General features: G+C 40.0%; 11 protein-coding genes across 19 annotated transcripts in view; 6 read left to right on the top strand and 5 right to left on the bottom strand.

The window, feature by feature from the left end:
* The window catches only part of LOC117538490 (odorant receptor 131-2-like), a 1066-nt gene extending 532 nt beyond the window's left edge, over positions 1-534 (bottom strand). The window contains exon 1 of the mRNA XM_034204228.1: positions 1-534. This exon is cut by the window's left edge and continues 532 nt beyond it. Coding sequence (XP_034060119.1) covers positions 1-502 — 502 coding nt within the window. The 5' untranslated portion in view covers positions 503-534.
* Positions 535-8167: 7633 nt separating this feature from the next.
* Positions 8168-28449, top strand: LOC117538456 (mitochondrial uncoupling protein 2-like). Of its 5 annotated transcripts, none has more exons than XM_034204161.1 (8): positions 20750-20764; positions 25663-25792; positions 25908-26035; positions 26134-26335; positions 26421-26618; positions 27197-27298; positions 27402-27582; positions 27674-28449. In XM_034204161.1, the coding sequence occupies exons 3-8, from the start codon at positions 25910-25912 to the stop codon at positions 27786-27788; spliced, it is 924 nt and encodes a 307-aa protein (XP_034060052.1). In that variant the 5' UTR covers positions 20750-20764; positions 25663-25792; positions 25908-25909; the 3' UTR covers positions 27789-28449. The 5 variants fall into 5 exon arrangements, with proteins under 5 accessions (XP_034060053.1, XP_034060052.1, XP_034060051.1 ...); XM_034204160.1 differs by lacking the exon at positions 20750-20764 and adding an exon at positions 24568-24583; XM_034204159.1 differs by lacking the exon at positions 20750-20764 and adding an exon at positions 24984-25404.
* ppme1 (protein phosphatase methylesterase 1) lies at positions 10699-19337 on the bottom strand. Its single transcript, XM_034204158.1, has 14 exons — positions 19061-19337; positions 18178-18271; positions 17845-17937; positions 17671-17728; positions 17038-17089; positions 16737-16891; positions 16464-16554; positions 16055-16120; positions 15845-15968; positions 15633-15762; positions 12333-12377; positions 12161-12225; positions 11862-11929; positions 10699-11775 (listed from the first exon to the last, which is right to left on the bottom strand). Exons 1-14 carry the CDS (start codon positions 19144-19146, stop codon positions 11772-11774), a joined length of 1131 nt encoding a protein of 376 aa, XP_034060049.1. The 5' UTR covers positions 19147-19337; the 3' UTR covers positions 10699-11771.
* Positions 28450-29923: 1474 nt separating the features above from the next.
* Positions 29924-36652, bottom strand: dnajb13 (DnaJ heat shock protein family (Hsp40) member B13). The gene is made up of 8 exons (XM_034204196.1): positions 35904-36652; positions 35709-35812; positions 35155-35316; positions 34932-35080; positions 34730-34843; positions 33678-33791; positions 33522-33598; positions 29924-33317 (listed from the first exon to the last, which is right to left on the bottom strand). Exons 1-8 carry the CDS (start codon positions 35969-35971, stop codon positions 33158-33160), a joined length of 948 nt encoding a protein of 315 aa, XP_034060087.1. The 5' UTR covers positions 35972-36652; the 3' UTR covers positions 29924-33157.
* On the top strand, positions 30446-33440 carry ucp2 (uncoupling protein 2). Its single transcript, XM_034204197.1, has 7 exons — positions 30446-30592; positions 30830-31004; positions 31131-31335; positions 31417-31614; positions 32331-32432; positions 32528-32708; positions 32857-33440. The coding sequence occupies exons 2-7, from the start codon at positions 30879-30881 to the stop codon at positions 32969-32971; spliced, it is 927 nt and encodes a 308-aa protein (XP_034060088.1). The 5' UTR covers positions 30446-30592; positions 30830-30878; the 3' UTR covers positions 32972-33440.
* Positions 36653-37408: 756 nt separating the features above from the next.
* LOC117538477 (ras-related protein Rab-6A) lies at positions 37409-46161 on the bottom strand. 2 transcript variants are annotated; one of them, XM_034204208.1, is made up of 8 exons: positions 45821-46161; positions 42727-42785; positions 42557-42610; positions 41899-42004; positions 41084-41195; positions 40212-40305; positions 39556-39622; positions 37409-38645 (listed from the first exon to the last, which is right to left on the bottom strand). In XM_034204208.1, exons 1-8 carry the CDS (start codon positions 45888-45890, stop codon positions 38581-38583), a joined length of 627 nt encoding a protein of 208 aa, XP_034060099.1. In that variant the 5' UTR covers positions 45891-46161; the 3' UTR covers positions 37409-38580. The 2 variants fall into 2 exon arrangements, with proteins under 2 accessions (XP_034060099.1, XP_034060098.1); XM_034204207.1 differs by lacking the exon at positions 40212-40305 and adding an exon at positions 40628-40721 and having other exon boundaries at positions 45821-46158.
* Positions 46162-49354: 3193 nt separating this feature from the next.
* LOC117538423 (gap junction delta-2 protein-like) lies at positions 49355-67696 on the top strand. Of its 2 annotated transcripts, XM_034204098.1 has the most exons (3): positions 49355-50689; positions 52412-52468; positions 65234-67696. In XM_034204098.1, exons 1-3 carry the CDS (start codon positions 50619-50621, stop codon positions 66096-66098), a joined length of 993 nt encoding a protein of 330 aa, XP_034059989.1. In that variant the 5' UTR covers positions 49355-50618; the 3' UTR covers positions 66099-67696. The 2 variants fall into 2 exon arrangements, with proteins under 2 accessions (XP_034059989.1, XP_034059990.1); XM_034204099.1 differs by lacking the exon at positions 52412-52468.
* Positions 67697-77643: 9947 nt separating this feature from the next.
* Positions 77644-84670, top strand: LOC117538475 (transgelin-3-like). The gene is made up of 5 exons (XM_034204205.1): positions 77644-77950; positions 82299-82485; positions 82873-83044; positions 83550-83652; positions 83771-84670. Exons 2-5 carry the CDS (start codon positions 82306-82308, stop codon positions 83922-83924), a joined length of 609 nt encoding a protein of 202 aa, XP_034060096.1. The 5' UTR covers positions 77644-77950; positions 82299-82305; the 3' UTR covers positions 83925-84670.
* A 6302-nt stretch (positions 84671-90972) lies between these two features.
* Positions 90973-111487, bottom strand: pafah1b2 (platelet-activating factor acetylhydrolase 1b, catalytic subunit 2). 2 transcript variants are annotated; one of them, XM_034204153.1, is made up of 6 exons: positions 106796-106975; positions 106294-106375; positions 105457-105546; positions 105115-105231; positions 93910-94032; positions 90973-93287 (listed from the first exon to the last, which is right to left on the bottom strand). In XM_034204153.1, the coding sequence occupies exons 2-6, from the start codon at positions 106372-106374 to the stop codon at positions 93009-93011; spliced, it is 690 nt and encodes a 229-aa protein (XP_034060044.1). In that variant the 5' UTR covers position 106375; positions 106796-106975; the 3' UTR covers positions 90973-93008. The 2 variants fall into 2 exon arrangements, with proteins under 2 accessions (XP_034060044.1, XP_034060045.1); XM_034204154.1 differs by lacking the exon at positions 106796-106975 and adding an exon at positions 111380-111487 and having other exon boundaries at positions 93009-93287.
* mpzl2b (myelin protein zero-like 2b) lies at positions 111080-117694 on the top strand. The gene is given in 6 exon segments (XM_034204152.1): positions 111080-111463; positions 113683-113852; positions 114261-114308; positions 114310-114472; positions 115071-115239; positions 116565-117694. Coding segments are annotated over 6 exon segments (792 nt in total). The 5' UTR covers positions 111080-111402; the 3' UTR covers positions 116746-117694.
* A 4892-nt stretch (positions 117695-122586) lies between these two features.
* Positions 122587-132419, top strand: scn4bb (sodium channel, voltage-gated, type IV, beta b). Of its 2 annotated transcripts, none has more exons than XM_034204258.1 (6): positions 122587-122777; positions 123033-123330; positions 127058-127221; positions 127308-127527; positions 128244-128373; positions 128559-132419. In XM_034204258.1, the coding sequence occupies exons 2-6, from the start codon at positions 123246-123248 to the stop codon at positions 128653-128655; spliced, it is 696 nt and encodes a 231-aa protein (XP_034060149.1). In that variant the 5' UTR covers positions 122587-122777; positions 123033-123245; the 3' UTR covers positions 128656-132419. The 2 variants fall into 2 exon arrangements, with proteins under 2 accessions (XP_034060149.1, XP_034060150.1); XM_034204259.1 differs by having other exon boundaries at positions 122597-122777; positions 123021-123330.
* The last annotated feature ends 10532 nt before the right edge of the window (positions 132420-142951 follow it).

Raw genomic sequence — 142951 nt, 5'->3', positions numbered from 1 at the left:
CTACACTGACAAACAGAAAAAGCTGCGTGAACAAGTCTAAAGAGGCCACGGTCCACATCACAGCGATGGCCACTCTTGTTGTCCTGGTGGTTACAATATCTGCATGCCTCAGTGGAAAACAAATGGCAACATATCTCTCCAAAGACATCACAGCCAGGTTTAGGGGGGATATTTTAAAAGTGAAGGTTGCAAATATTGTGAGAATCATACAAATGTAGCTCATCATTCTGACCATGGTCACAGCAAAGATGTACAGCAACATGGTCATTAAAAGCTGCAGAGATTCAGACAAAAGTAAATGACCAAACAGGATATAGCGGGGGGTCTCTCGGAGGAGAGGCTTGCTCAACAAGGCGAACAACATGACAGCGTTTACGTAGAGAAAGAAAAGACATGGCAGCATTGAGAGCACAGCTTTAACAGGCACATTAAACTGCATCTGCTGGGTTACTTCTGTGGTGTCATTCATGACCGCAGCTTCATGTAGCGTCTGTAAAAGCATGGCACACAATCTCACTCATCCTTAATAAACATTATGAACAAGTCCTGAAAAATAATAACTTAAATAATCATTTTAAAGCCTGCAACAAAGCCACAAATCAATAAAACAATTGACATATGACAATAAATACATCAGACACATTTAATCTATGCAGCATGATGAATAGATCATTTGTAAGCATGAGACACAGTACTTACATGTTATTGCTGTGATCTACCTTCATTTAACAATGAAGGTTCTGTGAACAACTGGAATTAATCATCGTACTTAGCATCACGTCCTTTTATAAGAAAGCTTTGCCTTGACAACATCAACCAGTCAAAGCTCTTTGTTGTTTATGTTTATTTTTTTAACAAGAAGGATGCTACTAGAGCAGTAGATATTGATCTGCTCATTGGAGCATACATCCTTTTTTTTGTGTTATTTAACTTTATTTTTAAGCTTGAGTGCACAGTTTGCCAAAATCCATAGAATTTGCTAATGCATGAAGTAAAGGTTATTCAATCAACTATATTGCATCAATACTTCAATATTTGAACCACAACAATATAGCCTATAGAGGTAATAGAGCTTATTCAAATGTATTTAGAACCACTTCAACAGTGAGCTACAGAAATAAAACTTAACCAATGTATGCTCATTTAGATTATTGAAAATATACCTGATCAATAATATGAATATTAAAACATAATATGAAACACGGATCTGCACTCACTTTGCTTTCATTATTATTGGTTCCTTCTAATTTGTTATTATATGGTGCAGGCACAAAACATACTACCAATACATTGCTTCTAAAATCGTTCCGTGTCAGAATACTGAAATCTGTATTTCTTTTATCTCTTTTTCCTTCTAATTTGTTATTATTTACATTGCTTTTAAAATCGAAAATCGTGTTGGTGAACACGAATCAATAGATTAATTTCGTGACTATAACACGAAATGCCGTGAGACTGTGCGTGGACATTTGATGTTTTGTTATTTTGACGTGGGCTTTTAAAATACGTGTCGAAGACAATCACTTTTAAAATAGCTTTTAGTAATTTCTTTTGTCTACCCTTTCCTTATTCCTAAAATGACCTGCAATATTGCTAGTGTGAACATGTTAAAACACATAATTGCATTTTGTACGCTAACAATTAGCTGCTGCGTTTAATATAATTTCTAAGTATACTGTGGTGACACATTATTAGTACATAATTCACCGTGTGATTAGTGTGTGTTGCAACCCGGACCCGTTAGTGAGGGTACCAGGGTTTGTTGTCATTCATGATAGCTTATTATACATAGCAGCACATGTACTTGCCTCTTGTCGCTTAATGGATAATAAAGTGTGGAAGTCCATTCTGAATACACCGCCTCTGACTCCCGTTCATCGGCTCTACACTGGTGACCCTGACGTTTTCGAGAAAGTTTCCGAAGACTCAATGAACATGGCTGATCGCAATGTTTTTGTAAAGCTGCCGGAGCTTTGGGAGCATGCCGCTTCGGCGTGGTTCGCACACGTGGAGGCACACTTTGCCTGCCGACAAGTCCGTGATGGGGATTTGAAATATTTCCACGTGGTAGCAGCGATGGGAAGCTCCACGTCATCCAGGTTGGTGGGATTTATCACAGACCCCCGCACCATGGCAAATATGAGGCGATTAAGGCCCTTCTCCTTAAGACATTTAGCTTATCTGCTAAGGAGAAGGCCCGCCAGATACTTGACATTCAAGGCCTAGGAGACAGCAAGCCATCTCAGCTAATGGAGAAAATGCTAAATCTGCTAGGGGGGAAGATCCCCGTCTCATGGAGACGTTCCTGCGCAACTTGTCTTACTGGGTTCAGACGGCGCTAGCCAACACGTCCATTACGGAGCCCCGTGCCTTGGCTGAAGAGGCCGACCGTTTTTTCCTGGCTACCCAGCAGTCTGGTGCAGAGGCGCTAGCTGTGACGCTCGGCGCCCCCTCTACAGTTAAGAAGGCTTGGGGGAGGCTGGACGTGACGGTACCAAGCCTTCGGGGCCAGGGTGAAGAAGTGTGTCGCTCCCTGCCGTTACAAGCCTCCGGGAAACAGAGGAGCCGGCGCACAGTAGTGGCCCTGAGCGTTGGCGGCACGAGCAGGCTTCTCTTCGTCAGCGACAGAGTCTCAGGAAGCTTGTTTCTGTGTGACACAGGAGCTCAACGGAGTGTTGTTCCTGCATCGAGGGAAGACGTCGCTCGTGGGGGACATGAACCGCGGTTGACGACGGCTAATGGCGGCCCCATTCGCACGTACGGCGTGAGGCCTATGTGGTTGTGTATTGGAGGACAGCGGTTCAACTGGGATTTTGTGACGGCAGACATTTATTTTCCCCTCCTCGGGGCAGACTTTTTATGTGCTCACGAACTCCTGGTGGACGTTAAAAATAAACGCTTGGTTGATGCCTTGACGTTTTCCTCCCTCGTGTGTACACTTGGCAAGGCGGCGTACGATGAGCTGTCGGGCTCGCTGTCGGGAGCGGACATTTTTCTCAGGTTGTTGGCTGAATTTCCAGACCTGACGCTACCCACCTTCTCCGCGCTCACCACCAAGCATGGAGTGGAGCACCACGTCACCACCGAAGGTCCCCCAATCTACGCCAGGGCCCGGCGGTTGAACCCTTCTAAGCTTGCAGTAGCGAGGGCGAAGTTTTCAACCATGGAACGCCTGGGTATCGTCTGCTGTTCTGACAGTCCTTGGGCCTCTCCTCTACATGTCGTTCCCAAGCCGAACGGCGGTTGGCGCCCGTGCGGGGATTACCGCCGCCTCAACGACGCTACGACACCTGACCGCTACCCGGTGCCGCACATTCAAGACTTTTCAGCACATCTGGCCGGTACGTTGGTGTTTTCTAAAGTGGACCTGGTGCGTGGAAACCACCAGGTGCCCATGCATCCCCTGGACGTTCCTAAGACGGCAGTGATAACGCCGTTTGGACTTTTCGAGTTCCTGCGGATGCCTTTTGGGCTCAAGAACGCCGCTCAAACGTTCCAGCGCCTGATGGATTCGGTGCTGCGGGACCTGCCGTTTGTGTTCGTCTACCTGGATGACATACTCGTCGCCAGCTCTTCGGTGGAAAAGCACCTGTCACACCTCCGAGTCCTTTTCACGAGGCCAACACGGGTTGATAATCAATCCTGCAAAGTGCCAGTTCGGGGTGTTTGACATTGACTCAGACAACGCGTCACCAAAGGCGGTGCAGCACCCCTGCCGGCGAAGGTTGAGGCTGTCGCGGCATTTCCTCGCCCGTTCACAGCCCGGTCGCTCCGTGAGTTCCTGGGGATGGTGACTTTCTACCACCGTTTCATCGCCCGGGCCGCCCACATTATGCGGTCGCTGTATGAGGCCGCTGTATGAGGCCGCTGTATGAGGCCGCTGTATGAGGCTTTGAAGGGTACGACCCTTGCGTGTGGTCTGGAGGTTAAGCTTCACAGGACAACCGCTTATCACCCTCAGGCTAACCGCCTCTGTGAACGTTTCCACCGCTCCATGAAGGCAACACTTAGAGCCGGCCTGAAGGACGGCAATTGGGTCGACAAGCTGCCTTGGGTAATGCTGGGCCTGCGGACCGCGCCCAAGGAAGATCTGCAGTGTTCCACGGCTGAGATGGTCTACGGTCAGCCGCTGAGGGTTCCAGGGGATTTCCTCCCTAACACATCGGTTCCCTGGTCGGCGTCGGCGCAGCGGGTTTGCCTGCAGGCCGCCGCCGCCGAGGCTTTTGCTCCGATTCCCACTGCTCAACATGGTACTCAGGTGTCCCGGGTTCCCGCGGATCTCCGCTCGGCATGTACTTGCCTCTTGTCGATTAATGGATAATAAAGTGTGGAAGTCCATTCTGAATACACCGCCTCTGACTCCCGTTCATCGGCTCTACAATACTAACATTTAGCTGATATGTTAGCATAATATATATGTGCGAATTAAATATAATATATGAACCTTATTGCAAAGTTAATATAGTAAAGACTCCATCTTTATGAGGCTAAAGTTGTGTGATTGACATATTGAAGTTCTGTTAAATTAAAGTTTTTAGATTTAATTTCACAGAACTGTTTGTTACAATGGCAAAACATTTTTGAGCTCTGCGGACAGGTTGGCAGGTTGTAGATTTGGCCTAATTTACACACAATAATCAATGTAAGAAAATTGTACACTTTTCTGATTTAGCTTTATCTTTGACATTATTTTAACACTGGTGGTAAATGTTTATTGAATATAGGATGATGCAGCCAAATAAAATCTGTCAATCAGCTTTGTTTACATTCTTATAATGAGCTCTGTGACTAACTCTTTGGAGGACCATCATTAATGACACATTAATAATTCAAATATTAACATTGCACATAAATACACATGCAATATTTTCCATTGTGTTGGTCCGTGGAGGGTCAATTAAAAATGCATATCTTTCCCTGGAGTGAATCAGGCATACAGTACGAAGAAAAACATGTCAATTTATCATCAAGTTTAAAAACAAGAATCTTGTTTTCCATTTCTGTTTCTGCTGCATTCTCATTTTTAAAGGACCCATAACATGGCCATTTCTACTGATCATAATTCCATTGTTGAGGTCTACTAGAATAGATTTACATTGTGCAATTTTCCAAACTGTTAGAAATTAAAATCAATGTTTTGATGGCATAATGTACCTTAAACATACCGTCAGTTTAAATGCTGTTTTATACTGAAAAACCAGAAGTTCTTGTGCACAACCAGTTGTTAAGCTTTTATTCTGAAAATCCTTCATCTCTGGTTAGCATTTAGCATGTGGTTAATATACCATTTACTCAGTGGCGAACCGTCAGGGCCTTCAAGGTATTCAGAGAATACCCTGGAACACTCAGATAAAACAAACAAAAAATCGATTTAATTGTATAAATAAAATGTATATAAAATGAATAAATGAGAATCGTATCTGTGTTGTTGATCTGTAATATTACAGTGTTACGTTGATTTGTTTGTCCTTCTCGGACCATGCACTACGCATTTCAGTGGTTTTGTGTTAGAAAAGAAAGAAACCAATCAGATCTTGTCCTTCAACAAGGTATTCTACATCCTTGATCGAATGCCCTGGCCCAGAGCCGTATAATAGAAGAGTTACGACAACGGAAGTCCAAAAACGGTTATCGTCACCTGGTTCATGTAGACGAGGATCGTTCCCCGGAAGTTCATGGCGGGCAATGTGAATGCACTGATAACAGGAGATAGAACTACGATTTTTGGTAATTATTAGTGAATAAAGGTTTTGATTTGCAATATTTATACAACAAATCGATATGTGTATGTATTTACATCAATATGTTTTAAAAAATAAAATAGAATTTGCTAATATTAAGTGATAATATTAGGATTAGTGTGAACAACTAGTTTACATGGTAGGCTAACAGTGCCTTGGTTAAAGAGCCTGTTGCTGTTTATTTATAGCTTTGAATTCTTTAAAACCAATATTATCTTCTTAAACTTGTATGGTAGTCAGGAGCATCACTTTCTAATGTTTATTGATATATTTAGAGGGAGGGGATCTAAAGTAATGCTTTAAAATTCAGATTAGATTAATGTCTACCATTTTCTTAAATTCATGGTAGTTTCAGTAATCCCATGGTAATTGAGGACACATTACATTACATTACATTACATTGCATTTAGCTGACGCTTTTATCCAAAGCGACTTACAATAAGTAGGCTGAGAGCAGAGGCTATACCCACCATCTTCGTGCATCGCCCTGTGGTCAAAAAGAGAAGGGCCCCTGCACCACGATTCACCCCGGGACCTGTATCTACAAAGCCCATAGCTCATGATCACAGCTATAGTGTGAAAGGTGACACAGGTATAATAAGTATGAACTCTTAGTAACAAAAGTAATATTTCTTATTTTTAAGTGGTATAATATTTTAAATGTTCGAACATTTACAGTGCCATGTCTTCTACTTACATTAGTCTCAAAGATTGAGGGAAGAAGGGATGAGGAGACTGAGAGAAAGGAAAGTGAGGGTGAAGAAAGAGAGGACATGGCTAGTGAGGAGAGACAGGGAGGGCGGACACCACCCACTCAGCCAGCAGCCAGTCAGCATACGAGGGAACCAGCAGCCAGTCAGCATACGAGGGAACCAGCAGCCATTCAAACAGATCTATTACAACAATTACAAATAAAATTAAAAGATGGCCATTTTGGAAGCAAGAGCCAATCCAAAAAGGTGAAAAGAGCAGCCAAGCTACCACATCCAGCAACCCCCAAACAGATCCACAGCTGCAATCATTTCCATTAGCCATTGCAATGGAAATATTTGGACTAAACATTGCTCTTCCACCTGCCAGCACCCAGCTAACATCACTGCCCCTCCACCCGTAACATCACTGCCCCTCCACCCGTAACATCACTGCCCCTCCACCTGCCAACATCACTGCCCTCCACCTGCCAGCACCCAGCCAGAGGAGAGCAAACAACAAAAACAAGCAAGGTGTCCCGTCATGTACCTGGAAGTTTGGGTTGGCAAAATGGAGTAAGAGAGGGACTTGAAAAACCTTGGTGGCTCTCTACTCCTGTTGTTACAGTTGTCTTGGTTACAGCTCTCACGTGTTTTTTTGTTGCTATTTCCACATCTTTAGAAAATATGAAATAAAAAATTGAAGTGAAATCAACCTCTTCTCTGGAGAACAAACTTTGATTTCTCTGTCTTGTGAGTTTGCAGTCTTGCTCCTCCACCTGTAACATCACTGCCCCTCCACCTGCCATACAGTAGGTTACTAACAAGATTACTTATATAATACAGTGATAGAATACATGTTTAGTATGCTTACTTATATAAAACAGTAGTATTAAACTTACCTTGTGTTTTCACACTCACTTAAGTCCCTCTCCCTTTGCCATCAATCCAAAATCAGCTGAGCTGCAACATTATACAGGCAGGTAATAATCAACATAATCACAAGGACACAATATGGCTCTGCTAAAAACACTCACTCTTACACGCACCAAAGTTATATTTATCTAATATTTAACTCCCTCCACCCCCGCATACAATCCCGTTTAGAAGCCCCTCTTCTCTAATTCAACAACGTTGGACCAAATGACATTAAGAGAACGGAATTTACAATTAAAAGGTTGTTCAACGTCTGTTGCTAACTTGCTTCGGTATCCTAGCTTGATCTGTTATCTGTAGATTTAGGGATAATCCACTGACATCCTTTAATACACATGTTAATTTGAATCAGATGTACTGATAATATCCGCAATATAAATCTTTAAACTTCTTCTTACCTTTAAAAGTCCGTCACGAACGGTTATTATGCTGCAACTCTACCGCTCTGCTAGCCTTGGCGCTAACTTCCGGGGAAGGAATGAGAGGCTCCACGATCCGCCATTGCTGTAAAAAAGTGGTCCATTGGAGTGAACGGTGATGTCATAACTCTTCTATTATACGGCTCTGCCCTGGCCGTTGCACTGAATGAGAGCGTACGTTTGGACTGACAGTTTGATCAACCAATCATATATTGACTTGTAGCTAATGGGCGTATTCTTTCAGAGTTTCCCTCGGTTCCAGGGTATTCTAGAAGGCCCGCTAGTTAACTGGCTCGAGACAGAGGATCTAGAATGCGACGAAGCAATTCATGCCGTTTTATTGTTTTTAACGTTGAAATGACAAGTGCAACAGGTGAAGATGAAGTTGTTGCGGAATTGTTGTGAGTACCCTTTTCAAGACGACAATTCAGTGAAAAGACGGACATTATAATTCCGCGGAGGGCGGCGGCGGGGGGTGTGTGTCTACAGAAGGTCCAGTTGTGATAGACACGGTTCGCCACTGCATTTACTATAGAGGTGAATTTAGTAACGATATGACACGGTGTGTTGCACACCGAAACCTACTGATTTCAACACTACATCTATAGCAGCAGAGGATATTTAACAGCTGAAAAAGTGGTTCTCGCGCTTTCCTTCGAGAGCCCCAGAACACAGCTGTTTTTCTGACTGAATCATCTTCTGCTTGTAACATTACCGCAGTAGCGTGGCGTGGGAAAAAAATTAGGGGAAGCCAATAATACGTCCTTTCTTTTGGGTCGGGGGTGTGGTGGTCAATGTAATAACGTAACCAGATGAGTGATTACAGCACCCGGTATCATTTTACACACATTTATATCAGATGCAGGACTTACACACGCCTGTTATCTAAGCGACAGGTCCACACGCACTCTCCAGCTGAAACTCTAATAAGCATTCATTCACAAACTAAATCAGGAGACCTTTAACGTTTTACGTCCGATTCGCTCCTTTTTTCCTCGCTGTACACAGCTCCAGTTTGGGCATTGGCCTGTCATCAGATTGTATTTCTTGTTGCTGCTGTAGCGGAAGTTTAGTACAATTATTTTTGATGAAATACTCCAAATCTCCACCCTCCATAATTGCACTTGCTTCAGTTGCTTGCTACTTTCTAACGGCGGTGAGAGTGATGCAGTGACGCTATCTATCTTCTATCGATTAGATTTATGATTCGAAAATTATAAAAGTAGGGTAGACATGTGGATATTATCCGACTGAACAAAACTTGCATTTATCTAACAGGTTAGTTTTCCACTGACCTTATTTCGAGCTATTTTCCTAAATCCTATGGAGAACTCCCATTGCTTTTTTGTCGAGGGAAACATGAGGGAAACCGAGCGCAGCTTACTTCCGGGTTTTAGGATGCGTCACTGCAACAATAAATTGATGCGATTTGATTGGATTGTGAGGCAAGGGAAGCCAGCCGCCTCTGGCTTCCCTTGGCATGGCCCTGACCAATCACAGGTTGGCAGGCGCATCACGTGAGCCTCATCTGATTGGTCAATCCCTCCATTTTTTTTCACCAAGGGAAGCCAGATTCGGCTTTTTCACCATAACATCTAGAGGGGCGCTGTTTGTTTCACTCTTTGTAAAATACTCAATGAGAATGGGGGAGAGACGGGCCGGCAGCAACACACAGCAAAGGAGAATTATCGAAACAAAACAAAGTGTTTTTATTTATTTATTTAAATTATAACTACAATCCGAAAAAACAAGGGAAGCCTGGCTTCCCTTGGCCTCCGGGAGAAAACGCCACTGCATTACCGCGCCTTTTTTAATTAAAGTACCATTTGAACCTTCTCAGAGACTCCATTTAGTCTCCTTTTACCTGGAACGAGAACAACGAACACAGTTAACAAAACTCACATTGGTTTCTCATACAGCATCTCTGTATAGTATGTGTATTCACGCTCTGTCCTAAACGGCTTTTTGGAGCTCCTGCCCACCCCCTCCCTGTGAGCCCACTGTGCTCCGATTGGTCAGCCCACTCTGTTCTGATGAGTCCATCGCCGTTACAGCGGAACATCCGTGATTATGTGTTACAATGGCGTTAGCAACCAGACAATTATACGAGTAATGACAAACAGATGAGAATGCTGCGTGCGGTCTGGGTGCCGTGTTGGCGGGACGTTGCTTGCGTTGCTCCGCTTCAAAAGTTGAGCAATGTTAAACTTTTGAAGCTTTGACGGAAGCGTCAGCCAATCAAATCATACGCCATTACATGATATGCAAATTAGGCGATGCCGTCATTTAGCGACTTCTGGCGACTTTCCGGACAGCCAATAGCTACTTTCCTTACTATGGAGTTGGCAACACTGGTTGTTGGTCGAGTTTCAGACACGCCCGCCGGCAAGCTTCAACGCACGCTGCCGTGTGGACGCTGCGTTACACAGACTCAGCCTCGCCGCGTCCCGCCATCTCAGGCTGAGAAATCTGGAGCTGCAAATGAGAAAAGATTGAGTGTGTGTGTGTGAGGATTGGAAGTCCGCGGATTGGTCCATTTGAATCCGCAAACTTAAAGTAACAGCTCCGCGGACGTAACCTAACGGCTCCGCGGATTGGTCCATTTGGACCAATTGGTCCATGGGGTCGTCGTTACGTCACTTAATTCCCGGAAGAAAAAAATGGAAAAAGAGGCGTTTTGGGGTAGCATAGACAGGTATTTTCGGTGTTAGAGTTTTACTCGCTACAGGGTGTACTTTGAGGGGTTTTGACTCTGCAGACCGTTTACATGCATAAAAAGCTACATAACACACAAGGGGACGGGTAATAACCAGAAAAGCATGTCATGGGACCTTTAAATATCCTGTCAGCATTGTTTTTTAATGATGAATTAACATAAAGGAAATGTTCTCAACCAGTTGACCAACATCTGAGTTTTCTGCACAATTGTATTTTATTTAAAAAGGCAAAATTACTAATACAATTTCAATCATCATCTATACAAATATTTTGTTTCAGATCAGGAAAAGTTTTCATTCATAACGTCAGTGATCTTGTGGCATGAGAGCTTTTTGTCGATCTGGCAAATTGTTCAACCTCCAGGCCTGAGTCACTGAAGCCGAATAGGATTGATGTTCCCGTCTAGTCATGTGTAAACTGTTCAATGAACAGGAATTCAAATGTGGAACGGACATCAACATTTCTGAATAGATTTTATATAAAACAAACAGCTACACTAAAAAGTGCGGTTGAGAAAAATACCTGAGGCCCAGTAAATCTTTGCATAAAGAAATCTAATATCTGTCAGGCAATTTTTCTTTCAATGGGTTCAACTTCAGTAAACACATGCTGATTCTTAACAGCACTCACTGTAAAGTGGGAACAAAGCTATCCTAACACATTAATGTTCAGTGTGAGTAGGGGTTACAATGCCAGATATAATTTGTAAGTGCTGCAAATGTGAATTTCAGAACAAATTAAAGTGAAATGAGATGATAGAAAACTATAATAAATACTCACAGCTGGATTTCTCCATGCATGTGTCACTTATTCTAAACACCAATCACATTTATCTTGTTACAAGTCATGTAAAATAAACTACAGCATTTAAAATGATCATGATGTTCTTTTAATTCACACAGAATATACAAGCATGGGTGACATATGTGCTGCATCCATCTTTAATCATCGTTTGATTTCAAACATTACACACACTTTTGGAAAACATGTCAGAATGATGCAAGCACTCAACATGTAATTATTTAACAAGGAGAGCATTACTTAAAAAAATAAATTGTAAAGGAGTGGTACAATCAAATCCCAGTGTTTTAAAATAAAAAATAAGGCGAAGCTGAAGGCAAAGTATCTACATGACAAAAAGCAATAATAATAATAATAATAATGCTTGTATATTTTCCTTAATTTGCTTTTAAATTGTTCGGAGATGTCGATGTATCTTGAAACATTTCTTCTATGGCTGCTGGCTATATATCGACGAAAACTGGAAGTTAGCTGTTGAAAGAATATTACAAAGTTATTACATAAAAACGTACTATGTGGATTTCCTTAAACATTGACATTCTTAGAAGTTCACTTACCACAGGTAAGCTTCCTTAAACTCAGTGAATTTGTGCCTGACCATAAATGTTGCTAGAGCATCTGCTACCTAGCAAATGATGAGAGAAGATTAAGACAATAAAAAGAGCATGAACTGATTCGTCACAGCTAAGCATAATCAGAAAATCCCCCAAAAAACATAATCCGACGTATTAACTGAACCAAGATGTGACACTACAAACAGCAATATCTCAGAGTTGGCAGATCATGCCAATGCTAACATCAAGGATCATACATCACAGTAATTGGGAGAAAGTTGATGGAAATGTTAACCCCTTACTTTTTCAGGCGCGTCCTCATGGACAGCGTGACCACACTGAGGGAGGACCTGCATCTGAAACTTCCCTGTGGACAAAAAGTGGACATGTCTGAGAACTGCGTTTTTTTACATTTAGGAAAATAATTATTCATAAATGGAAAATATGCATTACATCTGAATTTGTGGTGCTTACCTTGCATCTGTCCAATAGTAAGGTCTTTGTCAAGCCTGTCCACTCCTGTACAATGGATTAAGTCATGGGTGAAATTGTGCAGCCAATAGCAAAATAGCTTTGAATATAATTCATTTGTATTTATCCAAACTAGTGGGACTGCACTAGGGCTGAACGATATATCGTGTCATGGCAATAACCGCAGGGACGTGCGATTTTATAAATGTTTTGTTTTTTTCATGACGTGTGATAGGTGAATTAACTCAAACACCTCATGTTACAATTATTTTGCTGCTTGCTACAAAAGGAACATTTGCGCGGCTCTCATGTCAGGGGTACTTGAGTGAGTGACATGCAGGCTCTGCATGCACAGCAAACCACCAATCACAATCATTCTTGATCAGATCACAGCAGGCCCCGCCCCGCTAGTTTGCAGACCATCTAAACACCGTAAAAAATTAGCGAGGCACAGGAGGACAATACCGGCGAGAATGAAGATTTACTTTCAAAAAGAAAAGCAACATCTGCCATCTGGAACTATTTTGGATACAAAAAGGTTCTTCTCTTCTTCATTCACAGATGAACCCCCTTATTTGAGGGTAAGCAACATGCATTATCATGACATGTTAGATCATGACTTAAGGCAGGGATGGGCAACTTTGATGGTGGTGGGGGCCACATCATTGATGTAATGGCCACCAGGGGGCCGCAGATTCACTTGGAACACACACACACAAAAATTCCATGTGTTGTATGTAATTATTAACAAATATACTAAGTCTGACATCTTCATTGACATTTTACAATCAAAGGGAACATCCCCAAAAAATGGGAACACAGGGGTAGACATTAAGGGTAAAAAGCCACTGGCCCTCCGGGCTGGTGGAATTGTATTGTCACTGGCCCCACCATTGTAACCACTGGCCCGGAGCATTCGTCCAAAAAAAAATCGACTAATAATGAAGAAAATTAACACATTTGTTGCAATAGTAATGTATGCACAAACTACATTACTACTTGTACTACAACATTTGAATCATCAGTTCTTCCTCATTTTCCTCAATTGTTCATATTTGGTTTATTAAAATAATGATATTGTGGTCATTGTTAAAAAATGTCTGCTATTATTATGAGTTATTATTTGTATAATGCACTTTCTGCCTTCCTGTCATTAGGAGTTAGAAAAGTAATGGCTATAGATCAGATTAGAACCTTCTTTATCCTAAACTGCTGGGACATTTCCCTATAGCCAATACCTTTATATTTTCTACTCTTCACTTACTTGTCAGCATAGGTCGGCATTGATGTACAGAGCCGACAGAAGACCTTGTTTATATTGGCATCATATTGAGAGGTGCAGTGACGCGTCATAAAACCAGGAAGTAAGCTGCTGGTTCCCTCGACAAAAAGCAATGGGATTTCTCCACAGGGTTTTGGAAAATAGCTGGAAATAAGGTCTGTGGAAAACAAACCTGTTTGATAAATGCACGTTTTGGTCAGCCGGATAATCTCCACATGTCTACCCTACTTTTATAATGTTCGAATCATAAATCTAATCGATAGATTATAAAAAGGGTTTTAGGACGCGTCACTGCACCACACTATAGAAGCCAACTCCATCGATCAAGCTGGCTGAAACTTTCTCTCCCTCTTCTTCTCATGCTCCCTGTCACTCTCCTTTAACTCCTCCGGAGACTTTCTTTTATTTGAAGATTGTTTTTTGCACGGCACTGGTATTAAAAACATTTTGGCGAATGGTTAGGTGGCGCGATAGTCTGTAGTGAAGGAGCCCGCTCCCGCTCACGGGAGCCTGCTCGCGCTGCGCTCCGCAGCAAACAGCTGTTTGCTTTTCACCCAACAACGACAAGCGACTCACGAAACGCTATGTTGTAGCGTTGATAAACAAAACAATTTAACAAAATTGCTAGTCAAAATACCAATACCACAGGAAACAGTTTTTTTTAAACAATATTTTTAGTGGCACGAGCGGGCAAGTGGAAAGTACGCTATGCTGGCCCGGGGTGTCTAAATAGTGCTTCCGGGCCAGCGGGCCATTTATAATGTCGAGCCCTGGACATCCTCTAATAAGCTCATTTTATTTCATTTTTACAAGTGGCATGTTTGTATTGAACAGGTTATTAAACAGTGGAATACAACTATTTTAAACTATTGGAAAGCACGGAAAATGTGTGTGTATTGAGATTAACCATTAGATGACATACACATGAAGTCATGAACACTAACCCAGACATTAGTTGTCTAACTTGAACCTAAAACACTTGTAGCCAGTCTCTGCATTCCCCTTATTCCACAATAAGGGGAATGTCAACACAGACACCTGTTCCTCAGCACCACTCCCCCTCCCTCCTGCTGAAATTATGAATGAAAAGCGTAGTAATCATAGATAACACGGCAGGGTCCGTGACAGTTTGTTTTCATCTGATTTCAAATAAACAAAGTCTTGGTTTTAAGAATATTAAACTTGTTTCGCCAGATTCAGATGATAAAAACAACTTTTAAGATTGTAAAGGCATAATTACAAGAGGCAACTTAACGTCACAGCAGGCATAACAACAGCCGGTGTTTCTTGTGAGGGTTTCCCCGGGAAACAAACACAATACACACAAATGCGTCACAGATTATTTCGTGGTATTTGAAATCATCATCTGAAAACTCATCTCTTTCGACTCCACTTCGAGCGATAGAACTATTAACAAAGCACTTTTATACTAATAAAGGACTGGCTTATCTAAAGCCAGTTGAGTAGCACTTGAAATGTTTTTGCTCTATGAAACCTGATGTACTTATATGATTCTGTTTTCTTCAAGTTGTATTTTGTTGGACGAACGCACTTATTGTAAGTCGCTTTGGATAAAAGCGTCAGCTAAATGCAATGTAATGTAATCTACGCAGCTCGCGACGTAACTAGGAGTCTAGTGGACGGTATCAGTACTACAAGTAAAAAAAATATATATAATCTTTTACATTTTTTTTAATTAATTACGTTGTTTATAAATTAATCTGAGGGCCGCATAAAGAGGAGGTGGGGGCCGCATGTGGCCCGCGGGCCGCCATTTGCCCATCCCTGACTTAAGGTATGATGAGTCAACCAGTTAAGATCCAGACATCCGTGACTAAAATCCTTCATCCGGTTAAATATAGTAAAAAAAAACGCAATATATATCGCAGGGGAAAAAAATATCGCAATGTCAGTTTTTTTCAATATCGTGCAGCCCTAGACTGCACTGAATTCCATCAAAACTGCTTAACCAGACCCTCATGAACCACATTTGTATGTACATTTACTTGGAGATATCTAACCTGCGAGCAGAAGCAATTTTGGCATAGGACACGTGAGGAAGAGGGCAGACAGGCCTCTGAACCAGCCTTCCCAGTATTTTTCTGTCTTCGACAGCTCCACTCGCCAGGTGAAAATGCTTTCCTTTTTGACCTGTTATGAAAAATAAAATCTCTCACTCAAAAAACATATATGTAAGTTACAAAATAAAGACAAATATTTAGAGAGACTGAACCTCTTGGTCATCCTCCTTCATCCTTTTCTTGTTGGATTCTTCCTCCACCTCTTCATCCTCTTCCTCTTCTATAATACCATCAATGCTATTAGACACAGCAGGACTGCTGGGGGGTTCCTCACATCTGTGAATGTCCGATCAGACCTGATGAATATTCAGTACATACATTTGCAAAACCATGCTAGATGAAATATTAAAACTAAAACATACTTTTTCACCTGGCCTCCCATTGACACTCGTGCTGACTCGATGTTTCGGATCTGGCCACTTTTCACACTGAAAACAAAGCAAAGGAAAAGTTTCAGATGCTGTCATTTCTTTAAACTCTAAACTTAACTCTAAACTTTTAATGGAAGTTTTGGTATGAACCTTCAAAAGTCTCAATTTAAATATAATAATTAATCTGATCAAATAAATAAGTGTTTTATGACATCTACTTTCTTTTATAAATATAACTTGTCAGTGTGTGCCTTACTTTATGTGCGGCAAATACACATGCAATAAAAAAAGAGTATTGTTGATTTAGAATCATATGGTTTAATAAATGATGTTTACTTTATAATTTCGTTTGGGAAAAATAACCACATAGCGATAGAGTACATTTTTTGTTCAATCATACCTCCACTCAATGGCATTTTCCAGAGATTTAAATGTCTTTGGCCGACTTCGGAGGAAGTTCTGCATACTGTTCAAAGCATCCATTGCTGTACCTGAATGCAATTAAAAACGTTTACTTGTTATTAATACATCCTGGAATACTATACCGTGCTCATTTAATTTCAATGTGAACATTTATCAAAAACATTTTCAGCGTGCTCAAAAATAATATCAATTAGGTCAACTAAGTCATAATTAACAAACAGCTTTCTATGATATTCCAGAAAGCACTAACCTTCCACAACATCAATGACACAGAGGCCGAGCAGGGATGGTATGTGATTGGCAGCGGCTGTGTGAACTGCAATGGCCCCGCCCATGCTGTGCCCAATGATCATGATTGGAGGAGGGTTATCTCCATAGAGCACCTCCACCACTTTGCCAATATCCCTTTTGAAGAAAAATAAAATAAATATGTGAACTACTTTTATCAATAACAAGAACCCACCAAACTCTCCAATCCTTTTCTGTGGCTGTAGAGCTCAAAGTGGACTGTGTGTGTGTGTCGTAACTGCGCATACTGTACAGCAACTTACTTGGCCATCGTGTCTGCAGAGAGATCATCAGGATTTTTCACTTTGGTGTCGCCTGCAGGTGATGAGAGAGAAGCAAATGTCACTATATGTTCCACCTTAGCAATATGTAGCAGTTTGATATAGAGGGAGTGATTCAGCGTCAAATCACAGAGGGCAAGGATGGGTGGAAATAGTTTAGGATAAGAAATGTAACTTATCTTTAACACTTTATTTGTTGGTCTTCAACAAATAGTTTAAAGAGTAAATATAACCTTTCAAAGACTACGATTCAACGTTTTTGTGTGTAACATTTTATATAGATTATGTGTGACAGATAATGAACATTTATACATATAACCACTCAACCTATGCTGCTCAAAGCATAGGTTGAAAGAGAGGTTTAAGTTCAACTTAAATATTCTGAGAATATGTAAACACTGTATGTTCATGAATTGTCACATATACTCTATAGACAATCTGTCCAACATAACATTATAAATAAACAGCCATGATGTATTTCCCGATTTCGACTAAACTGCCGTATTTTAACCAGTGAGCAACACAGACTCATAGGACGTCGATACAGATTGTGCCTTCAAGTTTGAATCAAAGACGACAATTGGTATAAATAATTTAAAGACTACATTTATTTACCATGAGCTCGAAGGTCCATAGCCACCACCCTGCAGTTGATCCTGCTGCATATTACAGCCTGTTAAAAAAAGAAAAGAAGAAAAGACCCATAAACATTCCACAATATACAGTATAGGTGTGTATTTCAAACATGTGGTTAATCAGAGAATTTAGTAGTGAAGTTATAATGCTCACAGTGAACACGGCCCAGGAGAGAGCAGAGTGTCCTCCTCCATGGAGCAGGAGCAGCACGGGACCATGGGCGCCGCTGCAGTAAGCTCTGAAAATGTTCCAGGTTGTCAAGGTAATGCATAACAGAGCTGTGCAAGAGTTAAAACGTGAAGAGAAACTGCTTTATAAGAACATTGATATTATAAATGGCTTATCTTCAATAATGAGTTAGATAGTGCAAGTACTGAATCTTAAATGACCTAGTTGGATGCTAATGCTCTGGGTGACTGCCACAACAAAGCTTCAATAATTCATGCTTAATTGTCTCGAACAAACACAAGCAGCAGTCAAGGATATGTCTTTGCCATTTTCATTTTCCACCTCAACGTCTTCAATAGTTTCAAAGTACTGACTCCAGGACAGGGGGGTGAAATCCCTTTTCCGTCCGGGTCTGTTTAGAAAAAGGAGAAGCAAAAGGTAAACCAATCCCATATTTCAGCTGAATTATCAAAACCCATAGTGCAAGACATACAGCTTTGACACACATGTTTTCATTAAGAGAAAAATAGTCCATATAAATGAGAGGTTATGAGGATACAGGAATATCCAAATGTAATGCAAGCACTACATTTATTAAAAACAAAATGTTCAGCAAGAACACACCACATGCTACTGTGCTAATGCTCTGGCTGCTGTATATTCAAACACAAATGATCATCACTTTAAAAAAAGGTATATAATATATTTGTAACATGTTAAAAACACGTTATGTGGACAAGTAATAACAAGCCAGGAAGGAGCCCTGAACACCTGAACCAGCCCTGTTACACAGTATCTTAAAGTCTCTGTTTGTGGAGACTACTCGTGTTGACATAAGGATTCATATATTCAGACACTGCTTTTAGATTGTCATCAATGCTCACTCTTAACCTGACATATCTAAGCTAATGTTATTTAAGATCAATGGCTAACGCTAGATCAAACGTAAATATGTATATGTAATTATCCTGTATTTTAAGATATGGTGTGAATCGCGTTTTATCTGCGACTGTTTGGTATAAACTCTGGTTGCAACAGCTAGCTAGCCTTACTAGCTAAAGCGTAGTTTAGCTATATTTGAACTAACTCTAAAGATACCAGTCCAGTGTAACAGAAAGCACTTTCTGTGATGAAAGAAAATATAAACGTGTAAGTAGTAGCAGAGTTGATCGAATGCTATTATGATGCTAAGGTAGCTTACCCCATTTTCATTTTGGAGCTGGACTGCAACCCTCCAGCCATGGGAGGTCTGGAGGTTAAAAGATTTAAATGCAGCTGTCTCTCCATGTTGTCAGTCTCTGTCACGATCTGGTTAAAACGACCTGTGCTCTCTTTCGCAGCATAAGACTATCTCTGACACCTGCACCGACGCTAGCTAGGCATTGGATAAATTACAGCTAACGCTAGTTTCTTCTTCTGCTGCTGTGATTATTTTTGGTCGACCTCTTCTTCTACGATTTTATTTTGGTAGCTTGGTGTGGCGCTTTGAAGCATTACTGCTGTCTATCGCAATCATCCATTAGTAGAAATAATTTGCATATTTCATTTGTGATCAGTGATCACTGTAGTGGCAATTTCTTATGTTACCTTATATGGTAAAACCAAATGCTTCTAAAAAGCATTGTCTAACACTACTGTACAATTTCTTCATATGTTCTGTTTTCTGTGCATACTCTAATGAGGGTTATTATTCTCAAGCGCTTCAAGGCCACAGAGCTGATTTGGTAGACTATGTTGAAACTACTCCTCTTCACACAAAGTTTGAATTTCCATATTCTGATAACCGTTATACTTTCTACAGCTCAAGGACACAGGTGTCTAATAACAATATGAGACATCCTTGTGAAAGCAGATTTCTGAGACGTTCCGCCGCCCTAGCTATACAAAACTCTGTCTGCCCGCCCTATCTTGTGCTTTGCTATTCTGTGACTATTGCGCACACTCCTGCAGACTATCCTATACTCTGTGAGACCTGTGCCCAGGGGCGGACTGGGGGGGAAAAGTGGCCCGGGGATTCATTGACAGACAGGCCCACTTAATGCGCGGCATGTATTGGCCGGCTGGCGACGAAAGTATGTTACTTAACAAAAAACCCTATGCATTTGATGTTATTTTGGACCATTATTCATATAGTAATCACATTACCTGAGCCCTTGAGTTGCCAGAGCAAAATAGTTACAGCATATATTTAGTGATTTTAATGTTAACAGATCTTTGATGCAATAATATTTGGACCCAATTTGCCTGACTTGACACATGGAATAAAACATGGGCGTAGTAAGCATCCTCAATGTGGGTGAGACAATTTAACAGGGGGTGTGGGCAGGTGGTGGACCTCACCTCCTCTAGGGGGGTCCGGGGGCAAGCTCCCCCGGGAAGTTTTGTTTTAAATGTTGAAGTTAAATGCATCAATCTGGTGCACTTTGAGAGCAAAATTAGGGACTAAATCTATGGCAGTCAGTTGGGGCTTGGACTGTGAGCCGTAGGGTCGCCGGTTCAAGTCCACGACCAGACCTACATTTGGAGTGTGGACTTCTACTTGGAGAGGTCCCAGTTCACCTCCTGCCCTGCCGTGGTGCCCTTGAGCAAGGCACCGGACATCCCCCTTCCCCCCTCACTCCCATTGCTCCCCGGGCGCTGTACAATAGCTGCCCACTGCTCCTAGTACTAGACTCCTGGTACTAGGATGGGTTAAAAGCAGAGAACACATTTCACTGTGTGTGCTGTGTGCTCTGCATGTGTGACCATTAAAGAGGGTTTCATCCCTCCCAATTCTTCTTCTTCTTCTTCTTCTTCTTCTTCTTCTTCTTCTTCTTCTTCTTCTTCTTCTTCTTCTTCTTCTTCTTCTTCTTCTTCTTCTTCTTCTTCTTCTTCCTCTTCTTCTACACCCATATGAAACAGAACTGTAAGTAGATTTACTTTTTCTTTCAACATTTATTTGAACAGCAAGTGGAGGCAAAAGTGACTGCACCCAAAACAATAAACCTGCTAGCTAACTAGCCTAAACTCAGTAACAGAATGTGGGCAACACGTTCTTCTCCACAGCCGCGCGTTGGCGCAAAGTACATTTTATTTTACAAATTCTGTAATATGCACATAAATATGAAGTATGAGGTGACTACAGGAAAGCAAGGAGAAAGAGCAAGGCTCACATTTAAGGATGTTTTTAGCTTTCATTTGAAACACAAGGTGGCAGCACTGTACATTCACCCATATAGCTGAGTCAATCCATTTTTAAAAACAGTTGTTCAATGTCTTCTTTGGATTTGGAGAATGTTTGTCAGGTCCAAAAAAGAACGTCTTAGTGATGTCATCATGGTAACCTCACCTTTCTAATACAGGGAGAATCTTATGAAAAACAGTTGCATAATAAGGTAGTATTGAGATCTAGACCAATATGAGGGCCCGAAACTCAGAATATCTCAATCCCTTCATGGATTTAGACCAATAATTTTTGTATGAACATCCTAAAGTCTGCCAACTTGATATTTTTAAGTGGAAGACCCCTTCAAGACCTTTTTTCAATATGTAGATTCAACTAATATGAGTGCAGAAAAGTGACCTCTTAAAGCAATATTCAATAACAGTCATATTACCAATTAATAATATATCAGTTAGGTTGTGGTCACTTGAAAGTGCAGTATTATGAACTGTTATTCAAAGTGAGACATTGTGAATCCTGTTAAAGCAGTTATATAAAGAGTTTGTTGGGATAGCTTATCGTCTACAGTTGCAGACTAATTTGATTCTGGGAGGCACAAGAGAGGACCCAGAGAGGTGAAGTGAACACACAAAGCTGGTCACATACCATTTTAAATTGAAATGTAATGTTGGGAAGTCAACACAAACACAATGCAGAACCAAGGCGATGCTCAACACCTTGATGTTACATCCTCTGGGTGTTAGTCAAATAAACCATTCCAAACAAACGAAATAATCCAATTTGACTATAAACAGAAAAAAAGTAAATCCAAGAAACACAATCTATTAAATAGGACATGGCTTGTCCTATCTAAATGTGACAATTTTTTCTCATGCTATTATTTCGTGATTGTGTTTGAGAATTTCATTTAAGCTCCTTCCCTTTTCATGCATCCAGCCTTTAATTTAAACAATCATTTCTGGTGTGACCAAGTTACCTTTTGAAAATAAAAAGCTAACTTGAAAAACAAGTGTAGTCTTTCAGCGTGAATCCATGTGTTTGTTACAAACTCTTTCAGTTGTACCAGATGAGCAGACAGTGTTGGCCAACAGGTTGCAAAAACAATGTCTTCATATGTGATACATGTGGCCTACACATCACGGACCCCTTTTAGTCTTCATGTGTTTTCTGTGGTCGGTGTCTAGAAAAACATGGCATGGATGGCATGTGTTTGAAAGCACTTTGTATTTCTCTTTTTCTCCTTGAAATGTGGGAGAAGTATTTATCTTTGGATTGTTTTGAATTTGACGAATTTTGTATAATAAGGGGCGTTGCGATACACTGGTACAGTAACACTGGTACATGTGTACAGTGATAGTGGGACTCTCTTTCGAACATGCATGTGCACTCGTATTTGAGTGTAATTCATTTGTCAAGAAAGAGACCAAATATAAAATAATTAAAATAATTAAGATACATTGCACTTATGGCATTGTTTCTATCTTTTCTAAGGATAGGAATCCACATTTCTTAAATACTTTAATGTGTTGATGTAGCTTGACAGTCAATCCACAGTCTGGAATAGTCTTTCATTTATATGCAGATTGCAATCACATCTAAATATATTTTTTTGCAGTTGAATATTCAAACGTTCAAGGTTGAAAGGTATTGAATTGACGGGAAGCCTGATGATTCAAAACTCAATTCAATTTATAGACAGTCATGCTGGTCCAGTGGCCTCGTCTTCAATAATGAGTTTAAATTAAATTAAGTTCACATGGTTTTGTTAATAAAGCAAACAGCCAACATTTGTGTCCTTCACTAACCTTAAGTGATGCTGATGGTTTTATTTATAGAGTAATGGTCTTTATTTATAGTGTAATGGAGATTAGCTGTTTCAAAGCACTGGATCAAAGTTCATGGGACTCGAAGTGTAGGAAAAGGAGCGTTGAAGTTAGCCCGCCTGCTCAGATTCATTTTCAGGGGCTGCCAGCGAGGTCCTAGCAGACTGGCTGAAGCCGGACCAGCGAGCTGTTTACTGGTCTCTCTCTGCCCAAAGGTTATTCACTCAATGTTCTCTTTAGGAAACTGTTTTTAGCACCAGGGCCGGAAAGCAGTTGGTGAAGCACCTCACTTCCTCTTCTGGACCAGGGTGCTTGTTTTAAATGTAACCATGGCACACCTTTATCCTTGTTTATATGCCGCTGAAACTTTTTTTTAGATAAATGGATCAGAGCCTCTCCTGTCCCTAACACCTGTGCATTGAAGACCAGAGCTGGGAGTACAAATACTTCGTTACTGTACTTAAGTAAATGTTTCTGGTATCAGTACTTTACTCCACTACTTATTTTTCTGACGACTTTTTACTTTTACTTCTTACATTTTTAACACAAATACCTGTACTTTTAAATCTTACATTTTCAAAACAGGTTCGTTACTTTAGTTTTAATCTGCGTTTGGTGTCTAATCATTATTATTTACAGTCATTGCGATCCGTGTATCCATCATTTCCTGGTCTTCTCTAAAGAAGAGGGACCAATGAAAACGTTGTCATTTTGCCGTTGCTCAGCATGGAAACATTCATTAGCTAACAATGACGTTATTGTTCTATTAATATAAAGGGAGGTCAGGTACTCTTTAAAACAGATGGTAGTTATGGGCACTTTTTACTTAAGTACATTTCAAAGCCCATACTTCTTTACTTTGACTTGAGTAAAGAAATGTAGTCAGTACTTTTTTTTACCAGAGTATTTTTAAACACGAGTATCTGTACTACTTGAGTAAAGGATATGTGTACTTTTGCCATCTCTGTTGAGGACACAGTGTAAACATTTTTGTATATCACCAAAATATTTAAATAAGAATAAGTTTCACTTCACTAAATAAGGAATTTGATGAATCAAATACCACTACTACTATTACTATTACAACTACTACTACTACTACTACTACTATTACTATTACAACTACTACTACTACTACTACTACTACTACTACTACTACTACTACTACTACTACTACTACTACTACTACTACTACTACTACTGATAATACCTCCGATTTGAGTTGTATATCACCAAAACATTTAAAGATATTACAACTACTACTATCGGTAATAATAATAATAATAATAACAAAAAATAATGTTAATAGTAATAAGGACAATTATAAAAATTACAATAATGAAATAATAATAATAAATAGGGTATACTACCATGTGCATCTCAGAATCATGTTAGTGGAGCTATAGTTTTGTATAAAAATCCACTTCAGAGGTGTTAAGGAACATGTCATATAATATGAAAATCATTTTATCTGTACAGTACTGAAGTACTCAGACACAGACAAACGGATAAAGCGGTATTATGCTGTGAACACATGGTCACAACACATAGAGCAAGCGGTGCAGTTCTGGGAATAGAACAACATCTCATGAAGCAGCAGGTGAAACTTTAGATATGAGGAGACCGTTTTGCAACCTCATGATGTGACGTCAGCCTGCTGTCCGGGACACCCTGAACTGGAGCTGCTGTGGAAAGTCACATGTGTAGAGGAATGCACACACAGGACTCGACGACTGAAGTGTGTACCCTGTCTAACACTTTCCATACAATATCCAGCCCTCTCTTTTTTGTTCTGGTAGTTTGCATGAACGGATAAATGATTACACGCAGATGCTTTGTGCATCCACCCACCCTTGTTCAATGTACGGATTGGCTGAAGCAGTTCCTGGAACACTTTGTTCCTTTCAGGGAGGAGGGATGACGTTTTTTTTTTCTAGTTCTGCATTTTTTTTGTGGGGCACTAATGCAAAAAAAGAAAAAGGATGTAGTTCCTAAGAGAACCACCACACAGCTCCTGTCAGCTATAGTTAAATGCCCCATAAAAACATTTAAGGAATCCAGACAGGCCTCTCTTTCTTATTGGCCGCATATGAACCAATAGAAAGACATGGTAAGCTCATTGATGTCAGTGTAGTAACATGAGCTGGCATCCTCACATGGTAAGGTGTGAAATGTTAAACCTCAAGTATTGGGTTGAAAACTTAAATATATTCATGTAACAGCCAGAATGTTTTACTGTAAAAGTATCTTTTCAACGTTCCTATGCACTGATCACATGAGTCCCTGCCAGGCTTCCATAATGACACTGTCAGGGCTGGATCAACAAGTGCTCAAATATCCGGCTGTGTGTCACAGACTGGTAAACATGAGATATACATAACAGGTGTGTACAGTCTTGTCACGCTGCCCAGCAGTCATGTGCATAAGGTGTCTATAAATTCAGCAGCTTCAACAGAAAGCAAACAGAATGAGACAAGGACACAGAGGGGACTAACCGCCTGAAGGATTGTTTATTCCTACCTCTGTGCTGGACTATAACTTTCCGAGAAAACTAATTAGGTAAACCTTTACATGAAGATAACAGTGTTTTTTTTTTTTTAAAAAGCATGCACCTTTTTATAAATTCAGACTCAACTGAAGTCACTTGATATTTAAGTATTAGATAAACAACTAACCCAAATGAAAAATAAATATTTTTGATACCTTTTTTACCTCTGAACATATGTATCACTCATTCATTAATGACTGACTTGTATGTAATGGCAATACAAATTGTCCTTTACAAGACAAATGATTGATACGTGCCTGTATTTGCAGTACGTGGTGGTATGCTGGCTGACACTTCAAACTGAGTTTATGGCCCGAGGCATTTCCACAGCAGAACCGCTTCAAAACACTTGCGTACTTCTCGAGAAAACCTGAACATTTCTTTCACCTGTGCTTACAGGTATGAACAATGTTAAGCATGGAAAATAAGTTATAGCCTGCTGTGTCCTCAGATGGACTTTCCTTGGTGTGTGTGTGTGGTGTGATATTTTTTCCATTTGTGTCATCGTATCTAGAAATGGTTGGCATCAAACCCAAAGACGCAGTGCCCTCTGGGCCAGTTAAGTTCTTCGGAGCAGGCACGGCAGCCTGCATTGCTGACCTCATCACCTTTCCATTAGATACTGCCAAAGTCAGACTTCAGGTTAGGAGCAGGAGGCTGGACACATTTTAACTACAGATTTTGTTCTAAAAATATCTTAACTGCGTCTAACAATCCTTGCGTTTCATCCTGTTGCCCAGATTCAGGGAGAGTCTATTAAAGGTGAAGGTGCAGTGAAATATCGGGGGGTGTATGGCACCATCACCACCATGGTGCGCACAGAGGGGGCCAGGAGTCTTTACAATGGGCTGGTGGCAGGACTCCAGAGGCAGATGAGCTTTGCCTCTGTTCGAATTGGCCTGTACGACTCCATGAAGCAATTCTACACTCGGGGCACTGAGAGTGAGTTGCATAACATTATTGTGTCATTCAAACGAGATGGTTTCACTCCTCAGTGCTACATGACTGACACACTCATGCTGCACAGGTGCTGGGATTGTTGTTCGTCTCATGGCGGGCTGTACCACAGGAGCCATGGCCGTGGCTTTTGCACAGCCAACAGATGTGGTGAAGGTGCGTTTCCAAGCCCAGGTACGACTACCTGGCGGTGGGAGGAGATACAACAGCACGCTGGACGCCTACAGGACGATAGCCCGAGACGAGGGAGTACGAGGCCTTTGGAAAGGTGCTTGCAATGTTACTTCAAATATCTAACTTTTGCTGGGGGTCTCTATCTACTTTAGCTATTATGATTGACAACCGTTCATCCCAACTACTTCACACTTGCTGAGGAAGTGCAGTGTGAAGTATGAAGTGGTTTGAATGAGTTTTTCTAAAGAACCTAAGGCACGGCAGTCAGCCTTGTTTTTGAGTTCCAAAGAAATTCATTTATTTCACTCACTCATCTATTGGGGGTGTATCACTAGTTTGATTGATACATTGAGTCTTTAAAGACTTTAAAATAGTTGCTGATATCACAAAGATTTTTGATTTGATTAAATTGATGGGGCCCTTGATAGATAAACGTCAAAGTTATAATTGACTTACATTGATGTAATCAGATCTATTACCAGGCTCTTTCAGACATTTCAATAAAAATGATTAAATTATATGTATTGGTATTTTTACTTGGCAATAATGGTATTGAATCGCTGATCATTGAATCGATATATCTATCCAGATCAATTGACCCATAATATCTAGTTTTTATTATAAAAAATCCCTCCCCTGGTTTTGAAGTAACCACCCTCTCCTTTCTCTTAGGTTGTATGCCTAACATCACCCGTAATGCCATTGTAAACTGTGCGGAGCTGGTGACCTATGACCTGATCAAAGAACTCATCCTGAAGTACGATCTAATGACAGGTGAGTGGGTTATTGCAGACACTGGAGATGATAAGCTAATGTCTTTTACATCAAAGTAATATATATTGTGGAACGATGTGACTCAGTCTCTGTCCTCCTACAGACAACCTGCCGTGCCACTTCACTGCTGCCTTTGGGGCAGGCTTCTGCACAACAGTAGTGGCTTCTCCTGTGGATGTAGTCAAAACAAGGTTCATGAACTCAACAGATGGCAAGTACAGGAGCGCCATCAACTGTGCTATCATCATGGTGAGAAATGAAGGACCCTCAGCCTTCTATAAAGGGTAAGCACATGCTAACAGACAGCCAAACAACAATAATGCAGCCTGTTATGGGGACATTTCTTTACTTTGCTTTCCTTTTTTCGTCCTTTAGGTTCATGCCTTCTTTCCTGCGACTGGGGTCGTGGAATATTGTGATGTTTGTGACGTATGAACAAATCAAAAGACATATGACCAGGGCACAGCAGTACTGGGAGACGCCGTTGTGACCTCAGCTTGTCAGACTGGTTATTCACACACAGAACTGCACAGAACGTCTTACACCGCGATGGAGCAGTGGTTATGCGGGAAGAGAGAAGGATGTGATCAGGGTATATGGCAGGAAGCTGTAGCTCTTCAACTTCCTAAATGAACACATAGTTAGTGGGCATTGTTGCAATACAATACAAAAAAGAGACATTTAATGCATTGTAATGGTGTGCGCCTCCATTACAAAAATGCGTATTCAGGTGTAAAAGAGGCTAGTGAAGCAGTAATTCCAGAAGGTTCCTGTATGTGTTATCCATATAACCTTGATAGGCTGTCTGTAACGAAGCTTTAAAGATTAATTCCTGTGTTTACAAATACTATGAGATTATATAGACAACTTTAAGGCATTTCATGTGTTATTTAAAGTCATTCTTCATGAGCAATAGACAGATTGAGTCTCACAACACAGACCTTAACAGTGACCATTTCTATGTTTTTCTCCGTACGTTTCATTCTGTTTCATGGTTTACAATGTTTACCATAGTTTGTGGATGTGGTCAGGAGTTTATATATAGGGTAATTCAATGTGCGGCTTGCTGTAAATAGCATGATTTATTGCTGGTCGATAAGTCATAAATGTGATTGTGAAATTATAAATTAAGTGACTTTCTTTGAATTGTCTATTATTGCATTTTTGTTTGTTGTCTCACATCCAACTACCCTGGAATATACAGTTTAAAATTGCAATTTAAAAAGAAAAATATCATAGATCAAAGATTTAAGTGGAATAGTATGTACGTTTCCTTGTTGTAAAAAAACGATTATATTCACCATTTGTCAAATCAGGATTGAGTAAAGATGGGGAATCCAGTTTATCCACCATTACAATACTTTATTCATAATGACGTTTTTTTTTCTGATTTGGGAAAGACAGCAGGTAGCATTTTTTTTGTTTTTCAAGCAAATCTAATACAATTTTATTCTGACATTCAGATAGAGGTATGATAGTACAACATGTACCCACACACACCAATATTAAACAATACATGTGACGTTCAATTACTAGAAATGATGTGAAGGAACCAAACAGTAGTCGTAACATCAAACGTCAAAGGTAAAACTGGCTGTAACTATCACAAAAAAGGTTTATTGTAGAATTTTGATTATAGCTCCAAGAGAACAAATCAAGATTTCAATCATGAAGGCGCGATTGAACATGAATCACCTGAAAATTGTGAATGAAATGACGAATAATTACTTTTTAGATGTAAAAAGAAAAAATAAGAATAAGAATAAGAAATGTCGATGGTACTTTGAATGGCTAAAATACATTAAGAAATACATAGACTCAGTGTTTTGGCCTATTGGCCTGCAATCAAAGATATTTCAAATGTATTATATTAACATATTGTCAGATAAAATGGTTGACGCTTAGCCTAAGAATGTTTATTTTCAGTAATTCATATCTTGTGTTTCTTATCAATGGAAAAACATTCATAGCATTTCCATTTGCAGTCCATTTATTATGACAATTTTCTTTTAAAATGTCAACTACCTTTTAACTAATAACAGAGTGTTGTATTGCTTTACAGAGCCCTGTTAGATGTGGATTAATAAAAACACTTCGATAAACATAACACTGTATTTTGATCACTGTACATTAGAAGTAGTTTTCAATCGTCAATCATTGCAGGAACCACTGGTCACGGATCACGTTTTAAACAGAAGAAGCTGTGGTTGGATGTTAAATGGTCTCAACATAAGGATCCAATTTGTTGTTCTGTGTGTTCTTGTGTTTTCAGCATGACTCAGCTTTTACCCTCTCTCTGTGCTCTCTGTACTATGATGTGCAGGCCTTCACACAGATAACTGACTTATCTTGAATTCTAGTAGGTCTATCCATTTTCCAATGCAACTGTGGACACTCCCCGGTGAACACAGTCACAGACAAACGACGAACCGACAATGACAGACAGCAAAAACAGAACTTAAATACACACAAGACTAATCAACGAAACAAGAGACAGGTGAGGAGGGAGGAGAAAACACAGGGGCAACAGGTGAACACAATCAAGTAAACAGGTAGGAGGGAACACACACACACAGGAAATCAAAGACAGATCTAAACAAGACAAAACACAACACAGACAGATCGTGACAGCAACATTTTATTTTGGCAAAAATATTCTCAACATATTGAGGTCGTCCAATCAATTCCAACTTTGCTTTTTTTATTATTGTTGTGTTGTTGCTAGTATGTGGACACAAAATGGGAGGAATAAATAAAAATAGGTATTAACATATACACTTTAAGACAAAAACACCCTCAGGCTGTTTGTCACTCAGGCAGGTTTATAGTCCTCCATCCATTTGACCAGCAGGCAGCTCCTATAAAGTAGATGTGCTGGGGGTGGGGCCTTGGGAAAAACACATGTCATGATGTAACAGGAACAAGGCAGTATTTAAGGGGGCGGCTCTTGTGTGCACACTACTGCTTGTTTCACGGTTTCATTTTGCTATTGTCACTTGGAGAGGCATTTTACCAGGGATTTCACCAGGGATTCCAACTTTCTCAATTCAAATCAAGGTAAAATATATTTCCTGACCAAATATGTTGTTCTTAATACTGTTCCCCCTGCTTTTGTTTTCTATTTTACCTCATTTGTGTTCAATCCAGGATTTGGAGTATGATTTTAAGGCTCAACACTTCTGAAAAACCTTCTATGGAAAAACAAGGAAACCTATTTAAAGCTGGGACAACGTTCAGCCAGAGGGACACCTTTAGAGAATCCTGATCTCTAATGTCCAGACAGCTCCATTAAAGGTAAGACACATCCAAATTGAGAGTGGAAAATTAGGTGTACTATATTTTTAGCTCATGTGAGGTCAGCATGTTGTCTGCACATAATGTACTGAACAGCTTTCTTTCCTTTTAACATCAACAACTGCTCAACTTTAGCTATTGTTTTGCTTAATGGAGCTGTAACAAGCCAGCTGTGGGCATTCCTTCACTAAATAATCATTTAAATGGAATGTGTTTCTCTTATCCTTGTCCTATCAGCATTAATACAGTAGGTCCCTCTTCATATTGATTGCAATCATTCTGGAAAATGGTTGGATTTGGACCTGCAGATGTGCCTCCATCGGCAGCTGTGAAGTTTGTGGGAGCAGGAACTGCAGGATGCTTCGCTGACCTGCTCACCTTCCCTCTGGACACAGCCAAAGTGCGGCTGCAGGTAAGCTTCTTTTCTTCCCATCAACACGTGAAATTCTCATAATGCGTGTGAGTTTGCAAATATTGTGTAAAAGTCCCTTATTGTTTCTTCTTAATCTCACCTCTCGGTACTGTTTATCCCTCACAGATACAAGGGGAGGCCTCAGCAGGGAAGGAGTCTGCAGTGAGGTATCGGGGGGTGTTTGGCACCATCACCACCATGGTGCGTACAGAGGGGCCCCGGAGCCTTTACAGTGGACTGGTGGCAGGACTCCAGAGGCAGATGAGCTTTGCCTCTGTCCGCATTGGTCTCTACGACTCTGTTAAACAGTTCTACACTAAAGGCTCTGATCGTGAGTATCTATGAACATATTTATCTAGTTAATAAATTCCTGCAACAATCAGGCCTGACCCCTATCTCCCCTCTGCTCCAGATGTGGGTATCGGCAGTCGGCTGCTGGCAGGATGTACCACTGGTGCCATGGCAGTTGCTTTAGCTCAGCCTACAGATGTGGTGAAGGTTCGCTTCCAGGCTCAGGCCAGGTCTGCTGGGCAGGCCAGGCGCTACTGTGGCACCATTGATGCTTACAAGACCATTGCTAAGGAAGAAGGTATTCGTGGTCTGTGGAAAGGTACAGTAGCTTGAATTTACAGATAAAAGATGTAAGAAATCTGCATCGAATTGTACAAAAAGGACTAGACTTGTGTTACCTATTTTTTTTTTTTTTAGATGTGTTCTTTTATGACCTTGAATTATTATTTTTAAATATTTAAAGTAACAGCACACTTTATTCTCATTCTCTGCATTGGCTACTACTCCATCTCTGCCAGCATCTGTTTATATTTTGACTTTTTTTCGGTTTAAAGCCTGAAATTTAAGGTGCTTTTAAAAAAAAATCCTGATCATTCCTACTATTTTGAAGGATTTGAGTTAGTTATCAGAAAAACAACCTGAGCAAAGGTTAACGGTTGGGTCGCAGAACCTCCTAAATCTGATGAGCTTAGTGGAGGAAACAGTGATTTTTAAGGTGAGACTTGTATTCAGTGTATATTACTGATTCAATCATCGGGTCCTTTTGTTTTGGAGCTAAGGAAACCTCTAAGGTAAATGTGTCTCCTGATTTAAAAAAAACTCCTTGACAATGAACAATGAAAGAATTCTAACTGATTGCAATGAAGTCAATTTGTAAAACGACTATCAATGATCCCACACTACTTCACAACGTCATTGACACCTTTTTTTTTTAAATCATGAGACCCCTATTAGCATTGTGCCTTTTTTAAAAAGATCATTTTAAACCATGACCTTTTGTCTCTGACGATAAATCTTTTCTATTCTCTCACACAGGTACAGCTCCAAACATTGCTCGAAATGCAATTGTGAACTGCACTGAACTGGTGACGTACGATTACATCAAGGACACACTCCTTAAGTCCACTCCGCTCACAGGTTAAACAAAGACTGCAGTACATCCTGACGTACAACATAATGCTCCATTGTTCTTCTGTATGGAGAGGTAACGTTCAGTCTTCTCTTCTCCTCAGATAATCTGCCCTGCCACTTTGTATCGGCCTTCGGAGCAGGACTGTGCACAACAGTGATTGCCTCTCCAGTTGATGTGGTCAAAACAAGATATATGAACTCTCCACCCGGCCACTACCACAGCGTCCTCAAGTGTGCTGCTGCCATGATGAGCAAAGAGGGACCACGTGCTTTTTACAAGGGGTATGCTCTGACTGCGAGGTCAATATTGAGAGGATTAATGAGGATCTAAATCAAGCGTTTATGAAGGAAGGAGGAAAGAAAAGTGGTTGTTAACTGAACAGCTATTCTTATTGCAATCAATAATGTTGTTTTTATTTTTTCTCTTGAGGTTCATGCCATCTTTCTTACGCCTTGGCTCCTGGAACGTGGTGATGTTTGTGACGTACGAGCAGCTGAAGCGAGCCATGATGGCAGCGAATCACAACTACACCACTCGAGTGTAACCGTTATTGTCTGTCAGATGTTATTGCACAGCTGTGTTGTCTACACGGTTTTTTACTTTTTGTTGCCTCCAAGTGCATATTTCAACCTGAAGTGTTGTACAAATGATGATACTTATACTTGATACTTCTCTCTCTTATGACCACTTTTATCAGACACAGCATAGCAACACATGTACTAGAATAGGATCAGTCTTTCAAAGTTAGAGCTCGTCTGATCAGGTGCTTCCTCTCGGCGGAGAGCTTCTCAGGAAACTGGATTTCAAAAGTAATGATGAGGTTCCCTCTCTGAGAAGGATCCTGGGACCGAGGCATTCCCTCTCCACTCACCACTTTGTTGTACGAAGGGCTGATGTGTATGAAATAAAATCAGAGAAAGGAAGATGGTTATTTATGCACATGACGCACAAACCACATATCCTTCAAAAACCTCTCTGTTTGAGTTTATATAAAGTGCTTGAATTTCTTACAATCATCTTCCCTGTTTTCATTCATTCAGCCATCAATATGGTAACAAAATACAGACTGATGAATGTTATTTAGTGCTACTTACTGTACAATGTCATTGATGGGAATAGTAATTAGCCTGCTGTCTAGAGTCTCCACATCCACAGAGAACCCAGTTAAGGCCTGTGGGAAAAGGTCCAGTGTTTATTTGACTTGATCTTAAGTATGACTCATGCTGAAAATGATTATTTACATGACTCACCATCTCCAGGGTGATCTGGGCCTTGTAGATGAGGTCATTGTGTTGTCTCACAAACAGAAGATGGCTCTTCTGTCGCACTATGAACACGATATCAGCAGGGATGCTGTTTGGTCCCTAAGGGTAAAATACAGCAAACTGATTACCATGCATATCAGGCTCTTTCCCTAAAATACAGTTACTATCTGTTACACAAAAGATTTTTACACATAATTTATTTGGACCAAATGTAATCAAATCATATCTAGCAAAACAGAAAAGGTAAGGCAGCGTAAGAGCAAGAATGAGTCCCTGTATTATGTGGCTTTTATTCATATATGCAAAGAGATCAATGACGCCACCTACTGGCGGCAATGAAACAGATCTAGTGGATATCATAACCCCACAACTGAGTTATTATGCACTCTAAATCTTGCCCATTCATATTTAACCATAACTGCCACTGTTAACTTCCCATGATTCAAAGCTGTCAGTCACGCATTCTGTGGTCAACAGCTTGAGCAAGTTTCCATTCATCAGTATCATCTTAAACACATATTCATCAAACATGTCAATAAGCATCCAAACTTTCTAGAAGAATACATTCACTACAAAGCAAACGAATAATGCTTTTATGTTTGATCTATATATCCCAATAAGTTACAAACACATACTTATCTCACTATTCTTTATTCGTATCATATTCAAATACACAGTTTCACTAAAGTGGCACCAATAAGGTTACTGCAAAAATGTGTGAGACCCTGATGAAACCCCCTCCCCAAACGAAACCCTTTTTCTCAGATTTGCGTACACGTTATTTATTTTTCATATAAAATGATACATGTTGGCGCAGTGGTCACTTGCAGGGCTTTCCTCTAAAGCCTGCCGCACAGCAAAAGCTATGTAATGAAGTTGCAATACCTCGTAAATCAGCGTTGACCGGTCACAAGCAAACACATGATCGAAACACGTATTGTGAAAAAACATTTGAATAAGGAAAAGACATACTGAATGGCTTTTCAGTGACCATCATTACAACTGTATTCGTGTCAATGCGTGTATTGTTATATTACCTGATCTCCTTCTTTAGCAAAAATGATCCTCATGCCTTCTTTCCATCCAGGCCTCACATCAATAGTCAGGATCTTGTCTTTGATACTGGAAGTGCATCCATCTTCATTCATAACCTGTTAAACAAATGAATAGAACATTCATTTATATTTGAAATAGCTGTGGAATGACAATAGATAGTCTCTCACGCACAGAAGCTCTTACCCTGCGAGATATCTTTATCTTTTTTGTGCAGCCGTGGTAGAGGTCATCCAGGGACAGATGCATGTCTCTCTCGATGTGAGAGTCTTGTGTCTTCAACGCTACTGATCGCAGGCCGCCAAACTGAAGTGGTTCATCGTTTGTAAAGAAGTCTAACGAAAGAAGTGTAATGTAATTGATATGATATTTGAATAAGAACATTCACCATATGGTCTGATTTTCGCACCTGCAAATGGGTTGTCGCCTCCAAAAAACTCCTTGAAGGTTTTGCCTGGGTTCCCATGGTAGGCATATTTAGATGACCAAGCCCCGCTGCAGCCAAACTCAGGTGGGATGCCCCCTTTGAGACCCTCCTCACCAAACTTGTCATAGGTTGCCTTTTTCCGAGCTGTCACAGACAACATCTTTATTTTCATAGACACACACTGCAGCACATATTGGTTAAAATATGGTAACTTTATAAAAGGTTTTCAAAAGCACTTAATTATAGGGATTTGTGTAGCATTACAAAAGTGAAGCTATTGAATATTTTACACAATAAAAAATCTGTAAAATGATTCAAATTGGTATTTCTTGACAATAAGTGTTGAAGTATAACCAGTAGGAATATTAAAGTGTGAAGTGACATTGTTAGAACCACACTATATAGCCTAAAAGTAAAGATAGAATATTATACACCAGATATATTCACCTTTTTTTTCTTAATTTTTAGTGTAGTCTCAGTCTGTAGTGTAACCAACATACCATAAATGTGTTGGTTTATATTTCAACTTTACTTACGGTCGCTCAGCACATCGTAGGCTTCACCCAGCTGAAGGAACGTCTCACTGCTTCCTTTTTCTCTGTTTCTGCTCGGATGAAACTTCAATGCCAGTCCTCGAAATCTAGTAATAAAAAAAGCAAAACGTTGACAATAAACACATACAACTTAAATTGTTAACGTCTGTAAAGCAACTTCCGGAAACAAACACGTACGCCTTCTTTATATCTGCATCTGTTGCATTTCTGTTTATTTCCAGAGTCTCGTAGTATTCGCTACCCATTATGGAATTCAATACTTTAAATTAAGTCTAAAATAATCAAAGGACAGCTCAATATGCAGCGTTGGTGTTAAAAAACAAAGGTTTGATATAATAAATACTCAGTGCAGCGGTTGTTACGCTTGGTTTCCAGGGTAACAGATTCCCGGTAAACTCTCGCGTGACTTGCAAAAACGGCTCAGCCAATCACGAACAAGGATCCGCTGCACACGTTGTTCAATCTGAGAAACGGACAACATTTGAATGTGTTCATGTAAGAAAAAGCATCATAAAATTCTAATTTGGTGTCTTTTCGTAGGATGTTGTAAAACAGAAGTAGCCTATAGTTATTATTTTCAGCGTCTCAGTTGCCTGTAAGCTTAAGCTATTAAAACGGCTATACAAATACATTTTATTTGATTTAATTCCTTTCATTTGTTTTGTGATGACCAATGATCAGGATTAATCTAATTTTGGATTTCATAGGGGTATAATTCACCCAATTACAGACAGTAACATTAATTTTATTCTGGAAAATGTCAGCCTTACTACTACCACTTTGACACAGGATCCCTCCAAAACACAGGGCCACAAGACATTGAGGCAAAAATACTTCATATTTAAGTTTAATTTTCCTAATTCTAATTGAAATTGGTAGTTTATCAGATTATGTGAAACTAAAGTTGGGGCCCAATATAGCATGCTTTGCAATAGGGAACAACAGGTGGCTATATATGGCCTCATACATCCCTAAATGAAATAGCCTCCCCATGATTACGTTTGTCAAACCACACATTTAGGCATGAAAAACAGCAGCATTGTGTTTGATGGAGCAGTTATTAAGTTAATATGTTGTTGATAATGCTGGCTCAGTGGCATGGCATACTTTGGAGTCGTAGCCACATGGGCTTTTCCTGCCAGGTCAAAATGTCTCCTGTGAAATAAGCCTATTAGTGCCAATTAGTCCAGGTCCAGCATTCTGCTCCTGCAGGACAGCTTATTACTGTCAGGCCTTCAGTTCTCATGAGGGAGCAACACTGTTCAGGCCTTGCTCTTAATAACAGACTCTGCTGTTCTGTTCCTGCGCTTAACACTTTGCTGCCACTGCTGACGATCTGCAGATCAACAATACTCTTTTATCTTTGATTTGTAATTTAGATTTAGAGCTGTCAGATCAGGTTCAAACATTATCACAGCCACAATTATTTCATGGCACAAAACCGTCATTGGCACGTTATCAGTTGTATAATAAAGGTAGCCTACTATTAAAATGCATAGTGTTCGTTTTGTCTGTGCAATTTTTTTCTTTTCCTTTAAATATTTGTGATATGTGTGGGGCATTCGAGTAGGGAGAACAATATATTGTATTATTACTATTTTAATTACCAGCTTAATGCCTAATTCAAGTGTAACAAATGGTTCAAGGAAAATATTAAAGCTTGGACATTGAAAAATTCCAGCCACATTGACAAGTGTATTTTTTATTCTTTCATTTAAAATCATTCCAGACACAAACGTTAAGGACTACTTTGCTATACATACCAGACTCTCCTCCATAAGTCCACACAACAATTGCACTGTATTATCAGTAAGATCAAATTGCCATCTAGCTCTCTGCTGATTTTCACAAGGTGTTTCAGACGGATACATAATTCATTAGTGATTCACCAGAAGTGTAGATATTAACAGCCATAAAAAAAAGAAACATGAATCCAATACAAATAAATAAAGTCATTGTGGATTAAATACACATGTAGAATAATCATTAACAAAAGATCAATGCCAACAGAATAAAACAAAAAAACAAGTATTTAAAGTGTTCATAAAACCTCATACCAAACTAGTTTAACCCAAAAACCAAGGAAGCCCTCTACAATTAAACTCCAAAAGGCATATATATCTAAATGTTTACAGTGGGTTTTCATGATTATGACTCTTATAATATATGAGAAAACACTTCTCAAGCACTATCTTTAAAGCAGTAGTTTTAATCTATGATAGCTGTAGTCTTTAGAAAAAATAATTAGAGATCTATTCAAATAAAAAGGTAATATAAAATGGAAGCCAGGGTAAAAATAACCAATCTCAAGGGACAAGTGTGGGAAGAGAGGAAGGACGGTAATGGGGATGACGTAGTTATAGTGTTGCTCTTAGAGTTAGTGTGTTTGTGCTGGTGTGTGACCGTGTCCAGACATTGAAACAACAAAAAGAACAGTGTTATTGTTGTGCTTATTAAACTTAAAGCAATATTTAAAAATGTTGAACAATATTCTCAATCTTGATCAGATACTTTAATGCATAAACACACGTGTTCCTTCTTTCAGTTTGGTTCAAAAGGTCATCTTTAGACACTCATTACTCTTAAGCCCCCCATCTCGGTCTGTTTGAAATGACAGGCAACAGCTGTGGATACCGTTTCAACATGTGTGTTACAGTGCAAATATTCAATGTAAGAGATGTATGACTTTCAGAGCATCCACATCCAAAACAGCTTTCCACAGAGTAACGGCTGTAGTGTTCTCTCTTAGGCTGGGGAACAGGCGGTGCAGTTTAGGGTACAGACACACAAATTATTGAAAAAAAAGCAGGTAAGAGAAATATTTAGCTTTATGTCATTATGACATAAGCCGGCATTAGCAGGAACAGCCGCCTTCGCTGGCCGGTAGCTCCGGTTGCTCCTTTAGTTTAATGTCAATCACTGAAGGGTTTAGGAGTTAGGGAACGTCACAGAACTGGAATAAAACAACTGGAAAATGTTCACGAATAAACTAAACTCCACAACTGCTGTCCATGCTTAAGTTATTGTTTAAAATGTGTTATATATAAAAATGCTATATCATTTGTTTTCTACTGCAGGACATGCCAGGCTTGAATAAGTTAAATATGTTTTCCATACAAACCAAACAGCCACTGTGCGAGCTGAGTTTTAGGGAACATTCCACACTGCATTTCAAATCAGATTCCATTCTAGAGAAAATAAATCATGTTTGATGTTCCTCTCATGTGACATTTAACCGGGGAGTTAGGGCTATAATTAAGGTAGTTTATCTTTTTAACATTGAAAGCTTCTATAGCTATTCTTTTCTAAACTAACCAATTTTCTTTATAATTATAACTTTTGGAATTCATGGAAAAGCAGGTTATTTCCTAAAAACCTGGGGTAAACTTTGGAAATGGTCACATCGGTATCTTCAAATATGTTGACCGTTGGACTTCACAATGCTCGAGTTATTGGAAATGTTTGGAACGCACGAGTAAGAAACAATACTACGAAGTCAGTGCCAGAATCAAAATCGACAACTAATATTAGTCTGTATCTGTAACTGTGCAGGGATACCAGGTAAGAAGATTGAATAAACGGAAGTCAATGTTATAAAGGATGCTGAGCAAACTATGTGGTACAGTCCTAACTGCAGCCTAGAGGTGGTGAGTATTTCTCTGTTGGAGCACAATACGTGTCCTCACTGGTCAAATAAATCAAAAAGAGACCCAAAGGTCAAACAACATCTGTCTGTCACAGTGCTGAGTTACATTCTCCCTCTGGCAGGGGCTATCCATATGACACAACATTAGAGACCCTCTGACACTGACACGCACACAAAGGATACTCTCCTCTCGGCTCTTGTCCTGTGTGGTGTCCATGCCGGGGAGGGCGGCTGCCACGCGACGGAAGAGCTGCAAGGAGAGACAACCAGATGTGTTCTGTCAGAGCAGGAAGTAGACTCACATCAGGACAAACGCACAAGATGAAGGAAAGATAGCGCATTCCCATTACATGATTTAGCTTGAAGCTCGCACAGAGGAAGACGGCCACCAGAGCTTTCACCAAATTAGATTTGTAATTTAGCAGCAAACGGCAAGGCTATATTTCTGTGGATTGGTGCCTTACTTTAACATTCATTGATGGAGCTCCGTACATTTAAAGTGATTTATGAGTTTTAAAAAGGGACCCCCGCACTAAAGAACATCACATAGAACTACACTTCATACACATGCAATTCAAATACTGCTAATGTGCTAATGAGCGTTTTGGTTTGCAGACCCCGACCCACCTGCACGACCAAAGGTTTGCCAATCAAAAATAATGACTTCTTTCAGGTGGGAGAGAGCTTCAAAAACAAATCCACACACCTCACTTTCAACCAGAGCAAGCCGACATTTGAAGCACACCTTAATGCACACATGGGTGTGTGAAACAGAAGCCAACCAGAAGAGAGAATGAGCACTATGAGCCCACACACACGAGAAGGTGCACACGCTCTACCTGCTTGGCATTGTAGCCTGTCTTTGCACTCGTTTCAATAAACAGAACATTCATCTCTTTCGCTCTCTGCTCTCCCTCCTCTGTGGTTATCTGTCTGCGATGAGTCACAACACACACACACACACACACATATCGCCACAGACAACAACACAAACACACAAGGGGAAAGAAAATACAGAGTGTGAATAGGTTGCAGTGGAATAACAAGTCGTGCCCCTTCCCGATGCTGCTGCCACCTGGGATCTAGACCAAAAGACGGCTAAATAAATCCAGAATAACTCTTTATAGATATTAGATTTAAAATCCAACCCTGCCTGAAGCTCTGACCTTGATTTGGTCCGGCGATCTTTAGTTGTGGAGCGCAGGCAGCAGCTTGGGCATCAGGAGTACAGAGCACGACTCACACACACTCTCACCTGCTTTACGTTGTAGCCCGCTTTCGCACTAGTCTCAATAAACATCACATTTAGCTCTTTGGCTTTCCGCTCACCCTCTTCAATAGATACTTGCCTGCGGTAGATAAAGGGGGTTAGGAGATGCAGAGAAAACATGGTACAGCTGACTTCATTAATCAGGTGGATTGAGAAGATCACAGCACAGGGTCTTCCAGATCAAATAATATCAAACATCACAGCGGACAACTATCAATTTCTTTATGAGGTTGATTTGTTAAATAATCAATATCTTCAAACAATGTAGTTTGAAACAAAGTGTAAAAAAAGTCAATGGGGTGCTTTGACATCCACGAAGGGCAGAGATAACCTGCTCTGCCTGAGTGTCGACAGCCAGCAGCACCGATCAATGACTTCATTAGTATGCTCTAAATGGAGAGGAGCCACTTACAGAGGCAGGAGGAAGGAAGAGCAGATTACCTTTTGTCTGCAAGGTCTGTCTTGTTTCCCACCAACATGATAATGACATCACTTCCTCTCTCCGTCCTCACATCATCAATCCATTTTGTGGTTTGCTGGAAGGAGTTGACGTCTGAAAGAAAGTGGGGAGAGGAAAAGACAGCGGGGCATCAGTATTCAGGGGATGTGAGAACGGTTTGTGACGGGAAGGAAGAGGAATTACATGTCCTGCACATCTTCACCAAGTCTGATGTCTATTATTTGAATTAAAGGACTGTAATGTGTTAAAGGTCACCTATTATGCAAAATCCACTTGTTCATGTCTTTAATACATCACCATGTGTCCCCTCTGTGGAAAGAGATTCTGAAACTTTCAGGAAAAAAGATTCACTCACTTTTTGTCCTGATCCATTTCTATAAAAACCTGATCAGATTTAGGCCACTTTATGATGTCATAACGATTTGTTGGCTTGTGTAACCATTGTGTAACACCCCCCCCCCTTATCACCTGAATCTCCTCCTAGAGCACCATTGTGTTCTTTTTAACCAAATATCTCTCAGAGGGGCGTGGGGAGGGGCTCCTTATTTTCATCTAAAGTAACAGACAGAGAATCATCACTTTTGAAACAGGGCTGAAACAGAGGGGATTGTGGGTAATGCTACAATGCATAATCTGTTTGGTATTTTGAGCCAAACCCTTCAGAGACATGTTTTGTATATATATCTGAGAGCTATAATATATTGATGAAAATCAGTATAATAGGGGACCTTTCAATGAGACAGAGCATGAGGCTAATGTGGCATGTTTATATAACGTGCACAGGTAATCCACGTACTTGTGATGTCGTACACTACGACTGCAGCAGCTGAGTCTCTGATGTAACTCGGGATCAGGCTACGAAACCTCTCCTGCCCCGCCGTGTCCCACAACTGCAACCTGATCTGAGGGGGGGGGCAGGAAGGGGATGAGGGAGAAACAGAAGAAGAGAAAAACAAAGAAACAAAACAAAAAGGGATGAAAATAAAACGAGACAAAACCGATGTCAGAAATAAGGTACGTTATGGTGACAACAAGCAAATAGAAAGAAAACTGAATGAAGTCAGATGGGAGGAAGTGACCGACAGAGTTAGCAAGCTGTCTGGGCCCAGTGTGTGTGTGTGTGTGGGGGGGATAACTAAATAATCAGCCTTCACTTGTCATCAACCCTCCTCCTTTGATCAAGTAAGGTGTTCGATTTCAAAACAGGAATGAGGAGAATAGATGGAGAGGTAGGAAGGAGAGGAAGAAACTTGTGCTGAGGGGAGAAACAAACAAAGGAAGGGAGGACAATCTGAGTGTGTGTGTGTGTGGGCGGGGGGGTGCACTTGGAAGGCAAAAAAGCTGTGTGTGCTTGTTAGAAACAACCAAACTAAACTACTATGAAAAATGGCGTCTGCAATAAATAGTTAAATAGAATAGCAACAAACACTAGTTGTTAAAAATGTTTTACTCACTGTTCGGTCTTCAAGGTACATGGTTTTCGACAGGAAATCTATTCCTATTGTGGCCTGAAAATTAATGACAAGTAGTAAATAAACAAGCATAACCTTCTTCAACTCATCAATGTCTGGGGATGAATGAACTTTTCACGAGTGATGAAATCAGGTGGAGGTGTTGGTCTCACTTGGTAAGTGTTGTCGAAGCTGTCATACATGAACCTGGTGATCAGAGAAGTCTTTCCCACTGAAAGACAAACGGAAACAAAGAAAATGCCCTGATTACACTTTTATTGTGTAGCTTAAACAGTTCTCATTTGGAATGGCTAAAATAATGTGTGGCTAAAGCAAGTAGGGCTACGAGTCTTTGACTAATGGCGCATTTCCACTGCAGCGGGTAGCCCCGTTTAAGCGTCCTTAACCGTCCTCAAGCGTCCTCAAGCGGCCAGGCCAGTTTTTGGTGGCGTTTCCATATAGCCTAGTACCGGCTAGCGGGTACTTTTTCCCTCTTTTTCCGGCCCCATAAAATCGTGGTTCCCTCAGACCAGGGCCAGGGCTGAACTAGTGATGTCAACACTCTCGACTGCTGATTGGTCAGAGAGAATCGTCACAAGATTGCGCGCGAGTTCATCCCTAGCGTTGCATATATATTTAGAAGCAAGCTTGCAGCATTTTTATAAACAGCATTTTGTAAACGGATGAGCTACAAAATGGCTACGTCTAATAAGAAAAGCACACCGTGGTCGACCGAGGAGGTGACGACGTTCCTACATCTCATTGGGGATGATCAAATCCAGCGGGAGCTCGACGGAACAACTCGAAATGTGAACAAAAACAAAGCCGATCGCCCCGCCTACACTGCGTTGCTACCCCAGGTCCTAAACTGTAATGGAAATGCGCCACGGCCTCGGACGGCCAGCGAGGCAGCCCGAGGCCAGAGCGAGGACGCTTAGGGACACTTAAACGGGGCTACCCCGCTGCAGTGGAAATGCGCCATAACTGACTAATTATCCATCTATCCATTATCTTCTAATTTTTTAGAGCCCAATGTGAGATCTTGAAATTACTCTACTTATATGCGAAACATTCCAAAACAAATGAATTTATAATTATACAAAACACAGAAAATAATTACGCTCACATTTGAAATGCTGCAATTTCTTGCTTGACAATGATCAAACAAATAACCTAAATGATTGCAGAACACTTCTCTGATAATCGACTTGGTCAGGTTAACCAACTATTCATTTAGTTCTTGTTGAAAATAAACAACATTGAAGACCAAAACAGAAACGCTAAATGATAATAACTTTAGGGAGAGAAGGCCAGTTTCAAATAATAATAATAATAATAAAGGAGGGGGGGTTAAGTGAAAAGTATATAGCGTGAGCCTCTCTCATTATGTAAGGTGCAGCCTGATGTTCAACTTTGCTGACAATTTGAAATGTAAGAAAATATCATAAATAAATGAGGGGTTATAATGAACTGGTGGGTAACAGAGTTGAAATAAGAACTAACATCAAAGTTGTGTACAGTCCACGAGCCACAGATGACGAACCCTCTAACTGGACTGAAGCTGAGAACAGCATGTCATGAGACTCCTGCTGCCCTCTGAGGGATCTGGTCCATTATTAAAGGGTGTGGTGCACAGCCCTTTGTAGGAGACATTTAAGGGTTGAGGAATGTTGAGAGACTAGTAGGGTTGGGAAACCTGGCTCCCCATTTATTAAGTTTCTAAAAAAGGTTTTGCCTAGCTCTTTAAAGGCCTAACTGATGAGGTAGTTAGGTACTCCACGTCTATGCTTACTCTTCCACCTTCTCTAAACATGGCTCCGTTTCATAACAGTTACTTCAACCTTGCTGATTTTCACCTGTAAAACTTTACTTTTACAACACTACAGAGAAATAGATACTGTTGCTATGAGCGCCCACATTCAGCTCCCCAGCCTCAGACTGTTTTGCTGAGCTAGAGTTACACTATCTGTTACACTGCACCTCAAGTGATGATGACATGGCCAAAGCCAACACTGCTGTGTACAAGGAACAACAGCTGATCACACAACGTCTGACAAACACCAAGTCTGTTTTATCTTGATGGGAGAGTAATAAACCAGGCGACAACATCCCTGAAGAAATACTTACTGACCTTATTCAACCAAATAGATATTGTCAGACCAAAATGATGAATCCACATAAACTATAGCTTCTTAATTACTGTCATCAAATTCAGTGTTACCAATATCAGTTTTATTTCAGCAGGTTTATCCATCAGACAGAAATAATCCTATGGTGTGAAGTACACAGATTTTAAACTCATGATTATATGTGTACTTGCTATCAGCAGATACCCAAGCTCAGATATCAGAAACGGTATCAGGAGGAGGAGAACAAGTTCAATCAGTTCATCCCAATTCTAAATAAAACCCCAAAGTTCAGCTTCCACTATGTGCTTTGTGTTGGCATGCTTAACACACAGCTTTGGAAAGAGTAGAAAGACGTGGAAGTACAGTGCTGGAATATATAATGAACAACCCAACACCTTAACCTTTGAGAACAGACACATGATTGTTAAGTATGGAACTATACAGAACCCTTCCAGTACAAGTACACCCTGTGTTACTCAGAGATGCAGGAAAAAGGGAAAATGACTAGGGAGAGTGTAGGAATGCCACTGAGCAGGTTCAGTAATTGGGATTCATCCCCCTCAGCAGAAAAGCACCTCGGGTGGTCAAACTGATTTGACTGTGTAATCATACTCATATTATTTGTGGACTTTGAGATTGATATTATTCCTCGGAACACAGCACCAGATACAATAAATCACATATAACACACTTAGCGTGTAGCCTCTACTTAGGAAGTAACATTAATGCAAAGACAATATACAACCACTGTTTTTATCATATAGAATATAAAGTAGCTAATAGCACTGTATTTCACTACTTAATTGATACTTCTAACTTCGTAGTAGCGGCCACTGCCTCCGCTAATAGCATGTTATTACAGCTCACAGCGGAAGTTAGCCAACAAGTCAATTTCCACACACATTACTCAACCTATCAGGAAAAGCAACGAAACGCACCCCATAAAGCTAGGGTGGATACCTTTAGAAACAAATTACTCTGTTGCAATACTTTTACTGTGCCAAGTGTAATGATACGCAGCTAATGTTAGCTAAGCTAACTGGTTAACGTTAATCGCCCACCAAACTCTAGTGTTAGTGTTAAGAACATTACGCATATTCGACATACAAACAACATCCGACGTTAGCATCACACTTACCACTCTGTTCCCCCAGAAAGACCAGTTTAAACTTTCTTAAAGGGTTTCCAAAGTCCCCGGCCGAAGACATGACTGAAAACTGACGATACTTCTCTCCACAGCTAGCCAGTAGCTAATGCTAGCTAATCAGATATCAACGATAATCAAGATGCCGGGTTGTCAACCCTCTACACAGGCCACCTGGTGATGTGTCGTGCTCCAAAATTCTTACTTTCAGCTTTCAGGAACTTTTTGATAACTCACTAACTACTGCGGCCAAGTTACCATTCCTGTCAGTTGTCTGACATGTCTGGACTCTGGAGCAGCTACCCACCCTGGGCTACTTTCTTCTTCTTCATACACAAAGTTGACTGTGTTCGGGATGTCAACCTTATTGTTCTGCTGCCCTCTGGTGGTGGAGGATACATCAGAGAAAAGGTGAAACCCTTTAGCTGAACAACGCACTGAAGAATGCAACAAGAAATGACAAGCTTTAAATCATAAACCACCTGTTTCCATTTACGCATGTATAGTGTACAGACATTAGGACCGAGGCATAACCAAAAGAAGCAGCCTGAAAATGAAGCGTGTTGTTTCTCGACATTTCCACCAGGGGGCGGACCCACCCCACCACCTAACAACCTTTATATTAATCGCATAGATGATTTACCTACCTATGTTGTGGTAATGATTCAATTGACCCTTTATTTAATTTATATTTGTTGAAAAACTTTTCCTCAGAATGGTCTTTTGATTATTACATTGACTTGAAACTGTTATGCGGTGTATCCTTGCCCTGTATACGTCTAGCACTTATAATAGTAAAGCATTTGCATATCAATTATATTATTATATTATTGTTCAAACCTAGTATTATACAGGAATGTTTATGTATTGACACTCCCCATTTGAAAATATTGAGCAACACCATGTGGTGTTGGAGACATTCCTGCAATAATGTGCATATACATTCTTCTAGCCGCTATATTATTGCCAGGTTTGACTTGCAATGCTCTGAACACCATCCAACTGGCATGATTATCTTTGTGATTTAAAATAATAATCACAGTTGTGGGTAGCAGTGTGTAGGTGTGAAAGTGGAAGTCTTACTTGTCAGACACTTTTTAAATTGGATCTTGCTGTGATGTTTACAGGAGCTCACATTCGATTGCTTATGACATTCAGCTGCTGTCCAGAAGGTGAAAGCCCTCAATATACAAGGTGACTTCATTTACCTGCTTCAGCCAGAGACAAACCAACAAATTAACAATTTATATTGACTCTATTCATGATCAATATAGTACTAATTGTATTTGACTGATAACAACTTGGTAGAACAATTACCTTAAAATTGTGTAACACATGTTTCTAGTGATGTTTTTCACATATTTAGAAATATATTAATATTTTTAATAATAATAATAGTTGCCTACTAATCCAAAGGATTAAAATTGAATTTTTCTATTTTTCTTTCACTATTGATGTTTATTCAGCACAAGATAGAACAAATGCATAGTGATATATCAGGGATGTTGCTGAGGCATTTACAAAGCCAGGGTCTGCTCTTTCATTCACACAAAACCATACTTGATCGTAATCATACTCACATTTATTAATAATCACCTCTGGCTTTCATATTTCATCAAGTGTCCTTGTCGTGACGATAATGCCACTCTTGCATAACTCTTAATTAACATTGCATGTATTTAAATATTGATTATTCCGACAAGATACACATATGGGACACACAGAGTATGTTTACTTGGCAATCTTTAAGAGATCAAACTAAAATTATATATATATATATATATATATTGGTTCCTTGCAGAATATGGTAAGCATGTCAGATTTTACATTTGCAGTTTTTAGAATGCCCTGAAGAAACCCACATATAAAAATATATATATTAAAGTACCACTTATTTTTCCATTGATGTTATTAATCATGCTGCTGCTTTACAATTGTTTGAGTACAGTATGTGTGTTTTTTTGCATGCTAGACGCTGGCTGTTCTAGGTCACTGCCGACACACCTGCGCTTCTTTCTCTCACTCATGTGCTATCCAGCTCTGAACTCTCCTCTCCAAGAGCTGGCTGGCTGATGCGAGTGCTTCAGCTGCTCTGCTGGTGAACCCAAGCCTCGCCAAACGAGTGCCCTCACACTCCACTGCACCGCCCCCCCCTCCCTGCTCTCCCCAACAGCACTCCTCCTACCATATGTCCTTGGTGAGGGAAAGACCCCAAGTCCCCTCGCAGAAGATGCTGAACTAACAAAATCCTCTTTTGCTCTGTCTCCCCCACTCAGTCCTTTTATCCCACACACACAGATGCAGAGGGATTTTGCATTTCTTCATGCACACACAACTAGATAGATCGATTACACACTAATGCACAGTAGAGGTTGTTGTGTAGAGCTGTGAGTGTGAATTTGCCCACCTTGATGCTTGTTGTTTTCAGAAATAACACAGCACATCTTTGAGGATGTTGAATTTGTATCAAATGTTTCCAAATCGCCCCAAAGGCATTCATCTTATTCAGCAACAAAAAATCTGTCAGCTAAAAAAGCATGTCATGCACAATCAAAGGAGTATGACTAAAAGGAATTGCAGCACAAATGAATTGAACTTGTCACCCCAAGCCATGACTTCATTCTAGTGTGCTGGTCTCATGTCATGCCACTGCATCATTTACTTGACTCAGTCTTCTAGATGGGGAAAACTTGCTGTGACTCACAACCTGGAGGGGAACAAAACCCTATGTTTGTTTTATTTTCCCGTTTGTGTATTTCCTGGTGTCTTAGATGGAGATGCACATGAATTTGTCTAGGTGTGTGAGCATGTTACTAACACTCTATACATCTGCCTTTATCTCTCTGTGTAATGGAGGGAGACCATCCCGCTTCCACACCACCTTAATATAAATCTAATGAATGCAGCTTTCAATGTCACAGCAAAGTACAATACAGCGCTCATCTCTCCTGAGAGGGGAGAGGGAGCACGGGGGATGTAATGGAGGATGGGGGAAATGGACAGAATGAGGCACTGATATAGAAGATGAGGAGAGGAAAAACAGGACGGGCGTGAGGGTTAGGTCAGGGTAAAATAGGTGTGTTGTCCTCCCTTATACATTGAGATGGAGAAAGGGAGGAGACAGATGGGGGATGGGGTGGAGCAAAGCCACAATTCCCCGGTAACCCTCCTCCTGGAAGCATGGGCCGGATGGTCTATGACAATGAGTGGGGAAAGAGGGGAAGAGGTTTATTGACTACGGGAAACACCACCAGGCTTACAGACTGAAAACAAAGGATTAAAGGGGAGACGGGGCATGAAGCACGCTTAGATCTCAAATGCCCTTTTTTCTGTGCAACATCAGGCAGGAACAGACACAGCAGTACGGTGGGAGGCATTCTTGCAAGCATAAGTAAAGCAGCGAGCAGGGTAGCAATCCAAGCACATTTGCCAGAGGAGGGAGGGTGGGAGGGAGGAAAGCAGGGAGAGAGAGCAGATCTATGAGAAGAAGAGGGGGGGGTGTTGCATGCTCGCAGAGTGTGACAGAGATAGAGCGATTCCATGAGCGAGAAAGAGACACAGAGAAAGAGAGGGAGAGCACAAAGCAGAGATGGGGACCGAGCACTGAGATAGGGGGAGTTGGTAGGACTGAGATTTGCACACAAACGTGAGTAAAGGAGAGGAAGGAGGAAGAGCGGGGAGGTTGAAGGAGAGCAGGAGGAGGAGGGAAGAGAGGGATGCAAGATGATGGAGCCCAGAAATAGTCATCACAGGACAGCTTTTCATCCCCGCTCTCTGCGGCAGACATGACTCTGGGCACTGGACTGTGCAGACATTAGCCAGGGGGACAACACAGGACAGCAGGTCTGCAGCACACTGCCTTGGTTCAGCCTCACTGGATGCAGCAAGGCAGCTGATTTATTACTGAGAGGCTGGGTGGCAGTGTGTGTGTGTGTGTATGCAGGTTTTTATGGGTCCTTGTAGCGCTCAGGGCTGTGGGAGCGACCATTCCTCCAGTCGTAAAATGACATTCAGCAGGCAGGAGCTTCGTGTGCTGGTGTGGATCTGCAGTTCTCAGTAGGAAGTGGAAGAGTGGGATTCCTAGCGGTCCTGGAGTGTGTGTGTGTTTACAGTGCTGTTCACTGAGGTGAGCCAAGGAGGATCAGCTGTATGCAGCGTGTGTGTGTGTGTGTGTTTAGGTTAGAGTAGCAAGGCTGCAGCAAAGGCAAATCTCCTACACAATGCAAGGACAAGCACAGAGCAACACTGATGGCAGGGAGTGCAGGTAGAGCACAAGGAGCGCCCTGGGGGTAGGGTGGAGGACGAAGGCAGGGACAGACAAGGAAGAGGAGAAAAGAGCAAGGGCAGAGGCCAGTGGAACAGAGAGGGTGATCATGGCTGTCATACAGTGAGCTATAGCATATGCTGTAGCGCAGAACAGAGCGGTGCGGCAGGGGGAGGACAAGCATCACCGCGCAGGGGAGGGGGAGAAGGGAAGGAAGAGACTGAGGGAAAGAGGAGGGGGAGGCAATCAGCTCAGCACCTCTCCTCCACCAGGAGGAGAAGCACAGCGGGACAGGCCCAGGAAAAGACACTCATTCTCACACACACAGTCAAAGACAAGCGGCCAGGTCAACGTGTAGAGGTAAAAAAGGAGCTGGTCCTGGGACGGGGGTCGGGTGCACCCCCGCTGGTCCAGAAGGTCCACAAGAGCGCAGGCTGGTCCTGAGAAGAAGTAGAAGTCCTTCGGAGGAAGAGGGGTTGGCTCCCCAGATCCTGTTTCTTCTGAGAGCCCTGCCACCTCTCCATCACCATGGGGGAATGGACCATTTTGGAGAGGCTGCTGGAGGCGGCTGTCCAGCAGCACTCTACCATGATCGGAAGGTAAGGCTCTGATGAGTTTTGTGTGTAAAGGTTATATTGTCTGGTTCTGTTTATACTGATAAGCTGGGTGTCTTAATGTATGTTTTCTGTATCAGTTGATGAATCCCCCTCCTCAGGCTTGTCCCAGTGCTCTCCTCTGTTCTACAGTCCCCCACAGTCATCACTGCCTCCCCCGTCCTTTCCTCCCCCATGCTCTCCTCACCGTTACCCTCCACAACCATCATTAGTTAAGAGATAAACTAATTGCATATAATCGATATCAGGCTTTACTGGGCATTATGGTTAATTCTGAGAGGTTCTTGTGCTGATACTACCTAATAGCCCAGCTATTGATGGATAACGCTTGATGCTGTTGGCCACAGACCAATAGGACAGAAGGAGGAGAGGGGAGTGGGGGGGAGGAGAGCAGAGGTGCAGAAGATGAAAGGATGATGAGCAAGCAGGTGTGGAAGGCAGAATCAAAGGGGAAGTAAATGGCTCTGAACTCTGTGTGAACTTGGGACAAAAAACACAAGTTTATTCGATTTGTTCTTAACAGCAGACAATTATTTGCATCGTATAGTAAAAAAAGTCTGATTTGATCTTTTCTCATATTTTGTGTGAGAATGGTTTGTGGCGGAGGGTTGAACAGATGAGCTTTTAGTTTGATTAGCAGTGGAGACAGGCCATGGAGACATGCTGTACAATCTGTGTGAAAAATGTGTACCACATCATCTCTGTGTGATAATTAACTGCAAAAGTGGATTTTTTCCACCCGTTAAGCACAATTCAAATGTCATGCTGGGATGCTCATTTGGTTGATAAGTGGTTTAGCCTGTGAAACCCGGATGTATAGATTTGTAATTAGAAAATGACTGATCAGAACAAAAATCATGAAATGAAAGACTATCAATTTGACTGCACTGCTGTGCTCATTAACCCGACCCAGGTAGTTCGCAACAAGGGCATGGCCTAACCTTCTCTCTGCTCCAGCGGATTGGTGTGTGTGTGTGTGTGCGTGTGGGTTTGTTGCTCTTTGTGTAGATTATTTGGCTCATGCCTTTATTGACTACATTAGCACTGTGTGCACAAAACTATTAAACTATGTCTATATAGAGACATTGTAACTGCATCAGAGCAACAGAGATGATGTGAGCCGCATTATAGCAAAACGTTTGTTGATCAGGGATCTGAAGCCATTTGTGATGGAGATTTTCCTTCCATTCAAACACTATACCAAGTAATTTCAATGGGTTCTTCTTCTGTGGTTGAAAATGCCTTATACAATGAAATCACCTGGTTTAGTCCTCATGTGGAATGAAAACCTGCGTACAGTCGAGCATGTTGACTTGATTTAAAGATGCATTAAGCAATATTTTGTGCCATTAATTATACGACTCCCTCCTGCTTATGGTGTTGGTAGTATTGCCGGTATCCTTGGGAATCAACATCTCACCAGGAAGCTACACAGCTTTCGACCCTTTTCCACTCATTGTTTTGGTTTCTGGAACGACATACAAAACTACGTTGGCTCTGACTGTGGGCAGCTGCTCCCAACACAGGCCTAAAACAAGCTAATTGTATGCTAACTGCCCAGCGCTAAAAGGCAAAGAGCCGAAGTAACTTGTGAAGAAACTAGAACATATAGCAATCCAAAAAGAGACAGATATATATATATATCTCATGCGCCGGAAGACCAAACAAGGGCTAAACGGCAGTGAATATTGGAATTACATTCAACAGGTGGCCAGAAAAAGGAGACCAAAGGGATGTTCGTGTTGCTCTGTTTCTGCTGGATTTGTAAGTAGGCAACTGTTTGCTAACATGTTAGCCATAACAACTTCATAAGCTAATTGCTAACTGTTGTGAACTTGTTCTGGAGTCTTTCCGCCCCCGAGTGGTCAAAAATTACTTAATGCAGCTTTAAAATCAATTCCTGGCAGCTAAATCAGTAAAACCCTGGGCACAGGGTAAAACGAATCCTGACAATCAATCTTTGGATGATTCAATGATGTAAGCCACCTACAATTTTTCAGAGGCACAGATGCAACTCTCAATTTGTCTGTTACCTCTCTCAAAAGTCATAAACACTCTGATGATGTAATGGCTTCCTTTTATATGCTTAATTTGAGCTATTGGTTGATCATACACGTCACTGGTTGAAGACTAAAAAGGGTTCCTTGAATCCCTAAAACATATTAACTCCAATTAGCAGTCATTTGTTTTAGATTAATCCTTTGTGCACCCGTTTTTCATACAATATGATCTTCTAGATTATTAACCTGCTGAGTCCAACTTCCAAATTCACATTACATTAAATGCTAATTTGATATTATGAACCAATAAAGTAGTTCCCTCATATAGTAATTTGTTTTTGTGATGCCCAGGACACCAGCTACAAGCTCCTTTGCTGAATACAGTGAACTGCTCTGTAAATGATACCTTTGTGTTTTGGCTTCCCTCAGACTGTGTTTGTCCTACAAGGATCGGTAGTTGACCCTAGGGCATTAGCTGTAACATTAGCTTCTTTCCAATGAGGTTCCCTCTTTCTACTCTGCTTGTCTGTTGTATGCGAGTCAAGAAGCATTGTCTATACAACCACTTTGTACAGTTTTATGTGAGTATTTCAGGCTGTAGATCCCTTAATTTGTTTTACCATTGTCAAGCAGATCTTTATGTTATCCCAGTAAGCTAACTTGTTTGCAGGAAACATCAATAGCCTACAAGTATACAAGAATTCTTATGCAGTTTGGTGGGTTAGGGTGTAGCAATGGTGTTTTCGATCTTGGCTTTTTTACCTGGAGCTAGACATTTTTAAACATAAGACATTCTTAGCAATAACACAAAAAACTACTTAAGATAAAGACTTGATTCCTAATCCTAAGCATGTGTCTGCATGGTCAGGAAATTAATGACACATTTAAATGATCAGAATGATGTTTTTGGATGTACCAGCAAGTTGGAGAATTGTTCACCACTGGCACAGTTTTGTGCTGTAAAGATGCCTCCTAGATTGTTAATGAGCAACTCCACACTAAATCATGTATGGAGCCAAAACTGTTGCACTGACCTCTATGGGTTGAAAGGTTCAAGTCTGTTGCACCACTGACCACACCCAACAACCCAGTTGGGTGTGGTCAGGTGTGGTCTGTTGCACTTGTGAACACAACCAACTGCGATGTAAAGTTGCACTGTTGTGCACTGTGAAGTCCTGCACTTCACAGGTTGTGGCCGGAGCATGCAGCAAACGCTAGATGGCATCACATGTACTACGTTTCAGCCTGTGTTTAGTTTCTTTGAAAGAGATGCATGTGTGCGCTTGCAACAATGCCGTTCCAAAGATCAGAACAGTGATGTCTCCCCATGGCTGAAAGGTCTCCCCTGCATTACAACTTTGGAACATGGTTGCATGTCAGTCATCTGTTTGAGTGACTACTCTCTTATAACATGAGGAGGTTGGAGCTCCACCATTAGACTCTGTCAGATCGCATTGTTGGATGTCTAGACTGTCTAATCCAGCTACAATTAAGCTGTTTCTTAATTGTAGGTTTTAAGCTAACCTATGCCCTGGCATAGGATAGATAATTATCCTAGGCATACGTAACAGTGTTAAAAATAGAGACGGCCGGTCTCTAAGCAGTGGCATAGGTTAGCTTAATTATGGTCTTTGAAAGAGACAAAGAAATTGAGAGTTGCTTCTGTGCTTCTGACTAACACAGGTGGCTTGCATATTATGACTCATTCAATGTGTGTGTATTGTGATTTCCATACGCCTGACTTCTAACTGGACAATGTACAGCGTGTGCATGGATAACCAATGACTGTAATAAAGAAATCATTGTCAAGGCTGCATCTCCAGCCCAAACTAAATGTGTATATCACAGTTATAACGGCCTTTGGGCCTTGAGCATTACATTACTAACACTTCAGTTTGGCCTGTAAAGTGTCTCAATGTAGATCACTAGGTGTGATAATAATAAATACAAAAAATAAGTTTCTGCTTTTGATCAACAGAGGTAGTAACCTGCTAAATGGTGAGGACACACCCAGGTTAAAGATATACTTGCATTTTATAAGAACAACTTCAAAACGATGTGTGGGTTTATTCTAGCAGAACTTGAAGTGGACCATACTCTTGCTTGCATATTTCTACACATTTTCATCCGCATAGACTGTGTGTTGACTGAGTTTCAAAGCAGCATGTTGCTTCAACTTCAGATGAATACACTTTTTATAAACATCTATTTACCTATTTGTGTTACCAAAGTGAATAAAGGACTTATTGATGTGCTGAAGATACACTGATATACGTGTGTAATATATAACACCAGCAGCCTTGATAATGTTTGCAGTTTATTTGATGTTGTTCACATTATGACTTATTTAGTACGGCAAATACATTCAACAACAGGTTTGCAACAAAGGTCTGGTGTGGCACTTTGGATAGGAGTCTTGTATAAATAGGCAAGTCTTGTTTCTTCAATTCAATTGTGCAATTCCTTTTTACATTACATTGCTTATTAGACTGGTATTTAAAAGAACATGACATAATGAATGGACTTGTTTAATCCAATGGGATAAAACCGACTGCTTGTATATTTTGTCGACCCGCCAGATACAGAACGTTTTTTCACACATCAATGCAAACAACTCAATGATAAGGTCATTCGTTTGGCTTCTAGGATAATCGAACCAGGTAGACCTGAGATGATTTTTTTCTTCTGACATACATGGTTATTGATCTTTAAGCCGGACTACCCTAAATACTGTGTGTTCAAATCTGATATGTGACATCATTCTGTGATGCTTATTTCTTATTCATGGCGATAACATGTATTATACACAACCCATTACATATTTGCTTCTTCACATGCCGTGCTCAGGTGTTCTGCAGACATCAGGTGTGCTCTTGTGTGTGTTCTACCATGAGGTGACGAGGCCTTTGGGTTTGAGTTAAACACATTGCAGGTAGGATGAAAGGAAGAAAGGAAGGAAGTGTGTTGTGCATCTTCCTCTATACTGCAATGCTGTAGTGAGGCCAGTGCCAAAGACAAGTAGAGCGCAGAAAAAAAAGACAAGAGGCAGAGATAATGTAGCACCAGAGTGATCTAAGGAAGATCAAATACTAAAGCCTGCCGGATGGAAGGATCGAAAGGACAGGATTTGAGCTGTAGAACAAAAAAGGATACAGAGGAGGGGGTAGGGAGGGGAGTAGGAGCCGGAGAAAGGAAGAGACGTTTTTCCTCTGCAGAGGTTCAATGCTGCGAATCTGTGTCAGAGCTCCTTTCGCTGACTGACCCTGCTGCTGAGGAAACGGTCTGCACTCAATATGTGTCCTCTGCATTGATGAGGGCTTCTAAAAATACACAAGACCTTAGTGTCATTTTAATTTCACATGTATCTTAATGTAACGCTCTAACTGTAGCTCTTATAACAGTTCAGCACAATGAGAAATGACATGCAATGTTCAGCATCCTTGCAAACACAGCAGTGCAGCATTGGCTGAATAAACACCACCTGTAAGGTCTGCTGTTAAAGGTGTAATGAGCTCATCCTGTATGTGGCATTACCCTCGTGTATATGGCAATAGTTTCAATCAGACATTGGGTCATATTTAATTAATTTACTCAATAATAATCTGTATCCATTTACCTGTTATTTGTTGTTCCTGCGGAGAGAGACAGATCTATTATTCACCATCTATCACTCCTCACCCTAGCATTATAAGTACTTCATAAAATCGTAATACATGTTATGAGACCCCTTGTTGCAACTGATGTCAAGTCATTCATTAATAATGTATTCAGATTTGTCCAGCCTTTTAATGTAATGGATAAAGTGGTGTACAAAGTACTTTGGTAAAAACAACAGGACTTGAATTGACAGTCTGAAAGGTTTGATACAACCAAATATATCTTCATCCTTGTGTTCCGGCTCTAAAAGCAAAATAAAGACAACAGCCTGCCTAAAAGTGGTTCACTCCTGTAGTGCCCGTGCACATATTTGTATTATCTCTCCACTTTGCCTAAATAGGTCAGGATACCCACAAGAAGGAGGTACCCTGCTTTGAGAAGGGCACCATACAAAAATAATGTAAAATGTAGGAACGCTCTGCTTTAATTCAGGGCATCATCCTGTCTGAACCAGAATATATTTCATGTTTCATTAATGATAAACCTCCTGGAGGAAATCTATTCTGTCTTTGTGTTGCAAAGCAGACAAATGTGGAAGCAATACTTCAGCTTTTGAAAGGATTAGTTATCCATCATCCTCGGGCGAGGAGCGGCACTGTCTCTCAAATTAAACCATTTCTCTGCACATCTAGTTGTCATTAGTTTATTTGTGTAGAAATCCCTGCTGTTGAATGTTATTGATTGTTCCGTTCGACAGGGGGATTTTTGCCGGTAAAGCTGAGCTCAGCTCTCATTCAGCGCAGGCTATTATTCATCTCAGCACCATATTGATGGTGTGTGTATGAGCTTTACCGGGCGTGTAATGCTTTCCTATGCATAGCTTAAATGTCCTTTATTGCAACGATTTCCCTACGTGTTGGATTCACTTAATTAGGGTTGGAAAGGATTTTCTTGCTTTTAAGCCGTTTTTTAGATACCTAGAAACTTATATACCCAGATGTACAGTACCATGTGTTTGAGAATAATTGATGGCTCTATTTGACTATTTTCTCTACAGAGATATGGTCAGATATTGTAAAGCTCTGCAGGTTTGTAGTAATGAACAATACATAATTAATGTAGTCCAATGAAGACCAATCCTTGTGTCAGAGAATCAAATGCAATGATAGATTTTGTATTTATTTAGACAAAATAAATGTCAATTTGAAATGTAAAGAGAATGTAAGGGAATCTGAACAACTTCTTTATGTTGCATTCACAATGAAAAAAATATATTTTCAATGTATGTAGCAGTTCATTAAGATTTAGAATGGGATTTAATTACAATAAGATATCTTCATAATGTAAGTACATAGTACATCAAGGAATTCCAGTATTAAAAGGTGTCCCAATGGGTTTATTTATCAATGAGACCTCTTTTCTTTACATTCTTGTTTGTGTGCTTTTCATTGTCAGAGTGGATCAATCATTTGATTTATATTGTATACTCAACTTTAGATCAGGATAGGTGGAAAATCAATAAAGGAATGATGGAATTAAACACATCTAACTCAATTTATGTTGCAACTCAGAAAAAAGCTCTAGCAACAATTATGAGCCACAACCAGGTTGCATAAATATGAAGAATTTTCCAAAAGTTGACCAAAGCCCAGAGAAGCAGGTGATGAGACACATATTCAAAGCTTTATTCAGAACAAGAACAATTGTAAACCTTTCACATTAATGTCAAGTGGGATTTCCTTTCTTGATTTATCCACCCATGACTTTTCTTCACAAGACCACATTGGGGAATGCCTTTCATGACTTTTAGCCTCACATTCACACCACACAGTATTAACCACAAGTCTTAGAAGCCTGCATCACCTGAGCTGTAACCGTGTTAATAAATCATGACGACACCCCCGCCCGACATGATAAATGGACTGTGAGGTTAGCCATGTAAATTCCAGTTAACCACAACTGAACTTTTACCAGAGAAGCATTTTGCATTCACATCATCTATCGATTGTCTCAGGTGTGATGTATGTGGGTCCTATAGGGTTAACTAACATAATTCAAATAAATCGGCTCTGGTTGGTTACTTGTAACTGCAGGAGGATAGCAATTCCTTTTCAAGAGGTGAACACATGTTAAAGGCCTCAGGAATGATACATTTAAATCTGAATACAGCTCCATTGAAATATTTAAAAGGTAAACTATATTAACAGGAAACATCTTAACATGTTTCCTTGTGAGTCTGTTAGAATCCAAGAGAGAGGGATTTTCTCTTGTCTCATTGTTTCCTGTTAACTACAGACTATGAGTCACTGCAGGTCCGTCCTCAGCAGAGCATAATGCAATGCAGCCACAAGAGGATTACATTTCCTTGAAAATAATGCTTTACTGCAGCTTTAGCTAAAACAAAAGTGCCTATAATAATTCCAGCCCTGTTCAAAGAGAAAATAAGTTTGAGGAAAATACTTTAATGAGTTTAATTTTTATTTAAGAGATGCATGCAGATTAAACTTGGTTTTCATAAAACTTAGATTGTGAGTTAAATGGTTTTACAAACATAAAAAGAGTGGGTTGAATGAAAAAAAACATAGTCTGCTTTTTGTCGTGCTGCAAAACAAATGATTTTCTCTGGGATGAAGCTCAGTCCTCCATCAAAAGCCCAATTAAGTCATCATTTTACGCATCTCTGCAGAACCTTTCTGCAGATAAATATGGTCTAATATTTGACATCGGTGTGAATCTCTTCCTCTGCTTTTATTTTTAAATTTGCGATGCTCATGTAGCTGTCATTGCTGTGAATACTGAACAGCAGCGAAGTGATTTATGGAATATCCTGGAAACGCATATTGATGCAATCAGCAAAAATGTGCTGGTTAGGAAGCAAAGAGGAGTTGCTGATATCATGCATTTGATGGTTTACAAGCTATTCTAGATAGAAAGAATTTAACATAATGTTTGCTTTCCTTAGCTAGAATTGAGATGAAAGGCTAATTTTAAGTGGCATCGAGACAAATGGGAAAAGGGAAGGATGCATCTGGTTTACACTGACATCATCAACACGCACGGTTAGGCTGTGCAGTGAGTTGATTAAAAAGTTGGGTTTGGAATTTCTTCAAACACGATATCCTCCGGCCTTGGGCGATGGTTGTGTTATCTATTTGTTTCAACAAAGGAGTTCTGGTTTTAAAAAAAAAAAGGAAACGGAAGATTTGAGCACTTTAAGGTTTTATCATAACTCAAAACAGCCAAGGTATAATTTAGGCAGTTACCTGTAGCGTCTCCCCCAATTAACTTTCTTTGTCTCCTCCTTTATTCCTGAAAAACAGCTAGAAGTCATTTCCCTCAGAGTTGTTTGAATGAGCAAGTGGGATAATTGCTTTCTGCATTTTCTTCAGGCATTTTACAGTTAAAAGGCCTTTATGATTGTTCAAAAACATCAGAACGGGCCTCTTTATACACGAGTAATGATTATTTAACTCTCAATTAAATATTGCTGATGAGTATTTAGTGACGTAAGTTAACCACCACACTAATGTCTCCGTCAAGACTCTTTGAGGCACCTCGGGCGGTCGCGTGGGCAAGACCTGAAACTATTAAAACAGTTTGAGAGAGGAACAGTAGATGAGGGGGGGGGGGGATGAAATGTCTGCACTCTGATAATTAAGCTGCACAATTTCTATGTCTTTATTCATCATGTGCTGCCATCGGCAATCAGTGGAGCTTATTATTGAGACCTGAAGAATATTTGTAGTGCAGATAATACTGCACTTAGCCAGTCAGAATCCTGTCAGTGTACCTATATGTGCAGACGTGTGTTTGTTGACTCAGTAAAGGGTCATTTATATTCACACTGTGTGCATGTGTGTGTTTGTTTCCCAATGCTGTCCTCGAAGCATTGTTGTCTCTGGAGGCTGGCGACAACAGCTGCTGTATGAATGAACGTACAGTATGTGTGTGTGTGTGTGTGTGTGTGTGCGTGTGTGTGTGTGTGTGCGTGTGTGTGTGCGTGTGTGTGTGTGTGTGTGTGTGTGTGTGTGTGTGTGTGTGTGTGTGTGTGTGTATAAAAGCCTCTGGTCCAGTTGACACACCAGCAGCTAGCCTTACACTATACTCACAATCTCGCAGGTCAATCGGCTACGGATCACTTTGTATAGTCACACCGCAGCCGAGTGTATACGTACTTCCTCTCTGCACCCTATGGAAATAGCAGCTGTGACTGATGCAGCACAAGGAAATTGTGAACATTAGACAAATAACTTTCAAATGTGAGCCCAATCCAGGGATGCAGACTGGATTAATGCTCTTCCGAATTTTATTAAATCTCTGGCGCAGTGTGAGGGATTGAAAAAGTCTCCAAAAATGTGATTAGTCTCAGCTGAAGGGAGAGGAGGCAGACAAATGAGGTGATGAGAGGAGACTGATGTGGGAGATCCTTTACTGGAATTAAATGAACTCTAAGGAACCAAAGCACTAGTGCCTGCGTTTTCTTTTTTAAGTTAAATAAGCTAGTTGTTTTTATATTCTGCCCTAGGATATGATATACTAAATTTCCTGGTATCTTTTTCATCATTTTTTGATGGTGGTTATTGAATATTCTGCAGCTTCAGGCTGTCCTGTCCCAATCTGCTCTGTTGGCTCGTTACTCCGCAGGACTTAAAACACTGATGTTTGCAGATAACCTTCGTCCACTGCTTTCTGCTAATGCAGCAATCTGCCCCGTGCTGATTATCCTGTTATCCAGCAGTATAGCACACACACACACACACACACACACACACACACACACACACACACACACACACACACACACACACACACACACACACACACACACACACACACACACACACACACACACACACACACACACACACACACACACACACACACACACACACACCACACACACACACACACACACACACACACACACACACACACACACACACACACACACACACACACACACACACACACACACACACACACACACACACACACACACACACAATACTTGCACAGTCTTGGAATTTTTAAACGACATAGATCTGACCAACAAACAAGTATAGACAAATAACTGCAGTACAGTGCTTAAGAAAAGTTTTATATCTGAGGGAAGTAAATCTTTAAACTCTTACTGCTGAGGGAGCCGCAGTGGAAACATTGTATGAAATGCAGAGTTGCAGCAATGAGAAAAGGGAGACGGCTGTAAGCTGTTTTGTTGCTAATCCCCACAGTCACAATCATTTACATACATTAGGATGGAGAATTGGGAGTTACATCTTTATCAATTACCAAGTACACTGGTTGTTTTCCATGTGATGAGGCCGTGATAAACTAGGACATTTTTACTTTTGGTTTATGTTAACTTAAGCAGGTTCAGCTGCACTCAATTAAAAGGCTATGCATTTGTAGGTGGTGTCTCTCTGTGGGTGAATACATGGAGCATGTTTTATTTATAGCACCAGCATCTTTATTTTAATGTCATGTAGGGACAAGCGGAGAAAACTTCTTCAAAGTGCTGATGAGGGGTATTTAAACACTGTCTTATTTATATCTTTAGACCCAAAGACCTTTTTCAGTACATCTTTACAACGTGGATTAGTTATATATGCAGTGATTAAGAGGTCTTTATAGACCTGGAGTTTGGATAAAGTCACTAATAGACTGCATTATGGTTTTACTTCTTATATTTATATATCAAAGTTGTGTATAAATAGTGCAACGATATTTATTAGCGGCATAAACTGTGTATTTTCCCTTTTTTGGGGTTCCTGGCAGCTTTATACTTTGACAAAATATAGCTGAAATGTGGTGAAAAAAAGGATACCATGCATGTGGACTATGGAGTTAAAAAGGTGCTACACAAAAACAAAAATGGCTGCTTAGAGAGTCACTAAAGCAAGCTTCAGATAAAGCAGAGTCTTGTGTGGGAATCAGGAAAGGACATAGACAGTGTCCACTGGTAATGAGGAAGTCACTGGTCTGCAAACTGCTTTCCATTCCAGTCCATAAACACATGTGTAAATAACAACACAAGCCATCTGTTATGTCTGTATTTCAAAGAAAGTGATCACGTAGTAGTGGATATATTACTATGACGTGTCCAGTCTCTGTGGAGAGCAGGCAGACTTAGTGACATTTAGGTAATGCTATTATGATGTAGTAATTATCACTGGCACGAGAAGAAGCAGACCCTGAGTAGAAACAGACAAGGGAATGCAGATGTAAACGCTTTCTATCCTATGACTTTTGAATCAGCATCCGGAGCCGCTCTAAACATGAGCTATTTCCGTACAATCCAAACAAGTATTTGCATATAAATGAGCAGTGTGGATTGCCGATTTCTATCTAATTGAGCAGCATGCGTCAGATGATTCCTTGTGGAGCAGAACACTATCAGTGTCAGCCCTTTGGTCAAATCCTCTGCTGTCAAACCACCAGTGAAGGCAGATACATCACAGCAAGGGATCAGAGAGTGACTGGATGTAAATTGCATACATGACCTGTTTTTAACTTCTGGAAAACCAAATTAGCAGGGAGGTTTTGTGTTGTTCTCTGAAACATACTGAAAGCCAGCGTAGCGTATATGCTCACAGCTGCTCCAAGCAGTGACGAGCGGACATGTTTGTCATTTTGCACAACTCACACACATGACTGACTCTCCCTCTTTGTCTCTGTGTCCTCGCGTGTCTGTCATGCTTACACACACACACGTAGGCTCTCGCAGGTGAAGCAGGAATAGTCCTGCAGCGGCGCAATGCTCTATTTTAAGTCGCTAACACGTGTTTCTTTGCTAAACCTCTCACCTTTAAAGAGCTGCCTCCTTAATCGCGTCAATGGAAGACATTTCTTTTTTTACCCCCCAAGGAATAACATCTCTTCCTCCCCTCGTCTACAGATCCTCACCTTTCATTATAATCCGCTGGTTGCTGTGGTAACTGGCCATGGAAATAGGGCGTGGGCATATTAAATGCTACATTATGGAGTCTCATTTGACACAACAACATGAAGAACACTGACCAACTTTTCATCTTTCTGAAAAGCATTACATTACATCGCCTGTTTAAATGCCATTGCCATATGTATCTGCCGAGTGGCTGTAACCCACCTGGGGGCCGCCTCCCATCTTTCTCTGTCCCTCGGTTTGCCCTGGGTGGCCCTCATGTCCTCAGAAACAAGTGTGTTCTAAGTAATTGGCTCCTCCACACAGGGGGCATGCACATCCACTGCATTGTGGCATAAATACCAGGGAGCCCCATGATGTGCAGGCTTTCCTCGCTCATTATAAAGAGCTGACAGTGCAGCCCTAAAGCCCCAGTCCTCCTCCGCAGTGCTCACGCTGGATCGACACCAGGAGATAACAGTACAGCACACCAGTCTCTCAGAGGCCTCTAAAAAGCAGCCGCACTGATCCTCTCCGGATGCTCCAGCCCCTGCACACAACTGCAGCACTGCACTAATGAGCCTCAATGGGAAGATGACACCTGTATGGTTCAGCATTAAGTTGCTAATAATAAGCCTAGCTGTTATTCTATAATCATGGGAACAACAGCCGCCTCTGTATTTTGCCAGATTTGAGGATTCTTTTGGTTTCCGATCTCTTTAAGCGGAAACACCCCTAAGACACGGTTTGGCCCACACATAATATGATACCAGCGAAAAAGAGGTCAAAAAAAGAGTTCATGTGTACAGCGGTTGAATGTTTGATAAATAGCTTTTCAGTAATGATAAGATTCATGATATCATGAGAGGCAGGAATTGATATTATTGAAAAAGTACTTACACTATTCCTTAAAGGGATAACTAAAGATTGTTTAAAGTGGGGTTTTAGGAGGTAGGTTTTCAGAGTAAGTGTATAACCTAAAATAGATGACGGTCGGCATGCCTTCAATTTGAAGCAAAGTACTGCTGTGGAAAGGGGCTGCAGCAAAACCTATTTTAGCATCCTATATGAAAAGCAGACGAAAATAATCCATATCAGTTTAATTGTATAGTCTACCTAGAACCTTTTACTGATTTCACTGAATCCTTTATATCCAGCTGTGGTCTTATCAAAGCTACCAAGCTGTGTCCATGGGAATAAAAACCCTGTAATTTTACCTTGAGGAGTTGTTGCGCTGCTTGATTGGTTAGTAAGTGTGTGTTATTGAGTCTGCAGGCATAGGTAAGATTGTAGATAACGGCTTCCTGTCGACAAGGTCAAACAACAAAAATATTCTTAATAAAGCTTACACAGATCGAGAATTTTGTAAGAATTTCACATGGCAAAAAAAAGTTTGCATCTGCCCCTCTCCACAACAGTTCTTTGCTTAGCTCATGTGTCCTAACTCATATCTGTCTCTCCAAACTGGGTGCATGCCGACCGCAATCTACTATAGGTCATACAACCTCACTTCAAACAATCCAAACTATCCTTTAAAATCAATGAATAGCATGTTCAAGCATGTATGTGCAGACACACACACACAGAAGTGTGCTGATGCTGTACCATTTTAACTCAGCCGTGAAGAGTTAGTATGAAATCCCCTTTTTCTTCTGACAACCCCTCCTGTTTTGTTCTCTTTTGATTAGCGAGCTCATGTGTGCATGCCATCTAGAGCGCATCTCTACCATCCTGTGGTGTTGTTTGTCACAGCAGCTGAGTGATAACTCAGGCAAACACACACACTCACACACTTATGCATGAACATGCACACACACCCAGGAACAAAGTAAGTTACAACACCAGCCCCAAAATGGTTGATTTAGGGTACAACATGATCATAAACAAAGCAGTATCCAATAAGTTGAACCAAGTCTTGCAAACAATTGTCAAAATTATATCCAGAAATCTCCTGAATCTCTGTTCATTTGGTCATTACTAACTGACATTGCCTTTCTCCCTTTCACCCCCTCCCCCTTTCTGCCCTTTCCTTCTCCTTCTGTCTCTCTGCAGGATCCTGCTGACTGTGGTGGTGATTTTCCGTATCCTGATCGTTGGTATTGTGGGGGAGAAGGTGTACGAGGATGAGCAAATCATGTTCATCTGCAACACCATGCAGCCCGGCTGCAACCAGGCCTGTTACGACAAGGCCTTCCCCATCTCGCACATCCGGTACTGGGTCTTCCAGATCATCCTGGTGTGCACGCCGAGCTTGTGCTTCATCACGTATTCTGTCCACCAGTCAGCCAAAGCACGTGACCGAAGCTACGCTCTCCTCCACCCCTACATGGATCATCACGGTCACAGCGGTCACCATGGACGCCATGACCATCACTCCCGCAAACTTCACTCACGCAACATCAACGGCATCCTGATGCACCCTGACAGCGGCAAGGAGGATCACGACTGCCTGGAGGTCAAAGAGATTCCCAACGGACCCCGAGGACTCCCCCAAACACACAAGAGTTCCAAAGTGCGACGGCAGGAGGGCATCTCCCGTTTCTACGTCATCCAGGTGGTGTTCCGCAACTTGCTGGAGATCGGCTTCTTGGCCGGCCAGTACTTCCTGTACGGCTTCAACGTGCCGGGGATGTTTGAGTGTGACCGCTACCCGTGCGTGAAAGAGGTGGAGTGTTACGTGTCTCGTCCCACAGAAAAGACCGTGTTTCTGATCTTTATGTTTGCGGTGAGTGGCGTATGTGTGCTGCTCAACCTGGCTGAGCTCAACCACCTTGGCTGGAGGAAGATAAAGACGGCCATGCGAGGGGTTCAGGCCCGAAGGAAGTCCATCTGTGAAGTGCGGAAGAAGGATGTTTCACACCTGTCCCAGACCCCAAACCTGGGCAGGACCCAGTCTAGTGAGTCAGCCTACGTCTGACAGAGGCCTTTCTGCCTGGGGGCTCAAGGACCTCTTACATTTTGGAGAAGAGCTTTTCCCTGGCCCAGGACCCCCGATCATTAGGGCACAAAACTCACCTCTTCATTATTATTCAGGAGCACACACAGACTCAGTGCAGTCATGATGAAGCATCAATTCACAAAGTAGAGTCTTTGACACTTCAGGAGGGAAGAATTCCCTTCCTAAAAAGGTGACTGTCTCGCTGTATCAAAGCTTACACCTAAAGCTTACATGATGTAGAGTTCTGCTCTGCCTAGGTGACACTAGGAGCCTTCAAAGAACCCAACAGCTAGAACTGAGCAATTACTAATTATAATAAAATACTGTAAAGATAGCCTGAGGTTGAGTTATCTGAAGTTCTTCATTATTTGCCTTTGCTGTAGGTCAGAAATAATCCCCTCATTTTCCAATGATGTGTGCATATGCAAAGGCTTACGCGTGTGCATGCATACGCATGTGTGTGGGGGGGGAAAAAAGCCAATGTCTGACTTAAGTCAGAAAAATGAATGCTAAGCTAATCTGAGCTACTGAGAGAAATATATTGTTATTTTGCATTGTCCATGATTTTCGAGTAAAGTCACTCAGCGGACAAAAAAGCACCTTTTTAAACATGTTCTAAGAAATGTACACACAAACCAACAGCACTCGCAGAAACTGGAACACAATAGTTGTTTTCAGTGTGCCAGGCTTTTTCTTACATATTGTCACTCTTACTCATATTCTTTGTATCACTGGGTGCCAATCAGACAGCAGACTGACATTGCCCGGGAGCTTTTGTTCAAAGTGAGACACATGGTGCTTTGAAGATGAGTTAGATTTACTTTCCAACACTGTGTCATGCACCGCAATGCTCCCGATGCCCGCAAGGCATGCTGTTTACTCTAAGAATACCACTGAAAACAGTCAAGTAAAAGCGTGCCATTGTTTCCACTTTGCTCCTGACGTGTGATCGCTGTCTAAGGGGCTGAATAGAGTTATATAAAGAGTTTTTCAGCTAAAAAGGAAAAAGTATTGTAGTCACAAATATTTTAACGTGTAACCTCAAGCTTTTTTTCACAAGCAGATTTGGTGCCATATTTCAAAGTTACTGTACATAGATGAAATGTAATAGTTACACTTAGCCTTTTCCCTATGCGCTGTAGATGGGCTTCACACGGATGGGGGAGCAGGGGTTCGGGTGGTAATGAAGATTAATCATAGATTGCCAGCTTTAACAATATGTATTATTAATGTGCCCTTTGTTAAGCCCTCGCCCTCTAATGGAGACTATACTTTCCGAAAAAGTCCCCCTCCCTTCCCTCCCTTATGGACTTTGAAAAAGGCATGTTATCGAAGCATTAATAGAATGGATAGATTATGACATGTAACTTAAAAAGAGACTGTTTTATTTATTTGCATCCTGCTCCTGTGAAATGTTATACTCAGCATGCATGAAGATGAAAAATATAAAGAGATATGAACATAGAATCCCGTTGTGGGAATATTGAAGGTGAATACCTGAAAGGCTCCAGAACTGCAGCAATAATAATATATAGTATGTGAAAAAAATGATGTGAATAAATTATTATGCAAACAGAGATTTTGGCTGTGCTGTGTTTAACAAACAAGCGGGAATTAACGTGTAATGCTGCCATTAAGCTTTCATCAGGATGTTGTGAATGTTAAATTACTATACACGCAGTTACACATACCGAAATCTGACCACTGCTGCCGCTAAACTATGAACACAGTGAGAAAATACAAGCAAAAGTCTTTCAAAAGTGTAATCAGCTAAATGTTGTTGAAGTATCAAAAGTGAAAGAATGTGTTAATAGGAAAACAATTCCCTGTGAGTGTATGATTTTATATAATGTTATCTTTAATACAACGTTTTATAATTAGCCTTTTATTGCTGTTCTAATGAACAGGCAATCGGGTAGTAAGAATTCCACCTACATTTCATATTTCCTTTCAAGTAAAGTGGACACAAATTCAGCATTACACACCAAGTTGAGGCAGAGTGGGATAATTAGGTGAGCTCCTTTTTGGGTCTTAAAACACTATTTGGTGTGAGGAAAAATCCCCAAAGATTTGTTATTATTAGTCGAGAGTATTTCAATCTGGTATAGTCATACTTTGGGCTTGAAGCCTATCCATACTGTAATAACAGCACATTTAGATCACTGGTCAAATCAGAGTTAAACAACAGTCAAAGGCAGGACTAATAAACTACAAAAGACACTTTCATTGTGTCTATTAAACCTAAAAGTCTACCATATGATTTACATTTTTTTGTAAATATCTTTAATAATTATCCTGTTAAAATTGATAAGAAATACTTGATTGTGCTTCTTGTAGTTTCTCAGATAGACCAATGTACTATTTTTACTTTTTGGACATTTTTAAAAATAATATAATGAGATGAAAATCAGTAGTCCCAGGTGTCCGAGGGCATAAGGGTTAGTATTCATATTTGTGCTTAGACCCAGATAACACTTTAAGCAAAGGATATTTTATATTTCAGTGGTGGCACAGATGGGTTATAACAGTACTCGGTCAAAGCTACAGTACTTCTTTACGTTTGGTGTACATGGCAGTGTGGTGTTACTGCAATATAAAATATACAGAGGCTTTTCAATGCCGTATATCATACATAGGTATATATTATAGTGCAGCTGCACAGATTGAAAACCCATTTAAACATGTATTATTCAACGCTGAGAAATGATACATCTCTGAGAGCGGCATTAGTTGACTCTCTCAGATTCAGTTTATAAAATATAGATATTTAACATAGTTCCATAATATAAGGGGGGGAGATGTGTGGGGCGGTGAACCTTTTAGTGTTATTAAACCTTGGGCCGTGTCCTGGGGATCACTGAGAGCCTGTGGTGGGATATAGAAGAGGGACCGAAGTGATGGAGATGCATGTTAATAAAGCTGATTGTCTGATAGGATGGAGAGTAATGAATTTCGTCGTTGTTCATTCACTTAAAGGCCAAGCTGTGTTCTTATTGACATGTGGGTAGCCATGATCGACTCTCTGCTGGGTCTGATATACATTCACAACAACAAGCACACACAATGGTCAGTCACACAAGTCAATAAATGCCTAAACAAAAGCATTTTCTGAGGATGAAGTCAGGCCGGTTGCTGTGGTGACAGGAAGACAGTAATGACATTAAGCACCACAGAGACTACAGTATGAAGAGCAGATACAGCAGCTCTGCACCATCTATTGGCCCGTCGCTCCACAGCAGCTCCTCGACCCACAGAGCAATTACAGACTCACTCATGGTGAAAGTTAGACTTATAGCCCACTGTGCTCTTTCTGCTGCTGCAGCACATTAAGCTAACATATAGGTAAGTACAGTTATTACCTGCTAAACTGTTCTTTTGTTTTAAGGAAGGTTAATCTGCACTACTAGACTGGTCTTACAACATAACCTGCAGTATTTTATTCTAATCTATCCTACTGTTTCATTTAGCTATTTTCTTTTAGTTGCATTGTTGGAGGTGCTAAGGACTCAAGATTGTCATTGCCATAACTACACTGTAGCTACTGTGCATATGACAATAAAACCCTTGAATCTTGAATTAGTTGTAAAGTATAGATGAACAGAGCAGAAATAAAATAAAAACTAACATTTAAAAATATTTACCATTTAAAATGTAAAAGCTTGAGCTAGTTCAAGTTTTCCACATTCAGATTACTGTATTGAAAGTTATATTTTTTTAAATAAATATTGTAAAATGGATCATCTTGATGAAGTCACAGTTAAATTAATTTAATGCAGGGTAAACTGTTTGCATTTCACACATTTAGAAATGCATTTTTAATAACCTATGTACATTAGAGGTAAATGTAAACACCTCATGTTCTTCCATCTGGTGCTCAGTACAGCGTAGTTCAAATAACAAACTTTAATAGCTGCCGCCTCCCTCCGCCTTCAGCATAATGACAATACAAGACAGTGTATTGTACTTGTGGTCTGGAGGAGATATGCATGTGTTTCTATATGCTCAGATCACGGTTATTAACAGAGCTGTCACTCAACACCCACATACCCCCACATGTGTGCGCTCGGTACATTTAGCACAGATTCATAACTACAAGTTAAGAGTTAATCTGCTTACTCATGCGTTAAAGCTTGCAAATAAGCTTTCAACCCGCACCGTGTAATTACAGTGAAGGTAGAGGGCGGAATACAAAGTTTAAAATTAGCAGCGGGTCGCATGCGAATAAGAAAAATAACAAAATGTGAAGAAAAACTAGAGACCATCTTGGGGTTGGATCACAAGACTGGTGCCAGGGGTGTAAAGTGAGTGGGCCTCTCCCCCACTTCCTACTCTCCTACTCTATTGCTCACATCAGACCCATCTTCAAACTAAACCTTAGATAGGATCTAAACTAAATACCTGTAAAGTTTCATGACTGCAAGTGGCACGGTTGAATTGCTATTGCGGTGACAAAACTGTCCACAAGCACATAAACAATACAACAACAATAGAATATGGATGGGCAAGCAGGTGCATCCCAACCAATGAGCTGCGTGCTGGACTCAGACCAAAATCATTTCTGCTGTAGTGGATAAGGAAACCTATTCAACCCAGTTATGAGCTATGAGATAATCAACGTTCAACCATCCTTTATACTTTTTTCATTTGCTTTAAATTAGAGTGCCTAAACCCAAAGGTATTTTCTTTTTCTACTAAAGTGGCTGAAATGAAACAGCAACATGTTAAACCCCTGTATGTTTGGTTAAGCAGTACATTTCTATATTTCTTTGCTTAGGGATATTGATGTAACACTGACATACTTCATTGCTAAACAAATTGTTTTTCAACATGAGTAAAAACAGTACCCATATGAATCAGTTTTTTTAAATGTACAAAATCAAGCTGAAATGCATTCATGAGCAACTACACTTCATCAGTTTCACCTTTGTTGACTTTAGTTTTTGTATCTTGATCAGATCAAGCAGCTCTGAAATGTCTTTTTGTTTCACTCTATCAGTTTGATAATTTTTTTAATTATCATGTTCGTTTTCCCAAGGTGCACTTAGGAAGTCTGCACATAAGCTTCTTGAAATCGCTTATTTTGGATTGTAGATATAGAAAAGTTTCTCTTCGATTCAGCCATAGTCTATTACAAGACATTGTTTTGTCGTCCTTAACAAATGAATTCCCTCCATGTTTAAGCCTTTTAATTTAATGAGAGGTGCAGCGATGTTTTCCTTTTATCCCACTGTCTTTTGTTTACCTTGACCATACCGTTAATAAGTGCATTCACGCAAGTAAATATATACTTTTTTCCCATGTAAGGATAATCAAATAGATTTCCGATCCCTTCCCAGACATTTCCTCCTTTTTCATTTTCATCTGCTGTGTGACCTACTCTCCTCAACTGATTCATTACTACCCCTGTGATAAGACGGCAATAAGCGAGGAATCATTTCATTATTCATCTCCCTTGTTCCCTCCAAATTTCCCTCTCTGCCTCTTCACTCATTCATAAAGATGAAATTGGAGTTGGCTTATTCCTCTCCAGAGCCTGCTCCACTTCTACCCCCTTAATGTCTTGGCCCATCAATTTGTGTCAGTCTCCATTCGGCTCTCTGCAGGGCCTCGCTCTCTTTGCGTGATGTGGCCTCTCTCTCTGTCTCCATCTGCTCCTCTCCTCCACCTGACTCATTCGTCTCTCTTTCCACAGCTTCCTCCACGTTTTATTCTGCCCTCCTGCCTTCTTCTGACCTTCTCTGTCCTCTTTCATGCAGGCCGGCTTTGTCTTTTCCACCTGGATCTCACTCCCTTTTTCCTTCTTGTTTATATGTGTCAAAGCTGAAGCTGAAGCACTTCAGGAAAGCTCTTATTCACTCTCTGCACTCCTAAACCGTCTTTGACCCCAATTTTTTCCCACCACAAAGGATTTTGTCTCCTCTCTCAAAGGGAACGCTGACAAAAAGCTGAGAGATCTTCTCACGACAGCTCAGCAGCTATCATTAACTCCTTTTATAACTTGATGTCTGCACCTCTCTCATCTCCTTGGAAATCCTGAAAGCACGATGTGTGTGGAGCGGATAATGTGCAAGTTCTGTCTGATGTTATTATTTAAAGCTGTGACTTCCAGATCCAGTCGAGACTATTTTGACATCTTACTGGGTTAATCCATCTCTGGGGCTTGCTGTTAGTGAGAAAGATTTGAGTTTCATCTTTAAATTTCCCCTCCCAAAATCCCTCCATGAAGTCCCTTTTACACTCTGCACAAATCTGTCTTTAACGTGGTTACTCTGGTCATTTTGTTGCGTTACATGGTTGTCAAAATGATCACTGTATTGTGCTTTATTCAGATTGATGTTTCTAATTTGGTATATTTGTGATGACTGGGAGTTTTTAGCGGTAAGAAAAGTGGTGTGAAAATAAACATAATCTTTTGGATATTGCCCCTGCAAGTGGTCATCAATAATCCAGGATACCAAGGAAAATGCAACCTGTGCATCTTGAAGGCAAATGATCCTTCTTCAACTGAAGATTATATGTTAAAATAAAATCCATGTACCTACTTGCTCACATTCAGTTTGACAGCTCCCAACATATCTTTAAAGACCCTCTTAAAAGTATGTAATCCCGCACTGGGAGCACATAAACCTACATCACATGAAACTTCATTTGGATTATTACTGTCAAACTACTGCAACTAATACCATGGTTTACAAGCATATTTTGAGTGATACCGTACAGCGGTATGGTAATGTATTTCAAATAAACTCCTCTTCCTGAGCTGAGGCGATGTCTGCATCTATATCATACACAAATCTCAACATACAGTAAAACTCATACTGCATCTGTTCTCCAAGACACACAGAGCAAGACTTACACAGCATCCCAGAGATGTTTTAAGAAACCTTAAGCCACACAAAGAGGAAGGATATTTCATTTTAGTCGGTGCAATGCTGGAATTTAAGGAAGGAAGGAGCTGGATGTGACAAATTGTGCATCAGTCTGTACAATATGATCTCCTCCTGTACAGCATGATCTGTACAAAAAAACAGGGTTACCCACGAATCTTAAACTCACAATTTGCCGCCTCTCCACCCATCCCCCACACCTCTGCCTCCTGGATCAATAAACAGAGGTCACATCAATTAAGAGGAAGTCTAATCTTATTTTTTGTAATTGCCTTAGATAGCATGTTGTTGGCAAAGAGCAGCGTTGTGCACTGAAGTCACAGAGAATGCAGATGTTCTCACTGCAGGTGGGACACTGCTTTAAATGTTTTTACAAAAAGCCTTGGCACACAGTCTCATTTCTAAAGGGAAGAGGGAACAGTCATCAGATTTGGGTTTGCATGTAAACAAGTACTTACATGATTACTGTTTTGATTGACACCCGCTCCACCTTGCACATGTGATTTGCACTGTAGATGTTTTTTTCTGCACAGCTGGTTCCTGTGTGAAAGCATTATTAGAGGGGGGATGTGAAAAGCAGAAGATTGATATGGACATTTAGGGGTCACAGTTTAGAGGCTGAGTGTCAGCAGTGGGAACATTGTGTTTAGTGGTGCCGATCACACTGAGACACATCGCCTCCAAGAGGACCAAGCTGCACACTACAGCGCTCTTGTAAGAAAACATGCAAAAGAACGTGTGTTTATAAGGTCAAATATGAAATCTAACTCAGAACTTAACCATGAAATCATGAGTTCATAATGTTGTGCTGGAATTCTGCCAATCACAGTGGCCAGTGTACTTTTAACTTTTTAAAAACAGTGTTACTGTGATATTCAGTATATTCTATCAAGCAAAAAAGTGTTCCTTCTCTATATCTGAGGTCATACTATACAGATGTTATTCATCCAACTTCTAAAACTGTACAATATTTTCTTGGTTGAAACTGCTGCATTCACAAGAACAAAAGACTGTAAATAATTGTATAGTGGGCACCTGGCACAGATTCACAGACTGAAAGTGGAGAGAAGGTTGGGAATAAATGAGGAATCCCTGCTGCGTCTGACTGGTATTTTGTCCTAAAGGATCAGGCACTGCTGGACCACCTGTGGTCTTAATCTAGGCTTTTCTATTCATCCACATATCTCATCATCCGGTTCAAAACTTTTTCTGTTTATTAATACAACATTGACAGTGCGCAAGATCCGTTCTTTATCATTTCTCTTAGGGTTGCTTTTCAAACAAGGACATGAAATATTAAATGTATGATTTCCTTTCAGCTGACACGCTGCTCAGTTTGTGGAAACCCAGTTTCAAGGACCTACAGCACACAATCACCTTAGCATTTAGCTTCAAGCTGGCTTTTGGCCACAGGAGCTTTTACAGAAATATGCAAACATAATCAAGGCCTGCAGTCCCATGTCTAATACAATGTATGAAGGCAATACATTAACAGAGGTTAAAAGGATAAGAAGCATCCTGGGCTTGCCTCCAACATTTAAGATTTAATGATTTTACTCTCTTGATAATCTTATTCTTCAACTAAAAGGTTAAACATGGGCATGTTTTGGTTTTTCACATTAGCATCATGACATTTTAGGATGAAGGACAAAATAGACTGCCTTTGCATACAAATCACATATACTTAATATGTCTGTTAAGTGTTTGTCTCCACAGCAGAGAAATATAATACATATTTATTTTATGATGGTGATCCCTTTGTTTAGCCAGTAAAAACATGTGTCGGCAGCTCTGTGAGCTAAATGCTAAAACCCTCACAATGCTAACATGCTAAGGTTTAGAAGTTATCCATTCAATTTGGTTATTAGTTCTGAAACAAAGTCCATCTGAGGCTGATGGGAATGTCATTAGTTTTGCATGTAAGGAACATTTTAAAAATGTTATCTGATGAAGGCAAAAGATGAAACGTTTTGGTAGGGGCATTAATGGTTGCATCCAATTTTGTGTCACTCTATCTCACATTACAGTCTCTTCCAAAGTAGTGGACCAGCCTAATAGCCGACCATTAGTATTGTCCAGACATTGTAATGTTTATTTTTGACCACATAAAGCATACACCACTTAGAGTATTAACAACGCTCTAAAAGTCAAAAACCACATGACCCATGTGATGGAGCATCTAAATAGAGCATCCACATTTTGGGGGGTTTTATACCCAAAATAGGCTTGTACTTTAATAATTCAGGCTTAAAAACAAACAACAAAAACCTTCACTTTTCTCTGACTATCCCCCTTAGTGCTCAGTTACTCTCCTCCATGTGTTTATTTTCTATTTACGTGAAACAGCTTCAGATTTCACACCCTGATGACAGATTATAGTGTTGCGTCCACCATGCAGCACTTTTTCAATTAGCAGCTCTCAGCATGGGTATCAACACCCAGCAGTGCGTACCTGAAAATACAAGTATTGTGTTCAAAGGACAAGGTTGATTCTAGAGGATTAAACGTGAAATAGTCCTTTTGATAAACAAAATCACATTTAAAGAATAGCTTGCTGAGCGTGGAATATAATGCTACATTTGGCTGTGTACACCCCTGCAGTGGAGTTAAGTGCACACCACAGAGGAAGAGGCAAAGTGTGGATGTCTGCTTTCTGCCCCCCTGAGCCACCAGATGTTGCTGTAGTGCAGGAGCAGCCTGTAGAGACTCAGGAGGGCTGCTAAGCATCTGGAAAGGAAAGCTGCAAAACAAGCTGTAATTCATATTTCCTGCAAAGGCAGCATTTTGTGGATGAAAAGGTTTGAGTGATTTTAGGTATATGGCAGGACGCCATCAAGTGCAGAAACAGGTACGTCTGTGGGATAAATACAAAACCAGGAGGAGGGAATTGCTCCTACTTTAAATTAGGGGGTAGGGTGGGTGTAAGTTTACACTTCGCCCAGAACTCAACCACATGTGGAATTTCTCATCTGCGTGTATTTCACCTTTTTACAAGTTTGCTGGATCATTTCCCCATGTTCTCACAGACACAGCTATCACAGGTTGAACATGAACAGTCCTCTTAGTAACAGCACCAGTGTCAACAGGTTCACTGTATTCACTATAATGGGTTGCCAGGGAAGAAGAACTGAGATCATTTAGTAGTAATGCCTGAATGTAACAATAATCCACTACAGTTAAAAGTCAGATTCCAAATGAAAGTTACCAAAGTATTATTGCCAAAATGTATCCAAATGAAAAGTGCTTACTATGGAGAACGAGCCCTTACTAGTATGCTATTTTAGCCTTGTTGTTCATCGCAGCCCTTTACTGTATCAAAACTGACCCTTAAGTGAAATCCACATAAAAGCACTAATGTCCTTATTTTAATAAAAATGGTAAATGCTGAAAAATTGAAGATCAAAAATTCCTTAATGTAAAATAAAGCAATGAATGTATGATCAAATGAAATATTATTGTCAAATGATTTACCTTTTTTAAGCATGCATTTACTGCGTCATAATGACATGTCAAATGTCTATTAGAAGGACAGTTATCTAGCTTTTCGGCTATAAGAAAGCGTTACATTTAAAAAAGGGCATTCGAAGATCACAGACCTCAACCAAAGTTGTGTCCGTAAGAAAAATACTGTGTGCATCTGATCCAAAATGTAATGGGTTCTTCTTTGGCCCGTGCTCCACTCTTCCACCCAGTTTCATGACAAATTGCTCCTTGTTTTTGATTATAATCCTGCTGACAAACCAACAAAACAAACCAAAAACATAACCTCCTTGGCAGGGGTCAGAGGAAGGTGTGTTACACTGCAGTGTTGTATAACAGAGGGCAGCACGACTTCTTTCTTTGTTTGATTTGTGTTTTAACTAAGGCATTTTAAGGCTTCATAAGAGGCTGCTTCTGATGAACTGTATCTACAAAATATAAATTAAACATGTTCATGATCACTTTGAGTTCTTTTTAAGTTCACTTGATAAAAAAAAAGATCCTAAACCCTCATGTGATCACAGTTTGTTCGCAGGAAAGAGGAAATGTTTTTCTGCAACGAAACCCCACTCAGGTAGTGAGAATGATTAACTCTTTAAAGTCCGGGTGGTTAAACATTAGCCTGTAGTCCTGCAGTTGAATAACACTAAACAAAGCTGACATGGCCTGTCTCAGCTACATGACTTCACACATGCCAGCTCCTCACATTGTTATCACGTCTGATGTTTTATCTCGGAGCCCCGCCAAGTCCTGACATGCCTCTGAGGGAGTGCCTCTCCCTGTTGTCATGGAAACCGCCTAGATTTTCACCTCTGTGCTAAAATGAATGACAAAGGGACAAGAGTCACTTCCAGATGTCTGTGTTTACATCTCCAACTATTAGGCAAAGAAATGCTGTGACGTGTCATGACCTGTTTATTCCTCCTCTTTGTGTCTCAGCATGAAACTCAACAGAGAGGAAGAGATTTGCATTCAACAGCTGCCTGTTTATTTCAGACAAACAAACAACACCAGTTTGAATTAAGGCAATAAATAAACTCCTACTCGTGCCTGCTCTCTAATTACTGTAACTCCCTTCCTGGGCAATATTCTCCAGGATTTGTATCATCCCTCCCTCTTAATCCTGTCTCATTCTTTAGTGGTGGAGGGAGACATTTAGAGAATTCTTTTCAGTGACCACACCAAACTCCCCGGTCACATGCCCACTTTTTCCTTCCCGGCCTTCTCCTAAATAAGGAATTACAATCTGAGTGAGGAACAGGGAGAAAGAGCAAAGGGGCGGGCCCTAGAGTGAAATAAGAGGATGTGAGGCATCTCTCTCTCTCTCTCTTGAAGTCATATATTACAGACGAGGGTGTTTGCTGTATTTGTGTTGGCCGTCCTGAGTGGTGCACTCTGTACTGTGTATAAGGAAGAAGAAGAAGCACGAGAACACACCTATTCACCTGAAAGCTACTACACAACGTAAGTAAACGCTTCTTGTTGTTTTTTCTCAGCCTCATTCAACAATCTCAGCTTTCTGGTTTCTTGCTTCTTTGTTAGGCTAACTCAAAGCAGGAAACAAGAAAAAAAGGAGTGTAATGTATCACACACCCTCCCCTCGCTCCCTGTCTCCTTCCCTCTTACTCTCGTTTGATCTTTGTTCTTTTTTTGTGTGTTTCTGTGTGGATCAGATGATTTCTGAACAGCCCACTAGTTTGTACATTCCTGTGTTATATAATCCTGTTTCTTATCTACCTTTAGTTTCAGCACTTACAGTGTGAGGCCTCATAGCTTCATGGGTTCAGGCTGTAGTTGAATCTCTAATAAGAGAGCTTTCAACATGTAACCAGTATGCTCTAATAATATGTCATTTTCAAGTTTAATGTATGCTGTGAGCACCAGGCTGCTGGTTCAGGATATGGCAGTTAAACTGCGTATGTGTGCATCACATATGTTGTTCCTTTATGGTTCATGGTACAGTTGTATGTGTAGGCGAGCACTCTATGCATAACATAACTTGAAGGCTGTGACTGTTCTCACTATCTTCAGTGATAAACTGATAGATACAGAGATGAATTCACAGTCAGCAGCAGCTGCTCAAGTATCGTTAATCCATTGTGTTCACATCACAAAACTTGACAAATGCCCTTTAGCCTTTTGCGAAATGACAAAAAGCAAATATGATGAGTTTTGATGCTATTGAGTTGACTCAGAAAATAACTGCGATGATGCAGTTTTACACAGCCCTGTCGCAATAACAAGAATGTTGTGAAACATCTTGAACGGATGACTGCGAGTTACTATGATACAAAGTGGAGAATTTGGGCGGGGTGGGATACGAGTTGCATCTGAGTACAACACTTAACCCTCTAATGACCCACAGGAGCAGATGAGTGTAATAAGGGAAGAGATATAAAGGACTGAGTAAGGTAAAGCAGAGGATTTGTGAAAGTCATTCACATCAGTACGCAGCGGTTTTTTATTTCACTGTTGTTTCGAGTAAGGACGCCAAAAAGAAAAGATAAAAAAGAAAACCTATCAGTGTGGTTTGCAGCGTAGACGGACTGTTTGACTTTTCTTCAGTTAAGTTGTTAATGCAGCTGGTGTATAGTAAGCTTTATATATAGACTTCCAGAATGTAACTGTGTGGCAATTATAATAAACTCTTTACTGTATACAGTAATACGTATATTATAATAGTCAAACAGTAAAACTTTGTAAGCCATGTGATGACAGGTCGAGCGCTGAAGCATTGAAGTACGCAGATCAAAAGTGTATGTTGTAGAATAATTCATTACAACATATTAAGACACATTCATTTAGATGTGGAAACTAAAGACACTCATTTAAAGAAATGTGGGTAGGAAATGAAAACGTGTAACTTTAGTTACTCTTTGCCAGAGCATGTTAGAGCAAGTTTAATAACAACACACATCTCTGTTTAATGACGCAATGGTTTTTGTGGAGTGTTGTAGCTGCTACTCTATGATTACAAGATGTTCCCATTGAGTACTCTGCCACTCCTAGTTCATTTCTAAAGTCTACATGTCTACACAATCTTCCAAAACATGCACTCAAACCCCTTACACACTCGCCTTTGAATGGCTGTGCTATTATGCTAGTTCGCACATTAAAAGTCACTTTAAAAGTACAAATCTGTCCCACAAATTGTTATCAGTGCAGAGTTACAGAGTTATGATCCAATCGGCAGTTGACATGTATAGTCCAGAGATCAGAGTGCAGGTTACACCTAATCCAAAAGAACAAATACTTTGACTTCAGGAAACTCCCAGAAATAAATCTGGATGTTTGCAGCTGCTGGATGTTCTCTGGGCGTGCCAGGACAAAACAGATGGCAGTCCTCATGCAATTGAGAAAGAGGTTATTGAGTGTTTAGATATTTACTTTACTCATGTTGTTGTCGTAAACTGGTTTTGGAGTCACTCAGCGGACAGGAAGTAGCTTCTTCTCCATTTAACCACTGCAACCTTAGACAATGAACAGAGCCACAAGTGTGATCTATGGCAGCACAGGCTCCAGTGTGGGGCTGTTAGACACAAGGAAGATTTGTCATACCATTACCACATATTGTTTAAAACTGAGAAGCCTCTGTTTTGCAAGATATGTAATAGATGAACATCTATATAATAAATCTGAGATTTTTGAACAATCTAACATAAACATGAATAAAATGCAACAAACTAGTAGTTTCCCTGAAGGGCAGATATACGGTATACCATACATGTGTTTGTATATTTGGCAGAAAGAAAAGGCAATCAAGATGATTTTCCTATCAGCTAAAAACATCTCCATATTTTAATACACTTCCCTAGTTCTTCGGAAATGTGAGTGAATTGCATAACTCTAATAATCAGATCTGCAAAAGCAATAGCTGCAGCATGGTGGTTAACACGTACGTCTTGAACTTTCATGTTTTAACAGGCTTCATGTTTTTTTTTCCTGCTTAATGATTGTTCCCATAGTGATCAGCAGTGTGTTGTTTTGTTTAGAGTCATGTACACACACATTCTGTAGCCACCTTTGTCAGGGAGGGAGGAAGGAAGTGACAGCCGAATGAGCAAACAGGATGCAGGGTGCTAGGCAGTTCTGCTGAAGCCAACAGGAAGCTCAGACTGCATTAATACGTGAGATAGGCCAACCATAATGACTAACAGCAGGGTAGTAATTCTTCAAGAAATTAAGCATTGTTCAACATCCATGGTACAATATGTCTTTGTTAAATAGAGACACTGACATGGTGAGGATAATGCCATTTCAAAGCTTCAATCTGTGGTTGTTTACTTCACGAGGTAGTTATTAAATGTGCACATTGTAGCGTCATGATAAATAAAGAAGATGACGGACTCCATTATAATTAAATACCCTAATGTATTATAAAAGGCACACTCACTTGTGTATGTCCTTGTTCTGTCCTTTACTGTTATTTGGATTATTTCCCTATTGCCTTCACTTTCAGGTGGAGAGTTAGATGAAAAGATCATTACCACCTGAAGGTTAGCTTAGCTTGGCATAAGAAATGGAAACAGGTAAAAAAACGGTGGTTTGGATCCCAAGGTTAATTTGCCTACTAGCACCTCTTTAGCTCCTACAAAAAAAGAATTGAATGATTACAATCTAGTGTTTTCTGAGGGCTTATGTGCTATTGTTTGATTTGGAGCAGTACATTAGAGTTAACTGTACACTTTAGGCTTTTCCTGTGATTGAACAAACAATGTGTTTAGTGACCCTTGGAGGTTCTGGTTAACAAACTTCAGACAAAGCTAGGCTAGCTGTTTCCCCTTTCTTCAGTCTTAATGCTAGGCTAAGCTAACCAGCCTTTGACTTCAGCTTCATATTGAACTCACAAATATAACAATAGTATCAATGTTCTCATAACTCAATGACAAAGTGAAGGATTGTATTTAAACATTTTTTTTTTTTTAAATAATAGTTCAACCATGAGCACTAATTCCCTGACTTCAACACTTACACCCTTAAAGGTGGGGTAGGTAAATTTCAGAAACCGGCTCGAGTGCACTAAAATTTGAAAGTACACAGCCAAAAATAATCCGCCCCTTCCTTCAGACTTCCTTACAGAGCACCTCCTCCAACACACATGAACGCACATGACGTCAGCAGACTGGTGAAAGTGGCCGCCTGTCGCTGGCGAGTCATTGAAGTACTGCTGCAATGCACGCCCAATGACGGCACGCCCAATGAGGACACGAGATACATTTGTGCGTGCACGAGATGGAAGGCTGACAGACAGGGCGGCAATCCAATCCGTTTAGCTGGCCTGGCTAAACAGATTGGTTGTACTTTTTACAGTACCACGGGTTCCACAGATGACATTTTTTATGGATTTTTTGTCAAAGCACTTAAGATATTCATTGCTATCGGGATGTTAAGAGCATTCCATGGAATATAACAAAAAGTGTATCTCGAGCCGGTTTCTCAAACTTACCTACCCCACCTTTAATATATAAATATTATTAACCTAAGCAAACCTAACAGTTTGAACAGTAAAATTGCTCTTGGAACATGTGAGGACAAGTTAAACAAAAACAGAAAAACATATTCTGAACATTTTAAATCAATACGTTCCCAAAAAACAAGGTCTAACTCACAATAGATAGACATTAACACACGCATTAGGCAGAAACTATTTGTTCTGACCGCAGGCCAGGACTGTGGGTCTGGATAGGGCAGGGACTTCACTCTGAACGGTGTGTCATCTATTAAATATCCATTTTGAAAGGACAGAATTTGCTGCCAAGGAGTAGTTTGCTCAGCTACCTGTGAATCTAACAAAAATCTTCCCTCCCAACAGGGTCAACATGTCCAACAAAGGTCCTCAATTTGGTTTGTCCCGGGAGGTGCAGAACAAGATTGATAAGAAGTATGACCAGGAGCTGGAGGAGAGGTTGGTGGAGTGGATCATGGCCCAGTGTGGCTCGGGCGTGGAAAGGCCTGAGCCAGGGAGGACCGGATTCCAAAACTGGCTGAAGGATGGATGTGTGAGTGTTCAGTTTGCATATAGGTGTAAACATAGATCTGCATTGTGTACTGTATGTTTACAGAGATCTACAAAGAGGCTTAATTGTCAAAAAGACTCAAAAGACAACAAGACACAAAATCACTGCAAAGAATCTCAAAATGACTCCAAAAATATTCAAAATGACTACAAAGAGATTCAAAGTTACAACTACTAAGGGACACAAAATGACTACAAAAATAAACAAATTGGAAACAATGACACAAAAATGAACTTTAAAGAGACACAAAATGACAACAGTAAAAAAACAACTATCATCACTTTGTGTCTTCCTCGTTTGGAGGAAAAGTGGTGGGGCATTTACACATCAAGAACCCATTGTCTAATAATGCACCTTTGCTTCATCTAGCTGCTGTGTGAATTCATTAATACCCTGTTTGGAGCCAAAAAGCCCATCAGGGCCATCAAGAAGTCCACTATGGTGTTCAAGCAGATGGAACAAATATCCATGTTTCTCAAAGCTGCAGAAGACTATGGAATCACCAAAACGGACATATTTCAGACTGTTGACCTCTTTGAAGGTAAGACATCCCGCAGCACTTCAGAGTCATTAGAGATATTATAACTGTTTAGGGTAAACATTCTGTATAGTAGATATCAATATGAAGAAGAAGACATGTTTTGAATGACAAGTTTCCTGAAATGTTATGTTTTAAAATACAAATTGAGAATTATATTAAGGTTACTTTTCAGAAATGTTAAGACACATACAGAAAAGTGAAGCAAAATTAACTTTATTGTCTTTTTTTTCTTTCCACTTGTCAGAAAGAAGACATGCTAAAGGCTGAGAATAGCCAATACTCAAAATGAACCATTGCATTAAAAAACAATGTTTTATTGCCTGTAGTGTCACACTTTAATGGTGTGGCAGATTGACCTTATTGTATATATATATATAAAATATATAATACTATTCCTATAAGCAAGGAAAATGAGCTTTATTCAGTGGTGTACAGCACAGGCCACTGCCCCCTTCCTTGTATTTGGTGTGTGCTCTGTTCATGTGGGACTGTTGCATGTCTTCAGGCAAGGACCTGGCTGCCGTGCAGAGGACCCTGATGGCTCTGGGCTGTTTGGCCATCACAAAGGACGATGGGTGTTACAAAGGAGACCCCAGCTGGTTCCACAGGTGAGATTCCTCAATAGAAGAAATGTGTCTCTTCTCTCTTTGTTGGTAAAACAAAAGAGGTTTTATTCCGGTGCTAAGGAGTGAGATTGTGGACTGAGATATGTCTGTATGTGTGCAGGAAAGCCCAAGAGAACAGGAGAGATTTCTCAGAGGAACAGCTGACCGAAGGCAAGTGTGTTATCGGCCTGCAAATGGGCACAAATAAGGGAGCATCTCAAGCTGGAATGACAGGCTACGGACAAGCCAGGCAGATCATCAACAACAACCCCTAAACCCTCCTCCAAGAAACTTCTTCTCCTGACTCTTACCTTGGCCATCTGGAGAAATGTAACCTGACTGTTTTCAAACATAACTGGACCAAAACCGGGACCAATGCACATTTATCATGTTTGGCACACATACATAGATCGATACCTTTAACAGTGCAAGTGAACAATTAGACAGAGCATTTAACACAGTGAATTGTAAAGGATTTTCCTAAAGGATCATTCCAGTTGTTTTGCATGTTTTAACCCACTATCTAAAAAAGGAATGTGCTTTAGTTTTCTGAAACACTTTTCACCAGATACGCAAAGGTTTCAGTTATTTTCAGTTCACTATAAAAAAGCACCTTGCAGAGACCTATGACTTGCTTGAGACACATTCACATTTAACCTAGTGTGCTTCAGTTTTTATTTCAACACCTACATTATTGCAGCAGGCAATTTCAAAAATCTGCCCGTTGGTGCATTCAAGGACAGTCTGATATCTGACAATGTTTAATGGATGAAAAAAAATCTATTATTTTACACGATGTCCATATTTGCTTGGTTGCAATTATACCACCAATGAGAGACCATCACTAAGGAGAGATTTGAAGAAGTCTGAACAAAACTGATATATAGCTAAAACCAAAAAATGTGCCAAAGGGAAAATGATACACTGGTTAAGTGAATAGTGATAATGTTATCATAAGCAAGTTTGTCTCATTTGTTGTACTGGACTGGATTAAATTGCAACGTGGAAGGTAACAAGTGTAGTGTTGTGGTTTACAATCATTTTAAGCACACCATTTAAAATGATTAGGTTACAACAAACAAATCCACCGGTCTGGACAAGTGTTATCGTTAAATACAGTTGTGTGTGTTTGACCTGCTCCATAACACAACCTGCAGTTAGTTAATTCATTTCCAACTCATCAAGATGTCAGTCCTTCTTTTTACAGTTTAATCTTATATAAAGGCTTGGTTTTGAAATAAACTTAGATTTTCCTTTTAAGAAGACTCTTTTGTGTTGAAAAGGCAGTAGCAGGATTTGTCCACGTATTACTATTGATCACACAAATCATGGTGCTTAGTGAGGCATCAGGTACATCCGTAAAAGTAATGTACTCACTAATGTACATAGCAACCAAAAATGTGAGTTTCTCCAGGTAACATAACACTGCCTTGTTTGCTTTAAACCTGAGCTTTACTCTATAAAGAGATACACAGATGTAATAATGCCTGTTAAAAAAGACAATCTGTCCCAAAGGAAGGAGAAAAGAGAACATGAAGCCTGGATTTTTCCTGGCCGGGCTTGCCTGGTTGGATGGATTGAGAGAAACAAAGGGGATTCAGAGGAGGGCTATCACTATATCCTGCCAAGGTTTTGTTTATACTTTGATTTTTAAGCTGTTCAGCATGAACTGACTCTGGAGAGGCCGGAGATGGAGAGGAAAAGCAGGAAGGAGACGACAAAAAGAGAATTAAATCAGGTTTGTGGAGAGAAACAGATTACAATGAAACAAACAAGAAGACGGGATTTCGTACGATCAAGGTGGCCGTCAGGAGAGCAAAGGACCTATCAAGTCAGAGAGTGTTTCCAAAAAAGGAGTGATCATTGCAGAGGAAGGGCAAACAAAACATTTCCTTTTCCTCTTCCTTCTATGTCTGTTAACAGGATGCTGTGTGTATAACAGTTTGACACAAAGGGGTCAATTGTAAAATCAGGAGAAACAAGTATGAATTTGAAAAAAGTAGAAACAATACAGTAGACAGGTCTTGCTTAGTTAATCTGTTATTTTCACTATAAAAGCATTAGAAAAAATGCTTCTTCACTGCACAGTCACACTTATCCAACAGTTCATGAATATTTGTTCTAGTCTTTAATGGATGAAGACCCCTTGAAGCTGTTCTCAACACTATATAATATTTTAGTGTTGATGCTACAGGACATTAGTGTCTGTGGGACGGCGGCTCTGCTCAGCTCTAGATTAAATAATTATAATTGTGAAACCGTGTTTATTATTTCAACACTAATATTTATTTCCACACTAGCGCTTTCAACACTAACTAATGTTCTGAGCATAAGTGAGCACTTTGAGTCTCACAATGCTATACACACATTTATCTCAGAGGTCCAATCAAATATCGTGCCAGCTTTTTGTCCCTAAAAGACCCTTCTACACTCTCTACTGTTTCTCTGTCTGCAGCAAACACACTGCGTAGGTCTGGTGATTCTACTGTATGTGGATAAAATGGTTTTAAACGGACATTTTCAACCTTTTATTTGTTATATTTTAGTTTTTTATCACTGTTTAATTGCCATTAGGAACTTTGCAATCATAGGAGAAGCAGGATCTTCCATTCATTTAATCAGAAACAATGCTATACCTAGTCGTCCTTTATTGACTTACTGAGCTAACAACCTTTAGCATATAATCCACTCCCTCACAATACAATCTTATCAGCTATTGTTAGTTACACTGTAGCGAAGTTAATAACACATTTATGAAACAAGTGAATCATGATAAGTGAAAGATTTGTTAAAGAGTAATAAATCATGAGCTATCCAGCCATGAGATAATGTAACACTTTGAGCAAGGTAAAGCACTGTGGTTGTGTAAAACTGCCTCACCTCAAATATGTTCAGGTAAAACTGATACATTCATATGATGGACTCATAATTCACTTTTTACCTGAAGAAATGTAGAACATAATGTTCTTCAGATATTTTTCAGACAAGCTCAAGCAAACACATCACTCACTGCCTCCATGTAGTATCTTTATCTCACAGTTACAATGAATTAAACATTCCTACAGCTAGTTTTTTTTTTTTTAACTGGCGCCCGGCCTTTTTGACACAGGAGCTATTTTTTCACATTCCATCAGGGTTTTAATAAAAGTGTGGAAACACTAACACACCGCCGGCCTCACAGCAGAGGAATGCACTTTGCTGCCATACAGGGGCATAACAGGGGCGACGATTAGACATGAGGTTAAAGAAATGGCTTTGTGACTGGAGAGATGCCCGTCTGATCCTTAGACTGTCGGAGAAAATGTGAATGGGGGAGCTGATGTAACACATACTCCTAACACTAGGCTTTAAACAAGACAAAGGAGAGGGGCTCCAGTAGACAGCTGAATGAATTAACACAAAGGAAGTACAACAGAGTATTAGGGACATTGTAGGTAAAATAAATAGCAAAGCTGGATGAGGGCGGTAAGATTTAGAGTTTAAAGTCTGTGGTGTATTGAGGTTGATCCAAACTTGTGTAAAGCAATGTGGGTTAGGGTTACGGTTAGTTCCTTTGCAACATAACAAACAAAACATTTATCTTTTTCCTGTACATTTGGTAAATGTTATACATTGTGTGTTTTTTAAATTTATTTTATAATGACTACCTTAATGTTAATCTTTATCCCAAGTTTCTTTCTCGTATATGTTCTACTTTTATCTCTGGGTAGTTTTTTTAACGTTTAGTATTACACCCCTCACCTGGCTACGTAATGTATTTATATTCAACATACAATGGCCTCATTACGTCGTAACACAAAGGTCATTGAAGGTCAAAAATAGCTTTCAGCTGTGTCTCAATAGGAAGAACACAAGGTTAACCAGATGTTTACAGCAATTCTAGTCACGTTTGTACAATAACAAGCACATAATAGGTCCCTAATGTGTCACTCTTAAACCACCATACCAAGTAATGGGGTACAGTTTAAGGTAAACATTTAAACTAGTTTGAATGAATTAAAGTAAATGGCCTTTCAGTCTGATTATCAGGCTAGAACTAATGCTTCAGATGAAGTCACTAAAGTAGGACACTGATCAAGGCTTCAGAGTGATGTGATGGAAAAAGTTGTCGCCCGGGCAGCTTTCATTCTGGCTTGACCCGCAACACAACCTCTGAGACCGTCCTCCCATGCAAATCCAGTCATTTCAGCAAGGGCCACATAAGGACAAAGTCAAATGGCATATCATGGTGTCACTGTCAAATCAGAAAACGCTTTTATGTGCAGTTCTAGATAGCATGAATTTACTTTGATTAATTTTGAGGATTTGTTGTGTATCTTTTATCAAGGAAAGACCTATTGCACTTTTAAATTGATAGTTTTTAGGTTTGAATTCACACATCTCAAAAATAAATCTATTTAATTTAGAAAATTCTTATCTTGTTTTACAATAGCTGTCTTTCCATAAACAAGAAAGTACTTCAATTCAAATGTTCTTTGTAGGCATGTTCTGTTTGTATAAACTGTAAGGAAGAGATGTCAGGTCTTAGGTTCTACTTTCTCAAAAAGTCATCATTTTTGTTTAAACATTCAAATGACAAGGGAGGACAAGAGGGATGTGAGAAAACCAGATGTGTAGCAGTTTAAATTCTGCTGAGGGAGAAAGGTTAAGACAGTTATTGGAGCGAGAGAATTCCAAAGGGCAGCTTGTCCTACAGATTATTCTGTGCGGAACCACATTTTAACATGGAAAAATAAGAAATTAATTGACAGCAAAAGCAATGTCAGGCTGCTTTGGTTTCTACTCAGCAAGGAGATGTCAGAAGTCATTAAGTGGTGCTAGTTAAGACAATATTGCCCTGGGGAAGTAAATAGGACAGCCTGACCCTGACCTGCTGAATTAGCTTTGGGACAAACACAATACTGTGAAGTGCAGTGCAGAAATCAATGAGTATTCATGAATTTTGATGACCTAGTCAAGGAGTAGTAAGGCCCTCTGGAATCCTTCAGCACTGTGCGAGTGAGGTAAAGACACTCTTACACAAACCTCTCTGCGGGTAAAAAAGCAGGGCCAACAATGAGCCAGATTGGTTATTTTCTGGACTGTACAGCCTTTGAATGCAGTTTAATTCAGGTGACATTTGCATTGGAGATCCTTTAGTCTGTTTATGAATCCCAAGAGGCGCAGTCATGTAAAATCATGTGCCAGATAACGTCCTTTCTGTTGACATAGGAACATGCTTTGGTCATGAACACGTACAAATAAATATACTCTATACTCTGAATATAGGGGGGGATGTGTGCATGAGAGTGTGATTGCATTCTCATTGTTTATATCATCTTTTAAAAATTACTTAGTCACAGGCTGTATATTTAAAACTCAAAATGAAATGACTAAAGATATCAAATACCAATACTCCTCAACCTCCGCACTACGGCATTACACTTACTACAGTACGCTAATGAGAGCCCTCACCTGGCTGGTACTGGTTACTACCTCAGGTAAGCCCAATATCAATCCCACCATCCATTACACATTTTCAAACTTGTTTTCATGACGACAACAACTTCTGTATTTAATTTCCTCTTAAATGATATGATCTGATTGTGCAATTAAAATTTGTGATGGGCTTATTTTATTTTAACAAATAATTACTGCATCACAAGGGTTACATCACATGGGCCTTGGCACAAGTCTGCACTTATATTGGTTATTATTTATGAAATGAGGACATCTGAGAGAAATAAAATTGCATGGGCTTCAAAGACACTGAAACCCATGAGAACAATTTGACTCATTTAAACTGTAGAGCTTCTTGTTTTCAAGTAAATTAATTAGATTAGACATCTTCAATTTAAAAATAACTAATTCCACAGTACACTTGCATTGCAAATAGCTTTTGAAATTCCGCGAATAATACATAACTTATGTTATACCGGGGCTGTTTTATATCGTTTTCATACTATACTGTAGGTCTCAAATGCATTTTCGTCCATGTATCACTTTTGCCAGTATATTGCACACCCTGATCCCACAGGTTATTCATTAAAGTAGCCCCCTGGTAGGTGAGAACGTATATATATATATCTAATCAGAATGTAATGTTTCCCTTCTTGCCTTCTCAGTTCATTCAGGCCCTTGAGATGTCGTGTTACAGACACACCAACATTGCCCGGCTTGTTAATACTGAAGTCCAGCCAAATCTCAAACAGGTCGATAAAGCAGGAACGACAAACGGAGCCAGATATAGATTTGATCAGGGTGTAGTCTCAGCCTCTAATGCCTGTTGGGAATTGGAAAGTTATCATTTTACATTTTCAAACTGTGTGGTGATAGACCAAGTGGGCAAATATGTATCTACAGAGAACATGTGTGGCTTTAAGACTATTGAGAACATTAAGTACATCATTAGATTTGAATCTCTCGCAGTCTAAACATATACTGTGTTGCTGGAAATGTACAAGCCGTGGACTAAGTGTATACCATTATCTCTCTAAATAAAAGGCACAGGAAAGTGCGTTTCAACGTTTTACCATTTCATTATGTGACATATGTAATGATTGTTTTTTTATTGTTAAAATAGCAGCTTCAATATGTCAGTAAATCCAGCATTGAATAGATTAGTTTTGGGCTGAGCTTGGTGTGTTAACAGAGCCTCAAACTTCAGACTTAGTCGACAGTACGGGCCTCTTAATGAACCAAATGTTTTAGCTACACCGGAGAAGCTTTGACTCAGTTAAAATTAATGAGTGTAACATTTAACATGAACAAATGGTTTAATAACTACGCATTTTACAGCTTGCAACAATAATCATATACACTCCAGCACGGATAACTACATGTTAGCACAAGTCTACATTGCTTCTAAAGGGCTGTTTGTGAATAATTACATTAGAGATGAATGGATAACGTAATCTAATCAGGCATTAAGGAACTCTCTGTGAGGCTTATTATTGTCTCCTTAAATGAGTTGTCTGATGAAATGGTTCCCTCTGCTGGAGAGTGTAACACAGCGCTGAAGATCACTAGCCTTTATTTCAGAACCACAAGGAGAATAGAGAATCTTCTGTTTTTCTTAAACATTCAAACATCCCTAAAGAAGCCCTGAGAGGCAAGTGGGGGGGGGGGGGGACCACATACATTTCCTAAATAAAAAAAGAAATAAAGGAAAATAAAAAGAACATCCGAGCAAAACCCCTTTCCTTGTCAGTTTGTTTGTCTCAAAATCACATCCAATTATTTAGATGTTTTCTTTTCACCTTTTACCACTCAGGGCTTCCGTAGCCCACTCTTCAAAGCTATTGATAACAGGCAGAAATCGAAAAGAAAACTCCCAACACATGATCAGATCCTTGTTTTCTTTATTGGAATGCTTTACCTCAACATGACATGAGCCAAACAGTGCACATGTTGTATCGCACCAAACACAGACTCCCACAATCTGAACCCCCTTCAAACATCATTTCCTCAAGCTTCACGTCTTATATACAGCGGGGGTCACAGTTAAGACACTCATATGTCCAACTTACACAATCCAGTACCAGACATACTGTACACAACCATCCCTAGGAACACTTAAGGCACACACACATACACCATTTATATATCACACAGCACACAGGCGTGCAGAGCTTAAGACAGCAACATCGGATCATTTGACTCATGAAGAAACAGCTACAGCAGAAGCTAACAGACGTCATGTTTTTTTTAAGGTGAATTGTATTTGCTTTTTAGCATTTCGCGCGACAATGATCAGCATAGCCGTGTTCAGGAGATTAAGCATGTGACTACTTTTTATTCCTAAAAAGATTCAGTAACTACAGATGTCAGGGCCGAGGGGGAGAGTTGACTATAAATACAACAGGGAGAGACGAGGAGGCGAGAAGCAGAATAAAGAGGTGCTTTTTAGAGAGAATACTGAATATCCATGTATTTAGGAGGGAGAAGGAGAGAGAGCATGTGCTTGTCAAAGTGTTAGGCTGCTAGTGTTTTAACATTAGTGTGAGATACAGACAGAGAAGATTTTCCAAATCCATCTGTATTTTCATATGGAATAACACGAGGACTGGAGCTGAAGCGAGAATCCCCATTTATTTTACTTCATTTTGAAAAATAAAAATAAAATCAAGTGCTCGGTTGCACTGCAAAGCTTATGAAACAGTACGATCACAATTTAAAAAAGCCGGCAGGTCTCGGTTTTGGCAACACAAAACGTTTGAAACGCTAGTTTTAAGACATCAAATGTCACAGTAGATGTATCTGTAAAATGTACAAGTAAAATGTAATCACACGTTTTACACAAAGGTGTTTGTGTTAGTGATCAGGGATCATCATAAATGAGTAAATAGGACGACATGATTTTCACTTGATGTTCAATCACTTAAGACAGAAGCGTGGTGAATGTGTGGTTTGTTGGGAAGCAGTTATCTCCCCGGATATACACGGATATATCTGATATTGATAGGTTAAAAATGACTTCCAAGTATTGACTTAATTCAAAAGTAAACATTTAGAGTGCTCTTGTCTTGCTGAGTAAATGAAGTAATAAACATGAAGAGCTGGACAGACAAAACGATATCAAAGTAAATGTGTGTAATTTGTATGACTTTTGCTAAACTGGATTATTAAAGCAAAATCATCTAATAGTGAGATTTTTTTTAAATAGTGCGATACCTAATTGTATAAAGACAGTGATTCCCGACCCTTGGACCAGGCGACCTTAAAAGGTTACTTTACTTCTCAGATTGTTTCAATTTGGCTGAAAAGGTAAGTGTATTTTCCCATCTTAACTCTTAACTATCTTTTGACCTTTAACATTTGTGGTGCCACCTTAGGGGGCCTTGACCCTCGGGTTGGGAACCACTGCTCTGCATCACACAGGTCAGACTCATAACATTGTTCAATGTTTTTTAACGTTCTCGTTCTGTATGTGTGGAGCAGTGCACTTCTTATGTATTAACATAAAGTTCACACAGCTAACTGTTTTGCAGTCGAATCACAGAAGAAGAAATGTCATCGTTTTTCTGTTTTGCATCATATCCCAGATGGAAACACACTTTTATTGACTAATTAATGTGTGTGTTCCACTGCAGTCCTGCGTGAGCTCGGTATATCCGTCTATAATTCATAGTAGGCTGACATTGGTAAACCTTTTGCATTCACAGTGTGTACGTCTGTAGTGAGGTCTCTCTCCCTCTCCACACCCATCCCTCATGTATGTGATCCCACACCCCTTCAGGGCCCACTCACATCGGTGTGCCTCCCCCCCACCCTATGAGTGAGCCCTTCCTCCTCCAGATACCAGGGACATGTCTCCCCCGTCTCCCAGAGCAGCGGGTGAGACATACCACTAGATAAATGTGGTGCTGGGCCGGGGCCCCTCAAACCAGGGGGGCCCGCCGCTCCCCTGGCTTCTCTTCCAGGATCTGCAGCAGCAGGTCACTGAGAGGCTTGGACAGCTTGCGGTAGCCTGTGGGCGTCAGGTGGAGGAAGTCAAACATGTCCTGCGGGCTGATGGCGCCGTCAGAGTGAACAAACTCCCGGCTCACGTCCAGGAGCTGAGCCCGGCCCAGCCGCGGCAGCGAGTCGCACAGAATCTCGTTAACCGCCGCGTTTTTCTCCCTCAGGGGGTTGGGTCGCTCCCCTCGAGGCAACAGACCCTGAGTCAAGACAAATATTTTTAACCCATTTATTCAAGTCCATGTGTGAGTCAAACCTTGATATATATATGTTTTTATTTCAGTTGTTTGTTTATATAAAAAAGAGGGGTAAGATAGCATTTGATACCCAAGGGCAAGGATAGCCTTCCACATTATAAACCAACACAAAAAAATTGAGGATCCTTGTATGTTCATTTGTACTACTACTCCAAGTATCCTTCATTATTGCACACTAGCCTTTTAGCAGAGCATCAACAGTATTCCAAACTGCAATTTACCGAAAATATTGAAATCAAACCCCTTAAACTAATTGTATCATATTATATATTTGTTCATTATGGAAACCAATTCAGCTTCTTTTTCATTCCTGCATTTTTAAGATGGCAACTTGTGAGGGAATCTAGTTATGTTATTGTTTTTCTTTATCATGCAATGTTCATCATAAAAGGACCAATCGTTTGTGTCGATTTTAATAACAATGCTAAATCTTTACAAAATATTGAATCAAAGTTAAATTGGAAATGTAATGTTTTCTCAATGTGATAAGTGCAGAGAGAAGACCACAAAGGAAACTAAATAGCAAGTTTAAACGTGCCTGTTAAAAACAAATTAGAGTACTTACCAGAACAACTATCTTCGCCTTGGGTAGGCGGGAGGTGAGCAGTTGCGCAATAGCATGAACTCCTCCTGCAACTTGCTCTGCTGTGTGTTGGTGGTTATTGGTTCCTACCCACAACACCACCACCTGGACAAGGCCACAGACAGACAAATTGTTCATGTTTACTGAACACAGTTATGTAGCTGACGCTCAAAGTGCCCTTGTTTATTGTTTTGTATTTTTTGAAGAGTGCCTAATGTATGATTGAACTTTGTTAAAAATGATAAGAGTTTTCTTTCCGGAAGTCAAGTGACCTCTAGCCCGGATGTTTACTTTGTGTTGGTGAGAGAGTAAAGGGCGCTAAAAGTGTAAACGATGTATAATGTAATTCTACTGCTGGTCTACGAGGCGAAGACGTTTTCATGGTGTTTCATGATTGTACAAAGAAGAAAATAAACGTGATTGTGGACATCAGCTCGATGCGTAACGTTCTTTCAAGACCAGAGTAGTTACAAGTTAAATTGACAGAAGTGTGATCAAAGCATTGCATACAGTAATGCTAACATCCTGTTAGTTTTGACTGTAGGAATGAGTTGTCTTGGCTTTATATCTGGGTGATGGGTGAGCAATGCAAGCTGTTCCCTATGTCTATATCATCAGCACCACCATAAGCACTGTGAGGGGGATACAAGAGACTGTTGCCTCTGCTCCTCCTAAAAGGGATCCTCCAAATCTGGTATGTCACAATACCAGAAATGTGTTTATTGCTAGGAATACCAGTGAAATGTGCTATTCTTGATACCAATTCATTGTAAAAATCAATAAATAAAAATCAATAAAACCCTGGCTCAACTTAATTATTACCGTTGGCATACTGCTTTTTGTCAGGAAGTTAACTATGTCATAATTCCCAGTCTTATATCTCTTTTATATTGCAATAATAACTTGTTTTTATTTGTTTCTTGCCAACAATTATTTTTCACTATAATATAATTGAGCACATCATGGAAAGGTTATAATTAACCTTAGCCCATGTAGGTTTTTACTAAACAGAGCATGAACACATCATAGTGCAACTTAGAGGAACCTTGCTACACCGACTGCTCACAGCTAAAGTTAACTAGCTCTCCTGCCGACTTAAACTAAGATTTGTTTTTCACAGTGTTACAATATAAAAGGAAACCGTAGGATGCATTCCCTGGATGTGTTGTGAGTGCCAAACTAAAACCTTCTCTTTTGCCTACAGGAGGATGATTAGCAATGATAAAGAGGGCAGGGAAGATCACATGCAAGATTTTTGTAAAAGGACCTAACTGATTTCTGAGTCGAAGAGACAAAAGAAGTGTATGCACATGGATAACGGAAATGAAATGTGTATGCAGAGTATAGAGTGGCGAAGTCACGCCCATCTACTTCCGGTCCATGGGACCTTATTTCGTAAAAATAATGTATTGAAGTCAATAGAGAGAGAAAGATTATCTTTTGATTCCGTTTGAATTGTGCAACGAATTACACATATGATGTTTGTCAATTTAAAAGATAATTTTGCAAGTCACAGTTTTTTAAACGTGTCGTAAAACTGTGAAGTAACACATTTGTTTGTGTGAAGCGCTCAATGAACTACAACTCTGGTCTTGCATACGTCACCAATACCAAGATGGCCGTCACGTTATGGAGCTATTTCAGGGTCATAAGTTTTGATCATTAAAAAAAAAAAAATACAATTTATTTGAAAGTTCAAGTTTTTATCCTGAACTTTTAAAATACAATGATGTATTCAAAATAAAAATAAGTATTTGAAATCATTTTTCAGGTTGAATATTATTTTGATTCAGTTCAGCAATATTTTTGAATAAAATATTTATTTTCAGATTTCACTTTTATACATATTTTGATATTTGAATCCTTATTTTTTTCAGTTGCAGATTTTGTTTTTTTAGGTTTCACATTGCTTTTCCCCTTCAGATCGTTTTTCGCTTTCAGACCTTTTTTTTTCCGCTTTCTATGGAGTCAGATTTGGGTCAATATTCTAGCACGTAAAACAAGCTACTCACGAGCCATTGACTTCAATACATCATTTTTCAGAAATAAGGTCCCATGGGGCGGAAGTAGATGGGCGTGACTTCGCCACTCTATGGGGAGAGAAAACGTATCTTTCAATCCCGTTTGAATTGTGCCATGATGAAGAAAAAATGATGTTTGTCAATTTTAAAAAATAATTTCCATGTCAAAAAAGTCACAGTTTGTTGTAAAACTGTTGAAATATAAGACTATGAAAAATATGCAACTAGAAAGACTACAAATCTCAGAGTCGCGTAAGTGATGTCACAATTGTTTTCCTCCACTAAGAGATAGCTAAGATCAGCGCCATATAGATATAATCTATCTATATGGCACTGGCTAAGATCAGATAACTTTAACAAGATGCCTGTGTGCTTAGTACCAGGTTGTTATCATACCAGCAATGGGTCTTGCTCGTTCTTTCGCTTCCCATCTGATGAAAGGACCAGGGTTGCGTTCCAATAGTCCATTTAGCTTAGGAACCTTCCTAACCAAATGAAATGACCCGGAAGTCCCTCAGTGGCAGCCATGATAAGTGCCGTTCCAATTCTCTAAATGAAAGGAAAGGAGGTTTCAAACTTCCTTTTAACCTCCTTTAGCTTAGGAACCACTGGACCTCCCTTGACGAAAGGAGAGGAGAAAATGCTGCCCCACAATGCATTGCAGCCGCAGCATTTGCCGTCACTCAACAGTCGGCCGTTCACGGAAACAACCGATTATGACCGAGAAATTATATCATATAAATATGAACATTAGTTTTTACTGAAATGATCAAATAAAGTCAACATTTCACAGTCTTTACTGAGCTGTGTGGGGTTTGTTCAACTTTTAGAAGATGTTTGAATGGTGATATACACAGTGATAGATGTTAAGGACTAACGTTTATAATAAATACATTTGTATTGATTTTAAGATCTTTTCATAGTTCATACAATCATACGTATTGGGATCATTTGTATTAATGTGGACCGGAGGGAGAGGGTGACGAGCATAAGTTTCACTTTCCTTTTTTATTTCAATTCCAACTTTGGTCATGAAGAATATGTTTCTCTGTTGTCCACGTTCATAAAGCATAAAGCAACAGCATCAGAGCACGGTGCAGAGTCTCTAGATGAGTTTACAGTAGTCCCTCGTTCTTATTAAACATCCATGTTGTAGTCCGCTGTATAGAAAACTGTAGTTTCCATAGTTTCCCCACAACAGCAGACGCACATTCATGACGTCCGCTGGCGCATCATAAACACGTCGGATAGTGAAAGTGCATTCGGATTCTCTAAAGTACCGGGTTGCATTCCGATAATCCAAAAATCAGCTCCTAAATTCTAACCCTATCTCCTATTCCTTGACCTCTGAGTGAAACGTCACGAGGTTAAGGGATAGTGGATAGGAGAATTCAAAAGGACTTAGGAGAAGAGACTGCGGTACTTTAGAGAATCCGAATGCACTTTCACTATCCGACGTCTTTATGATGCGCCAGCGGACGTCATTGTGTGCGTCTGCTGCTGTGGGGAAACTATGGAAACTACAGTTTTCTATACAGCGGACTACAACATGGATGTTTAATAAGAACGAGGGACTACAGTAAACTCATCTAGAGACTCTGCACCGTGCTCTGATGCTGTTGTTTTATGCTTTATGAACGTGGACAACAGAGAAACATATTCTTCATGACCAAAGTTGGAATTGAAATAAAAAAGGAAAGTGAAACTTATGCTCGTCACCCTCTCCCTCCGGTCCACATTAATACAAATGATCCCAATACGTATGATTGAATGAACTATGAAAATATCTTAAAATCAATACAAATGTATTTATTATAAACGTGAGTCCTTAACATCTATCACTGTGTATATCACCATTCAAACATCTTTTAAAAGTTGAACAAACTCCACACAGCTCAGTAAAGACTGTGAAATGTTGACTTTATTTGATCATTTTAGTAAAAACTAACGTTCATATTTCTCTTTTTGATTATAATACTGATGAATGTTCAAAACAAAGCACTTTGGCAACTTACCACATACGTTTTAAAATGCTTAATAAGCACCGTAACTTTCATGATATCATTTCTCGGTCATAATCGGTTGTTTCCGTGAACGGCCGACTGTTGAGTGACGGCAAATGCTGTGGCTGCAATGCATTGTGGGGCAGCATTTTCTCCTCTCCTTTCGTTTAGGGAGGTCCAGTGGTTACTAAGCGAAAGGAGGTTATAAAGGAAGTTTGAAACCTCCTTTCCTTTCATTTGGAGAATTGGAACGGCACTTATCATGGCTGCCAGTGACGTACTTCCGGGTCATTTCACTCCGTTAGGAAGGTTCCTAAGCTAGATGGACTATTGGAATGCAACTCTGCAGTCTCTTCTCCTAAGTCCTTTTACATTCTCCTATCCACTATCCCTTAACCCCGTGACGTTTCACTCAGAGGTCAACGAATAGGAGATAGGGTTAGAACGTAGGAGCTGATTTTTGGATTATCGGAACGCAACCCAGGAGTGGCAGGATCAAGTTAGCTACCTAGCTAGTAGCTAGCACGTTAGTTAGCATTACAGCCTTGTCATTTTTATTAGCCTTAATATGAAGTAACATTAAGTAACCCAAAATGTTAAACAGTAAGAGTAGTAGTCATATTTCGTGAACCCTTTGAAGAGTACCGTCACCGGTGTGATCATTCTATAATACACAATTTAAGCCCGGGGAGAAATGCTAACGCTAGCATCCGCGATCGCCGATCTTTTCTACTTCATGCTATCTGCACAAATGGTTGACATTAAAGGGAGGGAATGCTCATGACACGCATTTTTAAATAATTATCATCCGATAAAACTGAACAGTCTCTGCCAGTCTTTTCTTTTTTTTTTTTTAATCCGATGACGTTATCAGTGATTTTAAACGGATTAATTACCGAAATAACATCAACCCTGTGGGCGGCGCCATTTTACCGGAAGTGACGTAAACTATGCATTTGGTGTCGAGGACAAATTGATGTTCATGTTGTTTACTCTAGTTACTCTCTCAATTCTATAGAAATATGCCTCATTGTATCGCGAAACATTGCCACAATTCGGATAGGAATAATCCACGGAATGCTCGGTTCCATCTATTGCCAAAAGGTAAGCGTAGGAAGTACGTTCGGAGGCAGTGGCTAGCGAAATGTGCTCGGCCCGAACCGAAAGATCCACAGGCGCATGTATGCAGCGAACATTTCAAGTTTCCGGACGACTACTCTGAGAGTATGATAAAACATAAAATGGGATTTATTAAACAACTATTACTTAATGGAGATGCAGTGCCATCGGTCTTTCTGGTATCATCACCGACCAGGACACCAGTTCGGCCAGTTGAGAAATCGCCCTCTGCAAGTGTGAAGCGACGGAGGACCAGAAGTAGTGCTCGGAGTAAGAATAAGGTATGTTATGGCGCATTTCCATTGCAGCGGGTAGCCCCGTTTAAACGTCCTTTAGCGTCCAGGCCAGTTTTTGGTGGCCTTTCCATAGTAGTACCGGCTAGCGGGTACTTTTCCCCAGTTTTTCCGGCCCCATAAAATCGTGGTTCTAGGGCCAGGGACAACGAGGCTGAGTATGCTAAACTAGAGAGGAAATCTCTAGCAAGGTTGGTACTACATGCATACATATCTAGTAATCAAAATCATTGTATCTACTAAGTAGGCCTAAATTGGGGTTGTATTGTTTGCCTTTTTAGAAAACTTTATTTTATATTATTTGGGCAGTACATGATATACACAATTGTATTGTTTGCCTGTAGTTGGCCTTTTAATTAATAAAATATTTGAATTTGAAGTTTTGTAGATAGGGATCTTTTGGAATTATCTAGTCTTTGTAATTGTCCGGCGACGTTTCTCAGACTGTCCAGACTGCTTTAATTCTCTAGCTTAAATCAGTAAATGTTCTAAAATGTTTGCTGGGGTCCTGACAATACTCAAATACTCCGCCATGTTTTCGTGTGTTTACAAAGTGAACGCATGGATGACGTCACGACCATCACGTGACTACTGAAAATGGCCAAAATGGCAGCTGCCTGACGGAATATACAGGTTTTGATAAAAAAGAGCTATAAAATCATTATTTACCGGGGAATATCGCTGATTTCTTCAGGGTATGGTTTAAACATAATGTTTCACTAAATACTGAAGTTTTGATTGATTATCTAATGAGTGGAGCATTCCTTTAAACATTAAAAAGACCAGGCAGTTCAGATAGAATCAAAGGAAGGCAGGCAGGCAGCTTTGCATGATATTCTTCTGGACGTGTTTCATTGTGGTGATAGTGAGGGTAGTCAATCGTTTTATTGACAAGACACAGGGTTCATACACTTTTTCACCAATGATTTTCAATGACTTTTCCATGACTTCTCAATTACCTTTACCTAATTTTCCATGACCAAAAAAAAATTACCACTGAAAATTGTTTATTTCAACATGGAACAGGAAGGTCTGCATATAAAACATGTAGTGCCTATCTAAAACAAATCAAATAGTAGGCTTACTAGCTTCTACACGCTAAAGCAACTGTAGTCAGGGATGCAAACTCATCAGGTATAAAAAAGGTGACAAGGATCCGAGCCCCCCCGACCCCACGGAATATCAGCTTTAAAATGAGGAATAACAGGATCAGTCAGAACAACTAAAGCAGCTGTGGTAATAATAACAGAAACGCTAAAGAGTCACATCTAATAGAAATATACAAAAGCATTTATTTTAATTGTGTAGCAGTCAGTTTATAATTTTGGCAGCACTGTTGAGCATTTTGAAAATGTATTTTCATGCCTCTGTGCAAGGCTTAGTCTTTCCATCTGTATAGCCACTGGTGTAAAGTAACTAAGTTCATAAACTCAACAAGTATTATACTTGGGTACAATTTTGAGATACTTGTACTTTATTAAGTATTTCAATGTTTTGCTACTGTGTACTTCTTCTCCTCTACAGTTCAGAGGTACATGGTGTACTTCTACTCCACTCCATGTATTTAATCCCTTTAGTTACTTCACAGATGATGAATGATGCGAAATATAATCAAGTGTTGAATCAGACTTTAGTTCCACCTGGAGTAAATCCACAAGCTACCCTGCAGTATACAAAGTCATTCAAACTAGCTGCACCTTTACCAGCTTTGAGAACACTTTCATGATCAATCTTTATAAAACATATCATATATATTATTCTGAAATGGACCAATCTGCACAATGACTACTTTTACTGTCGCTACTTTCACTATATTTTGATGATAATACTTTTCTACTTTCACTTGAGGAACATTTTGAATGCAGGAATTTCACTGTAACAGAGTATTCCTACACTCTGGTACTTCTACTTTTACTCAAGAACAAGATCTGAGTACTTCTACTTTTATTAAGTACAAGATCTGAGTACTTCTACTTTTATTAAGTACAAGATCTGAGTACTTCTACTTCTACTAAAGTACAAGATCTGAGTACTTCTACTAAAGTACAAGATCTGAGTACTTCTACTTTTATTAAGTACAAGATCTGAGTACTTTTACTCAAGTACAAGATCTGAGTACTTCTACTTTTACTCAAGAACAATATCTGAGTACTTCTACTAAAGTACAAGATCTGAGTACTTCTACTTTTACTCAAGTACAATATCTGAGTACTTCTACTTTTATTAAGTACAAGATCTGAGTACTTCTACTCAAGTACAAGATCTGAGTACTTCTACTTCTACTCAAGAACAAGATCTGAGTACTTCTACTAAAGTACAATATCTGAGTACTTCTACTTCTACTAAAGTACAATATCTGAGTACTTCTACTCAAGTACAATATCTGAGTACTTCTACTTTTATTAAGTACAAGATCTGAGTACTTATACTCAAGTACAAGATCTGAGTACTTATACTCAAGTACAAGATCTGAGTACTTTTACTTTTACTCAAGAACAAGATCTGAGTAAAGTACAAGACCTGAGTACTTCTACTTTTACTCAAGTACAAGATCTGAGTACTTCTACTTTTATTAAGTACAAGATCTGAGTACTTCTACTTTTATTAAGTACAAGATCTGAGTACTTCTACTCAAGTACAATATCTGAGTACTTCTACTTTTATTAAGTACAAGATCTGAGTACTTCTACTTTTACTCAAGAACAAGATCCGAGTACTTCTACTAAAGTACAAGATCTGAGTACTTCTACTTTTACTCAAGTACAAGATCTGAGTACTTCTACTTTTATTAAGAACAATATCTGAGTACTTCTACTAAAGTACAAGATCTGAGTACTTCTACTTTTACTCAAGTACAAGATCTGAGTACTTCTACTTTTACTCAAGAACAATATCTGAGTACTTCTACTAAAGTACAAGATCTGAGTACTTCTACTTTTACTCAAGTACAATATCTGAGTACTTCTACTTTTATTAAGTACAAGATCTGAGTACTTCTACTCAAGTACAAGATCTGAGTACTTCTACTTCTACTCAAGAACAAGATCTGAGTACTTCTACTAAAGTACAATATCTGAGTACTTCTACTTTTATTAAGTACAAGATCTGAGTACTTATACTCAAGTACAAGATCTGAGTACTTTTACTCAAGAACAAGATCTGAGTAAAGTACAAGACCTGAGTACTTCTACTTTTACTCAAGTACAAGATCTGAGTACTTCTACTTTTATTAAGTACAAGATCTGAGTACTTCTACTCAAGTACAATATCTGAGTACTTCTACTTTTATTAAGTACAAGATCTGAGTACTTCTACTAAAGTACAAGATCTGAGTACTTCTACTTTTACTCAAGTACAAGATCCGAGTACTTCTACTTTTACTCAAGAACAAGATCCGAGTACTTCTACTAAAGTACAAGATCTGAGTACTTCTACTTTTACTCAAGTACAAGATCTGAGTACTTCTACTTTTATTAAGTACAAGATCTGAGTACTTCTACTCAAGTACAATATCTGAGTACTTCTACTTTTATTAAGTACAAGATCTGAGTACTTCTACTAAAGTACAAGATCTGAGTACTTCTACTTTTACTCAAGTACAAGATCCGAGTACTTCTACTTTTACTCAAGAACAAGATCCGAGTACTTCTACTAAAGTACAAGATCTGAGTACTTCTACTTTTACTCAAGTACAAGATCTGAGTACTTCTACTTTTATTAAGAACAATATCTGAGTACTTCTACTAAAGTACAAGATCTGAGTACTTCTACTTTTACTCAAGTACAAGATCTGAGTACTTCTACTTTTACTCAAGTACAATATCTGAGTACTTCTACTAAAGTACAAGATCTGAGTACTTCTACTTTTACTCAAGTACAAGATCTGAGTACTTCTACTTTTACTCAAGAACAATATCTGAGTACTTCTACTTTTACTCAAGAACAATATCTAGCTAGCTCAACGATTCCTTAATGATATTGCGACAGAAAAACTTTTCAGTGCACATCACGCTCTACCGCTCTGCTCTGAACACCTGAACGGCCCGTTCTAACAGCTGTTCACCAGCGGCTCAGTCTGTGCCACAGTGACTCCGCACAGTTAACGAACGCACCGTAGATAATGTAGCTGGGTCATTCTACAGAAAAGGTGGAAGTGCTGTCACTTACTTTTGCAGACACCAAAATACATGACGTTGAACTAATACTCACATTCATTATATATGTTGAATAAATAGAGATTGTCTTTGCAATGGTACTAAATAAAAAATAAATAAAAAATGGTTTTATACGTAAATTGCAATTTATTTAAAATGTCAAGTCCAAGGAACTGCCTTGTCACTTTGATCATACATGGAAGTGGAGCCTATAGTTTTCATTTAAAATATTTTTTTTTCAATAAATAAATCTAATTTATATTTACATAACATTACAAGCATTAAATATAACACTGAAATGGTAAGAAAAAACGCAAATTATTATTAATAATATCAAATAAATGTCAGTCACCCAAAATTACGTCATTGGTGTTACTGCCACACAAAACGCTTTTATTTTGAAATAATGTACCGTCTCTGAAGTGCCTCCTGTAACAAGAGATCATTTGAGGCAGTGCAGTGGACAAAGACATAAGGAAAGTCAGATACTTCTTACTTGGTTTGTTAAAAGGTGTCATTTTATCTTCAAATTTTACATGCGTCTTTCAAGTCTGTCATTAGTGTTACTCATTGCATAGCCCTAGGGGTGAACATTTGAATGGGAAAATGTATTGTATTGAAGAGTTAAACGATTTTGATATTGACTGAAGTCATATTTGGTCTGACACATTGCAGCCATTTTGTTAAAATGGTAGCGTTTTCTCCAAATTGTCACTGGTGTTACTCTTCTTCCTAGTAACACGTAACACCAGTGACATTCCTATACAAATAAGCTTTGTATAAAGTATAAAAAAAACAAAAAACTTTAAGCTCTACTTGTTGTGGATTCATCAAGTTAAGAGTTAGTTATTGCTATTTAACAGGTTTTAGAAGGAATATATTTCAGCAGATTTGTATCACCCAGATTCCACCTTTTCTGTAGAATGACCCAGCTGACCCTCATCCCGGAGCAGCAGAGTTCAGCCGGCCCGACAGGCAGGACGACTCGAGCACACAGCTCGCGCTTCATATATTAAAAAATAACACCATGCGCGTTATGATGGCACATAACAGCTCGCGACCGCAGATTATTTCAGCGATTAGATAAAATGTAAATTATATTTGACGCAACTTTAGTTACATTTCCATGACTTTTCCAAAACTTTGGGAAAAATATTGTTTTCCATAACTTTTCCAGGGCCTGGAATTTGCATTTTGAATTTCCATGACTTTTCCAGGTTTTCAATGACCGTACGGACCCTGAAGACAGTAGTGACGGCCATCTTGGTGACGTGTGTTGTTCTGCGAGACCAGAGATGTAGTTCATTGAGCGCTTCACACAAACATGTGTTACTTCACAGTTTTACGACAATTATTTTTTTTTTTACTTGCAAAATTATCTTTTCAATTGACAAACATCATATGTGTAATTCGTGGCACAATTCAAACGGGATCGAAAGATAATCTTTCTCTCTCCATTGACTTCAATACATAATTTTTTCGAAATAAGGTCCCGTGGAGGTCCACCGGAAAGGAAGGGACTTCGCCACTATTTGTTGTGCATGTGAGATGTAGAAGAGTGAACTGTATGCTGGAGGTCTAGGCAGGTGTTTCTCACCTTGGGACGGATGTTATCCAGCTCTCCATTCTGCAGCCTCCACAGCACATTACAGGTGTTGTCCCCTCCAATGCCAAAGTTGAGCGCATGAAGAGGAGAGAATAACTCCCTCCAGACCTGTGCGGAGGAAAACAAAAATCTACAATTCATATGAACATTTCTGAACTTTGGTGACTTTTATCAAGCAACTCACTGAGGCGGAGTAAATGTCAAGAGAGTAGCCATTACAAATGTACATTTACATTAGAGTACTGATTGAAAATAATATGATTTAGTAAAAACTACATAAAGATGCAAGTGTGTCGAATGAGCCTGTTTAGAAAGATAATTATCTTGTCTCACCTCATACTGCTTCATTAGTTGTATCATAGAATCTCCCACAAAAAGCACGTCTGGTTCAGCATCCTTACACTCCTGCACAAATCTTATGTGCTGTAAAAAACACCCAAAAACAACACAGCCTCGTCACAACAGAGTATGAGATGTAGTCAATAATCATGATCATAAAATACACTTAATAATGCAACCTTATCACACGACAAGACTAGCTGTAGCTTTTGAAAACTACATTTGAAAAGACAGACCAGAAGGTGCCACTAAAAAACTACATAAAGTGATGCTCTGAAAGAAAAACATCCATCTTGGGAATGGTTACTTCAATCTTTGCCCCACATTTGTAAATTGTATAATTGAAAGTACTGTCAAAGCATTATCTCATGAGAATGTGTTTTTCTCGCCTCTAGCTGTGGGATCAACGGACAATATTGAAAATGAATGGTGGATATTTAACACAATATTAAATGTGTTGTTGCTGCATTATAAAATGTGTTGTATTTGGGGCAGATTAAATAATAAGATTTCCAAGAATATACATTCTAACAGATTCAGGAGACACATGATAAAAAATATATTGGATAACATACGTTGTATAATTATTGTGCATGTGTTTTAGTGGGAAGGGTCAGGAAGAGTTGCAGTGGTTTGTTGTTTAGACTGAGCAGAAAACAACAAACCACTGAGACAATACTAACATAAAGCATGCATAATAAAGACAATGCCCAATAAAATGTTCCATCTGATCAAGAATGGAAAAAGACAAACCGTTCAATTAAATAATGCATTGTAAATAGTGAATACATTTAGTCATTTTTATATGATATAGCTATTCAAAAAACAAACCTGAGACATCCACCGGTCATCTCCTTGCGCATCCTCTACTGGCTTTGCCACTGCAGCTGGGTTCACTTCATCACCACTCATCCTGCAGGAGAAACCACCACTTATTCACACGTAAAAAACAACATATAGCTCTAAATTAACAGAGACACGAGGCGTATATGAAAGAGGACGGGTTCATGTTGTGGTAGGTTGGTGGGGCTGCGTTAAAAATGGAAAGCATCAGCACTAGCAAACAGAAACCTATGCTGTGATGCAGACGCTTAACATATCAGCAGCAGAGACACTGGCCTAATAAAGATACAGGCAAACGTGCTTTCGCTTTCCAGGCTTATGGATCACAGAGCAGGTGGCGATACACTTGCTGTGTGACAGTTTATATGACGTTAGCTTGCTAGCCAGCTAGCTATCCTGCTAATGACTGGAACCTCTGATACTCAACAAGACTGTCATAAATATAACAACGTAAAAACATATTTCGTCCTTAATTTAAAAGATAAACTACCTGGCAGGGTGTCAGCCGTCACGTGTCGACTCCCTCGGCTTCAGAGTTGCTGTTTTGCCCTAACTAAACTTCACCGCTGGCGGGTGATGTTCGCTAGCTAGCAACGGTTAGCCAACTCTAGCTAGTAGCTAGACGAGACAACAAAAGGTGTGTCAAGAAGGCAAACTACAGAGAGTGTAATGCGAGAAGAGCGCCCATTTGATACCACTAGCCGTAACCATTCAGTCTGGCCGTTCGAGAGCACTGCAGTGAGTTAATGCTAGCTGATGGAGGTTGGTCCCTGAGTATTGTCTGACAGGCAGGCATTTGTGACTGGCTGCATACATCACCAGAACCAAACTCTTATTTTCATGGCAATAAAAAGCTTATGTAGCTTACACCAAACATGCTGCTACATTATGTAAACTGTGGAGGTTGTTGAGGTCGACACACAGCTTAAAGATGCTCTTTCCTGACAGGTCATTCTCAGGGGAAGAAAAAACCCCAAAACAACTGGTCCCGCAATGTATCATGGGTGTGTCGCTGGCATACAAATGCTGCATTAAAACCATAGACTCGAACTTTATAACCCTAATAGAGTTTACTTCAGATTCACATATTAATCCGTGGTTAGACACTAAGGAGGAAATTAATTCGAAGTGTGAGGGTATGACTCTCTTACTTCCACTGTTGGCCCATTTTAACACCAGAGACCGTATGTTTAGAGAGCATCTTTGTTAATACACCATCTCTGATCTCAGCCCTGCCTGTCAGATTATCGCAATGCATCATGGTCACGTTTGATAAAATACTGCATTCCTGTGCAGTATGAAATACAGGAAATGTCATGAAACTATTATGTTTAGCAGTTGTTGGAAATCATGCTTTAAACACAACCAACATTAATTAATCACTATAGATATAAACAATTGTGTCATGGCCTCTTTATATCTTTTACCCTAAATTACAGTGACCATTTGAACATGGTTGTTGATGTCACATCAAATCTGAACTAACACATGATCAATCAGATCAGCACTCCATGCAGACTGTTGAGTTCCTCTTTATGCCATACACAGCCACCTCTGAGAGCGGTAACACCACAGTTATTTGTGTAACTACTCAACCACTGTAACTATCTCTTCAGTTTATTTTTTAGCTTTGGTGGCTATATATCTTGTCTTCCTTGAGCAATCAATCTTTCTATATCTGATTTATAATGCCCTAACATCACAGGAAGGTATTGTTTTATATATTATGCACAGTACTGAGATGCATTCAGACTCTGAAACAAAAACAACATACTGTACTGTGCAACAAAATGTGTACAGACTCCTAGAAATGAGTCTTGCTTTGCCTAATCATCATTTGTGTTATGCAAGCGCATAAGGAGAGGTGTCAATATTCATCATGAGATAATCATGATAACCTCCTACGTACTTTTAGGCTAATTTTACTCCGCCCATCAGAAACTACCAAACATTTTCACCACCAATATTTAGACCTCCCCAGTTTGCTGTGAAGAACATCCATGACTGACAGCATGTCTAATACCATGAATCCGATGATTCTGCTTTGTGTTTTCGTGGGAGGGTTGTTGCTGCCTGGTGAGTTTAAATAACCCACATCTTTCCTAGGCTGTAAACACTAGTTCTGATTAATACTTGGATACTATATAAATGTAGAACCTGAACGCAGTGCATCACCACAAGCATGTATATTTAATTCACAGAAAGGTTTGCTATTTTCATTTGTACTAAATTATTACTTACACATTATTTGAGAGTGTTATACAACATATATATATATTTCGAAATTAATTCATTTTAAGTTAGGGTATTTATTATTCTAATTCTTACCTATGCAGACTAAGTCCACTTGAAGGGGGTTGTTTGATACCATTAGATATAAACATATTCTACTCCACATGAAGTGATGGTTTGGCAGTTAGTAATATTAAGCTGTAAATGCAGAAATGTCCTGTTACACATATTTGTGCAAATAAAACGTGCACCCAGTCTGGTCAGTGTTATCTGTCAAACACATGCAGTATCCAGTCAAAACCCTGAACTCTACACACCCTTACAATCATTAACCAGTTGTGAAATTAGAGCATTGACCAGAATGCATTACAGGCAATAAAAAAGTCCTCTGGATTTGTTGATTTATAAACCTAATTAATATATCAATAGGTACAAAAACTGTTTATTTTACAATTTATAGCTACAGACACAAGACACTCTTCTATAATTAGACAACCCATTAGAGAGCATTTGTTCTAACATCGTTTTTCCTTCTTTAGGGATGCAAAAAGTCAGCGGGATGCAAGTTTATACTGCATGGGAGGTGGAAGCATTGAACGGGACGGATGTGAAACTGAGGTGCATCTTCAGTTCCAGATATCCTGTCACGTTTTTGTCAGTGATTTGGATGTTCAAACCCCTGCACGGAAGACCTGAGGTGGTGTGTGGCACTGGATGTTTTACGGTGATGCTCTAAAGATATTGAAGTTATGTTTCAATGTCATTTTGTGTGTTTCGGGTGATGTACTGTGAGGCCGTATCCTCCGTCTGAAGGGCGTTTTAGAAACCAGGTTGTGTGGTCAGGGGATGTCGTGAAAAAAGATGCCTCCATCACCCTGCTGCAAGTGTCCCAGACTTTCAGTGGTAGCTACACCTGCACGGTGTGCAACCCGCCTGATATACATGGAAGAGATGGAGAGGTCGTCCTCAGAGTGGCCAACAAGACAACAAGTAAGCCCTATTTCATCCCTTGTTCACAAAGCCATGTTTCATTCTGGAGTCCCAGATTTGCCACTGGTCATTTATGTCTCAATAATTGTAATCGGTGGGAGTCCTTACACTATTGTTTCTATCACTCTTTCCTTCTCTATTTTTTGTTGTTGCAGATTTTAATCCACATGACTTGTTCCTGGATATGATTTGGAAATGAATGGTGCAGTGGTGTGAAGGATGTTGAATGAGTGGAATTGTTTGCTTACTGAAATGTTCAGGTCCAAGTATTACTATAAGACCTTTAGAACTAAAAACAAGGTGCGGTCCTGTTGTAAGTGGAGGATCTACTTTTCCTCCTGTACAACAGTGACTGTAGGTCTGTCACTTTCACTTCTAAATAAATATTCTGTGGTTTGAAATCTGTGTGATCTCCTTATTTTTTAGACTCCACTGAGCTTGTGTTGTGTGGGTATTTTTAATAATATTTTCCAACAAAAAACCATATCAGACACAAATCATTATTCAAACATGCTTTTATCAGTCCTGAACACATAGTGTAGATGTCCGAGTACATAAATACTTTTGAATTATCCAAATTTGAAGAGATATGTCTATTTAGGAGTTTGAAAACTTAGAAAATGAACAATATGTAACGACGTATAGCACTGTACGAATCATACAAATGTCAGTGACTCAATATGTATATTTTTTAAACCTTGCCATATTTATAGATTTTTTTCTCTAGAAAGAGATAATAAGGATGTAAATCTGTGAATGTTTTTGGGTGGCAAAGACAGTGACATCAGGTCTAAATTAAAGGCTAATAAATAATACAACTGTGATGATACTTACTATTTTCATTATTTTTCTTTTTATAATCAGGAATTAGCTGTAGGCCACTAAACCTATTATCATCATGCAAAATAAAAAATGTTAGAAGCTTTTTCTACTATTTCCCATGATACTCGAATATAACACTGTCTTCTGCTTAAGTGAACAATGACTATTTGTGATATGACCCAGTTGCCACAAGTCAGCAGAAAACTCCTTTAAGGTTTTAATGATTAAGTTGACCCTCAGCCACAGCAGTGGTGTAAGTAGATTTACTCGAGTAACGTACTTAAGTACAATTTTGAGGTACTTGTACTTGACTATTTGAATATTTACTACTTCTACTACAGATTATTGATATAATCAACACTATAAGACTTTAGTTACAGCTTTGATAAACACAATAATACATCTATAGTTATAATCAAAACATATCAATTATATTATTCTGAAATAGGCCAATTTGCATAAAGAGTAGGCCTACTTTTACTTTTGTACCTTTAAGTATATTTTGATGCCAGTACTTTTGTACTTTTACTTGTAACAGAGTAGCCTATTCCTTCACTCTGGTTTGTACTTTTACTTAAGTACAATATCTGAGTACTTTTCCCACCTCTGCCTATTTCTCATGACACGTTATACCACTGTCTAAAGTTGTGATACGACACTGTGGCCACAAGATGGTACCAGTCAGCAATTCTAACCTAATTCAAACTTTAAGTTGACCCTCGGTAAAGCTTTGACTTATAGCATACACCGAGTGCTCCTGCCCATAAATCCACACGACACGCTCCGTGAGAGGCTAACAACGAGCCTGAACAGGAAGCGTACTGGCAGGTCGTGTGTGTCGGTATGTTAACAGGTTTTTACCAGAGGATAGGTGAGGCAGTAGACGCCGCCCCTCAGGTGTGTGCGCACAGTGACTCATTGTTTCACCACCGACGCACGGCTCTTTCACTCCGACACTCCGCGGAGACGTTTGCGTTCATGCCTCCGTTCAACAAATGTGCACGAAGAGACTTTTAACAGAGTAACTAACCTGCCGGAGGTGACGCAGTTTAAATGTTTTATCCCATGTTTCGGATATGGCCTCTGCTTCTGCTGGGAGGACTCGTGCTGCCAGGTGAGTTTCAACAACTTCCGGTAGAGAGTACCGTAGGCCACTTATTATGCAACCAAAAACAAAGTTAAAGAATGTATTTTTAGGCTCGTAACTATTTACTTCAATATCCTGCCGGAATGTAGGAGCTGTTTGGACAGGCAGGTTTAGACACACCTGTCTTGTATTGTGTTGTTGTGTGTTGTGTGCTTTTCTGGAAATGAGTCTTTGGCAGACATGGTAGACTTTTTACTCTTGTTGTTGAGTTGTTAGAATATCCACCATGAGAATGCTCCATACCTGATTGTAGTGACATTGTGAGGCTGTCTGTTTGATAAGCACTCTCATGGCCTCACAATTCATAGATAACATGGAGCAGGATTTGTAACACTCCTTATGTTCCCAGGCTTTTTCGATTGGGGGCAAAGGAACAACTGAAACTAAACTGCTCTTGCAAGTAGCACAGACCTGTTTTATTGGCAACACTCACCTGCAAAGCTATGCAATTGGAAAGTCTTTCATTTGAATTGTCATTGATATTTATTTGGAAAATTGCAAGTGTTAAATGTTTTTTATATTGTATTTCTACATCCAGTTGTGATTCTGCTTTTCGAACTTATTCCTCTTTCTTGTTCCTGTAATGTAGGGCAGGCTGTAATTGGCTATTAAACAAGCTCATGCTAGTTTTATGGTGGTTATCTCAGTTTTATTGCTCAATCTGTGCCAGGCAAATACTGTACTGATCTGTCTTAGTAAAAGGAGCTTCCATTACAGTGTCCACTGAATGCAAACTCCATAAACATCAAAATATTAAACACTTAATCACAACAAAACATTTGGTTGGAAATGAAAAGTGTTGAGGGGAATGTGGTAATATTAACAACGTACTTAAAAGAAAAATCAGTTTCCATTTTTTTTTTATTCTGTGGAAAATATGTGCTTATGGATCTAACTTGTAGTATCTGATGAATTTACGCTCTCCCATAAATATATCCTGCACGACCACACCCCTATGATTAAACTGTAAGGATTCAAAATAAAGCTTGCACATTTTCCTGTCAGTCTTGGTCCAAGCAAATTGTATTCAAATGTTATTTCCATCTATGGCTGGCAATGGGCACGAAAACAAAAGTCAAAAAGGTTGCTCTGGTCTATCCAGGTGCAAAGACATCGATAAGAGGAAGTGATCATGTTAAGAATATCAAGTTATCAGGAATTAAACAAAGAAACCCTTTCTTAATAGAAACTATACTGACTTTCAAACCTATAAATAGCTTTGGATAAATAATCCATCAAATCATTGAATAAAGTGACAAATAGGGTCTCTCATTGGCTTAAATGTGTATTTAATTAATGTGTGAAAAATATTCAGTATTTTTTATTTGTAAGTTCATTTGTATCCTCTTTTATTGTTCAATGTCAGTATAGGTAGGTCTTATTACAAGTCCCTGTAAGATTACCATATCCTAAAGACTAGGGCTGGGTGAACTAGGAGAAATCAAATATCACAATATTTGACACATTGCATCTATATTGATAGAGAAGACTTGTGCTCTATCAATATCCAAATAATATATCTAGTCTTATTTCAAAAAATGGATTTTAGTATCTATATCACGACCATCAATGTAAGGTTTCATTTTGGTATGTAGAGGATTACAGAACTTTCTTTAGGCTTCAGGCTTCTTCTTCTTCTTCCTCTTTTTGTCCTGGAATCATTGGGAGGAATGCTTTAATCCTCAGGTCTGTTCATCACTTTTTTTTGGAATGGTTTTCCTTTTTTGTCATGTAAAAATATGTATTATTGAACAGGTGTTAAATAAAACAAACATCCAAACCTGTTTTAGATATTTTCATAGCCCCTGGGTTTCTGAAGGCACCTGTACTTGCACACACATGCAATCATTAACCAACTAGGCGTATCAGCTTTTAGACTAGTTGAATTATTTGCTCTCTTGTTTGCTGTACCGAAGCCCTGAAGTAAAGTCATAGAGGAAAGAGAGAACCCAGCTCTTACAATTTCAAGAAGTGGCTGTGGAATAGCGGGCAGTTTTTGTCCCAAAAAAGTACAAAACAATAAACACCAGATATCTGAGGCTTTCTGTGTTCCTGTGCTCTCAACTTTCAAGGACATTTTGTTTGTTAAATACGCAGCGATAACTATGTTTGCACCTAAGGAATGAAAAAAGTTTGTTCATTATTGTCGAGGAGTATTTATTCTTACTTGCTTGTCTTTATTACAGGGGTGCAACATGTCAGTGGAATAATTATTTACACGGAGAAAGAGGTGGAAGTGGCCAACGGGACGAATGTGAAACTGAAGTGCACGTTTTCTTCCAATCGCCCAGTGACAGCTAAGTCTGTCACCGTGTCCTGGAATTTCAGAGCCCTGAACTCAAATTCAGATGAGTCGGTGTGTAGAAATTGTTTGAATGTGTTTTTATTAATGTAATTATTTTTGAAACCTTCTCATTATTTAGTTAGGTCCTGAAAAGTTGTAATTGTTAAGATTAGTAATATGGCTTCTCCATTTTTGTAAAAACAGCCTTTCAAATATATTTGCTGTAATTGAACAGATCTTGGTTAGGAATGTAAGAAAATATCAATACACTTGAGTATCACAACATAATGTTGTATGATAACCCATATATATATGTATATATATATATATATATATATATAAAAAAGAGACATTTTTAGTTAATAGACAATATTACTAGCATTCTTATTAAATAAATGGGTTTTTCTTTGCAGAATAATCTCATGCTTTCTGATGTTAATGGACTTCTACATATGGATTGTGTGTGTGTTTATGTTCCAGGTCTTTTACTACCAGGAGCAACCATACCCTCCCATGGAAGGGCGTTTTAAAAGGCCGCGCGGTGTGGTCGGGAGATATTATGAGAAAGGACGTTTCCATCACCCTGCATGAGGTGCCTCCGACCTTTAATGGCACCTTCACCTGCCAGGTGCGCAACCTTCCAGATGTGCACGGCAGCAGCGGAGAGCTCACCCTCAGAGTCGTCAACAAAGGTTAGACTGGAGGCACGGCAATGTTCTACAGAAAAATAATATTTAAAAGATGTTAAACGGTTTATTTGTACAATGTATTACTCGGGTCTTTCTACAGGGAGGTCAGGGCTCAAGGTCTTCAATGGGACAGGTAGGGGTTCAGTGTCTGGCTCAAGAGCACTTTGACTGACCACGGCATTGTGTGAAAAACCAAAAATTAGCATTTTTACATATCAATTACTTAACCTGTGTTACCTTGAATTCTTTAACACTTCGGACTGGATCAGTAGCGTGAACTGTTGAGGCTTTAGACTGTATGTGGAAGTGGTATTATACGTGCCCCCATTCACTTAAATTCATCACCAGTTTTTCTCCATTTTTGGATTCTTCGTCCCTATGGAGACATGCAAGAAGAACAACGTTTTCTTTAAGAATTCAAGATAACATGGGGGTATGATTTATAAAGAAATCAATTTTTATGGGGGTGAAGTATTGCTTAAATCACTCAGGCAGCGTGTTTTTTTATTTCATTCTTATTGTATTTTGTCAAATTTCCCATTAGGTTGCACCCAGCTTTCACCCGTTGTGATCCCTGATTTGAGCTTATTGTTGCTTCTAGTTTCCCTCTCTGAGATCAGCATCCTGGCAGCAGCAGTTGGTGGCGCCTGTGGTGTCATCCTCATCCTCGTCTCTATCTTCATGGTGGTGAGGTTCTGCAGGAGAAAAAATGTGGAGTCCGACCCTGAGATGCAAGTGCGGGAACACGAGTGGAAGGACCCGACCGTGTGGTGAGGGCCGGAGAGGCAGAGCTCCTCTTCTTCTCAGGACTGGTGTCGAGCCTGATTCGCTGCTTGGGTCCAATCTGCTGGAAAAGACAAATGAATGTTGAGGGTGGGGATGCATCTTTTTTATCCTATGTGAACCTCCTCAGATATTATTATAGTTTGCCTCCTTCAGTATTACGGCCCGTCCACACTACAGCTTCAAAAAAAGCTTGAAGCTAGGCGTGTCTGAAGCTCGACCAACAACCAATCACATGAATCTCCCGCCCCTGACACACAAGCAGCGGTTTGATTGGCTAGAGCTTGTACTGGCATATGATTTGATTGGCTGACGCTTCCACCGAAAGCTTCAGAAGCTTCAAAAGTTGAACATTGCTCAACTTTTGCAGCCTGAAACGCCAGGAAAGCTCCGCTCTGCTTCCCACAATGCAGTTCGGCGAAAAGTTACGTCACCCCATTCAAAGTGAATGGGCAGACGCGTTGGAAACCGTTTTTGAAGCTGTCGAAGCTGTAGTGTGGACGGGCCGTTAGAGCTTTAATATCCGATTTGTAGTAACGCCAAATTAATACACTTTCATATGTTTTTTACCAAAAGTTTGCCAGTGATTGTAATTACTTGCTTAATTTTATTGAGAGTTTTATAAACTGTTGAGGAGGAGATGTACATATGGAGATTTGTCTTCCTTCCTACAGTACATGCTGTTCTTGGAGCTTGTTAATTGACCTCAATTCACTCCAGCAGTGCACTAGTTTACATTATTCTCTATTGATTATTTTATCATATTACCGTGTGATTTAAAAAAGATCATTAGTTGAATTATGTGTTTTATAGAATTACACTTAAATTAACTAATGACTTTAAACATATCATTGATCACATCCCTAAATTGCAGAAAGAGCATTTCAAACATGATACTGCTGCAGTGAATTGAATCTTCTCGACTGCCTGCTGTTTACGTTTTGAAACTATGGAAGATGAGCTGAAAAACTTTTTTTCCCTGGCAAAACATTTCCTTCTAACTGTGAGCAGTAGCTGCAACAACAACAACTGGTGCTTCACAGTTTGTGCCACTTTGATTTGTGACTACAGGTGAACACTTTGAGACCCATGAACTGGATTTGTTGGAGAAATGTTCACAAATTCATGTTATGGTCCTCTTTGTCCACGGAAAGTAGCAGTACATCAATTATCCGCGGTACTCTGGGTTTGGTTAAAGGCTAGGAGTTTGGGTATTGTATTCTATAAAGCCTTTTTTACACTGCCGGATACCCATGAATAGTCTGTTTCATTGTTAGCGTGTGTGATTTTTTTTTTGCGGGGGTTGCTTCAGTTCACCTGAAGAGGCCATTCATCTAACAGCTTTCAAGGAGAAAGAACCTGTTAGCTCAGATGATGAAGCGTCTGAACCCAGCAGTGGAGATGATGAGGAGGAAGAGGATGGCCTTGACGATGATGATGATGACGACGACGACGACGACGATGATGATGATGATGACGATGATGATGATTAAATGGACACACTCAAACGATTATAATCGTCTTTCCCGGTATAACGTCTGCCTTTTTGCCTCTCATGAACATGATTTAAATGGTTGTGTAATTTATTGTACAATTTTCAGAGTTTCGTGCATTATAGTCACCGAATTACAGTATAAATAAGAGTAGATGTTAAAGGAATGCCCACCCTAAAATTGCTGTTTTTCTAACAATAACTCACCCCGTACCTTACATTCGTAAAGAAAAAGTAGTTCTTTATTGCATGCCTCAAGTGTGGATTAAGAACTCAAAATCTTAGAAAAGTTATGATGAATTAAAGCAAACAACAGCAATACTTTGTACAAACTAAATTGTTTACAAACCCTCAAACACCTATAAGCAGACTTTGATATGTACAATTGGCAGAGTTCCCCTTTTAAGTTCTGTGTGATGTACTCTATGGATGTGGATTGATTGAAGTGAGTTTGCTGTACATGGCTCCTGTAACTTCGCTTATTTGTTGTGTTTTTTTTCTTACTAGATTTCCATACAACTGCTGCTGGAATTCTATTGCCTCAGATCAATTTAGTGAAAACTCATGAATTTTCATGTCAAATAAATGGTCTATGGATTTTCCAGAGAGAAGAGCCAGTTTAATTTGGCTCATTGCTTAAACTTCCACTTGCTAGTGGATACATTGTTTTTTTCAACCTAGTTATGAATGTTTCTCCGGTTTAATCTTTAAAAGCATCAGCCGAGGGTGCACAAATCCTCATTTCAGAGAGAAACGGTTTACCTGTGTTACCCATTTGAGTGATGAACAAAGCAATGTGTTTACTAGATTGTATAAGTGATTTTGTATTTAGATTTTGTACATAGTGTAAAATAAGCAGAACTTTACACTTTTTTTAAATATTGACCCTAGAACTGTTGTCATGTCTATCTATTTTCAACCTATGGAATAAAGAAATGTTTTTAAGATTATTGAGCAGTATGAAGTGTATTTTAATTATTTACTTTTTAAAGTGTGTGTGTGTGTGTGTGTGTGTGTCTCTGTGTGTGTGTGTGTGTGTGTGTGTGTGTGTGTGTGTGTGTGTGTGTGTGTGTGTGTGTGTGTGTGTGTGTGTGTGTGTGTGTGTGTGTGTGGTGTGTGTGTGTGTGTGTGTGTGTGTGTGTGTGTGTGTGTGTGTGTGTGTGTGTGTGTGTGTGTGTGTGTGTGTGATGTGTGTGAGTGAGTGAGTGAGTGAGTGAGTGAGTGAGTGAGTGAGTGAGTGAGTGAGTGAGTGAGTGAGTGAGTGAGTGAGTGAGTGAGTGAGTGAGTGAGTGAGTGAGTGAGTGAGTGAGTGAGTGAGTGAGTGAGTGAGAAAGAGAAGAGGAAGAGAAGAGACCGGGTCTGTAGGCTTACAGATTGGGTGAGTGAGTGTGAAATTCCATCAGCCACTCCTGTACTGTACGTGTGTCACACAGGAGAATGAGTAATAACACTCACACTTCCTGGCTTTTAAACAGCTGAGTGAATCGCAGTTTATTCACCTTTGGATCTTGCAGTGCAAACATGGAGCTGCCTGTGACTTGGAATTACTTTGTTTTCTATACAGGCCGAATTATTCTCACTATTTAAAAGGTTGAGGGATCTTTTAACACCTACTGAACAAATATATAAATACCAGGCATTGATGTTTTGACACTTGCATTATAACTCACTGGAACATGAGCGTGTTTTTCCAGTGCAGGGATTTGAGCACTGAGTCATAAAAACAACAGTAGGGGCATGTAAAACACTCGCCCCCTGGTGGTAACATAACCTTCCCTTTTCATTGTCCTTAATATAAGGGGTGTTTTACTTAGTATTATTTGTTTAATTTGGACACAATCCATGCTTTCATATCCGTCCTACTAAAAACAAAAAAACAGTGCAGTCAATATAGTTATTCAAGTCATGTTAGAAAGTTCTCCTCACGGATTATTTAGTTCAGTCTGCATTGTACATAATACTTTGTATGAGATGCCGTGCTAACAAATTAAAAGAAGCAGTAGTTTACTCACTTTTTTCTTTATAGTACTCTAACAACTACTGAATAACAAAAATGGGTTTGGGTTTATCAAGCTGTGTGTGCCTTTATACTGTAGCTATAGTAGGCATAGGCCTATGCACAGAAAGGAAATACATATATTCTGCTATTTATCATTCTGGGTGTTTTTTGTAATTTGTGTAGCCTAGAGGTAGAATGTAACAGCACATCTGCTCAAGTGCCATCCTTGAGTACAATGTATGCTACTTGTATTAGGCTATACTTCAGTATTAATTCTTCTGAATAGCCTCCGTTTCACTTAAAAGTGCAATGCCTGTGTTAGCAGTTCCACCAAAGAGTAATTCCTCTTAACTGCTCAAATGTAATTATCTTGAGGACAGCATAAAGAAGATGGGAACAAAACACTAACAGCTCTTCAAATTCTGAGTTAATATTTCAAGCTTCTTGGCACACGTTGCTTATTTAGCAGCATTAGCATTAGTGTTTATAGCTATCTGATAAAGGTAAGTCCAATATTAACTCTCCTTTTAGCTCTATTAGTAGGCCTACCAGTAGGATTACCTACTTGCCCTAGAGTAGCACCAAATGAAGCCTCTCATGTATCAAATGTTTTGTTTTCCTTTAGAGAAAACAACATGCTGCTAACTGTCACCCCTAATGTAGGCTGATTCACAAACTGGGGCTAGTTCAGTTTAGCGACTAAACATTTAGCTACTTACGAACTTGCTAGGATTTTGGAACTTTTTCTTTGCCTTTTGAAGATGACGCTATGGGTGACGGTTTGTTTGTTTGTTTGTTTGTTTGTTTGTTTGAAGTTATGTTTTGGATGAAGCCTTGAAGTGGTACAACACATAATATAACATTTGGGGAGAGGTTTGTTTTGCCGTTTCTGGGCACAAGCAGGTCACAGTTTGTGGTAATACCATAGACTGTATGGGTAATACTGGATTTTAATGTTGGTTTCCCCCCAGGCAAATATGCTTTCATTATTAACAGATTCTAAACACATGGGCAATCTCTGAAACACCTTTGAAGAACTAATTGGTGCCAGATAACAGGTTCAAAACAACTATTTATGGTTATTGTAGTCTATGGTAAATGTGGTAAGAACAATTTTTACATTTTATTTATACCCATTATAGTCAAACTCGACCCCTAACTGTAAAATCCAATATTACCACAGCTGGCAGATTATTTTTAACAGCTTCTTATTTCTTTTTTTACAGTGTAGCCTACTGCAGTTACTGTTAAATTATGCAATACAATTATAGCAGCCTACAAGTAGCAGACACTTTTTAATGTAGTGAAGTAAAACATGTGAATACTATTTCCACCACTGAATTTATGTTTTCATTCTGTTTTGCTCTAACACTCCAACGCACAGAGCGCTGACACGTGTGTCCTTGTCTCTTTCCTTTGGAGCAGCACACATTTTGCTGCAGTAAGAGCAAGTGACACCTACGTGCATTTAAATGCTGAGGTTGCACCTACATGGCATCTATTAATAATATAGGACACATGATAATTCATATATGTTTACTACATACCAAGTGGTTATGTTTGTGTGACTGTACATGAGCACTCTGTGTTGTCCTGCACAGGTCTGCAGCAGCACCCTGTCTTTCTGCAGCAAAATGCTTTTTCTTTTTTCCTTTGCAGTTCTGGAAGAGTTCCCACCGCTGCTGCATTAAAACTCCAGTGGAGGGGCCTGCAGAGGAGAGCGGTGAGCCTGCAGCCCGGTCACATGATCTCTCACTTTAGAGTTTCACATCCGTCAAACCACTCCCCACTCTATCTTTACTGTCACCCAGCACCACACCTACTTCTATATATGCTTAATATGAACCATATAAGTTATTATTGGTGTTTGTAATTTACAGCTTATTAATTGTGTTCAGGCCCTGCAGGTTCCAGCCTCGATAACATCTATTACTGTTTCATTAAACACAGATTTACTTTGTGCACTCATCAGCCAATTACACACATTAGATTTAATTTAATTTCTTCTAGTTTTGCTTAGTGAGTTGTGTCAATACCCTCTTTTCCCCTCACAATCCACTACAACTTGCTTATGATATTGAATGCAATAGTATAACAGCTGACATCTGAATTCGATGTGTTTCACAAAATCTAAACAAATAATAGGTATTTCAAATGTTGCATGAGCAAAGAAACAAGATGCCATTCTTAAACATCTGCATATTTGCATTATGACTTTCTCAATGAAAAACAGATTGCAGTGTAAGTATTTTCAAAGTATTGTACAGTATATACGTATACTGTGTGACCAATACCTGCATCTATCTTTGAAACTGAAGTTAAATCTAGCACATTAAATTCCATTTGCATCCTCTTACGAGTTGCAAACGTTACCTTTTCTTCTCATGTTAAGGAAAAAGTATTTCTGTAAGCTGAGAAAAATACATCAGGAGGTTAAGTCCAAAATGGATGTGTAGTTGTCCCCTTGTCCTCTCCCTGTGTAACTGTACCTCTGCTCAGATGGCAAGTCACATGGTCTCAGTTGCATCCAGTTAACACTCACAATTCTCAATTGTTCCCAATATGAAACTCTGATTAACCAGTCACTCACTCACCAACCTTTTTTCTTCTACTGAACTCATAAGACACCATTACTGTGTAGTCACCTTCTATTTCCAGTAATAGATGGAGTTAGACAGGCATATGAACTTAAGTGTAGGAATGCAACGTTAGCCAGGTCTAACCTCAACTCATCACATCTCTGAGCTAAGCACTTCCTGCGCCATGTCCTGCAGTGAATAGTGCAGACAGACGCTATTGGTCAGCTGTCGATGACGATGCGTGGTTACATTTATGGGAAAGGAGCTGTCCCATTGTGAAATGAGTCCACACACAGCCTCGTATCATAATGTATTTGCTGCTGCATCACACTGATCACACTAGAGTAATGAAAGCCTCATGATGTACAGGACAGTTTGACCTTCGAGGCATTGAATGGGACACATATGCACACATCACCAGGGGACGTTGATCATCCTGAGCCAGGAGAATATGAGTCCCAGCAGGGGCATGCCTTTCAGGGGAAGGGGGAGGAGAGGAAAGTGCAATCATAAGAAAACGTCTCCCACTATCATTAATATAGAAGACCAAAAAAAAGGGTAACAGCTTTCAGAGGTTCATCCCATTGGAATAGAGAGTAGCAACTGCATGGTTTATCCTGCTACTTGTAATTCTGTAAGTTTGTTCCTCGAAGGTGATGTTATCAGAGAGAGAACATGCCTATTTATGAATGGAGAGTTTTGGTGTGGGACTGTGTGTCTGGCCCCGGCCCTGTGGCTGCATCACTCCTCCTCCTGCTCAACCTGCACTGCAGAACTTTTCTCTGATTATCACAAACACTCTGACAAAAGTGCCTGAGTCTGCATTCCCGCCCCGAGTCAGGAGATGGGGAGGAGGGTGGAGGCAGGGAGGGGAGCAGAGAGAGGAGGAGGAGGAGAAGGAGGGAATGACGAGGATGAGGAGTATTATTAGGATTATGAGTAGGATTCGTTATTGATTGGTATTTTTTTTATTTCTTGTGAGATTGTCTTCTTCTTCTTCTTCTTTATTCTTCTCTCTCCTTCGAGATAAGATGGTCGGGGGGGGGGGCGGCAGGTGAAGATGGGAACTGAGAGATTGGGTGGGGGAAGAAGAGGTGGCATGCAGCCAAAGAGAGGATGGAAAGTTTGTGAGGGAGCCGGGGGGGACTGGGCAGGGAGAGGAGCGGCGTCATGATGCTCTGCTGAGGGGAAATGAGAGCAGCGGCTTTTCCTCCTGTCCGTCGTCTCCCTACGTTTGTGTTCTTCTCCACCCCTCTCCGTCTCTAAATTGTCCTCCGTCCTGGCTGCCGCTGCAATGGTGGCTGGCCTCTGCAGTGAAACTGCTGGGGCTGGCGTGGATTCTCCTTGACTGAACCCTGACTGTGCGCAGTGTGTGTAACTCCGCCGCTGTCCTATCCACACTGACTCAGCTGTGCAGCCTGCCGGCCTCTGAGAGAGCACCGGCTGCAGGAGCAGGTAACATGACAAAACGTAATCTGTGCATGTGTTTTTTCCTTGAGTTTACCCATCTTACATGGGGTAAAGAGTAGTTTCTAGCATGCAGGAAACACACACAAACCTATACCTTTACTTGTCCCGAATGTGCTTTTATAGGGACTTTATATCCTATTTTAACATGTCAGTTGATGAACTTTTTCTTTCCTCCCTGCTCTCTCTCTCTGTCCCTTTCCTCTTCTTTGCCCTCTGTCTAACCTACAGTCTCTTTCACAGGAGTGTAGTGGGGGCTGGCGGGCAGGCTCCTCACCCCCAGCTGCTGCAGGGACACAGCTTGGACTTGTTTGGGCTGAAGACACCCAGACAGCAGCTTCCAGATTTAAGTCCAGTATACCAGAGAGGATAAGTTGCTGTAAAGGATATTTTACAAGTTCTCTGGAGCCCGCTGGATTCTGCTGCAGCAATTCTTTTGGAGCTGATCTTGCTGCCATGGAGGTCCAGTGGGCCGGGGTTGAAGTCCCGAGGATGGGCCCTCAACACACAGCTGTCGGCCTGATCTTCTCTCTGCTGCTTGGTAATGTCTGGCTTTCACTTTACACCACCTCTCTTTACTTGCTATGGGATGCCACAGCTCATGTGCACAGTGCCTCTTGTCTCTCACCTTTATTTTCCTTTAAACTTGAGCCAATATGAGCATGTGTTTGTATTGTTATGCAGAGTTAGATCTGACATTGACCTTCATCAGCTCCTGACATACGCAAGTGTTTTTTGCATTTTTATTTAGTCCATGTGTCGGTACACTAGGATTTACAAAAGAGGATTGTTTTGTTGATAGGACTAGTTTAAAAGCTGTGTGAGTAGTCGTTTGTGGAGTTTATGGGTTTCATTACATCAGCAAAATGTGCTGCTGGGTCTGCCTGGAAACAGAAAGGACACAGACTATGACGGGTTCATAAAATGCAGTTGTTTGGAGTCTTTGACTGATAGTGGCTGCACACTGATCTGTGTTTCGAATTGCTATGGATTGGGATTGTATGTCCACAAAAGGATATGTCAGCAGAATAGATGCTCTTGTAAATGGAAAGCTGTGACAGACTATAGGCCCTGCCATGCACTGTTTATTGTGCTGGGCCAGAGGTGCATCTGCAGTAAAGTGCAGTAGGGTCACTTTAAGCAGTGTCTTGTAAAACATCAGGAGTGCTTTTGCAGTGCACAGACAGTAGGTAACTATGGGTGTGGGTTATCAATGCAGTAATAGTTCAGCGAGCACATACTTAATAGATAAACATCCATCAGACACTGACATTATTGTCAGCTCTAAAACATCCATTCAACATGACCAGTCTTTCAAAGTCAATCACATTAAAAATCAATAATACATTTAAACCATTACTGTCCCATTTACACATGTGACCTTCATTGTCAGTGGTGATGTGCTGCCAGGTTAACATTGTAATGGTATTTCCAGGATTTGTTGTTTGCAGGTGTTATCTTTATTTAGAATGAACACCAAACAAGATGGCGGCCTATAAGTTAAACTGCATGGTAGACTAACTAGCAGGTGCAGGTGGCTAAGGAGCAGAAAGAAAGATGCTACAGCGGTTTCGTCAAAGCTTCAGCATTTTACAGGGCTGTAATGATATGTGGTGATCTTATGTCTTAGTATGTTTGGCTTCCAACAGGCTGTTCATGTTGAATTATGTTCCACTTTTAGAGACACTGTTTTTTCGTTTTTTTTCCGAAATCCTCATAATTCAAAGCAAATCACCTTTTACCTCAAATAACATTGTTTTAGGACCCCCCTTGCGAAAATCTCAGTTTCAATGATGTGGGTAGCATAGTGATAGCATTACAAAAACAAGGTTTGTTCTAGTTGACATATTTAGGCTAGAAACTAGAGCATTGCTGTTCTACTTTTATCTGAATCACCATATCTTTACCTAGCAAAACAAAACTTGATTGGATACCTAAAACAGAGCCCTTATTGATTTAAGAGGGAGTAATGTTTTAATGTTTAGACACAATACAAAATAAATTCAGGCTCATTGAAAGGAGAACAGATAATTTATCAAGAAATTAGACTTGTTTTGTTCTTGGTCTCTTATCAACAGCTTCAGTACCTAGAGTAATGGTAGCATCATTATATTGTATCTTCATTGAAAATAAATATTTAAGTACACACAAAGGAACACAAGTTGTAAAGAATGCAGAATGCACATCTTGGCTGATCAAAAAGCCAGCGTGATACTAAACATTTGCTCAAGGATCTAGACGGGAGGGGTTGTTTCTATTAAAAAAAAATTGCAAGCTCACTGTGCTGCATTGGACCAGCTGAGGAAAAGGGTTGGAGAGAGTGAGGTTTGTGAGATAGCCGGGGTGAGAGATGAGAATGAATCAATATCGTTCCCACATACAGTACGCCACAGCTCCGCATGGATGGAGCCGTATCTGCTGTTACGTTACTCCTCTTTGCTGCAGTGGTGCTTGTCAGACGTTGACCTTGACCGTGTTATGAGCCAGGCGTAACACACTGTGCCCAAAACAGAGGGCACAATCCTGGGAATGTTAGAAACAGCACCGAAAATACAGCTGCTCCTAAAACCATTTATCTTATCCTGGTGTCAGGTTTTTTTGTATTACCTCTGCACATGTGCACTAGTTCTGCACAGCATCTTTTGGGCATGCAGTTTACAAGTCACACACTAGATGGAAGCATTAAGCACTAGGAGCCTTAGTGGTGTGAGCATTCAGAGAATTGTAACAGCTGGTTAAATGCTAAAGTGAACCTATTTGTTATGTGTGATCTTGACACAAAACTAGGTGGCTAAATGAGAAGGTGAAATACCTGCTAAGTCGAGAACAAATAAGGAATAAGGCAAAAACATCTAATAAAAAAGACATGGCAGTTTTCTCTTTTGAATGGTGGAAGTCAAATGTAATTACAGGGACTTCCTGTCTGTGGTCCCTGGTGTACAGTAACAGTTCTTACTCTGGGCACAGCAGAGTTTCTCTTCTCTTATTTACATAAATGTCACAGGTTTTTGGTGTCATGTCACTGTGGGTTTGACTAGCCTAGTGCCTTAGTATATGTTTACCTAAAATAAGATTAAACTGGTTTCCAACAGAAACGTTCAAAGTGGGAAGCAGGAAAATGTGAATTTGTTCTAACGTTAGCTAAAAGAAGATCATATAGAATAGCCTAAATGTGGGTGATTTGTTTAAAGAGCAGTAGCCGGAAGTAATGACTATTTAAATGTTCAATGAATCTGCTTTAGCCTATTAAAGATAATGTATGTTCAGGATTTCTTGCTGTTCTGAAATTGTATTCTGATGGTTAATTACCTTTTGTTAGTCGGATTTGATAAATTGTCAGCTAAATGAAATGCAATGTAATGGTAAATGAACTGTATTTGTGTAGCACTTTATCCAGTCTTTACGACTCCCAAAGCGCTTCTACACTCAGAAGTGATCATTCACCCATTCATACCCCATTCATACTGAGCAATGTGCCACTTGCTCACACTGTTGGCCATCAGGATATGACATATTGACTACAGAGGCTGGATTCAAATCTACAACCTACTGATAGAAAGTCCACCACACTTTCTCACAGCCACATCACAGTAATCTGTTGATTGTTTCTCAATTAATTGTTTATTTTGAGTAATCTCAAATCTGTGAACATCTTGCTACAGCAAGCAAATTATTAATTTAGCTTAGCACAAAAACTAAAGAAAGTATCTGAGTGACAGCCACAATAAGAGCTGTTCAAATTCTCTAATTGCTAAAGAAAAGTGCTTAAATGCCTTCTTTCTCATCACCTTAAGCATAAGTTACCCTATATAGACCATCCTTAATGAAAAGAAAGAAGGAAATGCTATCCCACACTTCATTTATAGTGATAGTAGACCCACAATAAGATCCACATTCACATAGTTAGGTAGCCTATAGGTGCAGTCCAATTCTCTTAGCGCTGTAGTTTTCTTTTCTTAGTCCTTTCCGGTTAGGAAAACAATTATATTATAATATAATTTTTACTCTTCAACCGCACAGAAGACTTTCTCTTTACCCCAGGAAAAGTTACTTCAGGAAGTACTTTCTCACGATAATGACAAGACTTCTCAAACATGCACGAACACACCGGAACATCTTTGTTCAAAGCTTTAAAACAGTCTAGGACCCCCTGTAAAATTGCATAAAGAAGCACATGATACCCATTTCTCAAAATGTTGAAAGCTTGCTTTAAAGTAGACTGACACTGCTGCACTGTAAAATGTAATTCTATTCCCGTTCATCCTCAGGCGCGTGGTATGTCCAGGGCCTGGAAATGTCTGTGGGGAAGATTCCCTTCCTGCAGGCGGTGAATGGCAGCACAGTCTTGTTGCCTTGCACGTACTTGAGCTGTATCGGCATTAAAGACCTCTACTTCAGCTGGGCGTTTAATGAAAATGGCACCATGCAGAAGGTAAGATCCCTCCAGTTGAGAGAAATGTTCAGGTAACTAACTGTTTGGAAGTTTTTAGATGATTGACTGCTTGTTGCTTCCGTCAGGTGTGCGATTCCTTTATAGTGTCAGAGGAGTCGAAGCCAGAAGTGAGTATATATCGAGAGCGGGTGGAGTTTATTGGGAAGAACATTGACCGCAACGTCTCCATCTTGCTGTGGAACATCACCTTCGAGGACGCAGGCGAGTGGACTTGTTTTGGACGCAACCCCAAAGAAAAGGGCCGGAACCACAGCACCATCTTCACCCTCATCGTGGTGGACGAGTGTGAGTGGTCTAAGCTGGTAATGTGGGTCATATATGTGAAGGAGGGATATGGTTTGTTTTCCTTTCATCATATGAATGGGTTCTAAGGTGAAATTGTATTCTTATTAATTTGTATTTACATTTAGTAACTGCCCAAACGATCTTAAACCAGTCCAACATAATCTCACCTTGAACAAATATTTGTCCCTTTCAGCCACAAAAGTGGACCTAATTAAGTGGAAAATGTGCCAATCTGACAACACATCCCCTTAGATTTGATTAGTTTAACTATGTGCCCTGACATACTGTATATTGGCCAATCACAATGTAGGACAACTCATTGGGGCTAGCTTGATAGCCCCATAAGGTGCATGCTGAAGTGCAAATAAACTAGAACATGCATTAATTTGTATGCTAATTAGATAAATCAGGCCACATATATATATATATAAGGCATATAAGGCATGTACTGCTGAGTAAAATAATGAAAATTACCGAAAATGATCAGATAAAGAGTGTACATCTAACTTGTGTATTTCTATAACAAATTTTTGAATATAGTTGAAATTAATTATTTGGTTACGACCTCCAATCAAAAACAAAATTCAAAAGAGCTTATATCCCTTATGTTAAAAGTTGGAGAAAATGTTTATTTTTTGGAACCTCTCATTAAACGGATTATATATACATTTGTTCCCCCAATCATCATTCCTCTGGTGTTCTGTCCATGTCTGCAGTGAGGGTGGTGGACAACACACTGACCATCATCATAGCCTCTGCTGTGGGCGGAGGAATCGCAGGGCTAATGGCCTTCATGTTGCTCAAGAACTTCACTCTTTTTGTTCTTGCCAAGCTTGAGGAGAAAAAGTGAGTTATCACCACCACCTGCGCGTTTACCAGCTATGTCACTTTTTCAGACTGTTTGATCAGAGCCCACTTTTAGAGTTCGGCAGGCAATTTCGAGTAGCTCAGATACTGTAAATGCTGAAGAAGACCTGCCGTGCATGTACAGTTCTAACTTTGTCTTCTTTTTCTCCCTAACGCCACTGCAGTAAGGAGTGCCTTGTAACTTCATCAGGGATCGACAACACAGAAAATGGCCTCTCAGGATCCAAAGCTGATTCAAAACCAACACCAAAAAGGAAATGAGAAAGTGCACGTATATAACAGCATATAAGTACTTATAATGATGTACTGTTGCATATATTTGTATTTGCACACGTGTTTGCACACAAGCAAATTCATTATGTTTAGGTAGGTTCTTAAAAACTGCCTGGCTGTGGCCTTCAAAGGTGAATACATACATGTGCACACAATGCTACTGCATGTGCACAGAAAGGTAGCTGTGCAGATGATATACAACTATAGCTTGTGCAAGTCAATGCACACATAATTATTTAAAATGTGCTCATAACTTTAAAGAAAACAATATTTAAAGGATAATGTCACCTACCATAAACACTTATCCTCTATATACTGTATATAGGATTCATATGTACTGCCCACCTTCCACCTGGAATCCCAAAGACCCTTTGCCAACACATTACCAGAAAAAACAACTGAAAGGTGTCTTTGTTTTTCTTTTGTGTGTGGTTTGCTGTATCTTATGAAATGTCCCAATTAAAGTTAATGTGCACTTTTACTTAATGAAATGTGACCTGGTGGCGCACAGAGCCTGTATATCAGGTCCAAAAAGCAACTAGGAAAAACACTGTTACCAAGTTGCCTCTGGTTAGTTAACAACTTAACTATTAAAAAAAGAATAGTCTGGAAATTCTTCAACTGATCGATTCCCCACTGTTCGGCAGGCTCTGTAAAATATAAACACATCAACATTGTATTTGATTTGTTGATTTATTTCTGGATTTTTGGTCTTTTTAAAGATTCCCAGTGGTCATCATCTGATACCTCCGCACCTAAAAGCATGCTTGTTAATGAGCATTAAGCTACGTGTCTCTGGTTGGTGGTTTCTTATTGAATTGATTACATCAAAACCAAAGTACGCACACATTTTATTAGATTATGGGAATGTTTGTGTGAATGGTATTTAATTGTGTGTGTGTAGGTTTATTCAAGTAAAAATACCTGCAGTTGTATATCATTTTGCACATATCAAAATATGTGGCCACAGCCAGAGTACATACACATTTAAACTTTGACTGTTTTCATCCAAAGTCAAAACAATATATTTTGTTGTTTAAGCGCTTGAGACAGGATAAAATGCAATGTAGTTATAGCTGGGCTGAATCCCTCTTTAACAAACACCAAATTCAAAGTATCCCTTTGATGAGATGGACATCTGAGTCAACATCAAATGATATGATGTGATATGATGTCTGATTTATTCAAACAACTAACAAAACAAAGTGTTCTTTGTGACAGAATATTATAGGACTCAGCCCAGCTCTTCATCCTGTACCTTTCTGCTTGATATAAAACACAGGTGCCTGTTAGTGCTTCTATGCTCCTCTGCCAGCGGGGACAACTACATATTGCAAAACAGTTTAAAGCTCAGCAAAAAAGTAATAATACAATAAGCTTCTGAACTGACATGATAGACAATCCCTTAAAAACAACCCCACCCCTAGAAAATGAATGACCCTCTGATGATGCTGCTTTTAAGACAAATAACCAATGCATTTTAAGCATGTGCAACACAAGCCAGATTTTAGATACAATGCTTGAAAACAAAAACACTTCCTTTTTGGAGAGGAAACATGCTCCGATGTACTAAGACTGATAGAGTCAGCTCTGAGGTTAACTGTAAATCCCATTGTATGCCATGCTAATTTCATTGTGCTAATCCTTGCTAAGGCTAAGCACTTTTTGGTGACGTCGCCCTGGACACTGTATGCCTTGATCAAACTCAACATATATTAGTACAGGTCACCTTGTAAAACATGACTTGTTTCTTCTTAAACAGAGACAAATCAGTCTGTGTTTTGCAATAAATTCACAGTAGTGAAAAGATGATCCTGCCCATGCATTCAGTAAATGAACACCCATTTCAAATGTTATCAACCCATTAAATGGCCGTTTATCAGTTGTTATCACTGCCATTTTATTGTAATGCTGTGAAATGGTCGTGATTTTAAACATGTTATGTAATTGTTACTAATTATGTAAAATGTAACAAAAACACTTTGTTAGGTTTAGAAGATAATGGTTTGAGTTCAAATACGTACATTAGTCACATAAGTTAAGTTATACGTAAGTAAAGTGTGTTACCGCTGTTAAGGACAAAAAAGTATGTTCACTTTCCTTTATTATTAAATATAGATCAAGATTTGATTCAACAGAGGACACAAATAGTAAGCCCTTGATTACAGTTGCAGACATTGTTGCTTTAAAAAAATGTTTAGTCCTACACATTGGCTCCTGTCATTATTACTATGGCTACTACGTGTTGCAACCTAACGATTTTTGAATGTCCCAGCGTTGGTCCAACTCACCAATAGATAAAAAAGGTCTACTGAGCCAACTATGAGGTAAATTAGAACCATACCACCTCAGATCATTGCTTTGATGACAACTGGTACAAGGCATTTATTGGGCTAATAAGATTTGAAGCAGGTGCATAAACATCCGTTCAGCCAGCCACTACTTTTTGCAATAAATCATCTTTAGCAACTGCACTGCAGTGAAAAATAATTAACATGGTTGTGCTGACCATGCATACAGTAAATAACCCATACATTCATACTCTAAATGATCATGGGATGAGGTCTCAGAAATCTGGCACGGTATGGGGGCTGTAGTTCAATCAGGAAATAAAACATGCCAAACGGGGATGATTCCTACTGAGCATCATGTTAGGAGATGAATGTATCTGCATCACATACTAAAGGTGAATACAATTTCATCTACATTTACTGTTGCACATTTAAGACACTGAATGTCTGGCTTTAAAATAATTACCTCTGGAGAGTGGGACAAATATGTGTGTGAGCTCTGGGTCAGATATGATTGTGCCTCCCCAGTTTCAGCAGGTGCTAGCTCAGCGTACTGTGCACTATGAGTTTCTGGTGGTGTCTGAAGCTAATTTTTATGTTGACAATAATGTGCCTCCACATTAAAGAGACTACAGCCTTTAGTCACTGGCTTGAAGCAATATTGTTAAATGGATGTGTGTGACATTTTTTTTGTAAATGATTATCCAATGATGAGATCATACATGTGACATGGTGAGTACAAAGCTACAGCTAATATCTGCTTAGCTTAGCATAAATACTGGAAATGGGGAAACAGCTAGCCTGGCTCTTTACAAAGGAAACAATCCGCCTACAAACACCTTTAAATCTCACTAAGCATGACATATCTCATTTGTTTAATCTTAAGAGGTGTTGGAAGTTAGATTTCATTTTTCAAAAGTGTTTGACAGGGCAAGGCTAGCTGTATCATTTCAAAAAATATCCCATTAATTAAGTTATAAACCAGTGGACTATTTGCTATAAAATGTTGAATTATTATTTAGAAATAATTATCAATTTTGGGCCTATTTGATGACACTGATGGAAAGGCAAAATTGCAGAAAAAGCTGAGGTCACTTCATTGTCCCAATTATTGGGATCTTTAAAAAAACAACAACAAGGTCATTACAGGTAGAAGGTGCAACGTGTAATATATACATGTATCATATTCCTTTACAATGTTAGACTCAAGAGAGAAAATCCACCTTGGCGAATAACTGTATGAATTGGGTTTTCAAGATATCAGGTCTTAACCTCCGGCTGTTGCTTTAAAAAATGAATACAATGTTTAGCAAATTATTTTATGGCAATCATTTTTTTTAACTGTTGAAAAGTGGGTTTTCTTTGACTGGCTAATCTCTGTCAGTTGTTGTCCTGTTAGACTTCAATATGTGAATGAATTGAGAACGTTTTTGGGCAGTGATTGTGTCAGTGAGGGCAAATGATGACAAGCAACTCTATGCAAATCACAAAAGTGACAGTTTGTCACACTGACTGCACCTTTGAGTTACTGTGACAGTTCTGTGAGCAATACAAAAGTATGAGATGTCCTGGATTAGTGGAACATCCAGAGAGGAGTTTGGAGTGGACTGGAGCCCCTGTACTCGATCAGACCCTGCAGAGCGTACAGACTCACCAAGTCATGCTCCACCGCTGCTCTCTGCACGCTGTAGCCTACATCTTTAATGCTCTTGCTCACCCTTAAATTATGTCTCCATTTTCAACCTTTCATCTGTCCATGAGCTCTTAATGTATTTATTATAGAAACACAAAATCTAATAAAGTTTTTAATCAAATCTGTTCTGTGCTGTTTAACTATAAAGATTACAACACTACATCTATTTTGTTTGCACTTTTATTGTCATTACATAGTACAGGTAGTATGTAACGAAATGGTTTCTCTGCCCATCCTAGTGTTAGGAGTGGTGGGCTGCCATTATGAACGGCGACCGGGGAGCAGTGTCGGGAACGGTGCCTTGCTCAGGGACACCTCGGTAGCACTTGGTCTTGCCGGAACTTGAACTGGTGACCTTCCAGTTGCCAAGCCAAGTCCCTATGGACTTGTTTTTTATATTTCACATTATTAATCCATAGGCTATCTGTAAAGTAACTAAAGGTATGTACTAGTGATCACTGATTGACATAATTCACTCATGGAACTACGGGTTGGGGGTATTGTTCCGCACGGAGACATATGTTGACTATGTACTGTGTGCCCTCCTTTTCTTCTTCCCTTCTCTTCCCGGGCTTCAAGCCGACAACATGTGTGTTTCTGATGCTCATTAAAGCTAACTTTGTACCTTCGATGCACCGCCTCTGACTCCCGTCTCTCGGCACTACATTGGTGACCCTGACATAAGTCTTGCAGAAGTATCCGAGACTGAACCGAACATGGCAAAAAACGCAGTTTTTCTCGAACTGCCGGAGTTTTTGGGAGACGTCTGCGGCTGCTTTGTTCGCACCAACTGAGCCTCGTTTCGCCCTCCGCGGAATGACCGATGACGACACACGCTATTTCCACATAGTTTCGGCACTGGGGGACAGCAAGCCTTCCGACCACATGGAGATGATGCACGACCTGCTAGGTACGGAAGAACCCGACTTCTTTTTCATGGAACTGTTTCTTCGGGACATGCGGCCGCATGTCCAGTGTTGGAGCAATGAGGACGGTGGTCTGAAGCCCACATCGGCTCCGCGCGTCCCTTGATGAGCTGGTCAAATTATAAAAGAAGGAATTTGAAACACCAGGATAAAAGATAAACAATCATCTGTTTTAATGGTAAAAGAACAACAATACAAAATAAGGAGTACTCCTGCTCGGTTCCTAGTGCTGGGAGATCTTACTATCTTGGCAGCAGGAGGAAAAAGAGACCGGACCAAGAACACAACAGGGCTACATGTAGTTAGAAAGGGAGGAGTTGTGCGGATGCTCCTCCCATAGGGGTCATCCATTGGGAGATACAAAAACGATGGCCTGTCGCAACGAATCAGCGCGAGCCAGCCGAGGCGACCCTGAAACAAGAGTCTCTTAAGTTTGAGGTATTTTGCATAGACTTCCTTCTCTCCGGCCCCCTCCCCCATCAGTTCAATACACACAGCTCCACACACCCTTGGCATTTTTAAGATATGTCTAAGATATAGTTGTTTATAGTTGGCTAATACAAGTAATACATGTAAGTTACTTTAATATCAATAATAACGAAGAAAACATTACCTCTGCTCTTAAGCAGTCCTACAGCAATGCGAGAAATAGTAAAACTTTGCAGAAAACATATATATAGGACTCTTTGATAGAACGCACACACATTTTACTCTGCTGCCTTCCAGATGTTTGCCACGCGGTGTCCAAATAAGGATATCTCATCTCTCACATCTCCACTACTCTTAATACAAATGTTTCACTTCTCATATTTCCAGCTTCTTGTTATACAGACTGCTACTATTTAATACAAAGTAATTAAGTACACACATATATTTAAGCAAACTCACATCTGGACACTAGGAACACAGGTTACTTCAATCCCCCTTTTGATCTCACCTCAAAAGATCAACTTACACAAGGCATTCAAAACATAACCACTGTCATTCTTTTCTACTGTGTCCGTCCCCCAACATTATATAAATCCATCAGAAGCTAGGATTTAGAGCACTTTAAACATTTTGGAACAGCCCATCATAACAACTTCTTATGACAGTGGAGAGAGACCAAAGTATGTTAAAAAACTGCATCCTTGTCTGCTGAGTCATCATACTCGTCCTCTCCCTCTGCATTAGCCAACAAGGGCATTTGGTACGGAGGGGGAGGGGCATCTTTTCCTTCAATGGTGGAACTGATGAATCTGATCAGAGAGAAGCAGACTCCTCTGCTTCCTCGTGATGTCCCGTGTCTTTGTCCCCCAGCCCGCTGACGGCGGCTTCTGGGCCATCTGCTGGATGGATGTCCTCGGGTCCTTCTCCTCCGGTCCGCTGATGGCAGCTTCCGGGTCGACCTCCTCGACAAGAGCCAGGTCCGTCCTGATGTCGTCCAAGGTCCTAGCAGGAGGTTTCCCCGACTGCACACTGGCTCCAGTGGTACCAGTTGTCCCCCTTTCCTCTGCGGACGGCATGGGAGGTCCTCTGGGTCACTCGGTCGGGGCCGGAGAACCTAGGGTTGAGCCACTTGAGCCTGATGACCTTCAACCAGACAAACTCTGCAGTGTTGGCCTCGTGCTTCTCGAGTCCCCCTTTGGCGTCAGCAACCTGTGTGGAGAAGTTTGATACCAACCCCTTTCTAGGGAACTCATGTAGTGGAATATAATGCGTGACTAAGAACTTTATCACTGAGTCTGCATCTTCGTTATATCCCTGTTATAATTCAATCAATATTAGAAACATGTCAACATTCATCAAACAGTATCTTATCGACATGGAGCAGGTTAATTCTAAAACTGTCAATCAATGGTCAGATTGAACATCCGAGTTGGGGCGGCAGGTTTCTTTCAGTCCCTAAATGAAAAGTGTAGATTGTGAATTTTACTGCCATGTTGATATAATACATTATACACACCACTCCCCCTTTTTACACATGAACTCATGTGTAACAAAATCCTGTATGGGAAGAAAACCTTCAGGTAATAATTGATAAGAAAATATCAAACATTATTCACAAATGTACATCCATTATTTTCCATAGTAAACACTCCAGTGAAATGAAGTGTTTATCTCCATCTTTCAGTCCTAAAAGAAACAGAATCTTCAGATTTTAGTTTGAGCTTCACATTTTGCAAACCGCCACTGCCTGTGGGAGTGAAATATCATCAAGTAGATTAGAAACGGGTCACAAGTGCGGTTTTCCAATTTTGTGGAATTGTAGGAAACCTCTCATTTCCCACAGAGCCCCAGAATAATGTGTTAGTCCAAAAACATGCTTGATTAGTCATTGTTTTAAATCATGCAGTTACACTGATCACATGCAGACATACATTCACACTCACACTGTCAGGTTGTAAAGTCAAGTTTGGTCAGATTCACCCCAGAGTCAGTCATCGACAGTGCCTTTCTCAAGTAACACTGTCGGTCAGGGTCAAAGGTAATTTGGTCTCATTCTTTTTGGCCATGTGTCGTGCTCTGCAGAGACTTTGATATTTCAGCTTAGGCCAGTATCCTTTGTCTACAAAAATCTGTCATATATGGAGTGCCATCATTTATTAATTCAAGATTACAACTATAATTTTCCAGATATCTCTAACTTTTCATTGGGACAGCTGTTTCCCACATTCCCTGAAATGTGTTAGCCAAAAATGTCACTTCCTCATAGTACTACTACTGCAGTTTATTAACACCTACTCTATATTAAAATGTCTAATAGATCTATTTATTCAATCTTCAGAAATGTTCTTAACAAATGTCTATCTAGTGCAGGGGTGCCCAACCTTTTTTGAACCGAGAGCTACTTTTAAAGTCGCCAGTCTGCCGAGATCTACCAGTCCAAATAGAGAGGCGTAGCCATTACTGACAGCCTACTACCAGGTCAATACACACTTCTACTTGTATAAAACTGACCTTCGTACGATTAATACTTCATAAAATACTGCAGATCCTTTATCTTACCTCTTTCTAATCTACACACATACAAGTATTTAACTGAAGTTACACAACAGTGTTGTTGATACAGAGTTGGAGTTTATCCACACGTCACATACTACAGTGGGTCATGTTTTCAAGAAGCATTGAACAGTGCTGCCACATATGACACAGGGAAAAAAGAAAAGACTCTGAACCCTTTCTTTGCCATTATATAAAAATAGCGTTGCTACAAAAGTATAAATTAGAATCAAACCCTTTTTTTTTGTTGCATTTTAGTAGATTATAAAAATAAATGCCTTTTTTAAAATAGGATGCAAGCAACACTAGTTTCTTAACCCGAATTGATAATAGACTATAATCAATTAAAACAGAACAGATCTTAATGTTTGCATTCTTATACCATTTTGTACAATAATTATAATGAATAAGTTCAAACAAACTAAAACTTACAGCTGATTAATAACGATATGTAACTTGAGTTTTATTATATCAAAAACCTTTTGAAATTCTACTGTTATTTTTACTGTCCCCCAAAAGTGCGTCAGCAGCCTCCAGGAATGCTTATTTCACAACTCCGCCGTCTTTGAAAGACTTCATGTGTTTCGCAAGAACGTGACTGACACGTTAAGATGCTATGGTAGCAGCAGAGCCGTATAATAGAAGAGTTATGACATCTCCGTTCACTCCAATGGACCACTTTTTTACAGCAATGGCGGATCGTGGAGCCTCTCATTCGTTCCACGGAAGTTAGCGCCAAGGCTAGCAGAGCGGTAGAGTTGCAGCATAATAACCGTTCGTGACGGACTTTTAAAGGTAAGAAGAAGTTTAAAGATTTATATTGCGGATATTATCAGTACATCTGATTCAAATTAACATGTGTATTAAAGGATGTCAGTGGATTATCCCTAAATCAGTAGATTTAGGGAACGTTTACAGATAACAGATCAAGCTAGGATACCGAAGCAAGTTAGCAACAGACGTTGAACAACCTTTTAATTGTAAATTCCGTTCTCTTAATGTCATTTGGTCCAACGTTGTTGAATTAGAGAAGAGGGGCTTCTAAACGGGATTGTATGCGGGGGTGGAGGGAGTTCAATATTAGATAAATATAACTTTGGTGCGTGTAAGAGTGAGTGTTTTTAGCAGAGCCATATTGTGTCCTTGTGATTATGTTGATTATTACCTGCCTGTATAATGTTGCAGCTCAGCTGATTTTGGATTGATGGCAAAGGGAGAGGGACTTAAGTGAGTGTGAAAACACAAGGTAAGTTTAATACTACTGTTTTATATAAGTAAGCATACTAAACATGTATTCTATCACTGTATTATATAAGTAATCTTGTTAGTAACCTACTGTATGGCAGGTGGAGGGGCAGTGATGTTACAGGTGGAGGAGCAAGACTGCAAACTCACAAGACAGAGAAATCAAAGTTTGTTCTCCAGAGAAGAGGTTGATTTCACTTCAATTTTTTATTTCATATTTTCTAAAGATGTGGAAATGGCAACAAAAAAACACGTGAGAGCTGTAACCAAGACAACTGTAACAACAGGAGTAGAGAGCCACCAAGGTTTTTCAAGTCCCTCTCTTACTCCATTTTGCCAACCCAAACTTCCAGGTACATGACGGGACACCTTGCTTGTTTTTGTTGTTTGCTCTCCTCTGGCTGGGTGCTGGCAGGTGGAGGGCAGTGATGTTGGCAGGTGGAGGGGCAGTGATGTTACGGGTGGAGGGGCAGTGATGTTACGGGTGGAGGGGCAGTGATGTTAGCTGGGTGCTGGCAGGTGGAAGAGCAATGTTTAGTCCAAATATTTCCATTGCAACGGCTAATGGAAATGATTGCAGCTGTGGATCTGTTTGGGGGTTGCTGGATGTGGTAGCTTGGCTGCTGTTGTTCCTTTTCACCTTTTTGGATTGGCTCTTGCTTCCAAAATGGCCATCTTTTAATTTTATTTTTTTCCTGTCATTTCTGATTTGTTTTGCCTCAATTCTCAGCCTCAGCCGTATAAATCTTTTTACGAGTTTTTGTTGTACTCCACAGCATGACGGAAGCCTGCTGGAGAGGGCCTGAGCTTCTTTCTCCAAGACACCCACTGCGTTGGGGAGCTGCATGAGGGAGGAACCAGTCTTGGTCCTAAATAGTTCCTCAATTTGGTGAATGAAGTCAAAGGCTTCTTGGGAGGGACGACAAAGAGCACCTGCCTTGAAGTCTTTCAAGTCCACTAACAAGCTGTTGTCACCAGAAGGACTCTCATCATGGTGCTCTGTTGCAATTTTGCATTTTTCACAGATGCTGGCAAACTTGATGATTTTGTGGACGATGTAGCCTGCAAGATGGAAGAGAATACATTTCTCAGTTTTTGTGAGGTCAGGTGCTGCTGCTCTGTTCACCGCCATCAGCTGTTCCACTCTGACTGATGGAGTGATTTTTGGCTCCCCTGTGTCCAGGAAGTCTGCCAAAAAGCTACTGTGGTCTTCCTGGTAGCTCCCAGAGCTGATGGTGGTGAGGAACTGCCCCACAGATATGATTCTCAGTGCATGATGGAATTCCACTGGAGTTGGGACAGGATTTTTAGACCTCACACAGCTGAATGTATTTTCAAGGCAGTCTTGTGTGAACCTTGACGTTAACACAAACCTGTGTCCTTGTGTAAGCATCTCCTCTTGTATGGCCAAAATTGATGTTGTTGCCATTATCACCCCTGTTTGAACAGGCTTCCAACCTCCCTTTTGACCTATCTTTATCCCACGAAACAGATGGACGATGTTCTGGAGGAAGGTGATGGCCTTTTGGTACTCCTCCATCTTGAGCCTGCTCAGGGCTGTAATTGGATGGCGAGATGACATCAAATCAAACCAACGATCAACCTGCTCCAGGAACCACGCTGTCGTCAGGTATGACAGAGGGCGGTTTTCTTGCTGCACCATGTATTTCAGCCCAGCACTTGTAGCCTTACTGAACACATTTAGAGCAAGACCAACCTTCATCTTATCAAAGTGACTTGGCTCCATGGCTGCAGCTGAAAGATGGGGAGCTATTTTTAAGGCCATCCCTTCCTGAAAGGTCAATAAGTCCTTAATGGGGACCACAGAAACCTCGTTAGAGGGGAGGTTCTCTCTGTTAACAACATCCTCAGGAATTATGAAGACCTGCCCACGGACAAGGGCACTTTTTAATTTTTTTACCAGATGTGGGACATCGGGCATGAAATAGAGCTGCCTGTCTGGTTTTGCTGGATGTGGCACCGATGTTTTATTTTGGTCCACCCCAAAGGATTTCCACATGGCTCGGTTAAGGCTACCCATGTCGGTGGTGACATCAAGCACATGTAGCCCTATGGATGCTGCCCTCTGTATTATCTCAATAATGATTGGCCTGTACTCTGCTCCATTGGTAGAATTGCCAGTGTAATGATATGCCACTACTTGCTTCCACCGTGTTGTGTTTCCAGCCAACATAAACACACAAGCATGTGTTGCCACCCCTGTGTGACCTGGTAAAGTCACATCACCGTACAGTTTGCCTGTAATCATGTCTAACTCCACACTTGGTGTGATTGCCATTTCATCCAAGGTCAACACACACTCCCTTTCAAGGTCTGTCAATTTATCTGCCTTCAATTTTAGGAAATCAAAGACCTCTGTCAACACACCAGGCTCAAACTTAACACATTGCATCCTTCTTTGCAGTGTCCTTATTCCTGGAAGGGGAATCTTCAATTCCTGCAGAGTTTTGTAACCCGTTGGTCCGCTCGCAAAGCGAATTTTTAAAGCCTTCTTAATTGTCTCATTGCTCCATTTCATCCCCTTTGTGGTGAGTCTGCCTAATGCCTTCAGTTGGTCTTTTGAAAACGTTTTCTTATATTTCTTGTCCCTAATTTTCATTGTTTTCTTGAGAGCTGCATTTTCCTTCCTGATTTTTCTTAGTGCAGCCTTTGCTTTTTTGGTGATTCCTTCTTGGCTCTTTAATTTTCTCTTTAATTGTTGTAATAGATCTGTTTGAATGGCTGCTGGTTCCCTCGTATGCTGACTGGCTGCTGGTTCCCTCGTATGCTGACTGGCTGCTGGTTCCCTCGTATGCTGACTGGCTGCTGGTTCCCTCGTATGCTGACTGGCTGCTGGCTGAGTGGGTGGTGTCCGCCCTCCCTGTCTCTCCTCACTAGCCATGTCCTCTCTTTCTTCACCCTCACTTTCCTTTCTCTCAGTCTCCTCATCCCTTCTTCCCTCAATCTTTGAGACTAATGTCAGTAGAAGACATGGCACTGTAAATGTTCGAACATTTAAAATATTATACCACTTAAAAATAAGAAATATTACTTTTGTTACTAAGAGTTCATACTTATTATACCTGTGTCACCTTTCACACTATAGCTGTGATCATGAGCTATGGGCTTTGTAGATACAGGTCCCGGGGTGAATCGTGGTGCAGGGGCCCTTCTCTTTTTGACCACAGGGCGATGCACGAAGATGGTGGGTATAGCCTCTGCTTTCAGCCTAGTCTTGCCCTTTTTTGTCTTGACAAACTGGTCTGCATCAAAATGTGCCTGCGGAGTGACTTGAGGTTACTTCACACACAGAACAACTGTGTCTGAATCTTGTCTGCCCACATACATATTCCATAGTGGTTGAATACACAGTATTAGGAAACACTTTATACTTACTGGACATGTTATACTCATTACATACTGTATATAAAATATGACCAAGAATGTGAGACAACTTTATAGAAATTCATATCACATCTGTTACTGATGCCATTTGTCATACTTTATTAAATTCACAAATAATAAAGTTCCATAACTTCAGTTGGGAACAAAGACCACACCTTATCTCCCCAAGGCAATTTCCCATCCAATAGGTGTGCTATATAGGTGTGTATAACCCTTTCTCCTGTCTGTTTATCCCTCTTTCAGCACAAGAACCAGAGGGGGATTCAATGGAGCCTGAATACCTGCACTGAGACCCTCACCCTGCACCTTGAGTCTCAACTCTGTGTTTTTCAAGCCTTTCCCTGTTTTTTTGTATTAAACAAAACATTAAGCTTTCCCAATGGTGTGGTTTTCGTTTTGTGAAAAAGTGCAAATGCAGTGTTTGTATATAATTACTGTACCTCACATATTTTTTTGCTGTTGGTCGTGAAATTGCTCCTGCTGACTTGAGCCAGCCATTTTTTCCTCCGCTCTGTGTCAGTGGGGAAGCCGTACATTCGTACTCCTTTCTCGGAGCGATTTGAGCATCCCCAGGCAGCACAGCAAACCATGGTGGCGACTGGGAGGCATCACAGCAAACCAGGACAACACGGAGGAAAAGGCACAGACAAACTGCATGATATGCTATTCAATGTTTATTGAATTCCATGTATTTACAATGGATGTTCCTAAAACAACATATTTAACATCATCATCATGCTGCTGCTGCTAGTCACCTGTCGGTCTCCTGTCCTTTCTGAAAGCCATAAAGATGACATTAGTCATTTAGATAACTTGTGTCCTCAATTACCATGGGATTACTGAAACTACCATGAATTTAAGAAAATGGTAGACATTAATCTAATCTGAATTTTAAAGCATTACTTTAGATCCCCTCCCTCTAAATATATCAATAAACATTAGAAAGTGATGCTCCTGACTACCATACACGTTTAAGAAGATAATATTGGTTTTAAAGAATTCAAAGCTATAAATAAACAGCAACAGGCACTGTTAGCCTACCATGTAAACTAGTTGTTCACACTAATCCTAATATTATCACTTAATATTAGCAAATTCTATTTTATTTTTTAAAACATATTGATGTAAATACATACACATATCGATTTGTTGTATAAATATTGCAAATCAAAACCTTTATTCACTAATAATTACCAAAAATCGTAGTTCTATCTCCTGTTATCAGTGCATTCACATTGCCCGCCATGAACTTCCGGGGAACGATCCTCGTCTACATGAACCACGTGACGATAACCGTTTTTGGACTTCCGTTGTCGTAACTCTTCTATTATACGGCTCTGGGTAGCAGCCTTGCTCTTGTTGTTGGGCCTGGTGAAAATGGACTGCTGTTTCAGGCCCCTCCCCTTTTGGGAGCGTAGGGCAGAATTAGGAGGGAATTCCGTCTCGTAGCGTTTGTGCACTGTTTTGAAATGCCGCTCCTAAATTACCATTCTTCGATAAAGCCACGCTCGCATTGCAGATGGGACAGATGGACTTTGAATTGGAATAGATACAAAAATAATCATCCTCCCACTCCGAGTGAAAATGATATATTTGGTGCTTTTTTGCTTCTGCCATTGCGGTCTTGTGTGTGTGCGGACTGTCACTCCTGTTGACACGGACAACGTCAGCCCACTGAGTGCCCACAAGCCACAAGCCACGCCCCGACACATGGGGTCACGCCGGCCAATCACAAAGCTTTG

This window comes from Gymnodraco acuticeps, unplaced genomic scaffold (assembly GCF_902827175.1).
Source record: "Gymnodraco acuticeps unplaced genomic scaffold, fGymAcu1.1, whole genome shotgun sequence".
Classification (NCBI taxonomy): Eukaryota; Metazoa; Chordata; class Actinopteri; order Perciformes; family Bathydraconidae; genus Gymnodraco; species Gymnodraco acuticeps.
This window is presented reverse-complemented; position numbering and strand designations above follow the sequence as displayed.

Excerpts from the sequence above, each read along its gene's own strand:
- pafah1b2 (XM_034204154.1), bottom strand. The coding sequence starts at position 106,374 with ATGAGTGGTGATGAAGTGAACCCAGCTGCAGTGGCAAAGCCAGTAGAG. Across the intron at positions 105,547-106,293 it reads ATGACCGGTGGATGTCTCAG|CACATAAGATTTGTGCAGGA; the intron begins GTTTGTTTTTTG and ends TGTTTTTTACAG. Across the intron at positions 94,033-105,114 it reads TGGATAACATCCGTCCCAAG|GTGGTGGTGTTGTGGGTAGG; the intron begins GTGAGAAACACC and ends GGCCTTGTCCAG.
- LOC117538456 (XM_034204162.1), top strand. The coding sequence starts at position 25,910 with ATGGTTGGCATCAAACCCAAAGACGCAGTGCCCTCTGGGCCAGTTAAG. Across the intron at positions 26,619-27,196 it reads AGTACGAGGCCTTTGGAAAG|GTTGTATGCCTAACATCACC; the intron begins GTGCTTGCAATG and ends CCTTTCTCTTAG. Across the intron at positions 27,583-27,673 it reads CCCTCAGCCTTCTATAAAGG|GTTCATGCCTTCTTTCCTGC; the intron begins GTAAGCACATGC and ends TTCGTCCTTTAG.
- dnajb13 (XM_034204196.1), bottom strand. The coding sequence starts at position 35,971 with ATGGGTAGCGAATACTACGAGACTCTGGAAATAAACAGAAATGCAACA. Across the intron at positions 34,844-34,931 it reads AGATAAAGATATCTCGCAGG|GTTATGAATGAAGATGGATG; the intron begins GTAAGAGCTTCT and ends TTTGTTTAACAG. Across the intron at positions 33,792-34,729 it reads TTGCTAAAGAAGGAGATCAG|GGACCAAACAGCATCCCTGC; the intron begins GTAATATAACAA and ends TTTTACCCTTAG.
- scn4bb (XM_034204258.1), top strand. The coding sequence starts at position 123,246 with ATGGAGGTCCAGTGGGCCGGGGTTGAAGTCCCGAGGATGGGCCCTCAA. Across the intron at positions 127,222-127,307 it reads AAAATGGCACCATGCAGAAG|GTGTGCGATTCCTTTATAGT; the intron begins GTAAGATCCCTC and ends TGCTTCCGTCAG. Across the intron at positions 128,374-128,558 it reads GCCAAGCTTGAGGAGAAAAA|TAAGGAGTGCCTTGTAACTT; the intron begins GTGAGTTATCAC and ends ACGCCACTGCAG.
- ucp2 (XM_034204197.1), top strand. The coding sequence starts at position 30,879 with ATGGTTGGATTTGGACCTGCAGATGTGCCTCCATCGGCAGCTGTGAAG. Across the intron at positions 31,615-32,330 it reads TATTCGTGGTCTGTGGAAAG|GTACAGCTCCAAACATTGCT; the intron begins GTACAGTAGCTT and ends TCTCTCACACAG. Across the intron at positions 32,433-32,527 it reads TAAGTCCACTCCGCTCACAG|ATAATCTGCCCTGCCACTTT; the intron begins GTTAAACAAAGA and ends TCTTCTCCTCAG.
- LOC117538477 (XM_034204208.1), bottom strand. The coding sequence starts at position 45,890 with ATGTCTTCGGCCGGGGACTTTGGAAACCCTTTAAGAAAGTTTAAACTG. Across the intron at positions 42,611-42,726 it reads GCTTCGACAACACTTACCAA|GCCACAATAGGAATAGATTT; the intron begins GTGAGACCAACA and ends ATTAATTTTCAG. Across the intron at positions 38,646-39,555 it reads GGACAAGAGCCGAGAGGAGA|TGATTGACATTAAACTAAAG; the intron begins GTATCCTTTGTG and ends TAAACCCTTCAG.
- ppme1 (XM_034204158.1), bottom strand. The coding sequence starts at position 19,146 with ATGGAGAGACAGCTGCATTTAAATCTTTTAACCTCCAGACCTCCCATG. Across the intron at positions 16,121-16,463 it reads GAAAATGCCATTGAGTGGAG|TGTGAAAAGTGGCCAGATCC; the intron begins GTATGATTGAAC and ends CTTTGTTTTCAG. Across the intron at positions 12,378-15,632 it reads AAAATTGCTTCTGCTCGCAG|GAGTGGACAGGCTTGACAAA; the intron begins GTTAGATATCTC and ends TCCATTGTACAG.
- LOC117538423 (XM_034204098.1), top strand. The coding sequence starts at position 50,619 with ATGGGGGAATGGACCATTTTGGAGAGGCTGCTGGAGGCGGCTGTCCAG. Across the intron at positions 50,690-52,411 it reads CACTCTACCATGATCGGAAG|GTGGCCAGAAAAAGGAGACC; the intron begins GTAAGGCTCTGA and ends TACATTCAACAG. Across the intron at positions 52,469-65,233 it reads GCTCTGTTTCTGCTGGATTT|GATCCTGCTGACTGTGGTGG; the intron begins GTAAGTAGGCAA and ends GTCTCTCTGCAG.
- LOC117538475 (XM_034204205.1), top strand. The coding sequence starts at position 82,306 with ATGTCCAACAAAGGTCCTCAATTTGGTTTGTCCCGGGAGGTGCAGAAC. Across the intron at positions 82,486-82,872 it reads ACTGGCTGAAGGATGGATGT|CTGCTGTGTGAATTCATTAA; the intron begins GTGAGTGTTCAG and ends TGCTTCATCTAG. Across the intron at positions 83,045-83,549 it reads GACTGTTGACCTCTTTGAAG|GCAAGGACCTGGCTGCCGTG; the intron begins GTAAGACATCCC and ends GCATGTCTTCAG.